Below are 112,748 nucleotides of genomic sequence, written 5' to 3' on the forward strand. Positions count from 1 at the left end.
TTGAGGGCCCAGAAGTAAAGCCGTGCTTACATTATCAACTCATACATGACAACAGAGCCAAGAAATACTCAAGAGGGAAAGGACAGTCACTTCAAAAATGGTAGTGGGGGCCCTGGCCAGTTGGCTCAGTGGTAGAGTGTCGGCCTGGTATGCAGGAGTCCCGGGTTTGATTCCCAGCCAGGGCACACAGGAGAAGCGCCCATCTGCTTCTCCACCCCTCCCCCTCTCCTTCCTCTCTGTCTCTTCCCCTCCTGCAGCCAAGGCTCTATTGGAGCAAAGTTTGCCCGGGCGCTGAGGATGGCTCTGTGGCCTCTGCCTCAGGTGCTAGAATGGTTCTGATTGTGGCAGAGCAACGCCCCAAGATAGGCAGAGCATCGCCCCCTGGTGGGCATGCCGGGTGGATCCCAATTGGGCACATGTGGGAGTCTGTCTGACTGCCTCCCCATTTCCAGCTTCGGAAAAAATACAAACAAAAAAAAAAAGGTAGTGGGAAAAATGGGTGACCACTTGCAAAATAATAAAATTGGGTCCTTCTCTTATACCACACACACACACACACTCATCATCATCATTATTATCATCATCATCATCATCATCGACTCGAAAAGGCTTAAGGACTTAAAGTAAAACCCCAAACTGTAAAACTCATAGAAGCTAACACGGGGGAAACACTCCTTGACACTGGTCTTGGCAATGATGTTTTTGGATATGAAATTAAAAGCACAAGGCACAAAACAAAATGACCAAGTGGGATGACATCATATCTAAAAGCTTCTGCACAAAGAAACAGTCAACAAAATCAAAAGGCAAGCTACTGAATGGGAGAAAACATTTTTCAATCGGGTAAGTGGTTAATATACAAAATATAGAGGGAACTCACATAGCTCAATAGAAAACACACACACACACAATCCAACTTAAAAATGTGCAAAGGACCTGAATAGACTTTTTTTTCCAACAAAGATATATAAATGGCCAGCACGTATACAAATAAGTGCTCAAGCCTGACCTGTGGTGGCGCAGTGGGTAAAAGCATTGACCTGGAACGCTGAGGTCGCCGGTTCGAAACTCCAGGCTTGCCTGGTCAAGGCACATATGGGAGTTGATGCTTCCTGCTTCTTCCTCTGTTCTTTCTATCTCTTTCTTCTCTCTGTCTCTCCTCTCTCTAAAAAGATGAATAAATAAAATGTAAAAAAATGAATAAATTGCAAATAGGTGCTCAACACCACTGATCACCAGGGAAATGCAAATACAACCACGATGAGGCATCACTTCACACCTGTTAGGACGGCCAGCATCAAAAAGACAAGAAATACTTGTTAGTGAGGATGTGGAGAAAAGGGAACCCTTATGCATGGTTAGAGGGAATATGAAATGACAAAAGATCTAGCAATGCCATTTCTGGGAATATATCTGAAGACACCAGGCTAAGGGAAATAAATCAGTCACAAAAAGACTAACACGGAGTGATTCCTCTTTTGTGAGGTATCTAGAGTAGATAAATTCACAGACATGGGGTAGAATGAGGATTACTAGAGGCTGGGGGAGGTGACGGGCGGTTAGTGTTTAATCAGCACAGAGTTTCAGTTTGGGAAGAGGAAACAGTTCTGGAGATGGATGATGGCAATAGTGGCACAATGACATCAATTTACTTAATGCCACTGAACCGTCCACTTTAAAAGGTTCAAATGGTCCATTTTACATTACATAGGTTTTCCCACAATAACAAATGCTTTAGAAAGAAATCACCATTGGCTGGAATTTCGTTTTACATTAACATACACATACACACTGCCTTGTCTTAACTTTTTGGAAGGGCTAGGCTTAAGCCCATTTCACAGATGGAGGGGTCAGGGCTCAGGGGAAGATGAGAAACAAGACAAACAAGCCCACCAAAGCCCTACAGGGGGCAGCAGAGGTCTGAAGGTGACATAAGGGCGGCTGCCTTCATTGGCTCTGGGTCAAACACAATTCCTTGCGCTCTCTGTTGACAAAGCCCCTTCACTTTTCAGCTTGTCCGCCTGTTTTTTTGGGGTGGACAACTCTTTTCTGGTGGACAGAGATCTTTCCCATCAACTTGCTGGAACTGACCGTGATGGCCATGTGTGGATATTGGTAGCCACTATCGTGACCGTTGCTGTCATTGTTACTGAGAGCAGACAGCCCCTCGGGCAGCACAGTACAGAAAGGACAGCAGCCTGCAGGCCAAACTGGACCCTCTTTAATCTCCCCACCCAGGGCTTCCCTGAGCTAGTGGTTGGTGGGTGCAGGTGCCTGGACCCGTGTGTACACTTGATCTCTTTGTAACTGGAAGAAACTCTAAAGATCACTAGGCATTGGCCGGGGAGGGAGGTGAGGATACATGGTAAGAGAGGAGATCTCCCGTGACAACGTCCTCTTAGAGATGCAATTCACTTGGTTCAGGAGTTACCCATCCATCCTGCCGGGCAGCCCGAGATGTCACATGCCCTCCGGCAGGGGGCGCCCAGCCTCAGTCCCGCCTTCCTGAACCAGGACTGGTGAGAAAGGCAAGCCCCAGCTCGCTCTCTGCTCCCCAGACCTGTTTCACTTCTCATTTTCATTTCACCCTTTCCCTGTTTGAGCCTGGAATCCGGCCCAAAATGCGTCTCCTTGGCCGGCATCCTGATCCCCAGCCTCTCCCTGTGGGGTCTGCCTGTGGCGTCTCCCCCCGTCCAGGGTGCTGGCAGGGTCTGCTTCCCCGGGAAGGGGTGCCCTGGCCACCAAGGCCATGGCTGCCTAACCCTGGGAGTCGCCACTGGCTGGAAATTCCGGCTCCCCCAATCAGGCCCTTGGAGTGATGTCGCAGAATCAATCCAGTTACTCCGCAAAACACTGATTTTTTTTTTTTTTTTAAAGTCTGGCTCTGACTTGTTTCACCAGGGTTTCTGCTGAGGTCTCCCCCTAGCCTTCCTCCTCCCTCACACCTTTACTGAACCCCTCTCCCCAAAGACTGTACCCCTGAGGTCCCAGCCTGCCTGGCTACTGAATGTCCATGGCTTTTGAATGTCACTGTTGTTGAAAAGACAACTCTATCTTTGTGTCCTTTCGGAAGGGGGCTAGAGGCCCCCTCAGATGAGGCGCTTGTAGTTTCTTTGTTTCTGAACGAGCCGGACAAGGACTAGAGTGTTCAGCGGGAGCTCAGACCTTCAGCCACACCAACTCCTCTCCCTTAAGAACAGTTGAGAAAAGCGACATATTTTCTCTCATTCGACAACACCCCTGCCTTCCCTGAGAGCTTTCTCTGATCTCAGCCTTGCCCTTCAGGGTTCCAGAGCGTGCTCTCTCTCTCTTTTTCTCATGGACTCACAGAAAGCAGCTGGTCTGATAAACTAGACTCAAATGTAATGCAAGTACAAGCTGAAGAACACAACTGAACCAAATGTGGATTTGATTTTAGATAAGTGCAAAGGGTGATGGCTCAAATTGGTCAAGTCGGGACAGAACATTCGATATGTGGTGTTAGGCAGCGGTCTGTCCACTTGGACAAAGAACTAAGTGAGATTCTGGGATGGTTTTTAAAACACGCCTGCTAACGATGACCCTCTTTTCACAGGTGGAGCTTAATCCCACTATGTAGAAAGTGTACTACACTCACTGACTTGCTTCTAACAGATAGGAGGTATTGGCAAGGATGCTTTGTAACTTCTGGAAGTTAGGACATTTTTAAAAAACAGTCTCTCTCTCTCTCTCTCTCTCTCTCTCTCTCTCTCCTTCTCTCTCATCATTTACTTTGGCGGAAGCCAGTAGCCATGGCACAAGATCACATAAGCAGCCCTGCAGAGAAGCCGACGTGTGGAGAGTCCCTCATGAAAAGGAAACCGACCGGCCAGAACGCACTAACTAGCCACGGCGCTGAACCACTTTGGAAGTGGACCTTCTCGCCTCCGTCAGACCTGCAGTCGATTTCACACATCATAAGTGGAGACGAGCCAACCCCGCGGCACCCTGGCTGACTCCATGACCTGCAAAATCCAAGCAAATACACATTATAATCAAGTTTTTAAGCTGCTACAGACTGGGGGTAACTCAGGCAGCATCAGCGAACGAACACAGATTCGTAATACATGCTGACATGGGTTATGAGATGGAGTCAAGGCTTGTCTGTCCAACATTCATTGACAGCGGCACACAGGAGGTGGCCATCAGGGGCTCGGCACACCCGGAAGCAACCTGTTTGGTGATCAGGAAGAACAGCAAGGTTCGTCCCTACGCGTGGCCCCTCCTCCAAGACTTGGCTCAGGGTCAGAGAGGAGACTGCTTGTGGAGCAGGAAGTGTGGATGCTTGGATTCATGCCTGCGTGGGTTTGACACCATAGGAGAAAAACCTTAGCATCTCAGACCCGGAAGCTAAGCAGAAATGCTAAAAACAAACAAACAAAACCCAACCTATTACACAAGAAGGCAACGTAATTGCAATATGTGTTGGTCTCTACAGAGTCGTAATGGAAACGCTAAGATGATTGTGCTCTATCTGTGGTCGACACACTGTGTCTCACAAGCCGCATGCGGCTCTAGCTCCTTGAGTGCAGCTCTTTGGCCAGCTTAGGAGTACCCTAATTAAGTTAATAACAATGTACCTACCTATATAGTTTAAGTTTAAGAAATCTGGCTCTCAAAAGAAATTCCAGTCCTTGTACTGTTGATATTTGGCTCTGCTGACTAACGAGTTTGCCGACCACTGCCTTAGGTGATCTCCCTTTCAAACTTGACCTTGACATGAGCCTAGCAATTCAGACAACCCTTGGAAAATGGAAAACAAGGGCCTAGGAGAGTCCTGGTATGTTTCAGGTACTGGATTATGTTTATTAAAGAAAGAAAGAAAACAGTTGGGTAACATCAGAAACTTCTGAAGACGCCAAGACTTGGTAAGTGGTCAGAGATAAACAAAGCATCCAAAACATCTCACCCTCTGGATTCACTTATTGTCATTGTTCCTTAGAATAATTTTATATTTTTTAATTTTTATTTATGTGTTGATTTTAGAGAAAGAGAATGTGTGTGTGTGTGTGTGTGTGAGAGAGAGAGAGAGAGAGAGAGAGAGAGAGAGAGGAGGGATCAACTTGTTCCACTTATTTATTCATTCATTGGTTGACTCCGGTATGCGCCCCGACCAAGGATTGAACCCGCAACACTGATGTACTGAGACGATGTTCTAACCAACTGAGCCACCCGGCTGCGGTCCCTAGAATGATTTTAACTTACCAGGTGCAGGTAGGTTTGCTTTAAAAACACCAAAGCCCACGTGTCAAGACGTTTCTCCTGCTAGCTAAGAAGGGAAAGGTCAAAGCAGGCCTCCGTTGTGTGGGTAACACGGCTTCCACCACCACAGCTCCCTGCCGGGCACGGAGACCCAGGACTGAATTTCCGCACCCAGCACCTATGACACCACTTGACACAGAGCTGGCACTCAATGAATATTTGCCAAATCATCGACAGTTCAAGGATTTCTCCCCTTTCTTATATATATATATGTCACCCAGAACTTTCTTAGATACAAGACCGCATGAAACTTTAAAATGCAAAGCTGGGCAGAGAAACTCAAGCCGGGTCTCCATAACCAGACTATATTCACCCTAAAACTTTGGTGGCTAGGATCAGACAATCCACCGAGCTGAAGTGAGCGCAAAAGGACCTATGTATTGATGACAAGCATTTTCTTTTACTGTTTCTAACACCCATCATGGCAACCCACAACATTAACAAGCTGAACAAATTACAAAGGAACAGGAGGCAGCTTGTGGAGGTGATGAGTATGGCGGTCACCTTGTGAGTGTAGACATGTCCAAACTTACCGAACAGTCTGCTTTAAAACACAGGCAGCTTTGTGACGTATCATATGTTGACCGCAGCTCAACAGAGTGGTTGCAAGAGCCACATCGCCTTTCACATGCCAGTCACGTGCCGATATTTCTATGCAATTGAAGCTCAAAGCCATACTGTATTTTGAAGACAGAACATGGACTTAGAAAGACACACGTTCAGTAGGTAGACTGGGTTCCTCTCTCTCTTTTGGGGAGTGGAAGACAAAGAATTAAGAGAGAGGCCTGACCTGTGGTGGCGCAGTGGATAAAGCATCAACCTGGAAATGCTGAGGTTGCCGGTTCAAAACCCTGGGCTTGCCTGGTCAAGGCACATATGGGAGTTGATGCTTCCTGCTCCTCCCCCCTTCTCTCTCTCTCTCTCCCCTCTCTATAATGAATAAATTTTTTAAAAATCTTAAAAAAAATTAAGAGAGAAAGCACAGAGGAGGACAGAAGAGGGCTTTGGGTGGCCCTAGAATTGGTACCATGCCATGTGATGAAATCCAACCTAAGTCCAACTAAGATTCGTCCCGGGGGAAGGGCAGAGAAGAGATGCAAGAGAAAGGTGGGAGAGGAGAGAAAGAGCGTTGAAGGGAGGAAGAAAAAGAAAGGGGGACAGAACGGGGCATAGGGACAGAGAGACACTCCAAGCTGAGAGACGAATGGGTTTTGTGGAAACAACTCTCTGGTGTGCTCTGCACACACGCACCAGGCTGTGGCCCGGAGGAAGCCTGGGCTATCGAAGGGTGAAGTTACATGGTTATCAGATTCCCCGTCCGTCCCTGGAGCCTCTGCAAGCTGCTGCCAAGAACAGAATGGGGGAGATCCATCTCTCTCTCTCTCTTTTTTATCCTTTGGACCTGATTTCATGATTTCCTCGCTTTATTTCTCCCCAGGTGCCCCCCAAACCCCTGCTGTGGATGGGGTGGGACGTGGGAGTCAGGCGGAGAACTAGGGGTTCTACAAAGCTGCAAATGGGCCCCGAGGGCCGGGATGGCCCCCTGTGCTCAAAGCCAGGGGTTTAGAGGCCAGGCCAGGTGTCCTGTGTCGCTCAACCTCCGCCTCCTTTTCTTCCCCGAGAGGCGGCCAGGTGGCCCTGCACCCTTCCCTGCACCCCACCCACCCAGGGCCCCAGTGTGCGTGTGTGTGGGGGGGGTCTGCCTGCACCCCCCTGCTGGTCCAGCTCACCCTCCTACTTGACTTGCCCTGTTGGCTTCTCTAGGTACTGAGAACAGGACGTCCACATCCCCAGGACCACCCAAGACAGCCCCTCCTGGAGCATTTTTAATGCTCTGCTTCACGGGCCAAGACCAGGGCCACTGGGGTCGCCTGCAGGGGTGCTGGGGAGAGGCAAGGGGGGGTGTGAGGGGGTAGGGGAGGCTAGGGGTGGTGGCCTTGAACTTTGAACTTGGCTGAGTAGAGGCAGGGCACGTCCGCCCCTCTTCAGTCTGGAAATATTGTATTACGATAGAACAAGTTTCCAGGAACCAAAGAAAAGGTCAAAGGGGCAGGCGGCCAAGCACATACGGGGTTCTTCAGATGGACCGACGGCCAGAGGCACCACCAACCTGAGCTGTGGTCGAATGGCATCCCTGAGAAGAAAGATGGGGAGTCCAGGACTGGAGGTGGGGGGAGTCCAGGACTGGCGGGGGCATGGGGTTAGGAAAGAAGAACGGGGCTGGAGACTGGGGTGGTGGGGGGCCGTGGAGAGGGTGGGTGGGAAGAGTTCGGAAGGGCTAAGGGAAGGGACAGAGGGGAAGGGGGCCTTCTGCCCACTCTGCTCCGCTCTGAGACCTGTGGGGTCCTTCAGACCCCGCCCCGCCCCCCCACCTCTTTCTCCTCCCCGGACTCTTCCCCCCCCCCCCCATTCACTCTGTTTGGTGTGCTCTGCTGCTCTCTCCCCTGCTAGGTCACTCGTGCACGCCTACAGCCCTCTGTCACCACATGCTCTCTGGCTCCCAGGCCTGTGGGCCGCTCATGGGGGCCTGGGGAGGCGGAGCTCCCCCCCCTGCAGCAGACCACAGGCTCTTTCCCCGCCCCCCACAGCAGACACCCGCCAGGCATGTTCCTGGGAAGCTGAATCAGAGTGACCGCAGTGACCACTGTGCTCTTGGATGTCCCTTCTGGACCCAAAGCCCATAATTTTTTTTACCAGGAGATCAAGTACATCACTCAAGGACTGACTGACTCTCACGTGGACGGGTCCACACACCGTGATCCTGACAACTCCCACTGCTGCTAAGGTAGAAAAATGGCATGCCCTACTCCAACCACAAACCGGAAGCTGGTTGGTCTACGTTCGGCAAATGTATGAAAAAACTCACTTTGGGAAAAGGAAAACTAGGGTAGAATGAAAGCCAACTTAATTGTCACTAAAAGTTAAAGGTTTTAAAATTAAGAGTTTTGACTAAAGGTAAATGGTTATAAAAGCCAGTTAGTTTTATGTAAGTTGCAAAATGTTTGTATAGTTTATAGGAAATTAATCAGTAATATTTGTTTCTTTAGTGAACTATATGCTATTAATGTTATCTGTTAAATATCTGTTACATGTTATAAGTTAATATCCCTAGACAACAGCCTCATACTCTTCAGTAAATTAAGGATTGGACTTAGGAAATAGAACCAGTGGGGATGTTGTAAGGTACCAAAAAGCTGCAAACTAATATTGATATTCTAGAAGGAAAGGTCAGGCTTTCCTGTCCAGTCTCTCCTTAGGGAGCGGAGGGAGAAGAATGTAGAAGTTTCTGGCTTGCAAGAACAATGGGTCATTCAGTTTTAAACCTAAAATAAAGGTTAACCGAGAAACTTCTTCTCTTTCAATAGGAGACAGAATTTACATACCTCCTTGCATTGATTGTAGTTCCTCCCCCTTCCTGGAATCTTGAGGGTAAAATACCTCTTGGCTAGTGAGGGAAGATGAACCCTGAAAGATTTGTAAACATCTTCGATTGTGTTACCTTGAAAGTCTTAATGTTTCTGTGTATCCCCTAAACAAATGTTGCCAGCTTGTACCCTGACGTCATGTTCTCCCCCGCCCATGTGTGATCAAGGGTGTATAAGCAGCCCCTGAACTATTTTGGGGGCTGCACCATTTGGGCCTGCAGATGCCCCGTGTCAGCCATATGTGTATTTAAAATTTCCTCCTTTAATAAAACTCTTCAAAATTTATCTGGACTGGGTGTCTCTACATGATACTCAATGAAATGAGGTACAGTGCCTTTCAGAATCCGGGGCGCAGTACTTTATAACACTTGGGGGCTCATCCGGGATTTGAACCCGGGATTGTTTTTTCTTTTCTTTTAGAGATATGTATGATGAGGTTGTTGCCATGGCCTATTTAACAGAAGTAGCGATCAAAGGAAATAGCGGTCATCCATCATCTATACCTGGACCTACCCTGCCGCTTGTGGCCGGCCCTACCAGAACCCGAGCCCCTGCTCACACCTGATGGTGAGGCTGCGTGTACAATTATTCCCGCTTCACAACAAAATAGCTGAGCTCCGACGGGACCCCACCAAGGTCCCAGAGTGGGAGGAGCAACCCTTCGATCTCACTCACTTTGTTTTGAAACAGTAGGATGGGTCCCGAGCACAGAGAAGGACACACAAGGCATGCGTCCATTTGACAAGCTCAGGCACGCGCCCCTGGACGACGGGGAGACGTTCTGAGACGTGCGTCACGGGGAGACGTTCTGAGACGTGCGTCACGGGGTGACGTTCTGAGACGTGCGTCATGGGGTGACGTGCGTCATGGGGAGACGTCCTGAGACGTGCGTCGTGGGGTGACGTTCTGAGACGTGTGTCGTGGGGAGACATTCTGAGACGTGCGTCGTGGGGTTACGTTCTGAGACGTGCATTGTGGGGCGACGTCGTCCTTGGGCCCACCCCGTGCAGCGTGTGCCTGGGAACCCGGGTGGAGGGAGCCGCTCGCTACCGTTCCGGCCCAGGCCATGCTTTCATAGGCCTGGCGGCCATGGGCCTGCCTGCCCCAGCATCACCACAGGCGTGCTCAGCAATGCACTGCACTCTGACGGGGCCGTGGCCATGAGGACACCGAGCGGAATTCTCCAGCTCCGTTATAATCTCACGAGACTGTCATGGCGTACATGGTCCGTCACTGACTGCAATGCTGTTCCACTGCGGATGACTGCAATGGCAAAATGGACACCCAGGAACCCGTCTCCTGGGCTGAGGAATAGACAGTTCAGCACCTGAGAAGCCCCATCTTCACGCCCCCCTTAGACTTCTGCGCCATCTTCCTTTCCCACCCAGAGGCAGCCGCGGTCTGGACCGTAGGCCTCCCGTCTCAGATCCCTGCTACCTAAGTGTGTGTCCCCAAATAACACAGTGTTGGATTCTGCAAAAGCACACAGCGCTGGGGCCCCTGTAAGGGACGGGCTCTCAGGAGAAGGGAGCCTGAAGAGAGTCCTCGGGCCGTAGTTGGATCTCAGCTCCCCCGAGTGTATCTCAGGGTCCCTTTCTGGGAAGGTGTGAGGACACGGTCGTGAGCAAGCTCTGAGACACAGGTCTCACCCCGGGTGGTGTTCTGGGCAGGCTCTGGTCCGGCCAGGTGCAGCTGGTCTGCGCCCCGCCCCCCGGAAGGCAGACAGGGAGCTAGGATGCTAAGTTGTGTTTCCAGGCTGACCAGAGCCGTTGGAAGATCATTCTCATGGGCTTTCACTTCTTGCGTCTCCTGTCAAGAGTCACTAGCCACATTTGCCCCAGATGATCTTTTCAAGGGTATCTGTACAGCGGAACGCCTCGGAAGATGGAGGTAGCGTCCGCCCTTCAGACGGACTTGCTTGCTGTCCCGGATGATAAAGCTAACATCTCCTTATCTCCCTCTGGATCCAAAGGCAGGGAGGGCTGCCAGCGGCACCCTCCTGACGGTTAACTTTCTGTGTCCACAGTTCAAGGACTGGCCGTGGGCTGCTCAGACTACACGTTATTTCTGAGCATGTCTATAAGAGTTTGATCGCATCTGCTAGCCAGGACCCCGGGACACGGTGACCAGAAGTAGTGCCAGGCGGCATTATTGTCCCTTTCAGAATCTCAGGGAGAGAAAGTTTTCAGTACTTCACCAGCACGTAGGCTGTGTGGTCAAGATTATATTATAGATGCACTTTATCTAACCAAGGAAATTCCCAGTTTTCTAAGAGCTTTATTATTATTATTAAATATCTTGAATAGGTGTTCATGAAAGACCAGCCCCAGGCACGAGGACCTGTTAGCATGAGTTCCTGGGGCTCTTTCCACCACCCACAGTGACCAGTGGGACCAGAACATGTGAGGCGATGCCCCGCCCAGAACACTGGCCAGCCAAGGGTCTCCAGTCTTCCACTCCCAAGTCCCAGACTTGTTGCTGGGTGGGCATCGCAGGCAATCTTCCAGGGACAGGTGTGTTCCCAGAGCAGCCCAGTGGAGACTTCGTCATTGACCTCCCTGTCTCTCTGTCACCTACTTCCCCTCTCTCCCATGAAACACCTCTGGATTCTGGATTTGTCCCACCCCCCTTCTTAACAGGAGCTGGAGGACCAGCTGGTGGAAAGTTTTGCTCAGGACAGAGAGTGGGGCAGCTCAGCACAGGGCCTCTCTAGAGCAGCAGGTGTGTGTGTATGTGGGGGGGTGCTGAGACCACAGCCCGGGAAAGGGGCGGGTCTCTGCCTCACTGGGAAGCGGGGTAGACTGACCCACAGATCCTTTAACGTTCTCTGGGCCAGAAGCCTTGGCTCTTTGCAGGAGACAGGCTGAGTCACTTGCTCGCAGGGCCTGGGGCTGAGCGTGGCTGTCCACAGGGACCCTGGGGAATGTCAGCAGACGTGGCTCTGAGGGGGACATGAATGTCACTGGAGGGGGGGGCAGAGGGCCAAAACACCCCACCAAGGTAAGCAGCCTGCTGGCAGGCTCAGCTCGCAGACTGGGGGCTCCCAGCCAGGCCTGAGGCGAAGGCCTGGGGGTCCCTGTTCAAATTTCAAGTGGGAAAACTTGAGCCACTTTGCACAGACTCCACCAATCCTGACGGGGCCCCAGCTGCTACAGCAAGGGAGGGTGTGCGTGCGTGCGTCCTTCACAAAAGGGAACAGAGGGGACCCAGACGGGACCAGCAGTGACAGTTTGCCCAGGGTCAGTCCTTCACCTAGCTGGGCTTAGGTCTCCTCATTAAACAAAATCTCCTCCGGGGGAAGGGGGGTATTGTTTTCCTAAACCCAAGATCCTCCTCTTGGTTGGTGGGGGCAGTGGAAGTCAGAGGACAAACCCTGCCTTCCCAGAGTCGTCAGAGAGCGGGCGGGACCACAGCCACAGCCGTTGTCAGGAACAGATGCTCCCCATTGCTGTCTCTACAGGGACAGGTTCATTTCAGATTACATATTCTGTATTCCAGCATTCTCCTCTTAGGAACAGATGACCTGCTAGGAGAGATGGGAGTGGGGGGGGGGGGCACTCGCAGTCCTGACTGCTCCTCAGAAGCACCAGATTTAGTTAAAGTGCCGGTGTACGTTTCTCACTCCAGAACTGATTTTAAATGTGCGGCCAGCAATGGGCCAGTGGTCATTCTGATCGACAGCCAGCTGGGCGTCAGTGTGGACCCCACTCCTTTTACCTCTGAAAGGCAGGTACAGACAAGGCAGCTGAGATCACTTTAGGATCAGTCCCCGTTCTAAGCACCTCAATAGTGCCTGCGCCTCAGGGTTCAGACGCCCTGACCTCGGTTAGATTCCCGCCCAGGTGTCTGTCTGTCTGTCTGTCGGCACCATGTGTGGCCAAGAGGTTCGCCCCAGTCAAGACCAACCGGCAACCTCTTGTCTGGTATCCAGTGGCCCCAGGCCCACAGCCCTGATGTTCCCTGATTCCCGGCAGGGTGTTTCTAGGGGACGGGCAGGTGTTGGTTTCCACAACTAGATGAGACCAGCCATGATCTCTAGGAAGCCAAGCACTGTGTGTGCTGGGTCCTGTCTCTGTGTTACCCTAAGTCATTACCACCACGATGCTATTGGTGGCACGGTGCCTGCATTCTGATCAAGTCACCTGGCACTGTGAGCCCCTGCTTCCTGTGGAAAGAGAGGTTGCTATAAAATCAACCCCAGAAGTCCCACAGGGAGGCAGTCCAGTGCTTCTGGCTGGGTCGGGATGGCTGAAATGGGCATATCAGTTTTACCTTCCATATTCAAGTAAGAAAAGAAGAGCTGGAGGAGAGGGCACAAATAAACAGGTTTCTTTTGTTTGTTTTTACCTTAAGTGAGAAGATATTTGGTACAGAGAGAAGGCCAAAATAAATCAAAGAAAAAAATACTCCGCTAACTAAAAACATCAAAACCAAAAACATTAAAACATCATTGTGTGTTCTTCTCCCACCAAAAAAAGAAATGAAATAATGACATGATATTAATGATAGCTCCACAATTATGCCCTTCGGTGAGTGATGGCATTTTAGGTTCTAATATACATTAGACACAGGATGCACTGTCCTCATAGAAGCAAACATTGTCACATAGAGAAAACGCCACCGTTTTTATCGGTGGTTCGGAGGCGGGCATTCTGTTGGGGCAAGAATTCTGAATAAAGGGTTTTGATTTTAATTTTAACCCGAAGGTGTGAGGAAAACATTTTTAGTGAAAAACAAAAGACTCAGATACCTTGACTGTGCTCAGGGCCGTCGGGCCACCACCCATGTGTGGGGTCCTCACAGTCCTAGCTCTCACCTGGCTTTAAATACAGGCCCTGAGAGAAACAAAATGGAGGTGCGCGGTGTCACCAAAATATGCCAGAGGCTGGGTTCGGGGGTGTAGGCTGCACATCGCCCAGACCCCTCTGCCAGCTGGGCTGTCCTCAGTCACAGCAACCTAAGGGGTCTCTGCGGCCCACCCTGTATGTGGACTCAGGACAGGTGCCCCTGGGGGACCGGGAGCAGCTGTTGAGTGAGCCTCCAGCCCCATCCCTGCTCCCAGAGATGCAGCTGGCCCCAGGGTGACCTGTCCTTGGACAGTTTCAGGGGTGTTTTCCGGCCTTTCTTTTGTTCCGTGTCACTGTTCTGAGGTTGGACCAGGCCGGATAGCAGAGGTGACACAGGGTGGCACTGTCCTGCTGTTCTGAGATGCCCTTTTGGTCAGGAGCTCACAACATGTCAAACCCTAAGCTCAGGCTGCCTGGGGGATGATGGCTCAGGGAGCAACCTGATCTCTGGTCTGACACTCTCCCCTCCCTGCCAGAGGCCCCGGGGACAGGGGGGGATGATACCATGGCCTGCTGGGGACCCCTGTCAGCCTGAAGGAGGGGTTCAGGGCAGCTGTGAGGAAACACCCCCTCTGCAGCGGGCCTGAGGGAGTGGAACCCCCAGGGAGTTGGAGAATTACCTTTGGAGGCCTGACAAATAAATAATTTCCCAATGAAATGGAAACAGCCTTCTTGGCATCTGCACTTCTAGGTATCTCCAGAGGCATTTCATGGGAACTGATGTGAGGCAGGCGGGGCAGCTATCATTATTCCCAGGGAGAGGTGAGGCAGCCAGGCAGAAGGTTCAGAAAAGCCCAGGGCAGAAAGGGGCCTGTGAGCCAGGACCTAGTGTCCTGGGCTGACCCTCCTGCCCTGTCCTGTCCCATTGCCACCTCTAATTCATCTTGGGGACATGAGCTGCCCTTTGCGGCCAAACACACCCGGAGGACGTGGGTTAACGTGGCATGTCTCACACTAGCTGAGGATGGCCAGGCGGGCAGTGGAAAGGCCCACAGCCAAGTGAGCTCCTGACAACGCCACGGGCTCCTCTAGATAAACACAATTAGAACCCAAATGGTTCTCAGGAGGAATCTTTGAAATCTTTGACCAGTCTGAGTCCTAACTGCAATAAATTCATGGGAACGTTTATATTTAACATCTTAAACAATTCAACAACATTTTGTTAAATACATCTTGGGGGCAGTTAGAAAGAGGAAGGGCAGGATCTGAGGTCCCCACGAGTCCTGCGGGTCACAGTGTGGGGGCAGTGTGCCTGGCTCTCAGCAGCCTTGCCACACACCGCCCAGGATCCACGTGGGCTTCAAGCTAACGGCCATGCTGACCGTTGGGGATGAGGTTTCTGTCGGCCCCCAGCCCATTCTTTAAACAGTCTCTGTCTTTGTCTTTGGTGGCCTCTTCCTTCTCTTCCTCCTCCTCTTCCTCTTCCTCTTCCTCTTCTTCATACTCACCCTCATCATCGCTCCTCACGTCCTGGGTGTTCTAGACAAAGGGAATGGGCTATGAGTGAGAAGCTCCCAGCAGGCCTTCAGTGAATAAGCAAACAAGCGGGCCCAGGTTAGAGCTACACCCCCTTCAAAGAAAACCCAGTGTCCAACCACGCAAACATTCTCCAGGACAGGACACATCATGAGACACAAAACAGACCTGAACACACGCAGAGAACTTAAGCCAGGCAAAGTATGCATCAAGTCACCACAGAATTAAACTGGAAGGCACTATCAAATCTGTGTAGGAGAATCTCAGAAACATGGGAGTCTGAGCAACACACCAATAACCAATGGGTCACAGGGTACCTCTCAAGAAATATTAGAAAATATTTGAAACTAAAATGAAAATGCAATATTTCATAATTTGTCGGATGCAGCTAAAGCAGTGTTTCTAAGACAATTTATAGCATTAAGTGTGTATATTAGAAGAAAAGTTTTAAATAGGTTGGGCTTGTACCTTAAGAGACTAGGGGGGGGGGGGGAGGAGCAAAATAAGCCCAAAGCAAGCAAAAGAAAGAAAATGATAAATATATGAAATCAGAAACAGAAAAAATAAAACAAATAAAACCAATAAACCCAAAATCTGATTCTTTGAAAAGATCCATAAAATTGATAAATCAAAAAAAAAAATTGATAAATCACTAGTAAGGTTGGCAAAAAAAAAAAAAGAAAGAAGGCAAAAATGACCAGAAAATAGAAAATAGACTGGAAATGCCCATCGCTCCTATAGGTGTTCCAAGACTAACAACAGAGTACGGTGAATGACTCCATAGAGGTATAGTTCACAACTTAGATAAACAGACTGATTCCCCCAAAACTACAAACACCAAAATTCACCCAAAATGATATAGGCAACCTGAATCATCATACAACTATGAAGGAAATTACATGTGTACTTTAAAATTTTCTGAAAAATAATTAACATTGGGTCCAGATGGTTTCACTGGCAAATTCTATGAAACATATAAAGAAGAAATAAAATCAAATCTCCACAATGTCTTTCACAAAGTAAAAGAGGAGAAACTTAATTTTTTTCTGAGGCCAGAATCACCCTGATACAAAAAAAAAAACGGACAAAGACCGTGTAAGACAACTATAGACCAATTATCTCTAATGAACATAAACATAAAAGTCCTAAACAAAATATTTCAAATCAAAACCAGGAATGTGTAAAAATAACAACACACCACAATAAAGTAGGATTTGTCCCAGTAATGCAAGGCTGGTTCAATATTTGGAAATCAATAAATTTATTGTATTAATAACCCAAAGAAGGAAAAATAGATGATATCAATTGAAGCAGAAAGTCATAAGACAAAATTCAACATTCATTCACGATAAAAACAAACACCTCGGCAAAGACTAGATGCTCACATCACACATAATGGAGAAAGACTGAATGCTTCCCCCTAAGATTAGGTGCAAGGCGAGAATTCCCCATTCAACACTCCTATTCAATGTGGTTTTGGAAGTCTCAATGTAATAAGGCAAAAAAGAAAGAAAAGCCAAACAGATTGGAAATAACAGTTTCTACTGCAGATGACATGATTATCTATGATGAAAATCCCAAAGAATCTTTCAAAATAAACTCTAAGTTTAGCACTAAGATTGCAAGATACAAGGTCAACACACACACACAATCTCACCTTCTAAACACTGCTGTACTATGCCAAAATATAGTATGTCCTCAAAGATACTGGGTCCTAATTCCTGGGACTGGGCATGTTACATTCCATGGAAAAGTTTTCGCAGATGTGATGCAGTTAAGGACCAAGGGATGAGCAGGTTATTCTGGGTTATCCGTATGGGTCCTAAACACCATCACACGTGTCTTTCTAGGAGATCAAAGGAGGATATGACACTGCGGAGAGAAACACGAGGACAGAGCAGACTGCAGTGCTGTAGCTACGAGCCAAGCAGTGCTGGCAGTCTCCAGAAGTCAGAGGAAGCAAGGAACAGACTCTCCCTAGAGCCCCTAGAGGGGACACAGCCCTGCCACGCTTTGATCTGGACTCCTGTAAGAGAGTAAGTTCCTACTGTGTTAAGACTCCAAGTTGGTGGGTATTTGCTTTTAGCAGCCATTGGAAACCAACACAACCAGCACTGTCCAACTAAAAACTGAAATTCAAAAATTAGCAATATTTACAATAGTTCCAAAAATAAAATAACTTAGATATAAATATAACAAAGCATGTATAGGACCTATAGGTAAAACCCTACAAAATTCTGTTGAAAAAAAATCAAGGATTTAAATAATTGGAGAGACATACTATGCTCGCTGGTGGGAAGATTTAGCATAGTAAACATGCTAATTATCCCCAAATTGACCTATAGATTCCACATGATACCAACTAAAATTTCAGGAAGATTTCTTACATAGACAAGCCGACTCTAAAATGTATAAGGAGAGGCAAAGAACTCAAATGTAGCATAGCTAACGCAGTTCCAAAAAAAGGAACAGAATTGGTATTATTGAGGGAAACAGTTGTCCCCTCGAATAAGACAAACTAATGTCCCTTATGTGACATTCTTGAAAAGACACACTGTAGGAATGGAGAACAGATCAGTGGTCACTAGGAACTAGGCTGGAGGAAGCGTTATCTAGGGTGAGGGAATTGCTTTGGATTCTGACTATGGTGATGACTCCACAAATCTATACCTGAGTTAAAATTCACAGAACTGTATACCAACAGGAAAAAAAAATCAGTTTTAAAATAAACCCTAAAAGGTATTTCTTTCTTAGAAAACAAGACGGTTTTTCCACTACACATTTGCTAAGTAAAGTATTACTCGTGTGGGCACATCCTGATCGTCAGATTTTTTGTTGGTGCCAACTAAGATAGATGTCTTCTATTGTCTTTAGGTGGGGACTCCTTCAAGGAGTTCTTAATGGTGGGGTGTATGTTTCTCCTCTCCTGCGTTGTTCTCAGAGCTGTGAGGGAAATTCTAGAATAACATCGCCCTGCGAGGGGGGTGGCGGGCTGGCTGCAGATCAAACATCATCGCAGGAGACAGAAGATGGTATGAGCTATTAAAACAGCACTCGGGACTCAGGCTCGGGGCGAGGCCAGCATCAGACATGGCCTCACCCTCCACACCGGCTCGCAAACATCTCTATCTGAACCCAGACCGGGAAAGAAAAAAGCACATTCCTCACACACCACTTTTCAAGACAACATCCATAACCACATGAGCTACTCTTTCCTTCTGTGACCTGTGGAATAGCACTGCCTGCCTGCAGAGATTCTTAGGGTGCATAACCAAACCATTCCTCTGTGCACAATCTTCACGCAAATGTGGCTTTTGAGAAGGGCCAACGTCTACCCACTCGTTCTGCTGGCTTCTTCACAGTGGCTAGCGTCACGAGCTTGTCTCTGTCCATCTGCTCTTCCTCCACAAAGATGCAGGAAGGGCCTCAAGAGACCCAGGCAGCAGTGAATGCCGAGGAATGCCCTGGGCGTCTCAGCCGTGACCATAGATGCGGCAGAGGAGGACACCCTCCCCACGGCTCGCCAGGAGTCGGGGTTGCCGTGCTCCCCTGCACGAGGCTTCTGGCAAAGGGCCACACTGGCTGACACATGCACATGCTCTCGCAGAGGTGCCGCTTGGGCCTTCTCTTCTTTTCTCAAAAAAAGTTTGTAGGGAACAAGCGGAAATTTGAATCAGGAAAAAGAAACTGACACCTCTCTGGTCAAGCTGTTGGAGCCTCTCCTGCCCATTTGTCTGGGACCCACAGAGATGCTCTGGCTGAGAAGCAAGCTGGGCAGGGTGCTCCCCTCGCCCTGAGCCACATTCTCCAGCGCCCTCCCTTCCAGGAAGAGGTCCTGGGCCAGATGGAGCCCTTGGAAATGTATGGCGCCCCAGAGTCCCAACGGTGGGGGGCACCACTGGCTTGTAGGGAGCAGTGGCTAGGGATGCCGGACACCCCCAACCTGCACAACGTCCAAATGTGCTGCTGGCCCGGCATGTGGGTGAAGTCCCGTCTGTTATCACCCGAGCCCAGACCCCAGGTCCCCTTCAAATCCAAGCACAGTAATCCTCGCATGGTTTTAATATCGTCTCAATTTCCCAGGAATGCAACTGCGCCCATAAATCAAAGGAAGACTATACTTTTTCATTGTTGTTTGGAACTTCACAGTTTCAGACAACCAAGCCTCCAATGGCAAGGCTCCCCGTGATGCCCGGGTACCCCACGCAGCCCGCCCAGGCCACCGGGGGTGGCTGCCCCTCTCTGGTCAGCCTGCACACCTGTCAGCAAACACGGCGTCTGTTGCCATTGGCGGACTGTGGAGGGGAGTCACGCACACATTAGACGTGAAGTGCATATTTATCAGAAACGGCTTCCATCTCACTTTTTTTTAGTACAGCTGTGGCGTTATATTGCTCTTTGGAATTGTGGTTAGAGGTCAGTCGTGTGACTGGGGATTTGATTTCAGGCCAGTGCAGGGGTGCAGGTCCAGCAGCACGGGAACCGCTGCCAGCCATGACGAGTCAAGTTCAGAAAGGCTCACCTAGGCGCGAGAGCTCGTCTGACGTCTGACGGGTGTGCAGCTGCAGCACGGGAACCGCTGCCAGCCGTGACGAGTCGAGTTCAGAAGGGCTCACCTAGGTGCGAGAGCTCGTCTGACGGGTGTGCAGCCGGGTGCACACAGACAAGCCTGAGTGATGGACACTGAAAACTGTGTGGTGTTCAGCGATAGAACCCCGCACTGTATCCATTCTATCACGTGTCCCGTCCACGCTGTGACAGGAACAGCTGCGAAGCCCTGAAAGAGGCTTTTCCGTCACTGCCCTCGAAGAGCTCTGTGCCCACCTGCTCACCCTCCCCCCAAACCCTGGGACCACTGGCCTTTTCACTGTCTCCGCAGCACAGTTTTGTCTTTTCCAGAATGCCGTGTAGTTGGAACCAGACAGTACACAGCCTCTTCAGATTGTCTTCTTGTACTGAGTGATACGCTCTGAAGTCTCCCCGTGCCTTTTCACGGCTTGGGAGCTCACTTCCTTTTAGTACCGAAGAACAGTTCATTGCCTGGATGCACGGTCTGCCCACCCACTCACCTGGGGCACGTCCTGGCTGCTTTCGGGTTCTGGCGACTAAGAACAAAGCTGCTCTAACCGTCTGTATGCCGGGCGCTGGAGGGGGCAGTTGGTGTGAATAGCAGCGTTCTTTCTCACAGCAATCCTGTGGCAGAAGCCCTTCTCTTTAGGAGAGGGAAACTGAGGCTCAGAGGGCCTAAGTCACTAGTACAAAGCCAGCCACACAGAGGCAGAGAGAACGGAGACCCTGGTCTAAGCTCAGACACCCTGAGCCACAGTGCTCCATGGACCCCTGCTGGCATCGTCTGTGTGACAGCTTGAGAGACAGGGTCCCAGGAGGTGACACACGGTGCTGAGCCCGTCTGAGGTCAGCTCCCTCCCCTCTCCTCCCACTGAGCTGAGCACCAGCCACCCCTCACACCTGCCCATCCTGCTCTGACTCGGACCTTGGCTCCATCAGGACAAACTTTAAGGCACAAAATCTGAAATAACAACAATCACCCCTAATCAGATGTGCCAATGGGAGACAAACCCTGATGTGCTTTATTCCATTTAATTTCCTTTAAAAAAAATAATGGCAGAGATGAATGGAACGGATTTGGTGACTTTGCAACCCACAGTTTGAACACACCGGCTGAGGTACGCTAGGGAAAGAGCCCTTTCTAGTTAGCTGACATCAGCAGACTTTGAGGTACAGACTGCATTCCATTGGCCCTGGCCGGTTGGCTCAGTGGTAGAGCGTCGGCCTGGTGTGCAGGGGTCCCAGGTTCGATTCCCGGCCAGGGCACACAGGAGGAGCGCCCATCTGCTTCTCCACCCCTCCCTCTCTCCTTCCTCTCTGTCTCTCTCTTCCCCTCCCGCAGCAAGGCTCCATTGGAGCAAGGATGGCCCGGGCGCTGGGGATGGCTCCTTGGCCTCTGCCCCAGGCGCTAGAGTGGCTCTGGTCACGGCAGAGCGATGCCCCGGAGGGGCAGAGCATCGCCCCTGGTGGGCAGAGTGTCGCCCCCTGGTGGGCGTGCTGGGTGGATCCCGGTCGGGCGCATGCGGAAGTCTGTCTGTCTCTCCCCGTTTCCAGCTTCAGAAAAATATTAAAAAAAAAAAAATTTCCGACAGACTGCATTCCAGAGCCTGCAAAGCACCTTTTTGCAAAGGCCTCTCTTTTCCTGTAACTGCAACGCTCAAAAGAAATAAAAAACAAGTCAAGTTGGCCCTAGAGGGGACAAGAGCTCTGAATGCTTGCTCTAAGGCAAGCCACGTGTTCCAGAACCCTCCGTCGGGAGGTGCGGCACCGCACTAGCAGCGAGCCCAACTGGGAATCGTGATAAGGTGCCGAAGAATTGCAAAAAAATTGTTAACATTAGTATTTTAAAAGGAAGAGTCAGGCCTGACCTATGGTGGCGCAGTGGATAAAGCGTCGACCTGGAAATGCTGAGGTCGCCGGTTCGAAACCCTGGGCTTGCCTGGTCAAGGCACATATGGGAGTTGATGCTTTCAGCTCCTCCCCCGTCTCTCTCTCTCTCTCTCTCTCTCTCTCTCTATCTATCTATCTGTCTCTCCCTCTCCTCTCTAAAATGAATAAATAAATAAAATTTAAAAAAAAAAAAAAAAAAAAAAAAAAGGAAGAGTCAGGCCACCTTACCCCTCCTCTCTGAAAAGAAAAAAAAACCTAGAGAAAGAGATTAAAGGGGCAAAAGTTAGTAACCAATCATCACTGGAAGGACTGAGGCCACTCCTTGCTAGACAGCAAAGAAGGTAAAACTTACTTGAAAACTTTCTCTTCCCCATCCTTAAGAGTCTTTAGGAGACAATGTTTACATATCTTAATTAAAGATTCCTACACTGATTCTAACTCTTCCTCCCCTCCTGGAATCCTGAGAGTGACAATCACCTCTAGACAAAGGGATCGCGAGCCCACTCCCCCTTGCTTGAAAACCTGCATTCTGTAACATTTTATATGCTAATAATCATCCCTTTTGCAATTCTTTATATGTATAAAACTTGTAAATTAAGCAAGCGGGGACTAGCCCCAACACTTTTAGCAAAGCTAATTTCATTTAGCTTCTCTCCTTATCCTAAGTTAACCATTTTGTTGTGGCAACAAGGATGGGTGGTAAACACTAGAAGATTTGGGAATGTCTTTGCCTGGTATTTAAAACAATTATCACTACTGTGTTATCTTGTGGTCTTGATGTGCAAGAATGCTTCTTCCTTTAAATAGATCCTATAGATAGATGTTAGTAACTGACTATTGTAACATGCTCCCGCCTTACCCACCCCAACCAGTACTTGATTTTGTATAAAAGAAAGCTCAGAACTGTATGAGAGCCTACATGATTTGGGACCATGCCCCATGTAGCTAGCTAGCTGGTTAATTAATAAACTCCTCAAATTTCCTCTGTAACCTACCTGGTGTCTCTATGTAACCCGCAGACTGCACTACTTTATAACAGAATCAGCCTGTTTCCTGCCTCGTACCCCACCCCCCTTACCTCTCTGCAAGCCAGCATCCCTCCCTCCCCCACTTCTTGTCACTGGGCTGGTAGAATGTGTCTCCTGGAAACTGTGGGCCCCGAATCCTCCACAGATCTGTAAAGGTTCAAGCAAACACCTGTGCAAAGAAGGCCCCACAACCTCTTTGAAGAGTGATGGGCAGCTCTGGGCTCAACAGCCGCAGGGCTGTGGCCGCCTGGAGCCCATCCCAGTGCACTGCTCACTGTGCCCTCCCGGACTGGACCACTGAAGGCTCCAGCCGCCACCCCAGAGAACACCTCAAGACTTAGAAAACTTTAGATAGCTTTCTTTCTAGAATTAGCAAAGATATCGAGCATTCAACTGAACTTGGCCTGGGTCTTCTAGCCTACGTTATTAATGATATTATTCATTCCACGATTGGAAGTGAGGAGCCACTGAGCCATTTCACCCGCAGGTGTTGTAAAGTACCAAAGGCTACAGAATTAATATTAATATTTTAGGAGGCTTGGAGGACATTTTATTAATTTGGGTTAAGGTGTGAAGAGAAATTGTGAGAATAGTCTCTGTACTGTGTGATTGGCATAACCAGGATGGATCTTGCCATTGTATTGTAAATGCAAAGGGGAGGAAAACATGGATTCCCAGACATTCCACCACACCTGTGGGGAAAGGGGTGAATGGCTAGCCAGGTGCAGGAAGAGAAAAGCCAAAATAAATCTTTTCTTATAGCAGTGAGCCATTTGCGGGCATTTGTCCCCACGGAAACTACCTCTCTTATGTAAATGCATGTGGTTAATACCTCTGACTCTGGACAGAGAGATGGCGGATGAACACTAGAAAATATAGGAAGGCCTTTTAATATGTAAAGAGATATCTTTTCTACCATTGTGTTGACTTGTAAATTTTGTTTTCTCCAAAATGATGTATGGTTTGCAAATTGAACGTGATCCTATCATGTTAAAGGACATATGACTATAACCAATAGTGGTAAGGGGCTCCTAATTGCAATTTTTGCTTCTGTACTTCCCACTTACAAAACTATAAAAACTAAGTAGAACAAAGGGCCAGCGCGCTCTCCGTCAGATTTCTGTCGGAGTTCCCGCCGCTTGGCCAAGCTAGACAATAAAACTTTAATGTGTAAATGACGGACTTTGCTCCTGTCTTCCATATTTCGGGTTCCTCCGAATTTGGAATAACAGAAGTGCATGAATATCATTTTTGCAAAGTCTTTTAGGTGTCCTCCCTCCTATCTGCCAGCCTCTCCCTTCGATTTAAAACAATGATAAAAAAATGAGGAAGAAGTTACTTGCATAGGAGAGACTGTTAATTAATCTTAATAGGGGCTGTGAAGCCTGACCAGGCAGTGGCACAGTGGATAGAGTGTCAGACTAGGACACGGAGGATGCAGGTTCAAAACCCCGAGGTCGCCAGTTTGAATGTGGGCTCATCTGGCTTAAACGGAGGCTCACCAGCTTGAATGAGGGGTCACTGGCTTGAGTGTGAAATCATAGACATGACTTCATGGTTATTGGCTTGAGCCCAAGGTCGCTGGCTTGAGCAAGGGGTCACTCACTCTGCTGTAGCCCGCCCCCCCGCCCCCGTCATGTGAGAAATCAATCCGAACAACTAAGGAGCCGCAACGAAGAATTGATGCTTCTCATCTCTCTCTCCCTTCCTATCTGTCTGTCCCTAACTGCCCCCCCTGTCTCTGACACACACACACACACACACACACACACACACACACACACACAAATAGGGATTGTGGAGCCCCTACGTCACTCCTGAGAGTGTCATCTGCTTGGCACTCCGAGGGCAGCGAAGGTGTGCATCTTGAGGACGGGGCCAATGAAATCGCAGCCATCTGAGAGCATCCCCTCCTCAGAGAGAAATACAAAACCCTGAAACTGGGACCAAAATCACTTCCCGCAGATTAAAGTCACGTTGAAGCCAAAACTCCCCTCTAAAGGGCATGTTCTCGGGGTAGGTGCACAGCGAGAATGGCCCAGTGGAGCAGCTCTGAAGCACAGGACACACGTCCAACTTCTCCCACTTGTCCTGCCTGTTTGGAGGGCTCGTGGGAAAACGCGTGAACCTGTCAGATTACAGGGTGATTAGCTCTGGCTGCTGGCAGAGCTGTCCTACACAAAGTGTCAGGGCCCTGACCACCGCCCCCACTCCCGCTGTCCCCAGTAAAGAGTCAGCGCAGTGTCTCCAGTCTGGTAAGTCTGTGGATCTTGGCTCCGAGTGGCTTTAACACTGGCTTGGTTTGCTCGTGGTGCACAATTTGGGGGACTGGTCTGTGTGCACAGAGCACCTCCTCTTGAATTTCAGAGCCAGACTCAAAAGAGGCTTTTTAAATTGCTTCAGTTCACCAGTGTAAAACGGGATATGTTCCATTTTCCACTGATGTGTTGGTTTTTTATTTTTCATTACCCTGGCTGTATCAATGTATCTATTTTCCTTAAGGAATGATCTCACTTAGCAAAGGCTTACTGGCTTTAAAAAAATGAGTTTCTAAGAGAAAAAGTAATTTTCAGGGCCAGCTGGGTCCCGGGGGGCGGTGGTCAGACTTGCTCATTTTTCAGATGACATTAAAGCCACAGGACTGGTCCCACCGGCTGAGTGACACAGCTCAGGGGCAGCAGGTAAAACACATAAAATATCAGAGATTTATAAAAATCCATAGATATCTTTCACAGTCTTTATGTTACCTAAAAATAAATTTAAAACACACCAGGTCGTGGTAATCACCAAACTGTGTTGGATGCATGAAATGATTTGACCTCATGAGCGTGATTTGCTTCAGGGATTTAATTAAAATTAGTGTCTCCTCTAAATTGCCACATTTTGCAACCTTTAGAAAATACCTCTAGATTCTACAGCCTGAAAGTTCCACAAAGTTTAAGCAAAGATATGCAAACTGTTCTGAAAAACAAATGACTAGGACTTGGGTAAGCAACACGTAGGAAATAACAATAGCACGAGAGAAGCTCTGTACCTAGTCCAGAAACTGTGCGTTATAATCGAAATAAAGTTTGTTTCAAATATGAGCGTACAACAACAACAAAACTCAGCTGCACCACTAAGAAAGAAAAGTGACCTAAGAGGACAGAGAAGCAGGCAATTCACAGATGAGGCAATGCTGTTGACTAATAAAGGATGGAACATCCTCAATCTTAGAAACCAGGAAAAGGCAAAGAAAATCCTAAACCTATCAAATTGGTAAATGCCAAGAGTTGGGCAAGATGTGGGGAAGAGAAATTCTCAGACACTTGATTTGAAAACAACTGTTTGGCAGCATCTAGTAAATTGGGCTCAGGAATTCCACTCTGAGAGAAACCCTTCTCCGTGTCCCAGGACAAACATACGGACACTCTGGAGGCGTCGCCTGCACAGGGAGGATGAGCAGACTGAGGAACTCACAGGACAGAGCACTCACGGGATGGAACACCACCAGGTCTGTCTCTTAGTGAGACGCACATCTGCCCTTGTCTGTATTCCACACAAATGACCGCGAGGACAATCATCTTGAAAAATGAGCTATGTCTCTAATTCTTCAGAGAAATGTATAGTAATTATTTAAGGAATTCTGTTTTTCTCCAAAGAAAAGGATCTCCAAGTGCTTGTTTCAATAGTCTGATTTTTCATTTAGGAGAACTGTTTAGCACAGAACATCTACATAACATGAACGTCTACTGCTCTTGTTAAAATGTGCAAAAAAATATGTGCAGAATGGGGGTAGTGAGGTCATGTCAACCAACTTCACAAACATGGGAGGAACCCAGAAATCTGGGCAGTTAGAAAGCAGCCCCATACACAGGGGCTATCCACAGACACCTGTCCAGGGGTGGGAAGCACACACCCAGCTGGTCTCTAAACTGGGTTCAGGGGTTCTCACCCCGAGAGGCAGCCCAGAGTCACTTCAGTTGGAGGAAGAAGAGAAGGTCAGAAGTTCCAAGGTCTGTGTCCCAAGCCCACTGATTTGGACTGATGGCCTCAGGACCAGCCTGTGAGGACTGTTCTTTTAATTCTCTCAGGCACAGGTCACTCTAGTCCATGGTCATCGACACAGCCAGAGTGGCACAAGTTGGTCTAAAGTAAAAAGGGGCACCCTGGGCAACCCTCCCGGTGGTGAGCAGTAACTCTTGTTCTGTAGTGGCCCTGAGTAGGGTTTCAATCCTCCCCCAGGGGAAGTATCTATCCAGCAAAGTAACAACTCTTTTTAATGAGCAGGCATATGTAGAATGCTCCTGGAGTCCTTTAACAGGCCTTTTACACAAAAGGTCCTCCGAGACGTTTAAGCACCTGCCACCAAATGTCACGCTTTCCCATTCTTAAACAAAAGGCTCAAAGGATGAGTTGACTGAGAAAAATAAAGTTTAACAAGAAGGGATGTGACGTACAGCAGAAATCACCACCATCACCAGACAGAGGAAATGCGGCTCTGCTCGTGTGAAACAGACCTCGAGGTTTTAATCCACTCCAGGCTCCACAGGAATGAACGGTAGCTCGGAACACAGCTCTGCTAACAGTGGAAGAGGGATTTTCACCAGAAGGGACGTCAGACCTGCCTGACTGTGTGTCAGTCAGCCCAGACCCACAGGAACCCCGGGAGTGAGCTGGTGGGTGGAAGAGACTCAGCAGCACACTTAGGAGGTGCGGCTGCAAGACCTGGAAGTGTGGCATCTGCAGACAGAGCCACGGGTGATGGCGGGCCATGGCGGGTGGCACCAGAGGGCCACCAGGCCGTCGTCTGCTGCTCCGTGCCATCTCCACGGCTGAGGCGTCGTCAAGACGACTTGTGAGATGTGGATAAAGATAACAGAGCGAAGTCTGTGATGAGACTCAAGTGTGAGCCACACTAAAGACAAGTGGAGAAACACGCTTGTTCTGAGGACATCAGTTCACAGCACAGAGCTGCGGGGACAGGGAGGAAGGAGGACAGCATGGACAAGCCGGCCTCCGAGGTCCAGGCTCCGTGGGCGTGACTGCCCGCTCCTGGGTAACCTGGGGCCACGCCATGTGACTGCACTCACCCTCCCTTCCCTGTCTCAGGCTCCGTGGGCGTGACTGCCCGCTCCTGGGTGACCTGGGACCACGCCATGTGACTGCACTCACTCTCCCTTCCCTGTCTCAGGCTCCGTGGGCGTGACTCCTGGGTGACCTGGGACCACGCCATGTGACTGCACTCACCCTCCCTTCCCTGTCTCAGGCTCCGTGGGCGTGACTCCTGGGTGACCTGGGACCACGCCATGTGACTGCACTCACCCTCCCTTCCCTGTCTCAGGCTCCGTGGGCGTGACTGCCCGCTCCTGGGTGACCTTGGACCACGCCATGTGACTGCACTCACCCTCCCTTCCCTCCTCTATAAAAGAGATCACACTGTGTGTGCAAGTGAGTGGCACACAACACAGTCGCCACACCTTGCGGAGAGATGCTGTGGCAACCCAGCAGATGTGTAGGGCTCTCTTTCGGATTCTCTACTTCATGTCGGAGCCGAGTGTGTAGTGGGGAAGAATATTCAAATGGGAAATGCCTTAAGCCAAGCAACTCCAAACAGTTGTTTCTGTTATCATTACACGTCCACAAATTCCCCTGCTGTTTTTTGAACAGATTATTAAGCTGGTTAACTCATATTAAGAAACCTAAAATATAAAAGGATATCATTTTTATAATACTGTATTTCAATGGTTAGTCTCTGTGGTATTTCTAGGTCTTTCTTCTGCAGCAAAGGGCAGGTTTTCCATCCAGTGTCACCCGCAGCAGAGATCTGGGCTCCTGAATGGTACGGACATCTGAGAGGGCATCCGAAAGGACCCTGCAGAGTGTGAGTCATGACGCTCCGCGGGCGGAAGACAGCTGAGCCAGCTGTCCCTGGAGCCCCTGGCCGCCAGCCGGGGACTCTGACACCTGATGTCAGTGCCAGCACCGTCTGAGCGGAAGGGAGAGAGAGCCTGACTGGGAGCCAACTGCCAAGCCCCTGGGAATTCACAGGCGCTGACTGGGCACAAAGAACCCAAGTGATTGGGGACAGTGCCAATGACAATGGCCACTAATATTTATCACAGGCTTACTAGGGGTCAGATGCAGGGAGCAGGGACCCTACAAGGAAGGTAGTGACATCGTCACCCCATTTCACAGGGGAGAAAACCAAGAGCCTCTACTCTCAGCTGGTACCCTGACTGCTTAGTAGGAAGTTATTTGGGATTTAAAAAATTATTATAAAACATTTTCTTATGCTTGTAGGAAGTCCAGAGTAAGTGAAAGGGTTTGTGCTGCATTTTTGTTTTTGTTCTTGCTTATTCTGTTTGATTATGTATTCACTACTTTTTAACTCCATACAAATATATTTTTTTTTCTTTTTTTTTTTTTTTTCTTTTTTCTGAAGCTGGAAACGGGGAGAGACAGTCAGACAGACTCCCGCATGCGCCCGACCGGGATCCACCCGGCACGCCCACCATGGGGCGACGCTCTGCCCACCAGGGGGCGATGCTCTGCCCATCCTGGGCGTCGCCATGTTGCGACCAGAGCCACTCTAGCGCCTGGGGCAGAGGCCACAGAGCCATCCCCAGCGCCCGGGCCATCTTTGCTCCAATGGAGCCTTGGCTGCGGGAGGGGAAAAGAGAGACAGAGAGGAAAGTGCAGCGGAGGGGTGGAGAAGCAAATGGGCGCTTCTCCTGTGTGCCCTGGCCGGGAATCGAACCCGGGTCCTCCGCACGCTAGGCCGACGCTCTACCGCTGAGCCAACCGGCCAGGGCCATACAAATATTTTAAATTCATTTTCTAATTATTTCAAATAAAGAATAATTGTCTGAATAAAAAGTAATTAGGAAAGGAGAAGTATTACACGGTCAGAGACCCGGGTTCTGGTCTTGGCTCTGCCATGCGGTGCACGTGTGACTGGTGGGGCCTCTGGCCCCGTGTGTGTGAGCAGGCTCCTCTCTCGCTGCAGCTCGGCGTGTGCAAAGCGTCGCCTGGGAGCGTCAGGGCCGCCTGTCAGAGCAGGTGGCGGGGGCAGGCGGCCCAGGGGCTCGCTCCTCCACCCTGACCGGACAGCTCCTTGACCTCCAGGTCTTGGCAACGCGCCAGTCGAAGATGTCCCAGCGACGTGCTTGGGTTGGCCAGTGCCCAGTCTGATATTTACAAAGGAGAAAATAGAAGCTTGAGGGTGATCCAGTTCTCTTAAGTAATGTCAGGGAAGGCATGCTGTCACCTCCCTCTGAAGGCAGCACTCGTGCTGGCAAAGAGAGGAACAGGGCAGCCGCAGCAGCCGTCACACCTCCCGCCATGCCGTGTGGCCAGTGGCTCATCAGAAACTGCCGTTCTATAGGAACCGGTGCCTGGTCTCGGGCAGCGAGAAGCCTGCTAACCATGTGAGTACTTGTTAGTGCCCTGGGATTACGGGGATGTTGTTAATTTAAGGTATTCAACAACAGAAGCAACTGGTAGGTTCTCATTCATTATACACGTGCAGCGATCCTGCTGTTTAGGAAAAGTCAGACAGACGTGACTATTTCAGAAATCCCTCTTAAGAAGTACAATCACTTTTGTCTTTTTCAGCCTACCATGCAAACTCATGGAGACTGTGGAAAGACTAGTAAATTATTTTGTAACTTTCCATCCCAGTGTGGTTTGTTTCCCCAAATTATGTATTCATTTGCACATTAAAAATGACTGACTAAGGGCCTACCAGGCAGAAGAAACGTAAAGGAACAAATTCTCCATCTCTGTTACAAGATTTAAAATAAATTGTAGAAGTCCGTCGGCTTCTTTACTAAATATCCAAGAATCAGTCACCTTCCTAACAATCGAGGTGTGTATTCAGCGCTCCACGTTCATTAAACAGCGTTGAACACTGACCTGTCGGTTGTCCTCTAACAGTCTGGACTGCCACCTCTGTCCCCCTTGGCCCCTGTACAGGGCAGCCGTGCCTTCACAGCGTTGAACACTGACCTGTCGGTTGTCCCTCTAACAGTCTGGACTGCCACCTCTGTCCCCCTTGGCCCCTGTACAGGGCAGCCGTGCCTTCACAGCGTTGAACACTGACCTGTCGGTTGTCCCTCTAACAGTCTGGACTGCCACCTCTGTCCCCCTTGGCCCCTGTACAGTGCAGCCGTGCCTTCAAACAGCGTTCTGTAAAAGGCGCTTTACGGACTTGGAGGAACAGGCTGAGTTCACAGCCAGCTTTGCCACCGCCGTGGAGAACGGCGTGCACGTGTGAGCCAGCTGAAGTCACAGGAGCGGCCGAGGAGGCGCGGGGGCCTCCGCACTGCTGTCAACTGGCAATTGGAAACAGCTTTTCCCGAGCACAGCATGAGAGCAGGACTTCCTGCCCGCAGCACCTGCCTGCTGGGTTGCGCACTGGGCCTGGTACTGCCCACTAGAGATCAGATGGAGCGAGAGTGTCTTCTGGTCTGCTCTGCCTGGAGCCCTGTCCCTCCAGCCCCCACCCCCGGGCATGTGACTACTGTCACTCACCTGTGACTACTGTCACTCACCAGGTAATGAGGAAGTCGAGTCTGCCTGCTAAGGGACAGGAGCACAGGGAAGGCTTGACCCAAAGTTAAGACATGCTCAGGCCAGTGTCCCCCCTTCCTTCACCCCTGGCTGTCCTGTCGTCTAACTGCTCAGATTCTCATCCTTATCTCAGTTACTTCAGCTCTATCCGCCCCTTAGAGACAAAACAACCTTGGCAGAGATCACAGAAAAACTACTCAGGATATTCATAAACTAGAACCAGTCAATGAACATGGTTCTTGGCACACCAACCTCAATGGAGAGAGTCTACACTCAGGAAAACAAGCTGAAGTCAGTCATTTAGGTTTTTCAAAAAATGAAACTTCCAGGATTTGGTCTGCGAGTCCCCCGGGGGTAACCCGATTTCCTGTACCTCTGTCTAGATCTAGAAGTAAGACATGGGAGGTGGTCAATTGTCGCAATGTGCAATCCGTTGACAACTCTTCAGGGGTCACTGAGACAGTGACAATGTACAGTAGGAAAATGACTCAATCAGAGAGTTGATCAAAAATGGGCTCATCAAACAAATGACCGGCATACCCTTTACAAACATGTCACTCGTTCCGAAGGTGATGCGCTGCTACGCTACACAGGGGTGGTCACGTGACCCGCCATGGGCCCTCTGTGACCTTCACCTTGAAGGAGCCTTGTGATCCTTCCATGTATGATTTCCCACAGAGGCTGTGACCTGACTTTTTATTTTTTACTTGTATTTAAGGCTCAAGTCAAGTTCCCGCTAGTCAGTGAATCTCCCCTCAGCCCTGGAGTCGACTTCTCTTTTGTCTCATAGACATCTCTGGGAGCCCCCTGGAGCACGGGACACTCAACGACTCAGGTGTTGCTGGAGTGTAAATGGTCCCCCACTGGACGCCTGGCTGTCTCCCCAAGGCCAGCAACAGCCTCTCACTCCTGTCTGCACCCTCCTCTCCCTGTTCTGAAATTAAGTACCAGAACTGAATTTGAACCAAAACAAAATTTCTATTGTCTAAAATGTATTATCGATTTGTTATTTAAGAAAATAAAAAGAAAATGTTTTCAGAAAAAAGCACAGCCAAACAATGTACAATATTTCCAAGAACAGGAGAAAACCTGGGGAGAACATTATATGCAAATCAAGTACTCCCCAAAAGTAAACCTAAGCCTCTAAAATATTGTTCAACTGTCCCCACAAAGCTCGACCTGAACAAGAGCAAAGTCAGACCCATTAAGGCATTCTTTAAAAGGGGCAATCAATTTTTAGATACAAATCTTTTAAGAGTAACTTGTCCTCTAATAACAGAAATTTCTTAAAAGTACCTGAGACCTACTTAATGAAAAAAAAAATCTAGCTAAATGTAGGGAAAAGTTAATAATGATGAAATTGGGGAAAAGAAAGAATTCTGGTTGACTATAAATTAACTGGAACGTGCCACGTCTCAGCCCCACCTCCTGCCTGGCGCCGAAGCCTGCTGGTTAGAGCGGCAGGACGTGGCAGCCCTTACCTTCGAGAAGATACATCTCTTGAGCATCTTCAGGATGAAATAACCCCAGTACAGGTGCAGGACCTGCAGCACCATGAGCTGCAGGTTGAGGAAGATGTAGGAGAAGAAAGGCTCGAGGTAGTGCATGGGGATGACCAGTGTGCAGTACAGAATCCTGAAAACCGAACAGAGGGCAGTCGTCAGAGCCAAGTACTCCCGAATTTTCCCCGAGAAAACAGATCCGTTGTTTCCCAAGGTACCCGGCATTGATTTCATTTCTAACGATGTCCAGAAAATTCTCAGTAGAAAGCCGCACGATAATATTTCCTTCGATATCATTATTGGCAAGTTACAGAAAGCGCATGGTCTGCCTCCGGGGAGGCAAGTTGGAGTGAGTGGAATTTTTATAGCCACGCAGCCTGCACGCGATGTCCCTGCACTTCGGTTTCCTCTGTGCACACAGAAGAGCACACACTAACCCTTCTCACCGTCCCAGAGGCGGCGAACAAATCAGATAATGCACGTGTCCATGGCGCTACCACTGCAACATGACAGTCTCACTCATCTGGCGTCAAAGGTGAACGGGAGAGTCTACAAAAGTCAATTTTCTGGGTCAAAGAGGCTTTGAAAGAAGCAAAAGTCCTAGTATTATTTCTGCTTTCTGAAGTGGGCTGCACACTTTATCCATCTGAACTGCCATCAATGGCCCAGGACACATGGCACCTTCAGATGCCATCACAACAGGGAGGCCTGTCCAGTCGCTTCCCACACGTCATACAAGCCTACGACTGCAGAGTTCTTGGATAGGTTTGTTTGAAAGTATTTTATTCTGATTATAAAAATAATTGACTCGTATCAAATTGGAGAAATAAAAAAAGGGAAAGTTGCCCATAGTGCCATCATTCGAAACAAACGGCATTGGAATTTTGGTGTGTGTGACCTCTCCATTTTATCCCATACATATGGATTTTAATTTTTTAAAAATGAAGAGCGGGGCCCTGGCCGGTTGGCTCAGCGGTAGAGCGTTGGCCTGGCGTGCGGGGGACCCAGGTTCAATTCCCGGCCAGGGCACACAGGAGAAACGCCCATTTGCTTCTCCACCCCCCCCACCCCCCCACCCCCCCACCCCCGCTCCTTCCTCTCTGCCTCTCTCTTCCCCTCCCACAGCCAAGGCTCCATTGGAGCAAAGATGGCCCGGGAGCTGGGGATGGCTCCTTGGCCTCTGCCCCAGGCGCTAGAGTGGCTCTGGTCGTGGCAGAGCGACACCCCAGAGGGGCAGAGCATTGCCCCCTGGTGGGCAGAGCGTCGCCCCTGGTGGGCGTGCCGGGTGGATCCCGGTCAGGCGCATGCGGGAGTCTGTCTGGCTGTCTCTCCCCGTTTCCAGCTTCAGAAAAAAAAAAAAAAAATGAAGAGCAGGTAAAATTGACTATTTTTTGGTGGGCAGTTCTATGAACTACAAAACATGCACAGCCACCTGCAGAGCCGCCACCGTGGTTAGGACACAGAACATTGCTGTCACAGCCTTGGGCCACCCCTGGTTAGCCACACCCTCCCCCATGCCTCACAATTGGCAGCCACTTAGCTGTGCTCTGTCCCTTTAATTTCATCTTCCCCTGAAGGCCATATAAACGGAGCCATGCAGTGTGGCAGCTGTGACATGGCCTCCCTTCACTCAGCACGTGCCTTTGACCTTCACCCGAGCTGCGGGGGAGGGGGGTAGCGGCTGCGTGTTCCTCTGCATCTGCTGAGTGGTTTTCCATTTTATGGATGCACCATGGTTTGTTTCCCCGTGTTTCACAATTATGAAGAGAACTGCTATAAATACCCACGTAGAGGTGTTTGTGTGAACATACGATTTTACTGCTCAAAGATAAATACGCAGGGTGGAAGCGTTGGGTGTTACACTGTAAGTACACATTTAACTTCAGAAGAAACTGAAAACCTTTATGAAAGTCATACGTGTGGGGTTTTATGTTCAATTTCATTTAGCTTTAAATCAAAAACATTTCACACTGCTGGAACGTCCTGGTGCATACAGACTCCCCAAAGGGAAAGTTATTTCTTTAGAGGTGTGTATTTCAAATGTGAGGTTACTGTTTCAAGGAGCATATTAAAAGTATACAAGTTCGGGGTGTATATTAAAAGCTATTAAGGTTTTGCCAATTTCTCCCCCAAAGTTATAACAATTTATAAGGCCACCAGCAATTCAAGCAAGAAGAGTTTCAATGGACCACCAACCAGTATCAAATGGGTTTAAAATTTAACTTAAAAAACAAAACAATTTCAACTTTCATTATTTGCAAAGCTGACATCTCCCTGTGTCTGCTCAGTAGCTCCATTTCTTCTTTTGTGAGTGATCAGTTCTTTATTCAAAAACCAATTATATGAGCCCTGAACTCTGTATAACAAAGATAATAGCCACTTGTCCATTTTATTTACGGAAACATTTTTTCTAAAAATTTAGGAATTACAGCAAAATATAAAGAGGTTAAATAAAATTCACCTAAAATCTCACAACTCACAGGTAACCTAGTATATTTTGGTGAATCTAATTTAAGATCTCTCTCTTTAAAATAGTCTTTAAGGTACTTTTCTTCCTTTCCACATCACTGCATGAATATTTTATGTTGAAGTTTAATGAGGTGGCATTGATCGATAAGCGTACATAGGCCACATGAGTTCCTATCTCAGGGATCACACTGTTCACATGACTTCTGCACCCTGCTTCTCTTACTCAGTGATGCTGCAGAGAGTCCTCCATGTCAGAGACTGTATTCTGCATGTCAGGGGGCAGAGAACATTTTGTAGAGGAACAGACCGTATTTCAGGCCTCTGGGCTGTTTGGTCGCTACTGCAACGACTCGATGAACACACTAGCCAGTGGGTGTGGCTAGTGCCAATAAAACTTTATCAACACAGTCAGTCAGTAGGCTAGACCTGGCCTGTGAGCCATCGTTTGCCAACCACAACTAGATAGTGCTGATGCAGCAGCTACATTGAAGCCCATTTATAGATGCCCTAATTTATTAATTTACTTAATCCCTTAGTGATAGACATTCGTGTTCTTTGCAAATTTTCATTACGTTGCAAAGAACACTGCATGACAGCACCAGCTTTGTCAGATCTAGACCAACACCTGCTTTTTGTCAGCCTCTGTCTAGAACGTTGCATGGCTTATAGTTTATTTCCTGTGAAGTGAATATTTAAGAAAATTACAAAGAAGAGAAAATACATTTTAAAAGATTAACTGAAAAAAAAATTGCGTATCAGTGGAGCTGTGCACAAGGTCATGTTCTCCAGGGGTCAACAGGAAGTGACAGACAGAAAGTCTATGGGTCGTTCTGATGGGCTGGGTCTTGGGGCAAGTGCGTGCGTTATTGTGTGCTCAGCCTAAAATGCTCCCTCTCAGCTGTCCTAATCCATAATTAAACCGTGTCGTAGATATGTATCATGTATAAGAATCAGTACTGTCCATGGTCTCGGGCCTCCACGAGGGTCCTGCTCATGGTCTCGGGCCTCCACGAGGGTCCTGCTCATGGTCTCGGGCCTCCACGAGGGTCCTGCTCATGGTCTCGGGCCTCCACGAGGGTCCTGCTCATGGTCTCGGGCCTCCACGAGGGTCCTGCTCCTGCGGACCTGAGTGCTGAGTATCACGGTGGCGACAGCCGCCTGCCCACTGCTGCAGAGGGCCTGCATTCACAACGCGGGCAGATCATGTGGGGGTGGGGGGGAGCAGTGGCCCCACCTGTGCAGAGGGGAGGAGGCTGCCTGCAGAGGGAGGGCCGGCTCAGAAGGAAGGGGGGACCCCGTGCTGCCTGAACAGGCTCTGCAAGAGGACAGAGGGGACTGGGGCCCCGAGAGAGGGACAGGAGCTCAGAAGGGAGCATCCCCTGTGACCCTGAGGACAGCAGGTTACAGGGCTGCAGGGACATTTGCAGGACCTCTTTCTATGGATCTCAGTGTCCTCGCAAAAGGACGGTCCAGTCTCTTGACCTCAGTTTCTTCTCTCTACTAAAAGAAACATGGGAGAAGAGAGAACGAAACAGAGCTGCCCTTGTCAGTCTGGTCCCTGACAGACGTGCGACTGTGTGCAGTCCCCCCCGTGGACACCCCAACACCTGTGCATTCGTTCGCTGGGCCGGCCACCCGGGACCCCGTTCACGGGGAAGGCCGGGAGACTGAGCCATCCATGCACAGAGCAGCTGGGCTGCGGGCACGGCCCTGACTCGGTCCGCATGGGTGCCCGATGTCTGGTCTGTGGACTGCACAGCTGGTCTGGCCTTCTGCACACTTTTGGTTGTCTCCCATCTTCTCTATTTAAATCACAGGAGTTTAGATGGTTTAAAAAAAATCACATCGTTGGTATAAACAGTAGCTAGTTTTGCTGGGCTAGAAAAGGCAGCCACCAAAGAGATGCATTTCCCTAATGAGAACAAAGCTCCAGGTCTTTTTTCCCTTGCTAATTATAGGTGTGAGCATGAAGGCTTCCGGGAGAATGCACACTGGTTCTGCAGGTGAGTAATGGCCCCCTCATGTTTCAGAGCTGCCTCGTATTTCAAAGCCACCGTGCAGTTGATGAAGGTGTAATGAATAATTAGGGAAGGCAAATGGTGGCTGCTCTTAATCATCCCAATTAGCAATTTAACTTGAAACGTAGCTGTGCTGTGTTTCCAACGTCTCGTCTTGGTTATCTCACAACTAGCTATGTTGTCCCGGACCTATGCTGCCCCCTCACCTGGAAAAAACTGGGGTCTCACTGCTTCAGGAGTGTGGCTGACGTCAACACCAAGGGGGGGAAGGGCCGCCCCATGGGAGTGACTGCTGACTGCAACGTGTGACCGTGGCCAGGCTGGCAGGGAGGGGAGCAGAAAACAGAGTCCTGGGCCAAGTGACAAAACCAGGACGGGACAGGATGGCCGGTGGCCACGTGTCCTGAGACGGACAGCTACGCAGGATCTGTCAGAGAACTGTCCGTGCGCTAAGAAATAACACAGGGATGTGTAGGACAAAAAGGACTCAATGTTGGCAATTTTCAAATGGTTCAGAAAAATATCTGTGTGTGTGTGTGCGTGTGTGTGTGTGTGTGTCTGAGTGTGTATGTGTGAGTGTGTGTGAGTGTGTGTGCGTGCGTGTGTGTGTCTGAGTGTGTGAGTATGTGTGTGTGTGTGTGTGTGAGTGTGTGTGCGTGTGTGTGTCTGAGTGTGTATGTGTGAGTGTGTGTGTGCGTGTGTGTCTGAGTGTGTGAGTATGTGTGAGTATGTGTGTGTGTGCATGTGTGTGTGCACGTGCGCGTGTGTGCGTGTGTGTGTCTGAGTGTGTATGTGTGTGTGTGAGTGTGTGTGTGCGCGCGCGTGTGAGTGTGTGTGTGTGTGCGCGCGTGTGTGCAGAGAAAGAGACAGAAGCAATGACCATGCTAACTGGCCAACCTGGGTGAAGGGTTTACGTAAGAGTTCTCTTTAATACCCTTGAATTACACTGTAAACCTGGAATTATTTCCAAATAAATAAACAAATAGAGGACTGGGACTTAATTGTGAATGAGGCCTTTCTCCTAAAACCCTGCGGTTTGGAGGGAGAGACTGGTGCAGCTGCCCTGCACAGATTTACAATAGCAGCAGAGCCGGCGTGCGAGTGTGTGGGAAGGAGCCACGCCAAGGGCGCCCCGTGGGACCCAACGCAGAACAAACACTTGCGGTGGAATGCACGGTCTCCCCACAAGGCGTGCAACCGGAAAGTCTGGTTCCAGATAGGCATCGGAGCAGTGGCTTCAGGGAGCGGCCCGGCTTCCACAGAGCGACTCTCATTGCACAAGCCCTCCTCTCCCCCCCGGGAGTCACCCAGGAGGGCTGTGGACGCCAGCTGCAGCCCCGTGAGACCCATGCTCTGCCCTCCGCGTCCAGCACGAGCCCTGGCTGTATGAGGACAGGAGGGCCCACGGTGTCCCCACTGTCCCCTGGTGAGCATCAGCGCAGGCCCTGCCGGACGCCCTCAGCTTTGTCTTGTCTTTCCCTTCCACAAACTCCTCCCTCTGACCACCGTTCCAAGTGTTCCCAGGTTCTCGTCACCCACGGAACTCCCTTTCGCACGAAGCCTCCCCGGGTGCTGCCGTCCTGCCCCCGGAGAGCGGCTGGGAGCCAGTGCTATGGCGGAGGTGGGAGTGTTCCCACAGCATCGCTACCCGCGGACTCAGCACCCGTCCTGCCCCCGGAGAGCGGCTGGGAGCCAGTGCTATGGCGGAGGTGGGAGTGTTCCCACAGCATCGCTACCCGCGGACTCAGCACCCGTCCTGCCCCCGGAGAGCAGCTGGGAGCCAGTGCTATGGCGGAGGTGGGAGTGTTCCCACAGCATCGCTACCCGCGGGCTCAGCACCTGTCCTGCCCCGGAGAGCGGCTGTACCCGCGGGCTCAGCACCCGTCCTGACCCGGAGAGCAGCTGGGAGCCAGTGCTATGGCGGAGGTGGGAGTGTTCCCACAGCATCACTACCCGTGGGCTCAGCACCCGTCCTGCCCCCGGAGAGCGGCTGGGAGCCAGTGCTATGGCGGAGGTGGGAGTGTTCCCACAGCATCACTACCCGTGGGCTCAGCACCCGTCCTGCCCCCGGAGAGCGGCTGGGAGCCAGTGCTATGGAGGTGGTGGGAGTGTTCCCACAGCATCACTACCCGTGGGCTCAGCACCCGTCCTGCCCCGGAGAGCGGCTGGGAGCCAGTGCTATGGCGGAGGTGGGAGTGTTCCCACAGCAATGCTACCCGCGGGCTCAGCACCCGTCCTGCCCCGGAGAGCAGCTGGGAGCCAGTGCTATGGCGGAGGTGGGAGTGTTCCCACAGCATCTCTACCCGCGGGCTCAGCACCCGTCCTGCCCCCGGAGAGCGGCTGGGAGCCAGTGCTATGGCGGAGGTGGGAGTGTTCCCACAGCATCGCTACCCGCGGGCTCAGCACTGAGTACTAGTCACAGGTAGAGACCATCTTTTTCGTCTTGGAAAATCCGAAACACACGTCATTATCAACAGTCTTCAAATATACAAAGTGGCGGTTCCCACTGCCACTGTGAACGCTGCAGAGCAGGAACCGGGCCTGGTGGGTCTGAGAAGTGACGTGCTGGCCGGGGCAGCCCTGTGACCTCGGCTGACAGGCAGGGTCACCTGCTCTTGTCGTGTACGGAGGGAAAGCCTCAGGAGTTAGTCATTTCCCAACCTCATGAAGACCTTCCTGAACTAGCATTTTAGGACGACATCGTGTAAGTAGATAAATACACCCAGTCTTTAAAAATATGGAAGTCAAGTCTGACCAGGCGGTGGTACAGTGGATAGAGTGTCGGATTGGGACCCAGAGGACCCAGATTTGAAGCCCAAGGTCACCGGCTTGAGCACGGGCTCACCAGCTTGAGCGTGAGATCACTGGCTTGAGTGTGGGATCACAGACATGACTCCAAGGTTGCTGGCTTGAAGCCCGAGGTTGCTGGCTTGAGCCCAAGGTCACTGGCTTGAGCCCAAGGTTGCTGGCTTGAGCCCCCGGTCACTGGCTTGAGCACTCGCTCTGCTGTAGTCCCCCCCCCCCCCCCGCCTCCTGGTCAAGGCACATATGAGAAAGTAATCAATGAACAACTAAGGAGCTGCAACGAAGAACTGATGCTTCTCATCTCTCTCCCTTCCTGTCTAACTGTCCCTATCTGTCCCTTTCTCTGTCTCGATCACACACACACAAAAAATATGGAAGTCATTATTTTAAAACAATAGTTGGGAATGCGGTGTGAGAAACATAAGCCTGAGGTTTAAAAGCTTTTGAGTACAAATGCAAACTGGTAGAGGAATCAGGCAATTTGATTAGAGTGATTTGGACAATACCCATTTGCAATTTCTGCCTGATGTGGAGAGTAGCAACATTTGAAAAATAAGTGTCATTAACTCTTGCTGACTGTGACCGAGACTCAGCTAAATAAAACCCTGTAAAGAGCAGGAGAGGAGAAGGGGGGACGCAGTTGTACAAATGCAGAAGGAATCCCACCATGGGAAAGCCAGTGTGCCGGAGGCCAGGGGAAACACAAGGAAAGCCCAAGAGAGGGAAAGACAAGTGTCACGGACAAGCTCCAGTTTTATCTCTCAGAGCTTCCAGGAAAATTTCAGACGGGTCAGCTCTCTCACTCAACCCTTTATTTCACCCCCCAACATGTGCAACGAAAGCACTTGGGAAGAATAGAGCAACTCGATTACAAACTGCCTCCCAGAGCACCTCTGAAATGTCTGAATCCTGAACTAGGTCCATCATCTGCACGTTGTTTGCTTCGTTGTAAAGTCCAACAAATCTGGACTCATAAAACATCCTTGAAAAATGAGTGTGCAGAGTTACAAGACCGAGACAGATTGTTGGATCCGGCTAGCAAGGAACTGACTTTTCCTCTTTGGCATCACAAGATGATTATGTAACATGTTCGAGCCTATGGGAAGACTATTTAAGCTAGAGTAACAAAGAGCAACTGATTCCTTAAAAAAAAAATTGCAAACCCATCTCCCTACTTCCCATAACGTGGTGAGGCTTTCCTCAGCCTTCCAAAGAGGGCAGGTCAGTCTGCGTCAGTACAGAAAAATTTTTACAGTCCAGTCTGTTAGTACTGGTTTATTTGCAACTCAGCTCACTCCCTGAAGATGGCAAACAATGGTATGGGCTGCTCTCGGCACTCAGCAAAGAATCAAGATCAAGAAAATGCCAAATGCACGTGACTAATCCCCTCGCAGCTCAGAAAGGTTGGCAGGAAAGCAAAGTCTTCAGCGCAGGGTTTTCGGAGTCAAGGGTATGTGGGAAAGGCACACACCAGGCCCACAGCCCTCAACCCCACGCCACGCTCAGTCGGTTCCTGGACAAGAGCAAGCTTGCTTGTCGACTCGGAGACACTGTGGGGAAGTCTGAGGTGCTGTCCTTCATTGCTACATCCCAAATCAACCACCACGGCAATACTCAGAGGCTTCTCAAAGAGCTCCCTGATGGACAGCTTCCATGGTGTGGGCTTTTCAAGTATGTCCGCAAGTTTTTTGAAACTACTGCCCTCAGGAAATGGAGTCTAGCCCTGGCCCGAAGAGCAGAGGTTGCAGTTTCGAACCCTAGTCACAGCACATTAAGGAACAGGTCGATGTTCCTGTATCTCTCTCTCTCTCTCTCTCTCTTTCTCTTTCTCTCTCTCTAAAATCAACACATTAAAAAAAATGGAGTCTAACTTTCCTTCCCTTACATACGAGCTGGCCTTCCTGACCTGGATCCAATGAAGACAATGAGGCCTGGGAGTGACCTGAGGCGATTCTGAAGCCAGACTATAAAAGAGAGCCAGCATCTGCCCAGCTCTCTCGTGGGTGGCTCAGCCTTGCATGCCAGCTTCTGTGTGACGAGGAGGTCAGGCCGATGCAGGGGACACGTGGGGGAGTTCCAGATGGCAGGCCTGGGTGAGGCCCTAACCAACAATCAGCACCAGCTAGCCGATCGGATGTGTCCCCCCACCATGTGAGTGAGAAAGCCTTCAGGAAAGCATCAGCTGACTTCCCAGCCACCCTCCGACCGCAGCCACAAGAATGAAAACCACCTCGCAGAGGCCAGTCAATTCCCAGAACCATGAGAGATAATAATAATCGATGAATGGCGTAGTTTGAAGAGCGAAGTCTGCAAACTGTAGACCGTGGGCAAACCCTGGGCCGCAGCCCCTTTTTCTACAGCCTGTGTGCTAAGCCGGGCTTGGCACAGTTAAAAGAGACAAAGAAAACTATGCAACGAGGCCAGATGCGGCCCTCGAAGCCGTACAATCCTCTTCTACAGCCCTTCCCAGAAAACGTGCTCACTACCCTCTCACACCACAACGTTTTCAGATGGCTGCTAGGAGGCTCCAGGTAACTGGAACATGTGGGACGTGACAGGAGTCCCCGGTAGGCAAATCTGGACGTAGAGTACCTGAAAGTCACACCAGAAAGCCACCACTCAACTGCCACCTGCGAGACACCACTGACCCATCGTTAATTACCTTTGCACAGATTTCTGACTTCACAAACACACTCGCTCAGCCACAGCAAAAGTGGTGGCAACGTGACTCATCGACAGAGAAGAGTAGAGCAAACAGGACTTCAGGCTGGATTCCAGACTAGACTCCCAAGTCTAAAGCAGACTCATTAGCAATTTTAGTAACAATAGCTGGCGTTTCCTGAGTCCTCACAATGCGACAGACACTGTTCTAAGCTATTTTATATGTATTACCGAGGATAAACTGCATGATGATCCTTGTTTCCATTCTACAGATGAGGAGACTGAGACACAGGGCTATGATCTAACCTCTCCAAGGTCACACAGGCAGCAAGAGCAGAGCCCGGATGTGAGTCCGTGACTGATGTGCACCGTCTGCACTGCGCTTCTTGTCTCCAGAAAATGTCTAACAAGACACCCCGTCCTGCTTAAAGAATGCAGCGGGCTTCCAGACAGGGCGGCACGCTCTGACCTCTCTGCCCAGACCTCCCTGGGCGCTAGTCACAGCGGCTCTCTGTCCATCGGAACCGGGCCTGGGACTTGGGTCTCTGTCTCTTTCCCCGGGGAACTTAGGACGTCCTGTAGCACTGAGTTCTTTGGTTGAGAGAATCTGGAACTCCTAGTCCAGTCCCAAACCATGGCTGGTTAGAAACTGTTCCCACCAAACCGTCAATGTCTCCCTCGCATTTTCCCCTGGTCTCCACCGATCAACGTGTGGAAAATTATGCTTCCCAAAGTCATGACTGTCAGAAAAGATACATCATAGGTTCTTCATGGCCGGCTCTTGGATCAAGAAAACCAATGGACTGATCAGGAGCCTGTCAGTAAACCAGTATTAAAAGGATGTGCAAACCACTGTCAGGACGAGTGATCGTGGGGAATGAACTGAGTATCGGTTTCCTCCTCTGTGCACTGTGATAATGGTGTCTTTAATCTGGTGTGCAGACTAGTGCCAAGACACATAAAGAGCCTAACCCAGTGGCTGGCATGCAATTAATGGTGGTTATAATTATTGTAATTTTAACAGAGAACATGCCTCTTGTTTCGAGAGCCGATATCTGGCCAATGACTTTTCACGGGAGTAACTGGAAAAGCACAAGAAAGACCTGTGTTCACGGAACAAGCAGGGTGCACAGGGCCCCCCTCCCTTCGCTGCAAGCCTTTGCTGCAGTGGGAGGTGCCGCTTCACTTCTGTAGAAAAGTGGCCCCTGCACATTCTTTCCTCCACTGAACGTGGCACAAGTAACTGAGGACCCACCCAAGGGCAACGCCCTGGCTTTGGCAACATGCCAAGGCCACCTCTGCCTGGTGACAGAGGGCAGTGTGTGGCTCCCCGTCTACTTACCAGAAGGGAAAGATAACAAGACGGCTGACCAGGAAGATGGCGGAGAAGATAAAGAACAGGATGTTGCAGGTCTGCGTCCACCCGGCGTAAGAAAACATCTTAGCGGACTGAAAACAGAGAGAGACTGCATTCAGAGGCAGTGATATTGGTACAAGTTCTTTAAATTAAATATTTATAAATGATAGGATGCCTGGTGGGGGGGTTCATGGGGAGGTGGATGAAACAAGACTCATGGTGTTGACAAGTGTCACTGCTGGCTGATGTGGACCCACTGCACTCTTTTTATCTCGCTATATTACAAGATGTGTTACAATATCTCTTCTGCGCACCAGCACTACAGGTCAGCATAGCTGCCCCGAGCACGCCTCTCATCTGGGCATTTGCTTAATGCCTCCTTTTGACTGGGCAGTTAGTGGACTGTAGCAAGGCTGGCCCAGGAGGGGGTCCTGGCCGGGGCCGGGCTGGGCATGCGGCAGATGGGGCAGGTGGAGGCAACTCCGGGGCTTGTCCTGGTTGGAACTGAGTTTAAAGCACTTGGTTTTTCTCTCCTCTGTGCTCGTCTCTACCGCTCATCTCGTCCGTGTGGAGTGGAAAGACGACAGAAGGTGGTTTAACGAGGCCTCGGGAGTGTGGCTGACAGGAATTCCCCCCTGCATCACCACGCAGCCCCTTCTGTGGGGAGTGGGGGGGGGGGGGTCCGGAGCTGCCCAGGGGAGCTCATCCTTCCGAGGAGCGTAGCTTAGGCCTGGGAGTTGTGGCACCGACATCCCAGAAGCCCAAGGTCCCTCTAGAATCGGAGAGGCAGCGTATGCACACTTCACAAGGATTTACATTACATTGCATTTCCTCTTCCGTCCTTTTCCATACATACCAGAGTCAGGCTATGATTGGACCACAGGGCCCCGAAGGAAATAGTCTCCATTGCTAGAATAGAGGGCCGGTACACCAGGTGCGGGAAGCAAGGCCAGAGTTTGAGGAGAGAGCCTGGCCTGGAGCCGGCAGCTGTCTGCAGGGTCCGAGCCCAGGCCAGGGTGGGAGATAAGGACGTGCCGGGTGGGGGCTAGGGATGTAAAAGGTGGGAGCTCGAGACGTGCAGGGGTGGGGACTAGGGACGTGTGGGGGTGGGGCTAGAGACACGCAGGGGTGGGGGAGATAGGGATGCACAGGGTGGGGGAGCTAGGGACGCAAGGGGTGGGGCCTAGGGACGTAAGGGAGTGGGGGAGCTAGGGATGTGCAGGGTGGGGGAGCTAGGGATGCACAGGGTGGGGGAGCTAGGGACGCGCAGGGTGGGGGAGCTAGGGACGCGCAGGGTGGGGGAGCTAGGGACGCGCAGGGTGGGGCCTAGGGACCTGCGGGTGGTGTGCAGAAGGCCCGCGGGAGCCAGGTGTCGCTGTGCCGGGGCAAATACACACACTGTCTGTGCTGACTAGGCAGAGGGGGACGTCAGACCATCACCCCTCTCCTCTGCTGACCATCAGTGAGGATGCTGTCCAAGGCCTGGGTCCTGGATCCACACTTGAATATGTGGACAGTTAAGAGAGAATCAAGATGCACGAAGAAGGAAAGGGCCGCTCAGGGGTAAAAACGGCCCATGTTGAGACTGTTTTTCCTTGCAAAGAAGGAGCTTAGAAACAACCGCACCAACTGTCTCGAGGGATATGCAAGATTAATAGTCTCCATCCCTAGGCAGGTCTAACCAGGGGCAAAAGTTGCATGTGTCTGGGTTCAATTAGAACTTGACTGAGAGGACAAACACGAGGGGGGAAGAAGAGCAAGCCGTGGGCTCGCCCCGCCGGAGAGCGTCAGAACAGGCCCCACGTCACCCCCGCCCCTGGCGTGGTCTCCCCCACCAGCTGGTAGAGAGTCCCGGCCCCACTCGGTGAGGCTCCAGGTTAAATCACGACTTGTGGATCAGGAATGATTCATGGTCACGGACAGCGCAATGCTGCCTTCATAGTTTATCCGCGAAGGGACCTCTGCGTTTGACATTTCACTTCGCTTCGTTTTTTACCTGGGATCCTCAGAAAGCTCTCTAGCAGTGATGAGCTAAGCTTTCAAGTATACCCTACGGGTCAGACCAGGCTTCTCAAGTTACTGGTGAGCAGAGAAAACGCAGCACTCAGTGATTCGCCCAGTCGCTCAAGGAGCTGTGTGCAGCCAGTGACAGTGGCAGAGGGCTGGCAGGCAGAACCCTGGGCTAGTTCCCTCTTCCAGCATCTAACTCCCATTAAATAACATGATGGCGCTGTTTATACGGTGAACACACACCAAAGGCATTGAACTAGAGGGTTTGGGAGCAAGAGAATAGCATAAAATTAAGTCATGGCCAATGTGGTCTTAATTTCCAGGCAGGGTGACGAGATATGATCAGAGGAGGGTGATTATGACAGAGGTGGCTGTGTGCAGAGAGCAGCACAGGAGAAAGCGGGCACAGGCCTCCTTCTGCTAAGCCGTAGGCTGCCCTGGAGCAGATACAATGATCCTGACCTTCAGAATGAGATTTACAGGTCTAGTTACAATCACATACAAGAAACAAAACGTTCTACATAGCTAATGTTTTAATAGTCAGTTGCTTTGAAATAGCTTCAAATGACTTCCGGTTCTAATAGTTTGGCAAATTACAGCCCAGTCAATGGGCTAGAGCTAGTCTGTGTTTAGGTTAAGAGGGGTTTTCACATTTTTTAAAAGGAATATAAGAAAAGAAAAATCGAAAGGTAAAAAGAAGAAGATGTGACAAGAGACCCCCTGTGGAGCACTAAGGGGGGGGGGGGTTTCCCATCTGGCCTTCTACCAGAGCCTGCTGAACCCAGACCGAGGAGAACAAGGTCCTATTACATTTCATTTCATTTCTTACATATCAACTGCTATTCAATTACTAGCTCTTCAAGAGGCAGTTCTGAACGGGAGACGGGCTAGCATCGTCTTCCCCAGCTTCCTTGTAAATGAGTCGATTTAAGTGACAAGCTCAGTGGCTCTGGGAAATGCGGCTCTAAGTCCAGCAGGAGGGCGGGCGCTTGGCCGCTGATCCCTGCCTTGTGGGACCAGGAACCAGCACACAACAGGACCCTCGCTCCTTAGAAAGTAAAGGCTGTTAGGTAACTAACAGCTTGCACTCCATGCCGCTGAAGACCACAGTGCAGGGCAGAGCAAGCACCCAGCGGGTCTTCAACTGTGGCCTCAGTGAGCGGCTGGCCAATGTTGAGAGCCCACAGTGCCACATGTCCATGCTTCCCTTTTCAGAGCTTAGTGCCATCCCGTCTTCAATCATCCCAGCTCCCTGTCTGACTACGATGTGCACGCCACTGCCCTCAGCGGAACCCTACAGCTTACCCTCTCTGTGCAGGACTATGCACAATGAGAGTTGGAAACGACAATCTCAAGGTTTCCTTTCTTTAAACTTGAAGATATGGGGATCCAAAAACATCTGTGGATGTTAGGTGCTCGGGGGACAGAGAACCCTGCTAACTCGCTCACAGACGACTCTTCCTGCGTGGAGTCACTGAGACCCAGGACAGTGCGTTGTTACTAGGGTTTCACTGGCAAACGCTTACCTCCAGCCAAATGTCAGCCACATCGTGGACAATCATCACCAGGGTCCCGCTGCGAATATAATTAGCGCACCAAGAGAAGCTCATCAAACTAATGGCAGCCAGGTGGTGGATGACATGGGCCAGAAAATCCTAGATAACAAGGGGAAATGGAAACCATCAAGAAAATGCAGTTATTTCCCACTCACTGGGGCAGCTAATAATAAGAATAATAATAACTTAAAACAAATAACTCACATCTGCATGTTTTGCACTTTGTAACATACTTTTACCTTCATTCTTAAACATAGTCTTTGTGAGGGAGACAGGACAAGAACTGTCCTCATGGTGAAGTCACTTAATGTTGAGAGAGCACTGAAAAGTGCATTGAAGTTCTGACATCTGCTGTTCTTCCCAACACCCCACACTAGATACATGCACACACACAACATATACGTGCACATACACAACATATACACGCACACATACAACATATACGTGCATGCACACCCACACTAGATACATGCACACACACAACATATACATGCACACAGACCCACATTAGATACATGCACACACATATACACGCACACACACCCACACTAGATATATGCACACACACACAACATATTCATGCACACATACAACATATTTATGCACACACCCACACTAGATACATGCACACACACAACATATACATGCACGCACAGAACATATTTATACATGCACACACACAACATATACATGCACACACAACATATACATGTACACACACTAGATGCATGCACACAGCACAAACATGCACACACTAGATACATGCATGCACACACAACATATACATGCACACACACTAGATACATGCACACACACCATATATACATGCACACACACACACTAGATACATGCACACACACAACATATACATGCACACTAGATACATGCGCACACACAACATATACATGCACACACACACACACACGAGCTACATGCACGCACACCACATATACATGCACACACACCCACACTAGATACATGCACACACACAATATATACGTGCACACACAAGCTTTATCTTGTACACAGTGACACTCATTATTTATTCCATGTCTAATTCCAAAAAGGAATAATAAAAAAGACATAGAACAAAGCTACACAACCACTAACATAAGAGGTCTGCAGATGAAAGAGAATGAAATAACTGTATTAGCAAATGGGGGCTACAAAGTTACCACTGCTGAGCATAAAAATGCAAAAGTTTTCTGCAAAGAAGACATACAAACAGCCCATAAACACATGAAAAAATGCTCAACTGCATTAGGCATCAGGAGAATGCAAACTTCACACCCACCAGGGTAGCTATGGTAAAAAAAAAAAAAAGGATAAACAACAAGTGTTGGCAAAAATGTGAGGAGCTAAGAACCTTACACATTGCTGTTAGGTGTGTAAGATGGTGTGGCTGCTTTGTTAGGTGGCCTGGCAGTTCCCCAAAAGGTGACACAGAGAATTGCCATCTGCCCAGGAATTCCACTCTCAGGTATATGCCCAAGAGAAATGAAAACATATGTCCATGTAAATTTCGTATATGTATGTTGACAGCAGCTTTATTTACAATAGCCAAAAAGGTGGAAACAACCCAAATATCCATTCCTGATAAATGGATAAACAAAACGCAGTGTATCCATAAAGGACTATTTTTTAAAAGAAGAAATGAAACACTGACAGGGGCTCCAACGTGAACGAACTTTGGAAAGCGCATGCTCAGCCAGAGGCCAGACACAAAGAAACGCATATTCTGTGATTCCATTTATGTGCAATGTCCAGAAAAAACAAACCCACAGGGACAAAAAGTAGATTAATGGTTGCCTAGGGCTGGGGAAGTCAGAAGAAATGGGAACTGACTGCTAAAGAAATGTATTTTTGAGGTGTTGAAAATGTCCTAAAATTGTTTATTGCAGAATTCTGTGACTATACTCAAAACCACTGCATTATGCACATTAGATGGATGAATTGCAGGGCATGTGAATATTTCAACAAACATTCAAAAAAAAGTTAAAGATTTTGGTTTCCTTGTAATGAAAGTAAAAGAGTAAGAATGATAATAATAAGAGCCTAGTTTATTGAGCACTTACTGTATACTAGGAAGTGCTTCCCAGAGTTTAACTTGCTTACTGCTCACAACAACCAGAGGAGATAGGAACTATTCTTATCTCTACGCTATAGAAGGGAAAGCAAGTTCATAGAGTTTAACCAGCTATAGTAGTTTGAAATGTTAAGTGATTGGTCAAGCCAGGGATTCAAATGCAAGCAACTGACCCCCAGACCCTGTGCTTTACCCAACTCCGAAAAGCTTTATGTCTCTGAAGGTATTTGTTTACAAACATACAACATGTATCTACATTTAACTTTTTTAAAAGCACTATGTACCTTGTAAATGATAAAGAGAAATCAACTACTGAAAAAAAGAATCAAAAGTTTGCTTGCTGCAAGTAGTCAAAAAAGAGAGGATGTGTCTGGAGACTTCCTAAAAATAATTTTTTAAAAATTCTGTCCCTTGAGAAAATGACTCAAGCAGCTTCAGAGTTTGCGTTTCTATAATCTTTCACTACAAATATTAGCAAGGCACTAAAGCATGAATATAATTTGCACTATTCTGTATGTTATAAAAAGCAAGAAAGCTATGAGTTGGAACTTAACACATGTAAAATAAAACTTAAAGGTGAGGATTTGTGGCAAGGGATAAAAACTTTTGGAAAAATTGAGTAAAGTAGCTTTGTAAACGAGACACTCACCTTCCTCTTGACATCAGATCCCAGGCTAAATAAGAGAGACCAATAAAAACTCATCTCCAAAATGTAGTACCAGTACTGGGATGGCAGCAGGGGCTGAGAAAAATGAGAGTATTCGCTTTAATGTCACTTCACTCATTTTAAGGGCAAAACTATCGTTTAGACTTATTGATATAAAATTCCCCCAAATAATGATGCTTTACATTTCAACTTCCAAGAAGGACTTAGAGATAATATTTTGAAGCATTTTGTTTCTAAAAAGGTAGACAAAAATTCTAAAATCAAGTTATTCATCAAAGTCATCAAGCATAAGGAGACAGGAATAAGCAAGAGAGCAGCCTCCCCAGTGATCAAGATATTGTATTCATCAGACTTGGACATTAAAGTTACTTTTAAAACTTGGTTAAAGGGTGGACATTTTCAGTAGAGAATGGGAGGTGATAAAAAAAAGAATTAAATGAAAATTTGTGAACTTTAAAATACAGTAACTAAAATTGAGAACTCAAAAGATGTATTTAACAGCAGATCAGACACTGCTGAAAACAGCACTAGTGAACTGGAAGACAGGAAAGTAGAACTATCCAGATCTGTGAGAGAGTCTGAGATTTTTTTCTTCTACTTGCAAGTTAGCTTGTCAAAGTTTCATGGATTCTGGTAGAAGATATGAGACTTCTGAATCACAAATAAAAAATAATTTATTGTTCAACAGTAATAAGCTGCAAGATATCAATATATGGGCCAGTTTTCTCATCTCGATTGCCATAGGGCCAAGCAAAGAGGGTCAGATGACACCTGCGCAGGTAGTGGGTGTGTCACAAGAGAAGAACCCTGAGCCAGGGAACTTATATCTTTTATAATGAACAGAAAAATGCCTATCTTTTTGTTCCCCCCCAAAAAGACATTATCTCTACCTTCTAAGATTGTTTGTTATATAAGCATTCTTGAAAAAAATAGTGCTTCTAGAACAAAAGGAAGTCAGTGCTTCATTTCACATGATATGCCAAAATGCAAGAGACCTGGGGAGAAATGTCTCCTGACTGACTGAAGCACAGAGAGACAAGAACCAGAAAAACATTGGGAAAAGCCTAAGAGATGCAGGGCAGCCAGAGCAAAGGTCTAGCATACAGCACACTTGTCATTGAAACTCCAGAAATAGAGGAGAGAGCGAAAGAAACAGAAGCAATGGTTAAAATGTTTGCAAAACTAACTGAAGACATCAAGCCACAGATTCAAGAAGCAATATCAGCAGGATAACTTCAAAGAAAACCACAGCTATGCATATCATAATAAAACTGCTGAAATATCAAGATAAACTATTAAAATCAGCCAGAGGAAAAAAAAGATATCCTATTGAAAGAAGCAAAAAATAAAATGGACCATTGAATTTTTAAAGACACTGATGGGATACAGAAGACAAAGGAAGAATATCTTTAAAGCACTAAAAGAAAATAACCACCAGCATAGAATTCTATGCCCAGCAAAAATATCCTTTACAAAAAATGAAGGCAAAATGATAACATTTCAGATAATCAAATCAAAGGGACCTCTTCAGCCAAAAGGATAGTCCTTTCAGATGGAAGTATGGAAATGCAGCATGCAAAGAACAGCATGGAGAGGCCAGTTTGACTGATTTACAAAACAGTAACAGTGGCAACCTGCAGGGTTTTCGGTACTTGAAAGAGGAGATGAGAGGAGGGCATATGGCATAGTCTAATGACCTTATAATGACTAGAAAGAGGTAAGGGCACTAATTTGTATTAGGTTCTAAAAATTCAAAGATTCAGATGGCAATCTCTAGGATAATTACTAAAATATTAAAAGTACACATAACTGAAAAGCTGTATGACGGAAGAAGTAGAATAAATTAAAAGAAAAAAAACTGCCTGACCAGGCAGTGGTGCAGTGGATAGAGTGTCAGATTGGGATGTGGACGACCCAGGTTCGAGACCCCAAGGTTGCCAGTTTGAGCGCAGGCTCATCTGGTTTAAGCAAGGCTCACCAGCTTGAGCCCAAGGTCACTGGCTTGAGCAAGGGGTTACTCGATCTGCTGTAGCCCCCTGGTCAAGGCACATATGAGAAAGCAATCAATGAACAGCTGAGGTGTCGCAATGAAAAACTGATGATTGATGCTTCTCATCTCTCTCCGTTCCTGTCTGTCTGTCCCTATCTATCCCTCTCTCTGACTCTCTCTGTCTCTGTAAAAAAAGAAAAGAAAAAAAAACTGACCCATAAAAAAAGTGAGAATCCAAAAAAAAAAAAAAAAAGGAAATGCATCAGGTGGTACAAATAGAAAAAAATAGTAGCAAGATGGTAAATTTAAACTCAAATACATAATTACATTAACTGTAATGTAATTAACTGTAGACTAATGGAATGAGATAAATGCTGGTTTAATAAAAAATGAGGGTGAGTAATCCTCGTGGAGAAAGAGAGGACTGAAGAGAGGTGGACAGAGGAGAGAAGGGACTCAGACCTAACTGAGGGGACAACCGAGGGTCTGGAGGCTGCAGTAGTGAGGACTGCAGGGACAACCCGAGGGTCTGGAGGCTGCAGCAGTGAGGATGCATCGGCGACCCTTACCTGGGTGGGATAGCCATTCCACACCTGCCAGAGGTCATACACCCAAGGTTTCTGAAAAACACAAGGAACCGAGAGAGAAACAAAACAAGTTTGTCAAACTCCAAGGTTGATCTCAGCAGAAACATTAGCTCTTCCTGGTGTCACTGACGGGCAGACATGCCCCATAAGACGTATGTTTGTCACTTCCTGCTGCGCCCTCTGCATGTCCCCCTCTGCAGGTGTTCATACACATTCCTGTGCAACACCCCTGTGACGTTCATGACTTGTAGCGAATCTGTGACCAAAAACAGTCTTGTCTCACAAATAATTTCAAACAAGCGCCTTGTCTAACAAAATTATTTTTGAACCAATGACATGACTGTTTCTGTAGCAACAGAATATCTTCAGAGAACTGGAGAGAAGACTCTGAAGCGGCCACCTTTTATTTCTCCATGAGTAATTTACTACTCAGTTTACAACCTCTTAGTAGGGTAATCACTTAGTAATTATTTTAACAGGCAATGCAAAGGGGAATAGTAAGGAGAGATTTAGTTTTTGATGGGCACGTAATGAGCCTTTGTGAAACAAGAGCCTGGCTGGAATTCTCCAGGCAGAGAAAGATGGGAAGGGCAAGACACGCCTGGCCGAGGAGACACAATGAGCTAACAGCTCAAAGTGGGGACGCACCAGGCCTGTTCAGTGGATTGCCAGCAGTCCGGTTTAGTCGGGGCATGAATTGCATAAGTGGAAACAGAAAGAGATAGATTTGAAAGCTAACTTTGCCGATGCAAAGCTTGATGAAGGCTTTGAAAAACAGACCGAGGAGTTGCTACTTCTCTAGCCGTTAAGAGAGATTAGGGGTGTAAAAGCCAGTTATCTTACTGAAAGGATTACATCGTAAGGAAATCAAGGACAAGGATTTTAAAAACTAAAGACATGTTCCAATAGCCAAATATAAAAAAGGCAACTTACATCATAAAGAAACGCAATTCCAGCAGCAGTAATCACTAAGTAAAATGCAAATCGCCAGCTGCCAAAAGAAAGGAAAGTCTTGTGAAGATGATTGGCACCTGAGGGGAGATACTTGGTGGGACAGAAAGAATGCAGGATCCTGTGTCAGACAAGTCTAAGCTGACATCTGGGCTCGGCTGCTGATCAGATGGCTGCAACTTTAGGTAAGTCCCTCAACCTCAGGGAGCCTAACTGCTTTATCTGCAAAGTGGAAACAAGAAAACTTACCTGGAAATGTAAAAAGAACTGAAAATAAATTGTTAAAGATACTAACTATAGTGTCCAGTGTGAAGTGAGCAGCCATACATGGCAGTTAGCATTAGTCTTATTATAATTAGCTCAGTTTCTGACACACAGTAAATGATGGTTTGATGTTAGTATTATCAAATCATTTATTTGGTCCCCATTTAATTCCCAGTGGGAAGTTTTCTATGTGGTCAGAGTTTTTAGTCTTGCCTTTGAAAAGCCTATTTTGAAAGAACATCTTTTTCTCATGTATGGAGAAACACCTATACATTAAGAGACTCTTGCCAAGCTCACATCAGCAGCAACAAACATTAACCAATATCTCAAGAGCTACAATCAGAGAGGAGCAGTTAGAAACCAGCCAGGCTGCCCCCTCCAGCCGCGTGGGCAAGGCCACGGGGGCCTGTGGTGATAACTGAGTGTCCCATCGGAAGACCTGGTCAGTGCCTCTCACTGCGGCCCATCTCCCTGACGGACGACAGGACTCGGAGGGGCGGGTGAATCAGGGGAAGCCATTGCAGCTTAGCCTCCCGGGGCTCTGCTCAGTTCTGTGAGTCTCACATTGGCTCCCCTTCCATTTCTCCATCGAAACAAAAATGTCTCTTGAAAGTCACTAGGCAACGTGAGAACCACACGAGAGGCAGAAAGAAGGAATGCTGTCGGTGTGTCGAATGCAGCAGCGAACGACACAGCTCACACACTTGCCAGGATGTGAAGAAGAGCAAGAGAGGAAGAGCAGGGCCCTGGTGCACTTTTGCACAGGGTCAGCCTCTGCCCCCAGGGGTGCAGGTGGCCTGGAGGCCCACAGTCTCCCACAGCGGGGAGAATCAAATACACGGAAGGAAGACCTCGTGTGAAACCCAGAGTAAGTGCAGTGCGGCGCGCTGCTGTCAGCACAGTCGCAGTCCTCGAGCACTGGCAGAACTCCCCCTCGGGTCCTCGCCCATCCTGCCCCCAGCTATGCTGGCTGCCCGCCCTGTCCATGGGGGGGGGGGCAGTGAGACGAGAGAAGCCCTCGCGGTGTGGTGAACGGAGAACAGACACTCTCCGCTCCTAGAATGTGATATAATAATTATAATGAAATTTCAAACAAATGATAAGGTCTTGTGAACAAGGGCAACCTCTACCCTAGAAAACAATAAACAGCAGTGAAGGCACTTCTCTGATATTCCGGGCTTCGGGGTAAGTACACAGTGTCTCCTGCCTTCCCTGGAGAGTGGAGAGTGTACCTCGCCTGAGAGAACAAAACCGAGCACAGGACGTGGCCCGGGACGAGCCTAGGACGCCGGCGGGAGGGAACAGCGCCTGCTGAGGCCCCACTGCGGCCGCCTCCCGTGGGCAGGAAGCTGCAGCCGGTCAGGCTCCGCAGGCCCCTTACCACGCCTCCTGGAACTTCTTCATCCTGGACGGCCTCTCCCGGTTCCGCCGGCTCCGGAACCACCTCTCGACCTGGCGCTCTGTCAGGTTACACTTCTTTGCCAATCCATAAGTATCAGTCTGCAGAGGGAGAGACGGGCGAGTGAGCGGCAGAAAGCACAGTCAGACTGGCCGGCGGTCAACACAGCGAGGCTGGATTAGAGTGTGCACGCACAGGAGAGGAGAGAGTGAGTTCGAACGTGAGCCAGAGAATTCACCTCCTGTGCTTACGGAATCAATCTCTCTCTCTCTCTCTCTCTCTCTCTCTCTCTCTCCCACATACACACACACACACACACACACACACACACACAAACATACCCCAAAACAAAGAGAACGGCGGTACCCCAGAACTCTGAGTTACTGAGAGAGATCAACTAACTGTCAGTAAGCTGGCAGCAACCCTGTGCTCAGGTTGCGCACGCGAGCTTGCTCATTCAGCTCGGTTTAGGACAAGTCTGCAGGCTGGGGCTCCAGGAGCCAAAGGGCGCCGTGCTCAGCCCAGCCCCTCGCAGGAAGAGGGAACACAGCAGGTGGAGAGGCAACAGTGCGGTGGGGAGCTGAGGACAGAAAATGCGCTCCATCACTTCCCGGCCACGCAGCCCTGAACACGGTGCTCTGACCCTCCTGCGCCATGGGGCAGGGACACAAGAGTGTTCACCGCCTGCTGCACGGGGCTCCCGCATGTGAACTTGTATGGGTCACCACGTGCTCTGCCGGAGCTGGGGGTGGTGGCCAAACCTAGACAGGAGACCGGGACAGAAACACTGAAGAAAACGCATTCCTTCACCTCTAAAAGAGCCGGAAAACGCGAGCAGATCTCCTGCACGAAGGACACTACGCTGCAGCGTTGCATGCGATCCCATTCCAGGCCCAGCATGGCTGGTTTGAGTGCTTCACTCATGCAGTCGTTCAAAAAAGTCTGGTGGGGCTGACCTGTGGTGGCGCAGTGGATAAAGCGTCGACCTGGAAATGCTGAGGTCGCCGGTTCGAAACCCTGGGCTTGCCTGGTCAAGGCACATATGGGAGTTGATGCTTCCAGCTCCTCCCCCCTTCTCTCTCTCTGTTTCTCTCTCTCCTTCTCTCTCTCCTCTCTAAAAAATGAATAAATAAAATTTAAAAAAAAAGTCTGGTGGGTCTCTGCCTGCTGTGAACAAGGCCGTACCAGGCCTTGGAGCCCCAGCAGGAAGCAAAACCAAGTCCCTGTCCTCACACGGGATTTGTCCCAGGTCTGAGAACACACCGATTTTATCATCCTGTCATTTCCACAGACAACTGCTTGATAAAGGCATCTAGAGCAGTGGTCCCCAACCCCCCGGGACGCAGACTGGTACCGGTCTGTGGGCCATTTGGTACCGGTCCGCAGCGAAAAAATAAATAACTTACATTATTTCTGGTTTATTTATATTTAAGTCTGAACAATGTTTTATTTTTAAAAAATGACCAGATTCCCTCTGTTACATCCGTCTAAGACTCACTCTTGATGCTTGTCTCGGTCACATGATACATTTCATTTATCCGTCCCACCCTAAAGGCCGGTCCGTGAAAATGTTTGCTGACATTAAACCGGTCTGTGGCCCAAAGAAAGGTTGGGGACCACTGGTCTAGAGGATGGCAACCAAACACGATGTGAGGCTTTTGTTCTTCCTGTTTCGCAGCACAGATGAAGCTGGTTGGAAGTCAGTCTTGGAGACACTGGCTCATCCACGACCATGAAATCTGCCTGTGAACAAGTCTCTGGAAGTGTTTTCTTTCATTAACACATGAAATAAGCATTTACTCCATGCCTACAGCACACAGAAACCTGTGCCTGATGTTATGGGAACAAGCATAATTAAGAAACAAACAATGTTCCCTTGGGGAAAATTTGAGTTGTAAAGCCATGTGACACTCCTAGAGAAGTCAGTATGAGATGGGCAGACTACAATCACAACAGCTGAGTTTTACTGAACACCTACTATGTGTCAGGCCCAGTTTGTTGAGACGTATATAGAGAGACGTAAACACACAGATAAATAATGGACCCACGCTGCACTCACACAGGCCCAGCGGGCTGTGCAAGGTCAGAGCTCAGAACTCGCTTGGGGCCTCCTCAGTGCCATGTTGTACCCTTCTGTGCCAGCCAGCCCAGAACCGAGGCCGTGTGCATGGAGTCGGCGTCCTTCTGTGCCGGCCAGCCCAGAACCGAGGCCGTGTGCATGGAGACAGCGTCTTTCTGTGCCGGCCAGCCCAGAACCGAGGCCGTGTGCATGGAGACGGCGTCTTTCTGTGCCGGCCAGCCCAGAACCGAGGCCGTGTGCATGGAGTCGTCGTCCTTCTGTGCCGGCCAGCCCAGAACCGAGGCCGTGTGCATGGAGACGGCGTCCTTCTGTGCCGGCCAGCCCAGAACCGAGGCTGTGTGCATGGAGTCGTCGTCCTTCTGTGCCAGCCAGCCCAGAACCGAGGCCGCGCGCATGGAGACGGCGTCTTTCTGTGCCGGCCAGCCCAGAACCGAGGCCGTGTGCATGGAGACGGTGTCCTTCTGTGCCAGCCAGCCCAGAACCGAGGCCGTGTGCATGGAGACGGCGTCCTTCTGTGCCAGCCAGCCCAGAACCGAGGCTGTGTACATGGAGTCGTCGTCCTTCTGTGCCGGCCAGCCCAGAACCGAGGCCGTGTGCATGGAGACGGCGTCCTTCTGTGCCAGCCAGCCCAGAACCGAGGCTGCGTGCATGGAGACGGCGTCTTTCTGTGCCGGCCAGCCCAGAACCGAGGCCGTGTGCATGGAGTCGTCGTCCTTCTGTGCCAGCCAGCCCAGAACCGAGGCCGTGTGCATGGAGACGGCGTCTTTCTGTGCCGGCCAGCCCAGAACCGAGGCCGTGTGCATGGAGACGGCGTCCTTCTGTGCCGGCCAGCCCAGAACCGAGGCCGTGTGCATGGAGACGGCATCCTTCTGTGCCGGCCAGTCCAGAACCGAGGCCGTGTGCATGGAGACGGCGTCCTTCTGTGCCGGCCAGCCCAGAACCGAGGCCGTGTGCATGGAGACGGCGTCCTTCTGTGCCGGCCAGCCCAGAACCGAGGCCGTGTGCATGGAGACGGCGTCCTTCTGTGCCGGCCAGCCCAGAACCGAGGCCGTGTGCATGGAGACGGCGTCCTGTGCCGGCCAGCCCAGAACCGAGGCCGTGTGCATGGAGACGGCGTCTTTCTGTGCCGGCCAGCCCAGAACCGAGGCTGCGTGCATGGAGACGGCGTCCTTCTGTGCCGGCCAGCCCAGAACCGAGGCCGTGTGCATGGAGACGGCGTCCTTCTGTGCCGGCCAGCCCAGAACCGAGGCCGTGTGCATGGAGACGGCGTCTTTCTGTGCCGGCCAGCCCAGAACCGAGGCCGTGTGCATGGAGACGGCGTCCTTCTGTGCCGGCCAGCCCAGAACCGAGGCCGTGTGCATGGAGTCGTCGTCCTTCTGTGCCGGCCAGCCCAGAACCGAGGCCGTGTGCATGGAGTCGTCGTCCTTCTGTGCCGGCCAGCCCAGAACCGAGGCCGTGTGCATGGAGTCGTCGTCCTTCTGTGCCGGCCAGCCCAGAACCGAGGCCGTGTGCATGGAGACGGCGTCCTTCTGTGCCGGCCAGCCCAGAACCGAGGCCGTGTGCATGGAGACGGCGTCCTTTGTGTTGGTGCCATCCTCAGGGCCATGTGCTCAGTTGTACTAGGGAAGTCATGTGTTGTCCACACGTGTTACCCTGCAGCGTTCTGCCATTACATCCTTGGAACACTGTGTTAGAGGTAATACCCGCGTCTCAAAACAGCACAAAAACTGGCCTGACTAGGTGGTGGCACAGTGGATAGAGTGTCGGACTGGGATGCAGAGGACCCAGGTTCGAGACCCCGAGCTCGCCAGCTTGAGCGCGGGCTCATCTGGTTTGAGCAAAAGCCCACCAGCTTGAACTCAAGGTCACTGGCTCCAGCAAGGGGTTACTTGGTCTGCTGAAGGCCCACGGTCAAGGCACGTATGAGAAAGCAATCAATGAACAACTAAGGTGTTGCAACGCGCAACGAAAAACTAATGATTGATGCTTCTCATCTCCGTTCCTGTCTGTCTGTCCCTGTCTATCCCTCTCTCTGACTTACTCTCTCTGTCTCTATAAAAAAATAAAATAAAATAAAATTAAAAAAAAAAAAACCCAGCACAAAAATTGTTTGTTTGTTTTTTTAGTTCCCCCAGCGAGTTGTCTCATCTCAGCTAAATTTGTGGCTATCTATATAAGAAAATACAGACAAAATGCTATCCGTATGACACTGGCCAAGTCAGTATGGGAGGTATTATGAGATTATTTTGCTCCCATGTCTGAAGTCGCTATTGAGTCATACACTTTGCTTTCCTGAGTTGGATTCTGTCTTCCTGAGTTCTAGGACTTTTAACCTAGGAGCATTTTTCGGGACTTGTTATCTTGATTTGCTGTGCGAATACTGTCCCAATTTAATAATCCACAAGCAATATAAATTAGAAAGCTTGTCTTTTTTTCATCTTCTTGGTTTGGGGTCGATGTATACCATTTCTGCTCTTACCTGACACGAATGCTCATTACCATGTGTCAAGTGAGTGAGAACAATCACTATAGTTGTCCCAGCCTTTGAGGCACATTTTCAGTATTCTATTCACAGGTAAAGAAGTCAGTTGGGCATACCGGAAACAGCACAGGCCAGGGGCCAGTTCTAGTTCGGCCACTAATTAGCTGCGTGACCTTGGACAGCTCAGTTCCTCTTAGGAGGCCTTGGTCTTCTGACCTGAGTCATGAAGAGAACAGGTGACCTAATTTCTAAATCTTGGTCAGGTCTTCTTACTTGTTGTTTAACCTGTGCCTGGGTGCTTTCTCTCCACGGCAGGGAAATCAGATTAGGACCAAATTTTCTACATGACTTTAAATCTCCTCAACAGTGGATGTGAAGCTCTTCCTAGAGCAAGTGCAGCAGGTAACGGATAGCACGGCCTGGTTTTTGTGTATTACACAAAGTATCACCAACCTTAGTCACTCTCACACAGAAACAGAGAGGGCAAGAAGGACTTTCTGAAAGAGTCCTAATTTTTCATAGATATAGCAAGATAATCTCCCTTTTGAAAGATATAAATTATGCTTAGGCATTTTTTAAATGTATTTACTGACTTTAGAGAAGAGAGAAAGAAACAGAAACATCAATCTATTCCTGTATGTGCCCAGACCAGGGACCAAACCCACAACTTTTGAGTATCGGACGATGTTCTAACCAACTAAGTTACCTGGCCAGGGCGCTTAGGCACCATGTTCACTGACAGCAGTGTTTAGATGAACAACTGCACTCTTTTAGAGCACATGGCAATAAGGAACGTGTGGAGATAGCTTGTCAGACTGTTCTCATTTTAGAAAAAGAAAGAAATCAAATTCAGAAGCCGAGGGCAGTACAAGTTCAAGTGGGCACCGGCTGGCCACAAGCGACTCTGGACGCTGCCTCGTGCTACGCGGCGCGGCCTCCACTGGCCTCTCTGTGCAGGGAGCCCGCCCGCCCGACGATCGGCAATGTCATCAAAGCAAATGAATTCAGCAAATGAAGTTCAGGACCTTAAGACTTTGTCCTAAAACTGTGTTAGTATACACTCTTGATCTTGACAATTACTCGTAAGTGTCTGCATTCCTTAGGGAGTGCACCGCTGCGGGAGAAGTGTTTGTCTCCTCTCCCACTGTAACTGTGGAGCTGGGAAGAACCCAGACCTGCCTCAGCACTGTAGTTTTTAAACTAGTAGATTAAAGGCTCTTTCTATGGTATGTAAACATGCAGGACACCACAACATTTCAAGAAGGGCACCTGGCATTGTGCAGAGAACGACCAACCTCAAAATTCCCTCTCCAGGGAGCAGGCAGGGGCACAGAATATGTCTGTGTGTGCTGAGGCCCTGGGCACGACCAATGTCCTTCCCAAGAAAGCCACCACGATAGCCACTTTCACGATGAGTGTGATGAATACTTAATGTGTCACAATCATCAGAGGTGTCAGCTACGGGCTCTGCCTGGACAGTGATCTCTGTTTTAAATCAGTATACACTGTATACACCCTGCCACTAAAAATTAAATTTTAATCTTTAGACTCAAAGCTATGGCATTAGTTATTAGTGTCCAATACTAGACTTATACATAATTGTTCAGCTATTAACATGTGTTATTGTCTATTATAATATTTATTTGTCATTTTATATTATGCTTGGAATGCTATAAAACCTATCACTAGAGATAAAAAATCCCAATGAATCAAGCTATTTGCCAGTTAACTGGAACGGATTTCTTTACACAGATGAAGTAAGCCACAGATGGCTGAAACGTTAAGAAAGGAGATTTTTAAATCCCAAGACAAAGAATTTGTACCTACCTGGGATGGGTGCCTTGTGGAGTATTTGAAAAAATTCTCTAAGACAGGGTTTGGGATGATCTTTCGAACATCTTCTTTAATGCCAAATGCTTTTGCGAGAGGTGTGGCAATTATCCTACAAAAATACAAAAGAATGCTCAAAGTCTGACACTGACTCCACAATACCACCAGAAAACTCAGGTCATAACTTTAGATTCCAAATGAAAGCTCCGTCACTGGTTCACGTTGTCATTAGACTATCTGCAGCTTACCCGTCTCTGCCTCGCAGGAGTTCAGGGAGAAGAAACTCTGAGACCTTTTGTACAAGCAGTGACTTAAAAACTAAAATACCTGCACAGTCTAAAGTTCATCTTATGTAAATCCAGATATAGTTATACATAAGATTCAGAACTGGGTAAGCCAGTCTACTTAGAGCTTTATTTTTAAGTTTCCCAGAGATGAAAACAAATACCAGTTTTTATATTAAAAGTTTTATTTGGTGATATTATCTAATGGAAATAACTATGTTCCTTTTTGAAGTTCTAATAGGAGAAACGGCATGCTCTTGAGTAAACACATCTAGGGACAGGACTGATGGGTGTTGTGGCAAGGATATTTTTAACTTTATGAGAAACTGGCATATTGTTTTCCAAAGTGGTTGTGCCATTTTGCCTTCCAACCAACAACATGCCAGCGTCCCAGCTGCTCCATATTCCTGCACACCTGGGTGTTGGCAATCTTTCTAATTTCAGCAATTCTGCTGTGTAGTGATTTCCATTGTTTGTTTTTTACTATAATCTTTATTATTTTCTACTTGTTATAAGTTTAATTTGCTCTCCTATTTTTTTTCCAGTTCCTATGAACTAGAAGGTGAGGTTATGGATTTGAGGTCTTTCTTCTTTTTTCATATAGGTGCTTACAGTTATGAATTTCCCTCTGATCACTGCTTTTGCCGAGTCTCATAAATTTTGCTATGGTGCTTTCCTTCTCATTCATTTCAAAGTGTTTTCTAATGTAGCTTGTGATTTCCCCTAAAACTCACTGGTTATTTAGAAGTATGCTGTTTAATTTCCACATATTTGCCAGTTTCACAATTTTCTTGTTAATGCTTTTTTCTTCATTTCATTGTGATCAGAAAACACATTTTGTGTAATTTCTTTTCTTTTTTTTTTACATGTATTGAGACTTGTCTTATGGGTTAATAGATGCTGTATTGGGGAGAATATTCCTTGTGCTCGTGAGAAAACTGTATATTCTGTATTGGGTGATGTGCTCTATGCAGGTCTATTAGACAGATTTGATTTAATAGCATTGACCAAATCATCTATTTTCTTGTTAACCTTCTGCACTGACGGCAGCTGGCGACTCGGCCTTAGCCTTCACTTCCACTTTGCACAACGCCTTGCGGTCATCCAGAGGTGAGAGGTCAGGGCCTTTGCAGTCTTTCATGAACATGTGGACAGCCCCGGGTATGCCCACAGCTCTACAAGTTCAAGTAGCCTCCGATTTCCAAGAACACGTCAGAGCTTTTCAAAGCCCCCAGGGGACACCCTATTTTCCAGCTCAGCCTTCCCACAGTTACTCCATCGCCTCTGTTTCAGACAAGCACCCCCAGAGAAAAAAGGCTCTTCTCAAGGGGAGGCTCTGAGTCAGGTCACAGAGAGGCGGCCTCGGGAACAGTGTCTGCCAGGAAACCACTGGACAGGTCAGCTGGACAGGTCAGACAGTGACAATTCTCCGGCAATGAAGCTTCAAAGGAGGTCGGACGTGGTCCTGCTCCCTTCAGTGGCTGTGAGGCCACCAGGCTGTGGGCTGCAGGTGTCCTGAGGCTACCCCAGTGGGGCATGGGGCCGGGCAGGGACAGGGCGGGTTCAAGTGCCACAAAGCTCACTGTTTTCTCCCAAGCGTCAGCTGTTTTTCTCAACACTCCCTGGATTACCGCAAGCCTCTGGTTAATTCTGAATTTTGAAAAGTTGATTTTGACAATTTCATTACTTTCATGATTGCTTTTATGGGGAGAATTTTTAGAGGTCCTTAATGCTGACATTTTAGTTCATCTCCAGTGTGTAGTAGTGGTTCTAATTGGCGTTTTGCTAATTACTAATTATGTCAAGCATCTTTTAGATGTTTATGTGCCATTTAAGTATCTTCCTTGGTGATGTATCTGCTCAAATCTCTTGCCCATTTTAAAAATCATTATTTCTTTGTTTATTATTGGGTTACAGAAGTTCTTTACATGCTCTGAAGGTCAGCCTGTAGCAGGTAGATGTTTTTCCTATGTTTTCTCCAGCCTATGGTTTGTATTTTCATTTTATTTGTATCTTTTTAAAAATAACTATTAAGGCACTTCTTGCATATCATAGAATTCATCCTTTTCAAGTGTACTTTTGAGTGTGTTTTGTTGTTGTTGTTAAAGAAAATTTACCAAGCTGTACAATCATCACCAGGAATCAGCTTTAGACTATTTCCATCCCCAATACAACCCCTCATGCACAGCGACCATTAATCCCTGCTTCCTCTCACCACAGCCCCCGCCAATCACTAATCAGTCTGCCATCTTCCTAGCTGTGACTTTCCCAGGTATTAAATATGTGGTTGTTTGTATCTGGCTTCTCTCACTAGGCCTAATGCTTTTGAGGTCCATCCAGGTATTTGGATGTGTTTAGAGTTTATTCCTTTTTCTTGCTCACTGATAATCCTTTGTATGGCTGTACAAACATTAATAATGCCATTTGAAGCACAAACATCTTAGCTATTTACCAAAGACATTAAAGCACATGCCCAGACAAATTCTTATAACTCAGATGTTCACAGCAGCTCTGTTTCCAATAGCAACTAACGTAAGCAATCTGAATTTTTATCAACTAGAGGACAAATTCATTGTGGTATAGCAATACATTGAAAGACTATTCAGCAATGACAGGAATCACTACACATGTAACAATGTGGCGAAAAAATCTCCAAGCATCATGCTAAGTGAAATGAATTCAGACACAAGAGATCATCATCATCTGTATGATTCCAGTCATAGGAAATCTAGAAAGGCATCTTATACAGACAGAGGGGTGTCAGAGATTGCCAGGGGCCAGCTATTAGGGCAGAGACTACATGAATGGGGTTCTGGTAAGTTTTTCAGCTGATGAAAATCCCTGACATCGTGATGGCTACATGACTACATCCATTTCTCGAAATGCCTCATGTTTGGGATGAACGTTACTGCACGTAAATCGTATCTCAATAAAACCGATGTTTCAAACTAATTCTAGATCCTACTCACCCTTCAGTTCTAACAAAGGCTCCGCCTTCTACTAGGTCAGTCTATGCTTGGACTTGCTTAGGAGTTTCTGTGTTTGATTAAATGCTGGACATTTTAGTTATGAATGATCATTTAGCCCTTCAATTCATTTTTTATAACCATAGGAGATGAATAAAAATTTTCTAAGATAATCTGATAAAATGTATAATCTATTCCAACTTCCATATGGGCTACGTGCTCCTGGAAATGTCCCATACGTTTCAGAGACATAGAAACAAACTAATTATGCACCAGATGTACACAGAGCATTGTGGAGAGATCATGAAACACAGCGCCCTACTTACAGAAAAGGAGAAACAGAATACGGTCTTATCACCACACCGTGTGTCAACTAATAACACACACCATTTATGTTTATGCACATGTTTTACTGGATCATGCAAACCAAAAGCCATCAGAACCCTTAGAACCCAGCAGGGAGGGGTGTGGGACCAGGGAACTGGGATAAAAGGTAATTAGTGAAAAAGTTAATTCAAATCAATCAATCAAAAGGGGTCTCAACCAGACCAAAAACAGCATGCTATGATTTGAGGAATATGATTAATTACTTCCCCCTTAGCCTAAAAGGGCCAAATAAAACAAAAGCTAAGATAGTCTTAAAACTAATATAGTCCCAAAAAACAAATCTGACAGGGTTTTGGATAAATAAGGGAATGGTTCATTTATTCCCACCTACCAGTTGAAAACTTTTATTGGAGGACACACTCATTGTTTTTACTAGCAGAATAACAGGGCTACATAATGGTTTCATATGGTTGTGTTCTCCATCACAATCACTCAGTGCTATCTCCTCACATGTTAGGACTGAAGAAATGAGGAAGAATGGAAAAGCAAAGCAGAACGGAGCCAAGACTTATGTGGTGAGGGAGTCCAGCCAACCTCAAAGCCAAATGCAGTGGAACATTCCCCTCTGCAGGGTCATGCGCGAGAAAGAATGTGGGTAAGCACACAGAGCAGATAAACACGCATCTACAGCATACTTGCCGATATGAGGAACATATCGCTATTAATTTAAACAGGAAAGACAAATATAGTCTTGTTGTGGATTTTTTTTTTAACACGTCCAGGCTTCGAGCACAGAAATAACATTTTCAATAGAAGAGAGGAAATAGATAAATATGGTCTCTACTTTCTTATTACCCTTTCTTTTTGAATAAATCTAGAAAATCAATCACTTCATCACAGGGGTCCCCAAACTATGGCCCGCGGGCCGCATGCAGCCCCCTGAGGCCATTTATCCGGCCCCTGCCGCACTTCCGGAAGGGGCACCTCTTTCATTGGTGGTCAGTGAGAGGAGCATAGTTCCCATTGAAATACTGGTCAGTTTGTTGATTTAAATTTACTTGTTCTTTATTTTAAATATTGTATTTGTTCCTGTTTTGTTTTTTTTACTTTAAAATAAGATATGTGCAGTGTGCATAGGGATTTGTTCATAGTTTTTTTTTATAGTCCGGCCCTCCAACGGTCTGAGGGACAGTGAACTGGCCCCCTGTGTAAAAAGTTTGGGGACCCCTGATCTAAGGTAAGTGTAAGTAAATATGACTAGATACTTAATTAAAGATCTCCTTTGCAAAGGAGAGAAGAGAGAAGCACAGTGGATGACTGATGAACTGCACCGCAGACAGAGGGAAGGACAGGTCTAAGTTCCAGAAGGGCCTGAGAGTGAGGTGCCTGGACTTCCATGTTATTGATACGGTCTAGAAAAAGGCCCAAGAGGAAGAAGAAGAATGTGAGCTTCTGCTCCCGAGCACATGGTTCAAAGGGAGGCTGATTACCAGGAAAGGGTCTCTCAGGTGTACTGACTGTGCCTTCAGAGGGTCCTGTTCAGCTACCCCGATACGCCCCTCTTGCTCCTGTTACCCAAAAGCCTAGCAATCCCAGACGACTCCCTTTTCAATATTTCTTTATGGAATAAAAGGCAGGCAGGCCTAGGCAGATAGTCAGCCTATGAAATTTAAACACTTCTCCTAAATAGAAATGATAGCCCGAGAGCACCAGGCAGCTACCTGTTCCTAAGGGTTCAAAGGCTCTTGGACCAGAGTTGAACTGGAGGGTTTTCTATGATAAAACAAAGTATCTGGAGCAACGGAACCCCCAGGAATACTTTAGTCTAACTGCCCTATCACAGACTGTTTCTGCAGAGGATGGGAACAATCACGTTCTGAACTCCTGAAGATCACTACACCCACCCTTCTTTACAGAATGATGGGCCTGCTGTCCCATCGTGCCCTTAAATCTCACTGCAGACACATAAAAGAATGGATAGAAGAGTCTGAGTACACTAGTTAGAAACTGCTATTCTAGAAAAAATTTTAAAAATCAAGTGTAAGCCACAAACGAAAATTTGTAAGCTTGAGAAATGCAAAAATACAAAGCAAACGTCAGTCAATTTCAAATGATCTACTTCCTTGTCCCTGATCCATCCTGTCTCTCTACTCTTGCTCTCTGCCCTAGAATGAGGAAGGGAAGTGGCTCTGGGCTAATATGGAAGGACAGAAATGAGCAACCACACCACAGTCTGGTCATAGTCCCTCAGACGAAAGAAGAAGACTTTCCTGTGATGAGCACATCATAGGCTACGCTGAAACGCAGTGTCAAATTTACATAACTTTTTAAGATGGGTCAGAAAACTTCACATTTGCTACCGACCTCTTAGGCTACGTCTTTGCAGTCCCAAGAGATACTAATTTACTCTCTTCTGCCACCGGGAGTGTTCCGCTGTGCAAGTCCACAGGAAAATAAAACACTGACAGCTCTGAACCTGGTGTCGAAACACGTGGGTGCAGGTCCCAGGCCCACTCCTTACGCACTTCCTGCCTGACCGCAGCCGGGGCACTTACCTCTCACTGTCTCCACTGAGAAAGGTGTATAAAATCACCACTCTTAAACTGTATGTTTCTATTCAAGGTGTCGGTAATAAAATATTTATAAGTGGTTTAATCTAATACAAATGAGGTAGAGGCCCTGGAACAAATATAAACGTACACTTCAAACAGCAGGATTTCTCTCCTGTTAACTTTCTCCTGCCTTCGGCTGAAGCAGAGACCTGGAGGCCAGCAGAGCAGCACACAGTGCTCCGCTCAGTCGTAGGACGGAGGAGCCGAGGGTGAGTTATTAGGAGTTAAAGCTCTAAAGACAGGAAAGATGATACAGGCTTTCCTTAGTCCCCTGAGAAGCATCAGGAATGGTCCTAGGAATTAAAAGAAGGTTGGACTCCTTCCTAATTGTTGTTGGCGAGGCCAAGACCAGGACTAACAAGCCGGCCCTCCACAGCTGCACTGCTCTGGCAACCGACAGAATTTTCTAGTCCTGATCGAAACATAAAAAATGGAGCTGTCCACCAGGAAAGTAGGAAATCTGCAATGCAAATAAGTCGAGGGCCTGGATGCCCTCTTCAAAGCTCAGCAGACATGATTCAAGAGATTCAAGACCAGCTTGCTGTCAGGCTAGGACAGTAAGCTGCTGACTGGGTAGAGCAGCGGCGAAACTCTGCGTTATTCATTCACGCGTTCTCTGACAAATCCAAACAAATGAATACAAAGTAGAATGAACTGTCAGAGAGGAAGAACGTTTGCAAGTGTTCTCAGCTCAGGTTTAGTGGTGTCCAGGGGCCTTCTCTTCCTCCCAACAGCAATAGCACATTGTTGGCCCAAGTGAAGTTATTTGCACAAAAACCTTTTGGAGACCCCATGAAGCAGAGCCAGTCAAACTCACTCTCGAGATAAGGACCCTACAAATGGTTATAAACATATGATCTGCATTACAGTGAGTCTTGGACAAAATGATCTTTATCAGATTTTGTCTTAAGTTTTTCCAGCGCTTGACATTCAAATATTCTTTTTGCTCCAAAAAAATAATGTGCTAATAACAGTTTTTTGAAACAGAGACAACTACAGAGATTATAGATGGACATTTATCTCCTGTTATCACAACACGAGTACAGTTTTAATAAAAATGTTGGAAGTAATAATACCTACTTAAGAAAAAGAAAAGTTTACTTTTTCTGAGAAAGCAAATTTATATATATTTTCTTTCTTTGATTTCCTTATACTTTGGAATGAAAGGTTGCTATTAAAACTTTCAGTAAGCCTTTAAAATAAACTATGCAATAAAGCAATATTAAGTTGGGCCTTTAATGAGCCATTTTTGCTATTTTATAGGCATTCTTAAATGATAGTGCATCCCCTGCCTTTCTGGTAAGCGGGACCTTAGACGCCGTGGCGCAAGGAAGATGGACTGCGTCCCCACACTGGCCCGGGCACTCACAAGCTCTGTGACACTGCACTTCTCAATCTCAATTTTCTTTACAGGAAAACTAGAGCCCTTGTTTCTAGTTTTTATGTGTCCAGCTTCTAGATGACACTTGGTGCACCTCTGATTTCATGAACTCCCCCAACAATCTGGGCCCCATTAGGGGCAACCTCTAAAAAATAGATTCTTTAAGGATCTTATCAAGAGGTTACAATTCTAGAGTTGGGACAAAGGAGGGGAGAGGGAAGGCAAGACATACCCATCATACTTACTTTTCAAAGACATGTCTGATAATCAGCAAGCCAAAGGCACACGGAATCGTCATGTACAAATGAGAGGGTTTCACAAAGATGAGTCCATCGTGGTCTTCAAGGTCCGACCACTTTATGGTTGGAGGGAGCCAGAATCTTTCCAACCAAAACCAGTCTTTAAACTCCTGAAACATTCTGGAGAGACAGAAAAAGAGTACGTTAGATTTGAGAAACAAAATCAAGATAACGTTGAGTAAGTACTTTTATTCAAAATGCTTAAACCAGCGAGTTCTGCAGGGGGTGGGGTAAGAATGGAATACTATTATTTAATGAGTTTCATGACTCTTTGTTGCTTTAAACAAGAACTGCTGGGCAAGTACTCTTAGCACAATTTTGTCTGTGTTGGGCAAACTGAAGTTCAACACAACAGTTGTCCATACTTTCTGTAAACACATGTTTATGTTACAGGTATGCATCTTCCTCTTATAAAGAACAAGCACATTTTATTTCCTGTTACAATAAGTTCCAATTAGTCCATGTCAACAAACAGTTACTGAGATCCTATTTGTCAAGCACCGTGGTGGCACCGAGGACTCCAAGATGAACAAGAGAACAAGACCGCATTCCTGCCTCGAGGACCTTAGAGTCCTGTGGGCAAAGATGGCTCGGACACACAGTTTTAGGTACAATAAAAAATGGTATATACAGGGTGCTGTGGGAACACGGTTATGGGCGCTCAGCCCAGCCAGGACGTGTCAGGACATGGTAAATGGCACAGATGATCCTTGCGATGGCGTGAATGATTGGTGGAAACACACAATGGAATGGCAGGAAAATGAGGAGGAGGAAAGAGAAGTTTCAAGGCAAGGACGCAGAAATAAAGAGAAACGCAGAGTTAGAGGTTTGTCATCTCATTGTACAGGCTGTGACCATTTCAATCTTGACTACAAGATGTTTTGATTTCTTCTTTTATGCGTTAAACAGAGGAAGGCGTCAAAATAGCCTCAGATTCAAAACATGGTGGTCAAATAACTCTATCAAAACCTTTTGACTTGTAAACGTCCTGGGGCTCCTGGAATAACCCAGCAGTTTGGTGCCACGGCAGCCTAAGAACCCAAGGTGTGGGTGATGGGTTACAGAGGCGCCTTGAGTCTGTCTGTCCCCTGGCACACTCGTACACAGCACCCCCTTCCTTTCCGAAGCATTCCGGTGTGGGCAATAAATCACCCGTTTGCTTCCACGTGCTCATTGCATTACTGGCTCCAAGTTGAACAGACAAGCACCCAGGCAACAAATAACCATGACTTAGGTTTTCTTTTGATACTATGACATTAATTATTATACAAAATATATAGTTTGCTACACTCCTAAACTGTGACTTCAGGCATTATAGGTGACGCTGTCCAGTGTGAAATATAAATGTTTCTAATTTATATTTATAATTTGGAGAACAATGAAATAGCTAAATGGGATCGTTCTAATTACAGAATTAAACGAATGGCTTGCAATGATCATGTGGGAGTTGCCGCTTCAAACAACGCCCTGTGCACCACATGCAAGCAGTGAATCAGGACACACTGAGAGCCACAGGGACTTCAATACCCAACAGCCACACACAACGAAAGGGAGAGGGAGAGGGAGAGAAGGCAGAGGTGGAGGGCGGGCCCCTGGGAGATGCAGCTCACACGGAGGAAGAACAAAAAGTCAATCTGCGTTCCTCACTCTTTCTGCAGGTGCCGCCACCAAACATCAGTTACTGGAGCTCCCGAAGGGTTAAGAAGCCCTTCTTCACCCCACACACAGAAACCAACGCAAAATGAAACCCAGGCTTAATTTGATACAACTCCAAGCAGGCTGCACAGAAGCAGATCCTGAGGACTCACGTGAGGCAGACCTCCTCACACAGGACCCCAGAAGCCAGACGACAGAACATGAAACAGGTGAGTTGGACTTCCACGACAAGAAAACCTTTTGTGCGGGTAGGCTCCCTGGTTCCAAGGCCATGGGCCTGAGCCGGCCCCTCCAGCCCCCATGCCCGTCCCCTTTCTGGTACCCCAGCCTACGGAGTGTGCCCTTGGGAGGGCGCCCCACCGCCCCCCCCCCGGGACCCTCATGGTAGCCCAGGAAACTTCGGCTGCTGCAGGGAGCTGGTGCGCGGCCTTCCCCATTGTGAGAGCCAAGGTGGACGGCTCCCCGTGTGCTGGCGGCCGGCCTGGGATGGCCCGGCCTTGGCCAACTGGACGCTTTCTCAGGACTCTGGCCTGGAGCAGGCGGCCACATCCACAGCAGCCAATGGCACCCGGCCTGGGCTGCAGCTGCTACCAGAAAGACACTTGTCTCTCTGCTTCTTGGCCTCCCCGACCTCATCGGTGTCTCCTGTCATCCAAGTCTGGTCCTCCACCCTCCGTCCGCGCTGTGAGCCACTTCCAACTGAGTCCTTTGTTTACGACGGTGAGAGAGAGGTGGGTCCGGCTGCCAACAACCAAGAGCGCTGACCTGTGCACCGTGCTGCCCCCACCCTCCTCGGACTGAACCCTTTTGCTCCAGCACAGCTGCCTGGCCCAGACACTGAGCAGTGGTGCGGGGCTGGGGTTTCTCCCACAATTGCAGGGAGCAGCAGGGGCGCCCTGGGGGAGCCGAGGAGGAGCCGCTGCCTGCAGCACTTGTCATTTCACCCCCGGGTCTCGCCCGGCTGAGGGTGGCACTCACTTGTCCCTCCTTCCTTTCTCCTCCATTTCTGCTCTGGCTACACCTAAGTCTCAGATCCGCCAGTGGCCCTCCCGGTCACTGCTGCTGACAGCGTGCTGGTGTTCCGGGCAAAGAGGCTGCGGGCCTCCGAGACCGCCTCAGAAAGAGGCGAAACACGTGGCCGACACGGTGAGGCGGTGACACCGTGTGCTGCGCTGAGTATCGCCATGCCTTGGCCATCTCCCGGGGAAACGAGAGTCAGAGGACGGAGGTGGACAGAGACATGCATTTCGAAAACCCCACAAATCACTACTCTAAAAGAATAAATAAATAAAATGCTGAGCATCTGTAACAATGCACCTGGCATTCGGGGACCCTGCCTGAGGCTCAGTCACTTTCTGGACGGTCTGAGTTCCCCAGGAACCTGAGAGCCTCTCTCGCACCTCTGCTGATCTGGCGGAACTCTGGGCCTTTCTGGCCGCCGAGAAGACTGTCAGCTGGGTTAACAGCCTTTCAGGCTCTGCCTGGGGCTCGGGGTTCCCCTGAAAGTACACGTGTTTAGTTACTCCTCGGTCATTCCTATTCTCTCTCTTCTTCTTTTTTCCTCATCAATTACTCCAAGTCTGCTTTTCCCCTCCCTTCGGCATTCTCTTAGTACTTCTGTCCCTGTTTATATAAAAATATCTGAAGGGAGAACAACTGTTATTTTTATACAAAAATTTGAAGCTGTTTTTTTAAAAATAAAAAAAAATGTGTGCCAGAAAAATACTTGCATGCATTTCTTTTTACTGAGAGGAGCACTGGTCCTGGAAGGGGCACTGGGGCCCAGCTGCTGGGGTGGGGACAGTTTTCAGCCCTGTTTGTAATGCCAGCTGCCAAGACTTTACAGGAAGACAAGTCTGGCTAATGCAGGTCCTTATGACTCATCGTTCCCTGACCTCATGGAGCCGGAACCGAACGGGGTGAGGGAAGTCTGCTGAGCCACTTTCTCCGATGAACACTATTAAATCTGACTGAAGGAATCCGACATCTGGGCCACAAGTTTATCCCTATCTGCAGCAGCATGTGTGTAAAGTACTAGAGAACATGGCACTTGCGCTAGTGCTGGGGTGAGAACCCCCAGGCGGGCGGGGGGCTCTGGACGGCTTCCGGCACCTTGCCGCCTAATCCCCGCTGCAAACGCCACGTGGCTCGGGGAACAATGACAGCGAGGGAACTTGTCTCTCAGAGGAGCGACAGGAAAACGTCTCTGCAGAACAGAAATCGTCATTCAGACAGAGGTCGGCGGTGAGAAATGGGGAACCAGGCAGATAAGTCAAACTGCCATGAAGGTGTACCCTGAGCATGAAGAAGACACTTGAATCGGCATGCACAACATCTGAGCATGCTGAAGGCGGGAGGGTGTGAGAGGCAGCGAGCCCTTTGGAGACGGGGTGACCAGATGACAGTGCGGCCAGGCTTCTTCCTAAAGAGAAATCCAGCAGCCGTAGACAGGGACCTTCTCTGGCCTCGTTCAGTTTTGTACACCCTAAGCTGGCACACCGTAGACACTAAATAATTATTTGTGGAACGCATGGATGGGAAGTTTACCAAGGCTGAAAATCAAGGAGAGATGTTATGGCCAAAAGCATTATCTAATTCAATCATCTACACACAACTTCATTTGTATTAGTTGCAAAACAACTTTTAAAACCTGGGACAGGGGTCAGGTAAACATGCTTATCTGCACTGAGTCTGTTTGTGTTTTCTTTGGAACGAACTCTACCAACTCGGCCAAAAATACTGGTTATGCCTTTAAGATAAAACACCAAGGACAACATTAGCAGCTACTTGCTTCCTGTCGACAGTGTCAGTACCGAGCCAACTGTAAATTTTACTTATAAAGCACTTTAAATTGTGCCATTTGAAACAGCTAAGACAATGCAAATGATAGAGTAACTTAACTCTGTAGGGTATTTATGATTAAGTTAGTGTGTAACAAGCTTACAAATGCCGGGGCTTACAACTATAACAAAACTGAAGAAAAAGAAAAGGCCTGTAGTTTGTCAAGAAGTAATTAACTTACAAGATAAAAACAACTTTAAGTGATCCTCTCATACTCAAGTTTCCAATTGTATCCATTTAAAGCCTCAAAGAAATTCAGAACAGATTGAGAGACTAAAAAAGGAAAAACTTCCCAGTATTTGTAGCAAAAGCACGGGACCACCTGGGAGATGTCATTGAGGGGCATCAGGACGTCCTAAGTAACCATTCATTCTGCCATTTCATTACAGGTCTTGCACCCCCCAAGTTTGCCTGGGAACATGGCTGCCCTGCCACAGGAAGCAATACTTCCTAACCTCCCTCGTGGCCAAATGTGGCCGTGTGTGACTGGGTCTGGATCGGCGACAGGGAGTGGAACTGATTCCAGCATCTCCCTGAAAAGCAAGGGTGTGCCCTGGCTTCTCTCTGTCTTCCTTCCTGACAGCTGGAACGGGGGTGGCCCCTGGACTGCCGCATGCAAGAGAAATAAAATCCCACCTTCTCGAAGTCCTTGAACTCAGAGTGCTCTTTGTTCTAATAGAGATGTCAATGAGAACCACACTTTATATTGCTCCCACACAGGTTACAAAGCCTGCAGATACCTGCTCATCAAAAAACACCTAGAGAGAATAAAAAAGGCAAGCTATGGACTGCGAGAAAATATTTGCAGTACAAAAGACTTGTATCACAATATACAAAGAACTCGGACAACTGGAGAAATAAGTCAAGGGCCCTCCGTAGTAAGTCTGCTGGGCCTGGATTTCCACGAATGCTCTGCCTTTTGTGGAGCATCCTGAGTGTGTGCTCTACCCACAGAGCTCCGTGTCTGGGAGCTTGTGCCAGGTGTATATGCATTGCCTGTCAGCTCCAAAGTCACCTTTCCTGCCTGCTCTGTGAAATAGGTCTGGCCCCTTACCTAGTACCCTTTGCCAGTCAGCCGTGGTCAGCAGGGTGGTGGAGAGACACTGCGGGAAGAAAGAGGTTTACTCTCCGTCTGGGCGGCCCCAGCGAAGGCACCGGCAGACTCCACGGGCCCCTCCCTTAGACGCTGTGAGGCCCAGTGTCCCCAGTGAGACACTCCCAATACCCAGCTCTCCCCAGTACCCGAGAGGTCACATCTCCCACAGGTTCCAGAGTGCTGGTTCCCGGCCAGTTCTGTGGGTGCCATGGCAACTCCTTGGCGCCCTCTCCACCAGGGTCTGCACACCAGCCTGGGGCAGGCAGTGGGGGCGTCCTTCCCTGGGCGCCCTGCCAGGCCGACTGCTCCCTGTACCTGTGGTTCCGCACCTCAGAGTTACCCCGAGGCAAACGCTCTGCCAAACTGGTCCTGATCGGACCTGGACTGCCTGGCTGGAGGAATCCCGCCATCTTCACGTGCTCAGTCGGATACTAATTAACCAAAGCTAGGGCTATTCCCAGCAAGTCAGAAAGGCCTCTGAAATTCAATTAGAAGGGAGATCCCTCTAATTTCCTGCTTCTGATCTGTGTGTAGAGTTTGCTTGCAGAGTAAATGATGACCTGAAACATCAGGGGGACGTGCCCTGCCCTGCTGTGCCCACTGACCCAGAGCTCAGTGTCCCCATGAGCCAGCCACCACTCTTCTGGGGGATACGTCCTCGGTGCCAGCAAACACAACTGGCATATTTCCCCAGCATAACTAATAAGCCCTTAAAATGCCAACTAGGCACGTGGCATCTATATGGTCAACTTCACTTTCAAGCCAGGGCTAGCCCCTTGTGCTGTTTGCATCAGGAGGAGTTTCTTCCGGTTTGGTAATAAAGCCTCTCAGTATGCTTCAATCTCAGTTCCTAACTCAACAGCCCTCCCTAAGCTGAGTATCGGGCACTGAGGTTGCACCCCGGAGAAGGAGTCTGCTGCTGCGTGCAGAGAAATCCCACTCGAGGATGGTTCTGCCTGGGGCCTTCCTCAGAGCCCCCCGTGCAGGGTCTGGGGGCAGCTTCCCACTGCCCTGCCCGCCCCTGATACACGCTGTTGTAACTGAGAAGCAGGGAGCACGGCCGGACAGCTGGGCCCATCTGCTTCCCCAGGCTCGCTGGTGCTCATCCCCCTCACTTCATGGTCCCGTGAGCCAGGTCTGCTTTTTGACCCTGGAGAGCAAAAGGCCAAGTTCCGTCCAGCCGCAGGACCTGGGCACAGACTAGTCCTTCCGCCTGATGCTCTTGTCCCCGGTCTCCACCCCTCCGCTCCTCCTCATCCTTCACCTCATGCATCTCTAAGATGTCCACTAGGGCCCTGTGCCCCCACCGCGCCCACAGCTGAGTGAAGTGCTCCTGCGAGATGCCGCCACCCTCCCTGGCGCGCTGTCAGCTTTGTCCTTTGTAACGTTCATCACATTTGTATCCAGACATTCGTGTGTCGACTTGATTAAAGCCAGGCTTCAAGGCACACGAGGGAGGGAGCACTCTTGCTTTGCTCTGCTCACAACGGCGCTGGTAAGTTGGCACGTGGTAAGCAGACAAGCAGGACGTGCTCAGGAGAGGGCAGGGGTGGCAGGGTACCACGGTGGTCAGGTATACGGATGGTAAGTTGGCACGTGGTAAGCAGACAAGCAGGACGTGCTCAGGAGAGGGCAGGGGTGGCAGAGTACCATGGTGGTCAGGTATACGGATGGTAAGTTGGCACGTGGTAAGCTGACAAGCAGGACGTGCTCAGGAGAGGGCAGGGTGGCAGAGTACCACGGTGGTCAGGTATACGGATGGCAAGTTGGCACGTGGTAAGCAGACAAGCAGGACGTGCTCAGGAGAGGGCAGGGGTGGCAGAGTACCACGGTGGTCAGGTATACGGATGGTAAGTTGGCACGTGGTAAGCAGACAAGCAGGACGTGCTCAGGAGAGGGCAGGGGTGGCAGGGTACCACGGTGGTCAGGTATACGGATGGTAAGTTGGCACGTGGTAAGCAGACAAGCAGGACGTGCTCAGGAGAGGGCAGGGGTGGCAGGGTACCACGGTGGTCAGGTATACGGATGGCAAGTTGGCACGTGGTAAGCAGACAAGCAGGACGTGCTCAGGAGAGGGCAGGGGTGGCAGGGTACCACGGTGGTCAGGTATACGGACTGCCTGGGTCTAACGCCTGGTCTGACACTGCACTGCTCACATGCCCTTGGACAACTAACCTAACGTCAGTTTCCACATATACAAAACAGAGACGACAACTACACCTCCCCAATGAGGTTACTAAATGATAAAGTGTGTAAATGTGTGTAAATGGCCTCATTACATGCCTGTTAAGTGATAAGCTGGAGTCAAGCTACTAAATACCATGTTGCCGTTATTAAGAGAGAAACTAAAAGAAGTTTCTGGTCCTATATTTCTGTAATTGACACTGATTAGGTGAGAAGTTATTTAAAAATAATACTCAGTGCTAATTATGAGATAAATGTATTGTTTATGTACAAATGTAAAATCGTTACATCCATGTCTCTGGTGTCAATAGAAATGATACTACCCTTTCGGGGATTGGATAATAAATTTTAGGAGTCACTACAATGTTTGAGCCTACCTAGAAATACATGTAAAATTGGACAAAAAAATTGACTATAGTTAATAAATAATACTTCAAAATTACTAATAATGGTGGGTGGGTTTTTTTAAATCTGAAATGCTTAACTACATTTTGAAATGTTAATTCTATGTAATAATAATTCAGGTAAAAATTATGCAATTTACCAACATGGAAAGTGTTTAAAATAAAAATAAAATTCAAAACTGTATCTACAGTATGATCATGTGATGGTGTCTGATCCCCCTATCTTCTCCTATTTTATACGCTTACATATATGTGTGTACATGCGTGTGAATAAAAACTAGAAGGCAACATAAAAAATAACTGATATGCTAAAATGGTAAAATTCTGAGTGTCTTAAATTTTTAAATTATTCTTTTCTCAATACACACCCAATTTCCCCTGACTGAAAGATGTCATTAATGTGATTTATTTTTTTCAAGAGGCTAATTTTTTTAAAGTAAATGTTTCATCTGCAAAAGTTCGTAGCTGATTTGAAGTACAGACACTTTGTTACCTGCATAAAACTCAGCGCAGCTGCTTTTCACACACGTACAGCTGACTAGTAGAATCTCTTGTAGTCTAACAGCTTCAAAGAAAATAAAAATGATGCTTCCTTAGTTAACAGGAAGACAGGCTCTTGAAATCAACCTATAAGCCAAGTTTAGATTCCGGTGGTGAAGATGAGACAGAAAACGCCTCTAAGGAGGCGGTCCTCCCCGACCTGTGCTCCCTCGGGAAGCCTCTTCCTGCATGGAGGCCCCGGTTCCTCTCTCCCCTGGGCGTTCAGCCCCAGGGACTGCCAAAGCCCAGCTGAGGACTGAGAGCCGTCAGTGACGGTGGAAGTTTACTGAGACTGATAACACAGGTAGGAACCTGCAGAGAAACAGGTACGACTGTAATCAGAAGGATGTGAAGCGAGGTTTAAGTACAGGAAGGCCTCAGGAAAAATGCAAACACTAGGGTGCAAAGAAAGGAGTCCAAGGCCACTGGGAGGCAGTTCACTGAGAAATTGACATAGGAGCCTGACTGGTGTGGCGCAGGGGACAGAGCATCCGCCTGAGACGTGGAAGTTCCACAGTCAAGATCCCAAGGCCGCTGGCTTGAGCGTGGGATTATTGACACAAACCTATGGTCGCTGGCCTTGAGCTCAATGGTCACTGGCTTGAAGGCCAAGGTCACTAGCTTGAGCCCAAGGTCGCTGGCTTGAGCAAGGGGTCAGTGGCTTAGCTGGGGCCCCCTGGTCAAGGCACATATGAAAGGCAATCAGTGAACTAAAAAAAAAGTGCCACAACTACAAGTTGATGCTTCTTATCTTTCTCTTTCTGTCTCTTTCTCTGTCAAAAAAAAAAAAAGAAGAAGAAGAAAAGAAAGAAAGGGAGGGAGAGAGGGAGGGAGGGAGGGAGGGAAGAAATAAATTTACATAGGATGGATAATTGATATTTCTCCTTTCAAAGGTGGGATTTCCTCCCCTGCTATTTTGTTTGCTTGCTTGAGTTAAAGCATAAATTCACAACTGCGGAGCTGGGCAACGGCCTTGCAACGTCAAGAAATTTTAACCCAATTAGCTTCACGTCAGCGTTTCCTTTCCAAGCGCTGAAACACTTCACTGCCCTCCACCAAGTTGTTCCACGCGCTCTCCGCCCTGCTGGGTGAGTCACCCACCTCGCTTCACCGATGACTGTTGCTAGTCCCAGGCATGGGTCAGTGGTGCACGCAAAGGCAGGGCAGCTGGGAACCCCTCGGCCGGTGACTCACAGGGGTTCCTCCGAGTGCCCACTGGGTTGGTCTCAAGCGTCCCCAGTGCAGAGAACAGGGCATGGCTTCCTGGAGCTCCTGTCTGCAGGGACTCCCTGTGCTGGGCTGGCAGTGTTGCAGGAGGGCTCCTGTCACACGGTCCCAGGTGAAAGGGCCAGTGAGGCCGCCACACACACTGCCAACCGCCTTTGATGAACAAAATCTCAAATATATAAAGTAACCCAGCACAGCGCTTCCCACGCCACCCGGGCAGCTCACTGTCCCACAGGAAAGCACAGGGGGAGGAGCGGGGGCTCTGGAGGCAGAAAGCCGGGTCTGAGGCTGCCCTGAAGCCCACAGCCAGGCGGTCTCGGGCAACTCCATCGCTCCACACAGTCGCTCGTTCACCTGCTGCTCACCTGACCTGCTGTCAAGACCTGCTGTAGGTGTGCAAACACACCCGGACACCACAAAGCACTGGGTCAACATGATGTGGTAGTATTATCTTATTATCCTAACCTTGTTGCATATGGGCAAGCATCCCATGACAGGCTGGTTTAAGTGACAGGAGTTTCAAAGGACTCCTCGAGAGATGGTAATGGGATGCCCTTCACAGCCGCCTCCCCCTCCCCCAAATCTCCACATCACTCACTGCCTGGAACGGAGAGCCTGTTTGATATTCTTTTTTTCTTTTTTTGTATTTTTCCGAAGTCACAAGCAGGAAAGTACAGAGAGACTCCTGCATGAGCCCGACCAGGATCAACCCAGCATGGCTACCAGGGGGGCGATGCTCTGCCCATCTGGGCCATTGTTCCATTGCGGCTGGAGCCATTCCAGCACCTGAGGTGGAGGCCATGGAACCATCCTTAGCCTGGGCCAACTTTGCTCCAATCGAGCCTCGGCTGCGGGAGAGGAAGAAAGAGACAGAGGAAGGAGAGGGGGAGGGGTGGAGAAGCAGATGGGTGCTTATCCTGTGTGCCCTGGCTGGGAATCAAACCCGGGACTTCCACACGCCGGGCCAACGCTCTACCGCTGAGCCAGCTGACCAGGGCCCTGTTTGATATTCTTACAGCACAGGAAACTCACATAATGGGCATGTGCTGTGCTAAGGAGGGAACCCAGGGCCAAGTCCTGAAGAGCTATTGCACAGTGTCCTCTAGTTCTCACCTTTCCAATGATGAGGCTCACCTAAGGGGAGAACGCAGAGCTCCCCCAGTGACACCCTGGGAACCCAGCAGGGTGGGACACGCTGGGGTACAGCTCGCAGGGTGGGACACGCTGGGAACCCAGCAGGGTAGGACACGCTGGGGTAGAGCTCGCAGGGTGGGACACGCTGGGAACCCAGCAGGGTAGGACACCCTGGGAACCCAGCAGGATGGGACACACTGAGAACCCAAGGCCTATTTACTAGCTCACCACGAGCTAGGCTTTGGGAACCTGAACGGCCACCTTCTCCCCTTTCCAGCCACATCATGTCTTCTCCTAAGCACTGAATGCCTCATCAGTAAAACAGGTACAATAATTGTTATTTTTGCAAAGTCAAGGACAGGACCCTTTGAGCAGTACAAACGTTCATGTATGTCCTCGTGCCTCCTGACCATCCAGAGTACGATCATACATGTGTAAGCCAACATTAAAAAAAGGCAAACGTATATTCTTGTTTTCAGAAATTGGTTATCAAACAAACATGATTTAAGTTAACAAAACTGTAACTGAAACTAATTTTATTTTTTAAATGTTTCCTTTATTTACTTATTTACAGAGACAGAGAGAGAGAGTCAGAGAGAGGGATAGACAGGGACAGACAGGAACGGAGAGATGAGAAGTATCAATCATTAGTTTTTTGTTGCGCATTGTGACACCTTAGTTGTTCATTGATTGCTTTCTCATATGTGCCTTGACCGTGGGCCTTCAGCAGACTGAGTAACCCCTTGCTCAAGCCAGCGACCTTGGGTCCAAGCTGGTGAGCTTTTGCTCAAACCAGATGAGCCCGCGCTCAATCTGGCGACCCCAGAGTTTCGAACCTGGGTCCTTGGCATCCCAGTCCGACGCTCTATCCACTGCGCCACTGCCTGGTCAGTCAGAAACTAATTTTATTTTTTGAAAAAAAACAACAAAGAACTCACTCCTGGGGGTCAGCGAGCATGAAAAAAACTCACCACTCAAAGGGTTAAATAACATCATGTGTCTAAAGCACCATGTCTGTGCCTGGCACACAGCGAAAGCCCAATGAGCTGTGCGTCTCGGCACCAAGATCACCCGCTTTGTCGATGGAACTGTGGACTTCCAGGTAGCACGAAGGGCAGCCCTCACTCACAGACTTCCCACAACGGCCTGCTCAGTGCTGAGGCTGCCCAGACCCAGTGCTGGTGAGGAAGCAACCCCTCTGAGGGCCGAGTGTCCCCTGACAGGGCAGCTCCTCTCCTCGGTGACAGCCGGGTTTCCCCTATCATCAAGCCCATCTTGGGCAGTGTCACCAGAGGAATCTTTTCATGAGAGTAAGACCCACGGGAGGGTGTGGGGCCACATCTTGATCAAGGCTGGAATCTGAAACTTCCATCTCACTCACAGCCTAAGGAGGCAGAGCCACTTTTATGGAAGGACTCGCTGCTATGAAGGAACGCACCCTGATGAAGCAAGCTTCCCATCTGAGTACTTTTTAAATATGTGCTTATGTAATGTTTCAAGGCAGGGCTTCCTGTGGCACAGCCCGCTGCCCCCACAGAATAAACACCCCTTGAAAGAGAACGAAATGACCAAGATGCCAGTCATCCTCAGATGAAGGTGGGGGGCGGAGATCTGAGCGCCTACAGTGGAGGGCAGGGAGGTGGTTGAGGAGGGCAGGAAACTCATCTCAATGACATCATCTCAATGGCTTTTCTTTTCTTTTTTTTTTGACTCTCAAATCACAAAGTTCGAACAAGAAAAGGCCAAACTCCCTTCTGGCAAGACCTGCTGGCACAGGGCCGAGAACGGGGCACCTGCTGGCGTGGTCGCCGTCCCCTCCCGTGAGCGAGGGAAGATGGGGCATCTCCCTTCCTCGGCCAGGGCAGCCACTCCCTCTGTCCATGGACACCAGCCCTTAGTATTTTTATTCACGAAGAGGAAAGAACTCGAGAGATCTCAAAACTGACAAGGACTGGTCATTCCTGCTCAGCCTCTATCTCATGCAAGAAGCCCCTTAGAGGTGGGGGCAGTGAAAGGCAGGTTTCAAGCAGACGGAAGAGACACAGAGAGAGAGATGGGATAGCTACAAGTCTGGAATGTGGAGAAAATGTTTCATTTATTCCGTATAAGATTTTTGTGGGGGGTTTTTGGTTTTTTTTTTGACTAATGATGAAATCTATGGTCTTAAATGTAGAGATATTTTGCCTGCAAAAGTGTTTGGAAGAAAAATCTCCTGAGTATATCGTACATGGAAATATAACATGAAAATAAAATTTTCCCTAGGTTTCCAGGCTTTGCACACATATGTTCTTTCCAAAGAGGTTTTCTAACATTTCTAATATGTATTTATATGGTTTTCATTTGTCTGATTTCTGTCCATTCATGCAAATTAGCTGCTATGGATAAGGGAAAACACTGTGCTGACACAGAGCGAGGTCACAGAGCCGCACCTGACACACTGTCAAGCCCCGCTCCCCAGGGAAGGAGGGTCAGACGTGAGCCAGTGCAACTGTCTGCTCACTCCTCTACTGGTCCTCTGGGGTCTGGGCCTCCCTCAGCCTTCTTTCTAAAACCAACTCTTCTTTATACTACGACTTATTGGATATTTCCTCAAACATTTTTCTGCCAAAAAATACCATTGGCAGAAGTGCTGCTGTGGGTCGAGCGTCCACACTGTGGAGCGGGACCGCGTGTGAGCCCAGAGCGTGTGGACAGCGGCGGGCCACGCTGGGGCTGGGGTGTCCGGGCTGGTCAAATCTATACAGCCACGCCTGCAGGTGGAGCGAACAAAAGGACCTGTGACCTTCAGCTGCACTCAGCCCAGTGCAAGTGTGTCTGGAAAGACATAAGAGGGACACTGCTCTGAACTTCTGCGGGGTCTCCTAACACGCGTGAGCGGTCTGCGCCTCGGGGAGCCCTGCATGCGGGGCAGGGAGGCCCGACTCAGGTCTCTGCCCTGCCAAGTGAAGAGATGTCTCGGCCCTTGTTTTTCCCTGCTGCTTCAGGAGGTTGGGAATGTCACTCACCTGCCGCCTTACGAAATCTAAGCAGCCTCCACCTTCGCCATGCGGATAGGTGGAGGTCTGTGGGGTGTGGTGATAGAGGAGGAGTCACGGTTACATGTTCCACAGCAATTCTGAAATTGCTCAGCCTGTCACTCTGTCACGCATCAGTCATGACACCACAGGCACCAGCTGTGTGCTGAGGGCACTGGCCTTGCAGGGGCAGCCCCACCGTCATCCCCGCCTCATCTTAAAAGACCTTGCAGGGGCCTCCTCTGACCACACCTCTCCCCCAGGGGCTAAGAAGTCCACAGGCCCAAGGGGACATGCCCCCTTTCTGGACTCACTGGGGGTACCTAGGACCACAGAATTTTCTGCCCACACAGCTGAGCCCACTTCCGAGGCGTGCACAGACACATCCCCAGGTCTGTCCTCCTGAAAGGGACAGCAGTGTCTGCGTAGGCCTGGAGGGGGCAGAAGGAGACTGCTGAGGAGAGAGGACCCACCCCTGACACACTCTGGGGCACTGGGCTGCCAGCTGAGGGGGACAGCAGTGTCTGCGTAGGCCTGGAGGGGGCAGAAGGAGACTGCTGAGGAGGAGAGAGGACCTGCCCTGACACACTCTGGGGCACTGAGCTGCCAGCTGAGGGGGACAGCACCAGGCTGGGGCAGTGACAGGCTGAGGGCCAGAGGCCTCCCCATGGATGCTGGCTCTGGGCCCCACCCGTGAGGGGCGCACCTGTCCACAGGGCCTCAAAGTAAGTCTGCAGCCCTGTAAGTCCCAGGAACCCTGGGAGCCATGAGAGAGACAGAAATCCTAAGGGAACCCTGACTGTCCAGTGAACTGTCCCTCCTGGAGGAAGCGCCTTCCTGGTTGGCAGGAAGCAGCTCTTCAGCCTGGCTCCCCCTGGCTCCCCGAGGCTTCTGGTCCTCCTCACCACCTCAGCACTCACTCTCACCTGGCCGGACAGGAGACCGGAAATACATTTGCGAAACCTTTGGTAAGAGGGTGCAGAGAACTCTAGGCTGGAAGGGAGAGGTGGTGTGCCTGGGTCAGAACACCCCCCAAGCTCCCGACTGCCCAGTGGGAGTGGGTCATGCAGGGAGGGCGGGGCCGGGGCAGAGCTCTCCTGTAAGCAGCAAGTGTAGGGCAGCGGTGCTCAAACTTTTTGAAGTCGGGGCACATTTTAAATCCTACAAATAATTGTAGGCACACTATATATAAATTTCTGGGAAATATGTTATAATAATTAAGTCAAATATTAAAGAAAAAAATATAAAGTCCAAGCATGCTTTTACGGTAATTAAATGAAATAGATATGACAAAATTAAATATATTTTGACATTAAAAAACATGTTTATGTTATAATTTTTGAGTTATGCTTTTTAGAATTTGTAAAAAAGAGGATTTAAAAATTTTTAAAAACAAAAAGTTATCTTTATATATATATTATATCTATATATATTTATATATATATATATATATCTTTATATATATATGTGTGTATGTATATATATATATATATATATATATATATATATATATATACACACATACAGATACATTCTTAGGAAGATTTAGTAAATTCGGCAGGTCCCAGCGCAAATGTGTTAAGTTTTTTCATTCTTGAGTTTATGAGAAACATGAGTCTGATGTGTCCTAGCAATTTCTTCAAAGTTTGGGCATATATTTGAAAGTCAAAATCTTATTTCCTCATCAATACACTGAAGAATTCCTCTCTTTTAATTGTGTTGAGTGCATAAAACCCCCACCATACATATCATCTTAACTTTACACCAAACAAAGGAGAGAAGAAACTTGCCTCCAGTCTTTCTGGGGAACATGGGGGGTAGTGTAAACAATCCAGCACCACAGCTTAACAGCCTTTTGCAACCTAATCAGGCAAGTGAGGTGGGGTGTTGGGCAGACTGTCAGCTTACAGCCAATTCCCCACACCTATATCCCTCAAAAATCTAAACTCCAAAAACCCTGTTGGTTTTTTGGTCCCCAACAGGCACATATTTCTCTGGGATGCCATAGGGCACACCTGGAAATCTTCTAGGGCACACCAATGTGCCCTGGCGCACACTTCGAGAACTGCTGGTATAAGGGTTGTTCAGGTGACCGGTGACACCGCCATCTGGTTTTACGACTGAAAATTGAGAGTGCAATACTACTTTTTCACAGACTACTACAAAATAACAAGATGATTCAAATGCTAACTAGTGACTATAAAATAGATCACAATTTACAAAGTTTTTTCCACAAGCATTAATTCATCGAACCCTCACAAAGATAGTAACTATAAATACTCCCAGCTTACAGGGAAACAAAAAAAATTTAGAGGGATCATGTGACTTCCTCAGACTGACACAGAGCCACACGTCAATGTAGGCACTGAAGGCTAAAATGCTACCTTCTGTCTCCGTTACTGAATTTTGCTTTCATCCAATCAATGCTTGTGAATATGCTCTGTAACTCTTCACCATGCAGGAGAGTAGGTGACCGTCCTTTGTGACGCTTCTGGAGAAGTGTGACAGAGCCATCCCTCCTTCCACATGGAGCCGCAGGCGTGGGGGACAGGGAGGAGCGGGAGGCAGAGCCCAGGGGCAGACACCACTGAGGGCTGTGGGGCTGCTCGCCACCTGCTGCTCTCAGAGAACGCGTCCACATCACATTTCCCCTTCCGAAAAGAGAAGGTGAGAAACCCACAGTATTCCGCAGAGAAGAACATGGTACTCTCCTGGCACAAACACCACTCCAACCCCAGGTCATGAGAAACAATACCATGAGACCAACTTTTGGGTCATAGATGTAATTTTCCAAGATTACAATGAAAAAAACACAATAGAAGTAAAATAAAATGTAAATAATGATAATTACCTTAAGTATATAAAAGCTGACTACCAGCAAACTCAGGTCCGGTGTTTATATGTGTGTATATGTATCTCTATATATATTAGTGTCACGTTTCCTTTCACAACATCCCTGCAGAAGTAAAAGAGGGAACAGTAATTAGTATACCATACAATTATACCCATAAGTTTCCTCTTAACTGCACAACTTTAAGTCAGAGTTATAAACCAGTGGTAGAATTTGGTGCTGGCTGAACTGGGCTGACCAATCAGTTTTCTTTGACCTGCACAGAGCTTTAAGACAACTGGAGCCACTATTTAAAATGCAAAGGTTTTCACATAAAAATCCAGATTTGCAGAATTGGAAGATCTGGCAAGACAGGCCGACCTTGCAGCGATTGTGGGTCTGGCTCCAGAATACCGCAGCACAGGAAGTGGTGACCCTCCACCAGCAGGAGGTCACCGCAGTCAGTGTGTGAAAAGCAGTATCTGTGAGGCACAACAGAGTGACTGCCCCTAATGACAGGAGCTGCAGGCCCTAGCTTGGCAGCCTGGCCCATGGCTGCTTCAGTTACCCAACTGGCTTTCCAAGGCATTCAACTTTGGGACTCCTCATGTCTCTAAGCTTCATCATTGTGAACTCTGTCTTTAAAGCCACTTGAAGTAAAGTAAGCAGGGCCTAGCACAGCCTGGCATGGTCATGGTTATATTAAAGCAGACGGTTGCTCAAAGGGCCAGTTGTGACTCATTGGTGCCCTGGTGGTTGGCCCTGGCCCTACATGGGAATTACCTGGGAGATCAATGAAATCAGGACCTCTGAAGGTGCTGACCCGACCTGGCTTTAGTATGGTTGTTATTGCTGTTTAATAAATTTATTTACTGAAGTACAGCACATAAATAGCAAAGTAAGAAATCATAAAGACGAGCACACTCATGTTATAATCAGGAACCAGACCACAGAGAAGACGTTGCCAGCACCCCCGTCCGTTGTCCACCCTCCCACTCCTGTGACTATCAATCTAGTCCGACTTCGCTTCCAACACCATGTGTGAGTGACTTTCAGCTAGTGTGCTGCAAGAATTTTTAACCTTTCCCCTTAGACTGTCAAATAAAATAATGACAACAGCCAACATAACAACAGCTGTCCAGTGTGACTGCATCAAAATTATACCTTTTTTTTACCAGGCTGACAAAAACTATCTTTTTTTCGGTATGCCACAGACATGAAAAATGCTGAAAGCTGCGGCCTCGGATTAACACTGCCGGTCCTTGGACTTTTATAAACGATCGTGCCAGATGTACTCCTTTGCATCTGGGTTCTTTCTCTCAGCAACAGCGGTTGGCCCATTGTCACTGGTGCTCCGTATCTGATGACATGACTGTGTCGCAGCCTGTTTCTCCATCCTCCTGCTGACGGAAACTTGGGCAGTTTTGAGTTTGGGGTGACAATTAGGAACTTTCTTGAACGTGTCCTCTGGTGAACACGTGCATGTTTCTGCAGGACACAGACCTAGGCGTGGACATGCGAGGCCACAGGTACGGGTGTGCCCACGTGTGACAGAGGATGCTGGACTGTTTTCCAAGGCCGCTGCCCCAGTTTACACGCCCACGTCGACCCAGGAGATCCCAGAGGCCCACAGCCTGGCGGGTACTGCGCCGTCCCTCTGGCTGGTAATGTGGTGGTGCTTCCTTCCCTGTAGCTTCGATCTGCATTCCCTGCTAGCTAAGGAAGCTCAGCCTGTCCCACGCCTCCTGGCTCCTTGGGGACGCTCTCGGTGGAGTGCCTGTCCGGATCTCCTGCCCGTTCCTCTGCTGTGTTAGACTTGTTTATTTCCGCTGGGTGTGACTCTGCATTGATTCCTTGTAGGGCAAATGTCTCCTCCCCCTCAGCAATCTGTCTTTTCCTCTTTTATTGGCATGCTTTGATGGAAAGGAGTTTCCTGGTGTTCATCAAGTTCAACATAACAGATATTTTTCATTATATTAGCACATTTTATGTCTTGTTTAAGAAATCACTGCCTACCCCAGGGTTATTAATATATTCTACTTGGTCATCCAGGATGATGCCATACAACAGAAAAAATAGTGGAAGCCAACTATGTAATAGTGGAAGCCAACTATGCAAAAATTTTCTGGTAGCCACAAAGAGCAAAAAGAAACTGAAATTAATTTTAATAGTATATCTTATATAACCCACTTTATCTAAAACATTATTTTAACCTGTGAACAATATCAATTGATGAGATATTTTAATTTTCTCCATCATAAGTTTTTTGAAATCTGCTGTTTTACATTCAGAGCATGTCTCTATCGGATCAGCTACATATTAGGGACTCGACAGCCACCAGGTGGCTGGTGGCTACCATACTGGACAGTGCAGACCTGGAAGTTACATCGTTTTACCTGTCACATCCACATTAACATTTAGATCCGTATGAATTTTGAGATTAGACTCGATTCATTTTATTCCATATGGATATTCAAATGGCTATCTTTTCTTTATAGTATAAATATTGTCATTACTCAAGGGACCAAGTGTGTGGAGATTTCTGCACTCTCTAGTTCATTCTGTTCGTCTATTGTGCCTTTGGTTTTCATATGTTTTTGAAGTTCCCTGTTGATTCTTATTTTCAGCTAGTATTGAGAACCACTATCAGTGGGTCACAAAATTAACTCAAAGGTCATGACCAGGGATTTTTCTAGAGTGGAATGGAATAGAAGAGAAAATATCAATATGTATCAAGTATTGTTTTGTTGGAATTGTTTTTCAGTTTGTGTGTGTGTGCGTGCCCAAAGTTGGGACCTAAAAAGTGTTTCTTACCATTAGTGATAGTCAAAAAAAGTTTGAAAACCACTGTACTAGTGTAATCAGTAAGATAATTATTTAGGAAAATTCAACTTGCATATTATTTTACAGTCATCTAGAAACGCTCTGAGGTTGAGTCTTCCACAACTGGACATGGACCAGAATTCCCATAACCGGACCTCTGCTGGGATAAGTCAGGGAAAACCAGCTAACAGAATAGAAGGAGCTCATTCGGAGACCCTGCGACTTTGACCCACTGGTGGAATATGATAATGAGCCCATGTGGGAACATTACAAATGAAAAGCATTAAGCTGCACAATTTGGGATTTGTTAAGCATCAGCATATTCTTAAGTTTTTAAAGTTTTAATCAGATATTAAACCAGAAAATGAAATTTGAGGGGAGGAAGCTGTAGCCAATTGAGTTATTAAATGATATCAAGTAGTCTTCATTATTGAAGAATATGCTCTCAGAATTTTTGCTAAAGTCTTGACATGATTACCTTATGCTTCAGCCTGAGTCAGGACCAGTTTAATCGACAAGTATTGATTGGCTATCTACCTATGTCTGACAAGGAATAAAAAGAAGTAAGCCTTGTTCTTGCATGCGAGCATTTATAGAGCATAAGCCAGTTAAGGCAAAGGACTTTTCTTCACTGAGTACTTCATTTTAGAACACGAAGATAGTAAATTAAAATGGTTTCAAACTCCTTTATGAGATATTTTCTCGTCAGATAACCTAAACATATGCTCTAGCTGTGAATTTTACAATTTTCCCTTTTAATGAGAAATGTAGTTGGTGATCATTTCACAATATATATATAAATGGTGATCATTATGTAACATCTGAAACTAATAAAATGTTATAAGTCAATTATATCTCAATTAATAGAGGAAGCTAGGGGACAAGTCCCAGTTCTCCCGTTTCCGGTTCCAGTGACCACGTCACAGGCTTCAGAAGGCACAGCTGTGAGGTGGGAGAAGGCAGCAGCACAGCCCAGGACAGGAGGAGAAACAGCCTTTGCTGCACACACACAAAACAGCAGGGATCTCTGGGTTTGGTTTTGTATTGTACACATGCACACGAATGTGGGTGTGCCTGTGGTGTGCGTGTGTGTGCCAATCCTACACAGAGGTATTTGGAAATTTTGGTGAAATATCTTAGTTTCCTGGTATTTCCTGAAGATATAATTCAGGAAACAATCAAAAGGAAACTTTCCGTTGAATTGGACCTTCTGTAAACCAAACAGCAGCTACGTGTTAGGCCTCCGGTCTGTTCGGTCCACTCTCCGTAAGAATGTAGCCAAATCCCTTCCCCACTCTCCAGTAACGGGGGGGGGGGGGGGGGAAAAGAGGAAATGGTAATTAAAATGAACCAAAACTTTCAACTTTGTAAGTGAGCAGCATGTGAAGAACTTTTAAATTCTCATACTTGGGAGGCCCTGGCCAGTTGGCTCAGTGGTAGAGCGTCGGCCTGGCGTGCGGAAGTCCCGGGTTCGATTCCTGGCCAGGGCACACAGGAGAAGCGCCCATCTGCTTCTCCACCCCTCCCTCTCTCCTTCCTCTCTGTCTCTTTCTTCCCCTCCCGTAGCCAAGGCTCCATTGGAGCAAAGATGGCCCGGGCGCTGGGGATGGTTCCATGGCCTCTGCCTCAGGCACCAGAATAGCTCTGGTTGCAACAGAGCGACGCCCTGGAGGGGCAGAGCATCGCCCCCTGGTGGGCGTGTCGGGTGGATCCCTGTCGGGCGCATGTGGGAGTCTGACTGCCTCCCCGTTTCCAGCTTCAGAAAAATACAAAAGGCCCTGGCTGGTTGGCTCAGCGGTAGAGCGTTGGCCTGGCATGTGGGGGACCCGGGTTTGATTCCCGGCCAGGGCACATAGGAGAAGCGCCCATTTGCTTCTCCACCCCCCCCCCTCTTCCTCTCTGTCTCTCTCTTCCCCTCCCGCAGCCAAGGCTCCATTGGAGCAAAGATGGCCCGGGCGTTGGGGATGGCTCCTTGGCCTCTGCCTCAGGCGCTAGAGTGGCTCTGGTCGTGGCAGAGCGATGCCCCGGAGGGGCAGAGCATCGCCCCCTGATGGGCAGAGCGTCGCCCCTGGTGGGCATGCCGGGTGGATCCCGGTCGGGCGCATGCGGGAGTCTGTCTGACTGCCTCTCCCCGTTTCCAGCTTCAGAAAAAAAAATAATAATAATAAAATTAAAAAAAAAGAAAAATACAAAAAAAAATTATTCTCATACTTGGGAAAGAGAAAATGTGTCTCAAGGTCAAATCCTTTTCTCACTAAAGCTATCTTACCTTTCTTAGACTTTAAGTGAGATAATAATCAAATCTGGAAAAATTTAACTGATTTAAAAACACAATGATTGCATGATTGTAGGAGTTCACTTACAATCAAACCTCTGTCCACCATCGACAGAAAGCCTGTGGAGAATGTTGGCACTGCGTTGTTGTACAAGGTCAAAGATTCTTAACCCTTTGAGTAGTATGAACATTCATGTATACGTCCTCATGTCTCCTGACCATCCAGAGTACAATTGTACAAAAATTTTTATTTTAAAAATGTGTAAGGCAACATTAAAAAAAAGGCAAATGTATGTTCTTCTTGTTTCCATAAATTGGTTATCAAACAAACGTAAACCTAAGTTAATAAAACTGTAACTGAAACTAATTTTTTTTTAAAAGTCTTCTGAAGTTAGAAGCGGGGAGGCAGTCAGACTCCTGCATGTGCCGGAATGGGATCCACCAGGAATGCCCACCAGGGGCGATGCTCTGCCCAGCTGGGGCATCGCTCCATTGCAGCTGGAGCCATTCTAGTGCCCCAGGCAGAGGCCATGGAGCCATCCTCAGTGCCCGGGCCAACTTTGCTCCAATGGAGCCTTGGCTGTGGGAGGGGAAGAGAGAGACAGAGAGGAAGGAGAGGGGGAGGGGTGGAGAAGCAGATGGGCGCTTCTCCTGTGTGCCTTGGCCGGAATCGAACCCGGGACTTCCACACGCCAGGCTGACGCTCTACCACTGAGCCAACCGGCCAGGGCCTAATTTCATTTTTTGAAAAAAAAAAACCACAAAAACTCACTTCCAGGGGTCAGCAAGCATGAAAAAACTCACTATTCAAATAGTTCATCTCTCTACGCACTTGCCATGTGAGGTTTTATATCAAAGCCCTACTTTACTGTAGTTGGGATTTTAGCTTAGTTTATGTTTTCATCATCTAAAATCCCTGCTACCAGACACAATCCTAAAGCAACAGGTGTAGTATGACCCACAAAATGGTGACACTGACTGTTGCACAGGGCTCAGGGAAAGTGAGTCCTGCTACTCTAGGATGGCTTCCAGAATGCCGGTGGATTTCTCCAGCCATCCCGGGTCCGCCAAGTAAACAAAACAACAAATTTGGGCTGTGTGAGACCAACAAGGTCAGCAGGGGCGTTTCTGGGAAAAGGAGAACACGGCTGTATTTGACTCCGGCAGGAATATCCCTGTGCCCCTCTCCTGTGTGTCTGGGATGACCTGAGCTCTATCGAGACTCAAAGTTAGGGAAGGATTATCAAAACACCATTCTTTTTTTTTTTTTTTTTTTTTTACAGGGATAGAAGAAGAGTCAAATAGAGGGATAGATAGGGACAGGCAGACAGACAGGAACAGAGAGAGATGAGAAGCATCAATCATCAGTTTTTCGTTGGGACACCGTAGTTGTTCATTGATTGCTTTCTCATATGTGCCATGACCACAGGCCTTCAGCAGACTGAGTAACCCCCCGCTCGAGCCAGTGACCTTGGGTCCATGCTAATGAGCTTTTTTTTGTGCTCAAGCCAGATGAGCCCGTGCTCAAGCTGGCAACCCCGGGGTCTCGAACCTGGGTCCTTCCGCATCCCAGTCTGACGCTCTATCCACTGCGCCACCGCCTGGTCAGGCCAAAACACCATTCTTGATGCCAGCTCACCTACTTGAGAAACTTGACTCCAGGCTTTCACCCAGTAAATATGCCAATCACGCGCACCTCAAATCCATCTTTATAAAGGCATATTATCTCCAGTTCAATCTTCCCTAAAGTCACATGAGAGAGGCCGTAGAAAGCCCATGGCTGCTGTGTAGATGGCCTTCCCTGGGCCCAAGGTAAATAAATGGTTGCCACACTATACTCTCTGCTCTGTGAGAACTCGGAGCTAGACCCTCCTCACATATGCACTCTGCCCACAATGCTTCTGCTATGACTTTGGAGGCCTAGGAAAACTCCATCAGATGAGCGGCATGTGTGTGTGTACTGACCTATAACTCTGCAATAATTAGCACGAAAAACTGACTTTTGAACAAGCAGCATCTGGCCCTGGCCAGGCTCTCAGTGATTAGAGTGTCGTCCTGATACACCAAGGTTTCCAGTTCGGTACTTAGTCAGGGCACATACAAAAACCAAGAATGCATAAATAAATGGAACAACAAATCAATGTTTCTCTCTCCCTCTCTCTCTCTCCCTCTCTCTGTAAAATCAAATGAAAAAGTATAAACGTTGAACAAGAAGCATCTGATATTCTCACTTTTGTGCTGACTTCACTAGGCTTTGGGGGACTCAGCATAGAACACTCAGTGCCCTGACGCTGTGTCAAAGCGGGACCAGCTCCACCATGAAGGACCTCAACAATTGCAGAGTGATCTTCAAAGAAAGTTAGTCACACTGTGATGTAACGAAGCATTAACAAACAATTAGAGAAGTGAACACTATTTACTGAAAGTCCACTTTGCATACCTCATCTTTCCATTCCTCATCACAAGCAGCCCTGTGTGAGGGACAGCGTAACAACTACCCAATGAATAAAGAAACTGAGGTTTGAAGAATCTCGCTGACCTGCCTGGGGCACATTAGTGAGCAGGAAGCAGGGATTCAACTCTAGATCTCCCTGCCTTGCCTCGTTCTGTCCACCACACCAGGTGGACATGCCTTCCTTCACCCGACCAGAAAACCAGACTACAGACTCACTTTGGGTCTTTTGCTGCAAGATACCAAATTATCGCGGGTTCAGCACATTATCGCGGGTTCAGAGTGCCACCATGGAGGAGGGCTCTGTGAAGGACTGACGGAACTGGATGACAATGGAGCGGCCTCCCACCACACACGCCTCTGGGCGCGGAAAGGCAGAGGCGTCCTGGCTCTCCCCTGCCCAGCTGCGCCGCTGTGAACTCACTCGGTCTGCATCTCCTCGCCCGAAAGCTGCACAGTCCGAGTTCCATCTTCACTGAATTAAGCAGAAACATGCGTACATGCACAGCAAGGCCTTGATAAACACAGATGATTACCAACTCAGAATCATCCTCAAATTTAGGTAAATTAATTTGACTGCTTTTAGAAAGGCAGAAGTATTTTAAATGGAAGGATTCTACAGTTATTATCTGTGTGAACATACGCTTCTTTTCCCCCTTAAAGAATCTGTCCCTTTGGCCAGGAATTCTACTGATGAAACTTTAAGAGGAACAACCCCGCCCCCTTTAAAAAAAAAAAAAGGGCTTGTAGGGGGAGAGGAATGAAAAGGTGCCATTTAAAGTTCGAGCTTCCACCCACGGTAGAGTAGGCACTGGATTATGGATTAATAAATAAATTAATATTCACCACCTGATGAGTCCCACAGCTTTCTTTTCCTTGCTCTGTGTAAGGCTTTTCTGGAAATAAAATAGCTCAGAAGAGCACCCTTGTCACAGGCGTGCCGAGGTCTTGCTCTGTGCTGTTCCTCCCCACGAGGCTGGCGGCTGCGAGCGCATCGGCCCCTGTCCACTAGAGACGACACTGAGGAGTCCCCTTGAGATGGAGCAGCTTGGACAAGTTTACCGCTGTGGGGTGAGAGTCCTGCCTCGTTCCAAACGGAGGCACCCTGCGATCTCGAGTCACACTCCTCCTTCCCCTCGAGCCGAGGCTCTCCCGGTGACCCACGCCGTGCTGGCTGGGATCTCGAGTCACACTACTCCTCCCTTCCCCTCAAGCCGAGGCTCTCCCGGTGACCCACGCTGTGCTGGCCGGGATCTCGAGTCACACTCCTCCTTCCCCTCGAGCCGAGGCTCTCCCGGTGACCCACGCTGTGCTGGCCGGTACCAGCCTCCTGCCATTCCGCTTTGGGAACAATTCTCCGGGCCCCTTCTGTGACTCGGTTCCAACTCCCCAAACAGCCAGTGACGCCGGTCGGGAGTCCAAGTGCGGAGGCAACACTTACCCTCCAGTTCTCATGATGTCTAAAGTCCAACTCGCCAAGCAAAGGGACTGCAACCCCTCTTTTCCGTGTCTCTCTCAGAGTACCAGGGCAAAACGAGCACTGTGATCTGCCTCGCTCTCCTCTCTCTCTCTCTCTCTCTCTCACACACACACACACACACAGTCAAGGCCAACCTGTTTCTGAAAGTTCTCAAGTAGTACCATCAACAGAATGGTGCCTACCTTTTCGAAACTTCAGCCTACAGACGGCAGCTGCCCAAGCAAGGGAGCCGGACTTGCAGGGCGGCCGCCAGGTGCTCCTCACCAGAGAGCACTGCTCCTCCTCTCCTCTCCTCCTCTCCTCTCCTCCTCTCCTCCTCTCCTGCCTCCTCTTCTCTCCGCGCCCGCTCTCAGATTCTTTCGGGGACCCACCCTCTAAAGTTGCAGGTCGAGATTTCTGACTGTGGGCCTCCAGTGACGTGAGGCCCCGCTACTGGATGGGACCGCGGGTCCCTCCCGATGGGGCGTCCTTCCCCGCTTCACCACTGGGAGAGGAGAGAACGGGGTTCAGTCACGCACCCAGCTGCACCAAGGGCCTCATGGCGGTGGCCCTGCGAGGCACAGGCACGGCTGTCAGTCAGCTACTGCACAGGGCAGTCCGCCCTCTGTGCGGGGAGGAGAGGGGTGCGGGCGAGGACCCTGCAGCAGCGTGGACACGCGGCCGAGCTGGTCCGACAGCCGCAGCCTCTCTAGGAGCTGCACCCCCACTGACTAACCCCGCGACCACCGCCCCCAGGCACCGCGCTCACGAACGCTGAGCACCCGTTCACAGAAATGTGCCGGGCTCCTAGCAACAGAGGCTTTTTTTAAACTGCACAAACCACCCCCAAATATAAAGCAGTCTGGCCATCTCCCCTTTTTAGATGTAATTCCCTTTGTTTTTATCCGTGCCGGTCTCACAGCGTCCCGTTCACAGACAGGGCGAAACAAGCCCAGGGCAGCAGGGTAGGACGGGGCCTCCGGGGCCCCAGGCGCTCCGCCCTCAAAGGAGCGCGGGCCTCTCCGGTACGCTGTTTACTGGAGACAGTGCGCCTTTTGGGGCCGTTTTCACTTTCCTGAGCCTGAAGATGAAAGGACTTCGGGCACGGATTGTTTAAAGGTGCTTGGACAAGTGGGAAAGCTTCGACAAGCTGGTGCCTGCCCCCTGTGAGCCAGCCCCGGGCTCCGGGAGGTGCGGGCGGCCCGGCCCACTCCGAGAGCTAGAGCGGCTAACGCTCCTCTCATTGGCTGGCTGCACTGCGGAAAGACACCTCTCCTTCTGTCTTCTCAACAGATGGCAGCAAATTAAAACCTGAATAGGGGCCCGAGAAGGTTTCTCGAATTTCACTAATGAATTTGGTTCAAAGGAGGAGGACTGGTCAAAGCTCACTCAATTCCTCCTAGCCTATTTCTTCTCTTCCTAGACCTTTCTTTTTTCTCTTGGGTGGTGCATAAATTTTAAAGCCCATCTGGCAGGAGGGCTGTACCTCTAGTGACAAAAGGTGGCAGGTTGAGGCTCAGACAGACCCTCGTCACATCGCCCCAGGAGGCTGTGCAGTGCTGCTCGGTCCCCCTGAGCCCTAGGCCGTCCTCCCAATCGAACATTTCATTTTTCTTTATCCCGTCTCGCTCCGCCTGCTGATGAAGCTCTACCAGCCTCTCCTTGTCACCACAGGACTCCTCAGCACGGGAGACAGCCCAATAGCAAGCAAGCTTCCACACTCTCCTCTGGCCCTTCCCTGCCACTGTCCAGGCAAAATGGACAGAAGCTCTGGTGCCCTTTCATGGGCTGCTCTGCCTTCTCTGACCAAAGAAGGTCCCAGGCCCTCAGTCCTCCCTGTCCTGTTTGTGTACCTACGTTACAGGTTAACGCCACTGTCATAACTGAACTCGTTTGGGACCTGCTTCCCCACCACACTGGGAGCCCTTCTGGGACATGCCTTTGATGTCTTTTGATCTTGGCAGCTTCACACAGTTACCTACCTGCCCGATACCTGTCAAACATTTAACACCCGCAATTGGGAGTCTCCAACACTCACTTTCACCTCAGGGAGACCTGGGGAAGAAAAAGCCCCTGAACTCTATTCTGGAGTCTCTCTCTCAGAATGACACGTGCCCAAAGAGTATGGTAGAACCACATTTTCCTGTTTTAGTCATTTGTATAATTAAATACATGCCATCTACTGATAGAAGGGAATGTTCAAATCAAGTATGAAGTATTTGTACATAGCACAGTCCATCCTCTTATCATCAAAAGCAGATTGCTATCTGCTATGTTTCTTGAATCACCGTCAAGGTGTAGTTGTTCCTCGTTCTTCAGGGACAGATGTAAAAAATTAACCCGTTGCACGCCTGTCCAACAGAGGACAACAGCCAGAGCAATGGAGTGACGGGGTTCGGTAGCTGTGGCTTGGGGGGCAGCACATCTACGCGGAAGCCTAGCATGCCTGTGCAACTCCCGTGAGGAAGATAAATAGGTACAGACATGGTTCTTTTGAGGACTCCTAAGGAAGTGCCTCTCTGTTTCTCTTTCTCACTTGTGCCTCTTGATAAACAGAAAGAGAAAACCCCAGGAAACATGGTGGAGCAAGTTACACGTGCAAGGGTCACTTCTTCTAAGTTACACTTGACTGCTTCAGTTTTTGAGAAAGCCTTAGGAGTAAGTCAAGACATTAGTTTTACATTTTAAATCCTCATTCAGAGATGTTAAGTCATTTATTAAAATATTAACAATTTGTCACATTTTTAAAAAGTGAGCATCAGGCCCTGGCCAGTTGGCTCAGTAGATAAAGCACTGTCCTGGCGAACTGAGGTTGTGGGTTCAATCCCCAGTCAGGACACGTATGAGAAACAATCAGTGAGTGAACAGCTAAATGGAACAACTAAGTGCAACAACAAGTTGATGTTTCTCTCTCTCTTTCTACCTTCCCTTCTCTTTCACTCTCTCTCTCTCTCTCTCTCTCCCTTCCTCTCTCTCAAATCAATAGAAAAAAGACTTTTTTTAAAAGGTGAGCATCGGCCCTGGCCAGTTGGCTCAGTGGTAGAGTGTCGGCCTGGCGTACAGAATTCCTGGGTTCGATTCCCGGCCAGGGCACACAGGAGAAGCGCCCATCTGCTTCTCCACCCCTCCCCCTCTCCTTCCTCTCTGTCTCTCTCTTCCCCTCCCGCAGCCAAGGCTCCATTGGAGCAAAGATGGCCCAGGCGCTAGGGATGGCTCCTTGGCCTCTGCCCCAGGCGCTAGAGTGGCTCTGGTGGCAACAGAGCGATGCCCTGGAGGGGCAGAGCATCGCCCCCTAGTGGACAGAGCATCGCCCCCTGGTGGGCGTGCCGGGTGGATCCCAGGGTCGGGCACATGCAGGAGTCTGTCTGACTGTCTCTCCCCGTTTCCAGCTTCAGAAAAAAAAAAAAAAAAAAAAAAAAAAAAAGGGTAAGCATCACCTCTCTGACAACTAAAGGTAAGCAAGTAAGCCCGATATTAGTGGGGAGGTTTCGTGGGGAGAAGCCAGGATGAGTTTTTACAACACAGCACAAGGCTGATACTAAATGTCACTGAAGCGAATGTTTAAAGCATTTACTGAGTGTACTTCCTTTAGTAAAGGAAGGGAACGGGCTAAGAGCAGTGTGGGCCCCATCAGGATTCTAGAGGGCCACTTAGGAGCGCAGAAGTAGACATGGGAGTGGGCAGGACACAGGGACTCTGGGCCCCCGCGGGTCAGGAGTGGACAGAAGTGGGGCAACTCCCGGTGTTCTCAGTTGCATGGTATATTTCGAAACAATCCTTAACCTAGTTTTCTAGAAAAAAAAGTAACTTTGATAGACTTGCCTTGCTTTTCCATCAAAGGAGAGAATCCCTTCCAAGAAACTTAATGAATACAATTTTGGCCACGTCCGTCTAACCTAACCAGTCCAACTTCTGAGCGTTTACTGTCAACAGACTCTGTTTTCTTGCAATGTTCCATCTTATCACTTTCACAGACTTTTCAAGTACAAAGCCTTGCTCCCAGATACAAATGTCATGTCAAGGTGCTACCAAACTGTGTACTCCAGACAAACTCCTAAGGAATATAATGAAACAAGCAAATGTCTTTACAAACGCCTGGACCAAGACCCACACCGACCGACTCTGAAGACCACGTCTTGTTGACATAAAAGAGTCTCCCTGATGATTTGCCTGAACCCCTGCAATGGCTTACAGACTACAGGCCTGAACGATGGGGGGTCCCCCACGCGCACCCACCCAGGTCCACACTGTCCCTGCCAGATGGCTTTGTGAGAAAGCGAGGAAACGGAAGAGAGGACCCTCAGAACAAGTGGCTCTCACACACGCTGACCCCAACCCTCTCCGCTCTGTTCCCACGGCGCTCGGCACCGTCCAGACTGTGACCTCTCACTTATTTCCTTGTTTACCATCCACTCCCCCACCGCCTCCACTGGGGCGTCTGCTCTGCGGGCTGAGACTGCCGTCTGCCCTGCTCGCTGCCGAGTCCTTGGGAGTCAGAACACCATCTGGCAGGGCCCGCGTTCAGTACATTCGGTTACTTAGTTATTTACAACATGTCCTCCTCTCTAACAGAACAGGCGCTCTTCCAAAGGTACTTCACTGGACTTTTGCAAAAGTGCATGTCTGTGGTGCATGTTAGGAAGATGCCAGAAGTCCTCTGAGTTTGTTGGGACAGGGGGAGACGTTTCCCTAGAAGGCTTCAGTCTGTCACACGCCAAGTCCCTGAAGCAGGGGAGTTTTAGAACCCACCTGGCCTGGACCCTGGGAATCTGAGGAGCTGAATGGCAGCCAGGTCACACGTCTCCCGTCGGCTGACTCAGTCCATCTTGTCCCTCCTGCACCTGTTCTCCCTCCTGTCCCATACCCTGCATGCCACCTGCCAACAAAGACCAGGGAGGAGATCTGCTCGGCTAGCCGACAAACGGGCACCTCTCTTTGGCCTGGGAATTTTTTTTATTTTTTGTATTTTTCTGAAGCTGGAAACGGGGAGAGACAGTCAGACAGACTCCCGCATGCGCCCGACCGGGATCCACCCACCAGGGGCGACGCTCTGCCCACCAGGGGGCGATGCTCTGCCCCTCCGAGGCGTCGCTCTGCCACAACCAGAGCCACTCTAGCGCCTGGGGCAGAGGCCAAGGAGCCATCCCCAGCGCCCGGGCCATCTTTGCTCCAATGGAGCCTTGGCTGCGGGCGGGGAAGAGAGAGACAGAGGGGGGGGGTGGAGAAGCAAATGGGCGCTTCTCCTGTGTGCCCTGGCCGGGAATAGAACCCGGGTCCCCCGCACGCCAGGCCGACGCTCTACCGCTGAGCCAACCGGCCAGGGCCTGACCTGGGAATTCTTAAGTGTGATGTTTTTAGAAGCTGAATGGAGCGTCCTATGAAAAACATGGGCTGGATTAAGCTTAGAGAAGTCAGCCAACTGAGACTCCTTCCTGTGAACAAGACCCTCGCCCCTCTGCCTTTTCTTAAAAACAAACAGACAAACAAAAACGTAGTTTCTGCACAGAGCACTAGAAACACGGACCGGACCTGACGTCTGGGAAGGTGGCGCTGGACAGGCTCGGCCACTCCTTCGTCAGTCCCAGACCCTGTTCAGGGGGAGTTCTGAGCCACAGGCAGTTCTGCTCACCAGCTGCTTTTGGTGGGTGCCACCGGAGCACCCACGGGGACCAGAAAGTACCCACACAACTGAAACTGGACCTGAGATGCCAATCCTGGGCTGCTGTCTTTTCCCTTCTGGTCCCCGAGGCTGATCGGCCCAAAGGCCTGCTGGGTTACCAGGTGACCTTACAGCACGGGCCTCATCAAATCACTGCTTCTCTCCAGAATAGATGGCTTCCTTATGCTGGTTGCATTAAATACAAACTTCTGTGACTATTTCCTAAAGTCCCTTCGAGATGTGATCCCCATCCTGCCTGACCCACTTTACTTTCCAATGTAGTCCTGTACCCATGTCCCCTCGGGCTGAGCCAGGGGCTATGTTCTCCCTGACCTTGGCCCATTCCCACCCCTTATCCACGCCCCTCCCAACTTTGCCTCTCATACCAACCTGAGTCAACCTTTCTCCTCCTGAGTCTTTAGACGTATTGCCCGAATCACACCATTATCCCCATTGTATATGCAGCCCATTCCTCAATAGTGAGGTACATTTCTGTGATACAACTCTATCACAGCATGTGTGTACGTATGCACAGAGTCACACGCAGAGACGTGCCAGGTTTGCACGAGGCTGTAAACATGTGATGAGCTCAGGTCTCACCCAAGAAACACTGACAGGTTCACAGAAGACCCTGGATGAATCCTGGTTAAGGACCCGACAACACCTCTTCCCCACGTGTTTTAAGCTCCACGTACCTTCTGCAACTGCTTTTCCTCTTTTGTGGATGTTCATTCCTCGAACAATTCCTTATTGAGCGCCTCTGATATGCCTTAAAATAGAGAGAGCACAGTGAACAAGTTGCTTTGCGCCCCGCCTTGGGACTTAGGAGTACAGCATTTTGGCTATGGCTGGAAAAGCGGGCCCATTCTCTGAATGTCGAGGGTCCTGTGCTCTTCCTCTGGGGGTGGGGGGATGGGGGAGCGGGATAACCAACAGGTCAACTGAACTACACAGCAAGTGCTGGGGGCTAACGCCATGGGAGACTCGAAAGGAGTCTGAGCAACAATGCCACATACCAAGTTGATTCTAAAATATTCCTCACTGGCTTCTACTGAGATCTCACATGAGGAAAAAGCATTCTTTTTTTTTTTTTTTTTTAATCTATTTTGCATTAGGCCGGTTTTGAATTAAAAAATGGAGATGTCACAACTTGTTTCACTGTTGGGCACTGTTTGAAAGTGTTCTATAGTAGTGTTTTTCAACCTTTTCTATACTTGGGGACCAGTGAAAATAGGAGAATTATTTCGGGGACCGCTAAGGCACGAATCACCCTGAGCATCAGCGAATACAACTAAGATCATTGGGTCTAGAATTTTCATACAACATCAGGGTGGTTAAAAGTCTTTTGCAGACCGACACAATGTTTCTGGCCAACTAGTCTGGGAACTGGTGGTTGAAAAACACTGTTCTCCAGGACAGAATGATTTCTACTCGCTTAACTCTTCAAAATCATAACGTCCCAGACATAATTCTGCCAAATATTAGTTTATTTTAAAGGAAACCAAGTATAAAAATTAAGTTTTACTAAAAACAAATACTATGAATCACTGAATGTTTGTGTGAATAATTTATAATTATAATATTCCTTCCTTCCTTCATATATTTATACAGTTCGTATCATAGCAGTTAGGACACCAGTGAGTATGGCTAAAGTAAAAATGGTTTGCTTCATCATGTTAACATGTCTGCTAGGCCCATGTACACAATAGAATACCAGTCATTTATAACTAAATGTCTGGCCTAGGCAGCAGAGAATAAACTGCACAATGGGAAATCTCCTATAGTTCAAACTTATAGTGATTTAAATCCTTAAAATCACAACCAATCAACCACTCAACCAACAAATAACACAAAATGTAAAAACAATTATTGCAATAGCACTGAGGGCTTCAAATTTTAGTTAATTTTTTTAAAATTGAAGCTGAAAAGAACATCATCTGACAACTTAACAAGAAAACCCCTGTAGCCTCAAAGATGCTCTGTGTCAAGGTCCTGTTTTTAAAGTCACACAATAACCAGAATAGACCAGAAAACTTTGGGACTGTTAAACTGCATTACCAGGTTTCAGCAGGAACAGTGGAAAGCAAAGATCCTCAAATGGCCACAGAGGGCCACAGCAGAAGTCACCTATAAGTCACACATATTTTCACAGGAACAGTGATGGCTTGAGGCTTCCATAATCGACAGCCATCAGAGACTTATCTCACAGAGGAGAGCATTCTGCCATTCCATTCCTTACCTGTCAGTAGCGATCTGCACTGACTGCGATGAGTCAGATACCCAGATGCCATGCTCATAGCATGGAAAGTAAACCTAAAACACGAGCTAATCAGGGCAGAAATTACCACCTGACTCTTCCAATGTCAGTCCTGTAACTAGCTAGTACAGAAATGGATTATGTACTTCCTGACAAGGTAACATAGTTATCCTGCTCAAAACCAGTAACTTAATTCTTCAAATGTAACCCACAGAGATACATTTTACATCATGACTCAGTACAAAACAGCTACAAATTCAGATAACTGAAAACAAACTTTCACAGAGTGATACTCATCGATACTTAGGGACATACTCAATGGTCATTCCAGTCTAATATAGACCTCTTTAAAAAAATGCTGATCTGGACCTATAAAATCGTTTTACTGGTTGAGGTGGCACAGTGTACACTGCCCAAACCAACAGATTGGATTGTTTTGCCCTTTCTACAACTCTACATACTACTTTCCCCCCCTCATTCTTGTTGTTTTAAAGACATTTATGATGAAATAAAAAAAAGTATATGTGAGTAAGCATCAAATATAAGAGGGTGATCTAGGCTTCCAGACTATGACAAGAAAAAGGGGACGGCCATTCTCATCTTTGAGGTCCCAATACCTAGACCTCAGTACCGGGTTTGAGCTGCTGGGTCCTTGATCCATTTTGTTGAATTGTAGAGTAAATAAGGGAGTATTTTTAGTGTTTGAAGCCCTGGCGCAGGGATCCTAATTTCACTGAGAAACACAAAGCCCATTCACAGAGCCTGCCTGGCCAAGGACACAGAGGCCAGAGTGGACGGTGGGGTCAAGTCTCGGCCTCCGTTCCACTCCGGTCTCCAGGGCTCCGTGCTGAGCCCCCTTCCTCCAAACCCGGCAGAGATCTGGGCCAGACCTCTATTCACCTGGGCAAGTTCATATCCAGAGATGGTGGAGCCAGCCCTTCAGTTCACAAAACCCATTAAGGCAAAGGGAAACCACTCGGCGCTGCAGCCCTGGGCCGCTGCTAATGGGCTCTGCAAGGCCCAGCGGCCAGGGCTGCAGTAGGAGGAGCGGTGGTTCCACCTGGAACATGGTCCCGGCCAGTGTGGGGACAGGACCTCGAACATGACCTGTGCTGGGAGGGGACAGCACTGGGTCTGGCGTGAGATCGCCCCACCCTGGGCCCCCGCCTGAGCCACTCGCACCTGCCTGCTGCCCCACGGGTACACTTAGCCGCGGGCCTCGGTTGGTGCGGTGCATCCTGGGCTGGCGCACGAGGTCGAGGACCATGGGCGGTGCAGTGCATCCTGGGCCAGCAGCGAGGCCGCCTCACGGTTGGCGCGGTGCATCCTGGGGCGGCAGCGGGCCGCCTGCCAGGGTTGGCGCGGTGCATCCTGGGCCAGCAGCGAGGCCGCCTCACGGTTGGCGCGGTGCATCCTGGGACGGCAGCGAGGCCGCCTCACGGTTGGCGCGGTGCATCCTGGGCCGGCAGCGGGGCCGCCTGCCAGGGTTGGCGCGGTGCATCCTGGGCTGGCGCACGAGGTCAGGGGACCATGGGCGGCGCGGTGCATCCTGGGCCAGCAGCGAGGCCGCCTGCCACGGTTGGCGCGGTGCATCCTGGGCCAGCAGCGAGGCCGCCTGCCACGGTTGGCGCGGTGCATCCTGGGCCGGCAGCGAGGCCGCCTGCCACGGTTGGCGCGGTGCATGCTGGGCCGGCAGCGAGGCCGCCTGCCACGGTTGGCGCGGTGCATCCTGGGCCGGTGCGCGAGGCCTGGAGCCGTGGCGGTGCGTCCTAGGCCAGCGCACGAGGCCGGGGGTGTGGGTGGACACCAAGGGACAGCAGCTCCCCTTCCGCCGCAAGTGCTGTATCTGGGCTACACTTCTCTGAATCTACAAATTGGTTAAAAGATAAGGAATTTATGTTGAAATGGCCTATACAGCAGGTGGAATCGTGCAGTAAGGGAATAGGCTGTGGGACCACCCGGCCCGCGGGTTAAACTCTGGGTTTTCAGTTTACCAACGTGGGCAGGTGCGGCCTGCGGGCTGTTTCCTAACCAGTTAACACGCTCATTTCCCGATGAGTAAAACCTGGAGAATAATTTCTCCTTGCAGGCTGTCCTGTGGATTAAGTGAGATAATTTCTAGAAAGTATGTAACATAATATCTGGTTAAAAAGAAAAGAAAATTTAAGCGCTCGGAAAACGCTGATGTTAGTATTGGAATGCACAACATTTTTAGATTATGTGCTTAGTAATAAGCAACTTAATTATTAAGTCTTAATTAAAAAGAAATTAAACAAAAAAAATAAAAATGGAAACGGGTCAAGGGGAGCTCAGGATAGTATTAAAAAGAAGATAAATTAGACAACCAAGGAGTTGGGTTACAGGTCGCAGAGGAATAGAGGTGGATGGAAGGAGAAAGCAAGGAAGTAGAAACGTCTTCAGAGATGTGACGCCTGATTTGGAGGTGACGGTAAGTTGAGCTGACATGGCAGAAAATCAAATCAGGTCACGAGAAGTAAAGAGTTGAGATGCTGTCCCAGAAGACACGAAAAGAGAGGCAGCAGGAAGCAGAAATTGCATCAACAAAGGATGGTGTGGAAATGAGATGTGAACCAGAGTGAAGGAATGGCCAAAGAGAACCGAGGAAACCCACAACCTGGGTCAGGTGCTAGGCAAGAATGCTCAAAAGAGAACCAGATCTTGGAGAGAATCTCAAAAGAGTTTTGAACTTCAGGGGACAAGAAGTTATTTGGGACACACCCATCGAGGAAATAAAAAGTCACAGCCTGAAAATAATCAAAAGGAGGATGGTCTCCGTTTCCTTCGACCCCCAACAGCCAAGGAGAGGCAACAATGGAGCAAAGGAGCAACTGTAAGTTGCAACACAAAAACTATTTCCAGATACATTGTCACTCAGTTCAACGAAGGCATGGCAACCAAAAGGCACACTTATTGGCGGCGTCTCAGAAATGGTCTCAGAAATACACCCCTCTTTCTAGTCAAGTTGCTACCCCAGCCATGCTTCCAGGAAACATTATCTAAAAGGAACCAAAAACCAAGGTTAGCTCATTGGAAACGAGTTAAAACTAAGTAATAGTGCTCGCTTTGGCAGCACATTTACTAAAATTGGAACGATACAGAGAAGATTAGCATGGCCCCTGCGCAAGGATGACATGCAAATTCGTGAAGCGTTCCATATTTTAAAAAAAAAAACAACAAAAAACTAAGTAATACATGCAATGGTGATAATAAAAGGGAACGCACAAGGTGGAAGTAAAATTTGGAGGGGATATAGAATGCACAACGCTACTGGGAATAGCAGTGTTGTTTAGGGATTCGGATGAAATGGAACACTGGCCAGAAAGTCGGAGGAGGCGGGAAAGTGAACTAAATTTTGCACATCACGGAGTCTACACTTAAGGGCTTCTGTCTTAGCATTGATGAATAGAGAAAGGAATTTTCAAAACATTATTTTTTTGAAAGCAATAAAAGGGAACAACCTGTATAATTTTTAAAAAGTATTGAATCCACATTAACACAATGAATTAAAATTTTTTAATTAAAAAAATTTAAAAATAAAGTGTTTTCCAAAATAACTACCAAACATAAAGACAAATAACTAAACCCATCTGCAACCTGAGAGAAAACAAAGGAAATGCCGAGAAAGAATAAATTACAAAATGGCAAATACGTCATTTGTTATAAAAAAAAAATCCATGAACAGGAGTAAGGTTTTGATTTGTAAAAAGGGGGAGAACTTTTGATTGTATTTATCATATAAAATCCAATTATGTAGTGTCTGCTGCTTATAGGCGATCAGACCAAAGACATCATTCCAAGAGGTTCTGGTTAAAAGTCACAAAGTATAGTTGGGGGAACTTCAAACCCTGGTCATGGGTGGTCCCAATGTACTTTTCTTTAGATATCACAGTGGTGTTTGTTCGTTTGTTTGTTTGTTTGACCAACTGGCTCACAACTCATGTAGCAGGGGCAGGGTGCACAACAGACCACATCAGAGTCCCAGCGTCACCTGGACTACGTTACTCTGGCAAATGGCATGCGGCAATGTTTGTGAGTCCAGCCTCCCACGGCAGGTATGTCTCCACTCCCCTGTCACAACCGGAATGACCCATCTTCCTGAAGATGGGCCTCTGCCATCCTTCACAACAGAGTGGTAAACAACCAAATAAGCAGTACTGTTAAGTGCCTTTTAACAATTCTGTTGGAAGAAAAATGCTTCTTTTTATTTTTTGTTTGTTGGTTTTAGAGAGAGAGGGGAAGAAGTAAAGAGAGAGAGGTGGTTGTTCCACTTACTTGTGCCTTCCTTCACTGGTTGATTCTCGTATGTGCCCTGACCAGGGATTGAACCTACAACCTTGGCGTAATGGGATGACACTCTAACAGAGCTACCTGGCCAGGGCCAAAGGAATGTTCCTGATGGAATTCCACTGGCTTTTCTCCCCGTGCCAAACTAGGAAGGACAGCATGCTATTCAAGATCCATTTCCAAATCCCCAGTGGATGACATGCTGACATGCTTTTTTTTTTTTTTTTTTAACCCATACAGACCTTTCAGAGAACCAGGTTGTCGGTGGTTACTCCTAACTAGGACTCTGATTCCACACGCACTGTGTAATAAAACTCACCCGTGTAAGTGGGAAAGATGCTGACCATCCGTGTCAGCTTCCTGCTCAGCACTCAGAGTCTTTTATAGGACATCATCCAATCACTCATTATGCATATTAAAAGGGACAGTCAATTAAGAGTCCATATGCCATATTCAAGCAAAGACAGGTACGTGACACCGAAAGTGAGTTCTCTTTATTGTGTAAACAAACAAACAAAAATCAGAAAACAAAATTTTTTTAACAATTTACAGGTAAATTTACCATCAAAAATCCAATTCTATTTTATACCAGCAGGCTAGATGACAGTTTGATGTTTTACAGAAGTGAACAACACCAAAACAACAACAAAAAACAACAACAAAGATATCCAGAAATTTAGAGATGGAAAATAAACTTTGTTCAGCAAATTAAAAAGAAGTTTAGAAGCAGGAAACCTCCTAATCCTTATGATAATGTATTGACTAACTTAAAAATCGAAGTCATCAGCAACCCTGCATGGGCTGTTGGAGCATCACTTGGTGCATCTGAGGGGAGAAGTGTCTGACGGAGGCCGGAAGCACTTAATCACACAAACTGTCATGAGGACACAGATAATCCCAATTGCCACTCCTAGAAAATACCCTTAATGTAAACCCCTGTCTTGAACTCTATGGCTTTCAGTGATAAGGTAGGCTCTTGTCTCAACCCGGACTGGAAGCGCCGGAGCCTTCCTGGCTGGACAGAAAATCCTACTCTGATCACACTTTTATTTCCCAGTTCAGCTCAATACCAGAGAACTGTCCTTAGTGTGAAGACCAAGCAAAAGTCCCGTAAAGCAAAAATGCAAGCCATCCAGGCTGGATGCAAACAGGTATATGACCCATTGTCATAACTGTACGACAGTTTAGTCCAACTACTTGGTAAAGCCCAATGTCAATGGCAAATTTAGAAAGATATCACTGTTTTTCCTGTACCTTAAAGCAGTGGTCCCTAACCTTTTTTGGGCCATGGACCGGTTTAATGTCAGAAAATATTTTCACGGACCGGCCTTTAGGGTGGGACGGATAAATATATTATGTGACCGAGACAAGCGTCAAGAGTGAGTCTTGGACGGATATAACAGAGGGAAGCTGGTCATTTTAAAAAAATAAAACATCGTTCAGACTTAAATATAAATAAAACGGAAATAATGTAAGTTATTTATTCTTTCTCTGCAGACCGGTACCAAATGGTCTGCGGCCTGGGAGTTGGGGACCAATGCCTTAAAGAATATATTAGTGAGCTTTGTAATTAGGGCATGCATGGTGTTAATTGTCAAGATTTTGATGGCTTTGTTAGGCTCTGCCTTCCTTAGACTAATCAGAAAAACTTGAGAATTGGTTTGCTAGTCTACACTAGGATCCTCAGTCAGAAAAGGCACATTTTCCAACACATTTTTCTCAAGGACATTCTAATAAAGCAACACAACTTGATACGTTGTCATAAGAGATAAGACCAATTAAAAGTCCAGTATTTAGGTCAGGTTTCCAAATACCTGGGCAGTCCGGGCCTGCTGAATGTAGCCCAAGCGGGATGTATGAGGCAGAGTGGGCCCCATGTGCTCCGAGAAGAGGCAGGAGGAGCAGGAGGACACATCAGCGCTGGAGGCTCAGTGACCTGCACACTGCCTTTGGCGACGATGCTCAGATTGCTGTCAGTGGACGGTGTGGTTCTTAGTTTTTTATTTCAAAGGTGCTACCAATAAATAAATAAATAAATAAATAAATAAATAAATAAATAAAGCCCGGTCCAGAGAACAAAGAATGCTTTCCTCGTTCTCAATACGGGGTTTCTGCCTGCCTGTTGGATGTTGACAGGTACTGATGATGGTGCCCAAAGTCACTCTGGTAAAAACTGGACTTCTTCCTCCTAAGACACCTACTTCCCTATTTTTTTTCAATAGCCTCAGTGACAGAATGTCTCAAGGTTGATCCTCCCCCTTTAAAACATTTTAGTTGTTTTCTTTTCCTCGGTTATGTTTAAAGATGTAGTGTTTTAGTTCTGGAAATTTTCTTAAATTCCATTAGTATTTTCTCCTCTCCTTTTCCTCTTTTCTCTCTTTGTGCAATTTCTATTATTCAGTCATCTAACCTTGTGGATTGGTCCCCAAGTTTTTATTTTTATTGATATTTATTTTTTTTTATCGTTTCTCTCTCCTGTTTTCCAATTTCTTTGTCCTGTCACCAAGCTTTCTAGATTTCTTCAACTAAACGTTACTATGTCTCTGTTGAGGTTTTCATTTCTGTTATCACAGTATCCACGTACGAGGTTTCTTTTCCCCAATGAATGTTCTTTTATAACCAATGATCCCTGAGTGTATTCATAGGTTAACTTACTCCTTGCTTAACGGGTCTCATTCGTTTCTGCCTCTTCCACGTTTGAGACTACCCTCAAATGCCTGAGCACCCCCAGCATGTAAATGCCTGTTGAGAAGCCCACAGAGTTGGCCACTCTGGGTTTCAGTGTGGAGATTTACCTGGGTGACTCTGGGGTGAACCCCAAAGATCTTTCCTCTTGGGTTGGCCAGAGTCTCTCCAGGCTTCCTGGGAGAAGACTGGAGACGGTGGTGGTCTTCAACATTCAGAGTGTTAAGTGACCAATGAATCCCCTATATAGTGTTATACCCATCCTTGCCGAGCCTGGTGTCGCCCGTCAGAAGCCCCGCTAAGGATTTGGCTTCTGTGGGCTCTGAGTCAGTCCTTGTGTCTTGTTGCTCTTGACTGTGGCCCCTTTACCCATCTTAGTGGACCTCTGGAGGGAGAGAGCCTGGTGCAGGCACTTGACCAGAAGGCCACGCCATACCCCCTCCATTCCCAGTACCCTGGCCCCAGTGGGACTTCTGTGGGATGCTTTCCAATCTACCTGCTCACATACAGCTGCTGAAGTCACGTCTTCAAACGCGAAACCGGTCCTTGACTCAGAAAACCCCCTTGGCTCTCCACTGCCTACAGCAACGGTCACAACTCCTTAGCACAACACCCCAGGTCTTGGGGGCTCTGACCCCCGCTGTACCTTTGCAGCTGGACCTCTCATCGTATCTCCCAACATGCAGATCCAAAGCGGCAGTCAATTTAGTCTGAATCGTGCATCACCCTCTGCCTTGACGACGATCCATTATGGAGTGGAGGCTGGAACCAGACCGCCTGGGTCCACTACCTGGCTGCCGCCACTTGACCAGTCGGGTGATGTTGGGCAAGTCCCTCAATCGCCTCACCTGTAACACGAGGATCATATGCCATGTTATGCCCTCTGACATTATTGTGAGGATTAGCAGCACCCGCATAACAATGGCTGGCATGCAGGGAGCGTGGCGTGACGTTAAGAGCCTTTAAGTCCCCGTACACCTGTCTGCCCCAGGAGCTTATCAAATCCTCAGGGAAGGAACTCTCCCCGTTTTCCTCAGCAGGTGTCATGTGCTTACAATGGGACAAACGTGATGCTGTGCAGGAGGGACGACGGAAGAGCCTGGCAAGTGGAGACTGGTGACTGATGATTCAACACAGTGTGGCAAAGGCTGTGGTAAAGGGCGCAGCAGAGAGAAGACAGAGGGCCAGAGGCAAGGGCTCAGAGCAGGTGGGAAAGGCTTCCCGGATCCAATGTGGAATACAGGGCTTGGTGACTGGGCAGGTAACCAAGGTGGTGCTGCTGGGACAGTGGGTGGGGGTGAGCCACGGGCCCGAGAAGCAGGTTGGGGCCAATTGCACAAGGCCCTGCATAACCTGTTTGTGAGGCCGGTTTGTCCATTTCACCATCCTAAACTCATGGGGAATGCCAGAGACAATTGGGAGACATCTGAGAATTGAAACACAACCTCTTCCTGTTTTGTTTTTTTTTTAATTTTTTTTTTTTAATGTTTATTGATTTTAGAGAAAGGGAAGGAGGGAGAGAGAAAGACAGGAACATTGATCTGTTCCTGTATGTGCCGTGACCTACAATCGAACAGGTAACCTCTGCACTTTGGGATGACGCTCTAACTAACCGAGCTATCCGGCCAGGGCTGAAATGCAGGCTCTTGACAATTATTTGAAAAACAACTTAGAACCTACTCCCAAATAATGATGAAGCCAGACTCCAAAGAACACATCCTCTAGGACTTAATTTATAGAAGAGACCAACCCAGGCAAAATTAATGTGTCATTTCAATTCAGGACAGTCGCCTTTATGGGCAGACACTGGACCAGGAGAGCCAAGGGGGACATCTGGGGTGTAAGTTAAGATTGCATCTTGATTTGGGTACCAGTTCCACAGGTTATATCGTCTGCAAAGATTCACCAGGTTGGAAGTGGTATACCTACTTGTGTACTTTGCTGCATTTGTGGTATTTTCAAACAACACAGCAGGCTCGTTCCTCTTCACGCGCACTTGGGTACACGTTCATCCGCTTGGACTTGGAGAAGAGGTGAGGGTGCAAAGTGGGCGAATATCCCTGGTTTTGTGTTCCTTTATAGACACAGAACAGCTCTTGAATACTCTGTGTGGCCCTGGGTAGTGACAACAGAGCCAGCATGTCCCCTCCCCCATAGCGGGGCTGTCACGTGGGTGTGATGTGCTGACTCACACCCAAGGGCAGGTTACACATGGAGAGACTCAAACACTCACACTCAGCATCTGTGTAAGATCAC

General features: G+C 48.5%; 1 protein-coding gene and 1 non-coding gene across 5 annotated transcripts; one reads left to right on the top strand and one right to left on the bottom strand.

The window, feature by feature from the left end:
• Window positions 1–14,655: 14,655 nt before the first annotated feature.
• CERS3 (ceramide synthase 3) lies at window positions 14,656–102,003 on the bottom strand. Of its 4 annotated transcripts, none has more exons than XM_066355085.1 (12): window positions 101,941–102,003; window positions 86,599–86,703; window positions 69,598–69,771; window positions 61,780–61,894; window positions 55,373–55,491; window positions 53,710–53,767; window positions 52,759–52,809; window positions 50,182–50,274; window positions 47,417–47,545; window positions 43,866–43,972; window positions 32,550–32,703; window positions 14,656–15,031 (listed from the first exon to the last, which is right to left on the bottom strand). In XM_066355085.1, the coding sequence occupies exons 3-12, from the start codon at window positions 69,768–69,770 to the stop codon at window positions 14,858–14,860; spliced, it is 1,173 nt and encodes a 390-aa protein (XP_066211182.1). In that variant the 5' UTR covers window position 69,771; window positions 86,599–86,703; window positions 101,941–102,003; the 3' UTR covers window positions 14,656–14,857. The 4 variants fall into 4 exon arrangements, with proteins under 4 accessions (XP_066211182.1, XP_066211180.1, XP_066211181.1 ...); XM_066355083.1 differs by lacking the exon at window positions 101,941–102,003 and adding an exon at window positions 95,790–95,937; XM_066355084.1 differs by lacking the exon at window positions 101,941–102,003 and adding an exon at window positions 94,977–95,121.
• Window positions 102,004–106,577: 4,574 nt separating this feature from the next.
• On the top strand, window positions 106,578–106,684 carry LOC136385090 (U6 spliceosomal RNA). The gene has a single exon (XR_010747703.1). It is a non-coding gene; the product is annotated as a U6 spliceosomal RNA (small nuclear RNA).
• Window positions 106,685–112,748: the final 6,064 nt, after the last annotated feature.

Source organism: Saccopteryx leptura, chromosome 13 (assembly GCF_036850995.1).
Source record: "Saccopteryx leptura isolate mSacLep1 chromosome 13, mSacLep1_pri_phased_curated, whole genome shotgun sequence".
Taxonomy (NCBI): Eukaryota; Metazoa; Chordata; class Mammalia; order Chiroptera; family Emballonuridae; genus Saccopteryx; species Saccopteryx leptura.

What these genes read in the sequence shown, in the direction of transcription:
- CERS3 (XM_066355085.1), bottom strand. Translation starts at nt 69,770, where the DNA reads ATGTTTCAGGAGTTTAAAGACTGGTTTTGGTTGGAAAGATTCTGGCTC. An exon ending in ATCAGACATGTCTTTGAAAA is followed by an intron (nt 61,895 to 69,597) that starts GTAAGTATGATG and finishes GTATTTTTGTAG; the next exon opens with GATAATTGCCACACCTCTCG. An exon ending in GAATTGCGTTTCTTTATGAT is followed by an intron (nt 52,810 to 53,709) that starts GTAAGTTGCCTT and finishes TGTGTTTTTCAG; the next exon opens with AAACCTTGGGTGTATGACCT.